Source organism: Oreochromis niloticus, linkage group LG19 (assembly GCF_001858045.2).
Source record: "Oreochromis niloticus isolate F11D_XX linkage group LG19, O_niloticus_UMD_NMBU, whole genome shotgun sequence".
Classification (NCBI taxonomy): Eukaryota; Metazoa; Chordata; class Actinopteri; order Cichliformes; family Cichlidae; genus Oreochromis; species Oreochromis niloticus.
Genome location: NC_031983.2, coordinates 250,829 through 386,644, shown reverse-complemented (window position 1 = coordinate 386,644; position 135,816 = coordinate 250,829). Strand labels below are relative to the sequence as shown.

The 135,816-nt window shown below is 41.4% G+C and overlaps 2 protein-coding genes and 2 long non-coding RNA genes across 7 annotated transcripts; 2 read left to right on the top strand and 2 right to left on the bottom strand.

Annotated features, from left to right (window-relative positions):
• Positions 1-10,056: 10,056 nt before the first annotated feature.
• On the top strand, positions 10,057-10,401 carry LOC112843175 (uncharacterized). Its single transcript, XR_003215348.1, has 2 exons — positions 10,057-10,205; positions 10,319-10,401. It is a non-coding gene; the product is annotated as an uncharacterized LOC112843175 (long non-coding RNA).
• Positions 10,402-46,401: 36,000 nt separating this feature from the next.
• On the top strand, positions 46,402-109,972 carry rragd (ras-related GTP binding D). 2 transcript variants are annotated; one of them, XM_003459288.4, is made up of 7 exons: positions 46,402-46,663; positions 48,420-48,715; positions 52,656-52,855; positions 60,455-60,569; positions 70,646-70,788; positions 96,829-96,977; positions 108,303-109,972. In XM_003459288.4, exons 1-7 carry the CDS (start codon positions 46,468-46,470, stop codon positions 108,452-108,454), a joined length of 1,251 nt encoding a protein of 416 aa, XP_003459336.1. In that variant the 5' UTR covers positions 46,402-46,467; the 3' UTR covers positions 108,455-109,972. The 2 variants fall into 2 exon arrangements, with proteins under 2 accessions (XP_003459336.1, XP_005464805.1); XM_005464748.4 differs by lacking the exon at positions 96,829-96,977.
• Positions 83,749-94,669, bottom strand: LOC109196016 (uncharacterized). Of its 2 annotated transcripts, XM_025901083.1 has the most exons (5): positions 92,762-94,669; positions 92,474-92,666; positions 87,689-87,818; positions 84,687-87,489; positions 83,749-84,528 (listed from the first exon to the last, which is right to left on the bottom strand). In XM_025901083.1, exons 3-4 carry the CDS (start codon positions 87,727-87,729, stop codon positions 85,848-85,850), a joined length of 1,683 nt encoding a protein of 560 aa, XP_025756868.1. In that variant the 5' UTR covers positions 87,730-87,818; positions 92,474-92,666; positions 92,762-94,669; the 3' UTR covers positions 83,749-84,528; positions 84,687-85,847. The 2 variants fall into 2 exon arrangements, with proteins under 2 accessions (XP_025756868.1, XP_025756869.1); XM_025901084.1 differs by lacking the exons at positions 92,474-92,666; positions 92,762-94,669 and having other exon boundaries at positions 87,689-89,470.
• On the bottom strand, positions 99,376-104,428 carry LOC109196017 (uncharacterized). Of its 2 annotated transcripts, XR_003215300.1 has the most exons (4): positions 102,316-104,428; positions 101,755-101,792; positions 100,315-101,506; positions 99,376-100,204 (listed from the first exon to the last, which is right to left on the bottom strand). It is a non-coding gene; the product is annotated as an uncharacterized LOC109196017 (long non-coding RNA). The 2 variants fall into 2 exon arrangements; XR_003215299.1 differs by having other exon boundaries at positions 99,376-101,506.
• Positions 109,973-135,816: the final 25,844 nt, after the last annotated feature.

The following is a 135,816-nucleotide window of genomic DNA, read 5'->3' as shown; positions in this document are numbered from 1 at the left end:
TCAGCAGTTTTTGACCGATTTTCTCCGTTCAAACTCTACACTGTTCTGCTCTTTCTGCTTATTGCAGCTATGACTTTTGGTGTTTATTACTGTTATACTTTTTAAAATATTACACTTTTTTCCTTTAATTTGTCCCATTGAAATGAATGGAAAACTTCCACAATTCTGCTAAAACTTGCCTGTTTTTGAAACTTAACTACTTTCTTATACTTTCACCTAGGAACTCCATTCAAACTTTAAAATGTTCTCAAATTATTGGACTATTCCTGAATGATTCAGCTTTTTCAGATCTTCTACCATTTTAATCTTATCCCTCTTTAAATTTTGAGTTGCAAAATTGTGATTTTTCAGAAAATACATGCGTTGTTATGGTTGCTATGCAATTAACTCAGAGTGTACACTCGTCCATTCTGAATTTTCTCTTCATGTCCGAACAACTTCTTGCTACTCGCTCAATTTCCACTCAACTCCCACAAATTATACATCAAAATGTAGGTATTTTTGCAGGCTTTCAGAAAATGTCACTATCATTGTTGTGGGATTTATAGAATTTTGGCAAATCTCCTCAGACCAACACAAGGTCGCTAAACTCTCCATAGAAAGTCAATGGAGAGCTTGTTCAAAATCACCGCTGGATTTCTCTAATGAGAGGCATTTTCAAATCGTCATATCTCCTTAACAAAACAGAGTTGAGACATGAGGCTTGTGCCAATATATCTTCAGACAGTCCTGATGCTCACAATTCAAGAATTTTTTTCTCACCTATTACCGTTTGGCCATGAATTGCATATGTTTGAGAGTAGGAAATTTGTCCCTCGCTCAGATCTCTTCAGATTTCAAACTCTGGAAATGAGACACTTTTTTCTCTCGTCATATCTTTTTGATGGATTGCAACAGAGCCCTGAAAATTTCCATGACTGTTCACCAAAGCCTGCTGTTTCTTACAGTGAAAGAATGATTTTGATGCTCCATATAGATTTAGAGTTACAAAACGTTGTTTGAGGCCAAGTCAAGGCAGTTTTGCTTCGCCTCTACTCAGTTACAGTGTGTTACAAGTCATATATCTTCAATAATCTATATTTTATCTTTGAATTATGAAGACCTGAAGATTCCCCCATCTCTTCTGAACAAAACGGTGTCAGAATGACTGTTCTAGCCCCTATGGTTAGAAAATTATGGCCATTTGTGCGAGGGGAATCCTGAATGTGAGAAATGCACTGAAGAAAACTCATACCTCTCTCTGTGTCTGCGTGTGTAAGGGCTGATTACAGCAGGTGCAGCTAATTTAACTGACCTAGATATACCAGGCCCAGACTCTTAACAGCCACTGTTCACTTTAGCCTCTGTGTATGTGTGTGTGTATCAATATTTCTCCTATGTTAAAGTATTGCTTCTCAATCATAGTACTTCAAAGTACTTCTACTACATCTTAGTACTTCTGCTCAATCATACTAATTGTGCCAAATCATGGTATTTGTGCCAACTCATGGCTTTTGTGCCAAATCAGAATATTTCTGTTATGTTATAGTATTACTACTAGGTGGAGGAATTTCTGTTATGTTATAATATATGTGCTGAATATAGTATATCTGCCAAATAATAGTATTCATCCCAAATCAAAGTATTTATGCCAAATTACAGTATTTCTGCTAAAAAGCAGAAATAGTGCCTTTTAGTAGAAATTTCTTCCAAACAATAGTATTGTAAAGTTGTGGTAAAACGCAGTATTTCTCACAAATCATAGTATGTGTACCCAATCATAGTATTTCTGCCATATCATCGTATTTGTACCAAATCATGGGTTTTGCCAAATCATGGTATTTGTGCCAAATTATAGTATTTGTGCTAAAACATAGTATTTCTGCCATATTGTGGTATTTGTGCAAAAACAAAGAAATCATAGTATATCTGTTGTTATAGTATTACTACTAAGGCATAGTATTTCTGCCAAATCATAGTATTCCTTCAAAATCATAGTATTACTGCAATTTCATAGTATTTGAGCAAAATCGTACTATATTTGCAACAACGTACTATGTCTGCAAAATCACAGTATTTCTGTAATGTTTTAGTATTACTACTAAGGCACAGTATTTCTGCCAATTCGTAGTATTTGTACTAAATCACATTACTTGTGCCAAATCATAGTATTTGTTGCAAATCATAGTATTGAAACCAAAACAGTATTTGTACCAAAGCATCATATTTGTACGAAGTCATAGTATTTCTTCTAAATCATAGTATTTCAATCAAATCTCAGTAGTTGTGCTAAAAAGCAGTTTTTCTGCCAAATCATAGTATTTGTACCCAATCATAGTATTTCTGCCATATCATTGTATTTGTGCCAAACCATGGTATTTGTGACAAAACATGGTATTTGTTTCAAATTATAGTATTTGTGCCCAATTAATATTTCTGTTATGTTATAGCATAACTACTAAGTCGTAGACGTTCCGTTCTGTTATATTATATCTGCTGAATGTAGTATATGTGCCAAATCATAGTATTTATAGCAAATCATAGTATTTGTGCCAAACCATTGTATTTGTGCCATATCATCGTATTTGCGCCAAATCATGGTATTTTTGCCAAATCATGGTATTTGTGACAAAACATGGTATTTGTTCCAAATTATAGTATTTGTGCCCAGTTAACATTTCTGTTATGTTATAGCATAACTACTAAGTCGTAGACGTTCCGTTCTGTTATATTATATCTGCTGAATGTAGTATATGTGCCAAATCATAGTATTTATAGCAAATCATAGTATTTGTGCCAAACCATTGTATTTGTGCCATATCATCGTATTTGCGCCAAATCATGGTATTTTTGCCAAATCATGGTATTTGTGACAAAACATGGTATTTGTTCCAAATTATAGTATTTGTGCCCAGTTAACATTTCTGTTATGTTATAGCATAACTACTAAGTCGTAGACGTTCTGTTCTTTTATAGTATATCTGCTGAATATAGTATTTGTGCCAAATCATAGTATTTATAGCAAATCATAGTATTTGTGCCAAACCATTGTATTTGTATGGAGTCATAGTATTTCTTTTAAATCATTTGTTAAAGTATATGTGCTGAATATAGTATATGTGTATCAATATTTCTCCTATGTTAAAGTATTACTCCTCAATCACAGTATTTCTGCTAAATCAAAGTACTTCTACTACATCTTAGTAATTCTGCTGAATCATAGTATTTTTGCGAAATCATGGCATTTGTGCCAAATCATGGTTTTGGGGCCAAATCATAATTTTTCTGTTATGTTAAAGTATTAAAACTAAGTGGAGGAATGTCTGTTATGTTATAGTATATATGCTGAATATAGTATATCTGACAAATCATAGTATTTACCCCAAATCATAGTATTTTTGCCAAATTACAGTATTTTTGCCAAAAGGCAGAAATAGTACCCAAAAAATAGTACTTATGTGAAAACACAGTATTTCTGCTAAATCATAGTATTCCTGTCATTTGTACTGAAACATAGTATTTCTGCCCAATCATAGTATTTGTACCCAATCATAGTATTTCTGTCCAATCATAGTATTTGTACCCAATCATAGTATTTCTGCTATATCATAGTATTTGTTCCAAATCATGGGATTTTCCCAAAACATGGTATTTGTGCCAAATTATAGTATTTGTGCCCAATTAATATTTCTGTTATGTTATAGTATTACTACTAAGCCATAGCATTTCTACCAAATCATAGCATTTCTTCAAAATCATAGTATTACTGCAATTTCATAGTATTTGAGCGAAATCGTAGTATTTGTGAAAAAACAAAATCACAGTATATCTGTTATGTTATAGTATTACTACTAAGGCATAGTATTTCTGCCAATAAGAGTATTTGTATTAAATCATAGTAGTTGTGCCAAATCACAGTATTTCAGCCACATTGTGCTAGTTGTGCAAAAACATAGACTGTCTGCAAAATCATAGTATATCTATTATGTTATAGTATTACTACTAAGTCATAGACTTTCTGTTTTGTTATAGTAGCTCTGCTGAATATAGTATATGTGCCAAATCATAGTATTTATAGCAAATCATAGTATTTGTGCTAACACATAGTATACTGCCACATTATAGTATTTGTGTAAAACCAGAATGTCTGCAAAATCATCATATATCTGTGATGTTATAGTATTACTACTAATGCATAGTATTTCTGCAAAATCATAGTATTTTTGCAGAAACCTTGTACTTCTGGTAAATCATAGTATTTCTACTAAATAATAGTATTTCTGCCAAATCATAGTATTTCTGCCAAAACATTGTATTTGTACAAAGTCATAATATTTCTTCTAAATCATAGTATTTCAATCAAATCTCAGGAGTTGTGCTAAAACGCAGTATTATTGCCAAATCATAGTATTTGTACTCAAACATATCAGTTCAACTTATTTAACTCTTCTCAACAGCCTAACACCTCTTCTTCACCCCGTTTCAGCAGAATTGTGAGTGTTTTCACCCCTTTTCAGCACAAATCCCATCTTTTTCAGGTGTTTTCAACAGAAATCTCTTTTTTAGCAGACATTCTGCTGATTCACCTGTTTTCAGTGCAACGTTCTACTTCTTTACCTCTTTTCAGTAGAAATTCTGCTGATTCACCTATTTTATGCAGAATTTTCAGCCTTTCACCTCTTATCAATACAAATCTCAGTATCTTCTGCTCATTTCAGAGGAAACCTTTTCACCTCTTTTCAGTACAAATTTGAACTTCTGTACCCCTTTGAAACAGAATCTTTGCCTTTTCACCTCTTTTCAGCAAAAGTTTCTGTTTTTTCACTTGTTTTCAGCATAATTTTTCAGTTTCTTTACTGCCATACAATTTTTGCAGCTTTTCATCTTTTTCAGTCATTTTCAGCAGGCAACTTCAGCGTAAAGGCATCCACACAGCATTTTCGCAGGAAATGCAAATTTTTTCTAGTTTATTATTATTTTTATATATTCCGTACGTTTTTTGTACTCTATCTCCTTCAAAACCGTTCAACTTAGAAAAACCATTCAAACACCGTTAGATTCCTCTTCTTTTGGACATGACTGCTTCTATTTTTCTCATTTATAACATTTATATTTTTAAAATTATTCAACTTTTTCCAACAAAAATTTCCCATGTATTTCAATGGGGAGACCCTTCAAATTCTCCTTCAACTTACTCATTTTCAAACTGTATCTGCTTCCATATACATTGACATAGAGCCACCATTCAAACTTTAAAACGAAGACAAGACATTCAACTATTCAACTTGTATTTATCTTTTCAATATCTATTATACTTTTTCTTCAGTTCCAGTTTAAGTTTCATGATGTTTTTTCAGCCGTTTCAGAGTTTATAATGGGTGTGTATGGGACGGAATGTTGGGGCTAGAGTGAGACAGCTCAACTGCTAGAGTGAGAGGAGCAAAAAAATTAATCTTAAAATATTTTTTAAAACTGCTGCTGTGTCCACGGTGTTTGGTCTACAGGTATGATTTTACCCTCAAAACGTAGCCATCGCTGTCCTCTTTCATCCAATGTGTTTACTATTGTACTAGGTGTTATGGTTCTTTCATAAATGTCACCAAAGCACAGCCTCCTCCCTCCAACTCTTCCATAGACTCTAATGTTAAAATGGCTCAGAAGGTTCGTTTGAAAATCAGAAGAGCATGGTGTCTTTACACTGTCACCACGTCCATATAATAAACTCCACAGGCATGAAAACTGAGAATTAGGTAGACTGGACATTGCTGCCGCTCACGGTGAAAGAATTTTGTCAATACGACCTGTACTTTTCATTTGGGAGCGATTTGTTTGGGGCTGACTTTTCTGTTCATTTTAAGCAGCAAAAGTGAGGTGCATGTCTGTGTGCGTGTGTATGGAGCCAGTGGGTGCAGTCACTATAGCAACCAGGCTCACACCTGCCTGCCTAATGAGCTCTGTCTCTCACTCTGCCAAGATTCATCTTAAACACTTCTCTTTCAACTGCTGCTGTGTCCACAGTGTTTGCTCTACAGCCATCATTTTACCCTCAAAACGAAGCCATCGTTCTTCTCTTTACAACAGCATGTCTTTCAAAGCTCAGAGATGTAAACCTTTAAAAGTGTGTGGATCCAAGTGGAGGGATTACACTTCAGTCATTCAGTGATTCAAAGAATATGAACTTTTAATATTCTTTCAGATGTTTTCTGACTCTAAATTTTCTGTTCTCATTTCTTAGGTTTTCCAAATTTTAATTTAAAAACTTTTCAGCTATTTCCCAACTTCTTCTGTGTGAACATCAGCTTTCAAAAGTTCTGCACTTTTGTTTTCAGGTTAAAAACTCTGTATTTTCCAGCTCATTCAACATTTTTATTTTTAACTTAAAATTCAGCAGTTAATTCATTTCAGTGCATACATTCAGATTCAAGCATTCACACTGCAGTTTCTTCAGAAAATGCACTTTCTAGTTATTATCTATACCACATTCTGTACATTTTTTGGCATCTAACTCCTTCAAAACCGTTCAACTTAGAAAAACCATTCAAACACCATTAGATTCCTCTTCTTTTGGACATTAATGCTTCTATTTTTCTCATTTATAACATTTATATTTTTAAAATTATTCAACTTTTTTCAACAAAAATTTCCCATGTATTTCAATGGGGAGACCCTTCAAATCCTCATTCAACTTACTCCTCTTTCAAATGTATCTACTTCCACATACATTGACATAGAGCCACCATTCAAACTTTAAAACGAAGCCAAGACCTTCCACTATTCAACTTGTATTTATGTTTTCAATATCTATTATACTTTTTCTTCAGTTCCAGTTTAAGTTTCATGCTTTTTTTCACTCGTTTCAGAGTTTATAATGGGTGTGTATGGGACGGAATGTTGGGGCTAGAGTGAGACAGCTCAACTGCTAGAGTGAGAGGAGCAAAAAAATTAATCTTAAAATCTTTTTTAAAACTGCTGCTGTGTCCGCAGCGTTTGCTCTACAGGTATGATTTTACCCACAAAACGTAGCCATCGCTGTCCTCTTTCATCCAATGTGTTTACTATTGTACTAGGTGTTATGGTTCTGTCATAAATGTCACCAATGCACAGCCTCCTCCCTCCAACTCCTCCATAGATTCTAATGTTAAAATGGCTCAGAAGGTTCGTTTGAAAATCAGAAGTACAGGCTGTCTTTACACTGTCACCACGTCCATATAATAAACTCCACAGGCATGAAAAATGAGAATTAGGTAGACTGGACATTGCTGCCGCTCACGGTGAAAGAATTTTGTCAATACAAGTTGTCGTTTTCTTTTGGGAACGATTTGTTTCGGGCTGACTTTTCTGTTCATTTTAAGCAGCAAAAGTGAGGCGCATGTCTGTGTGCATGTGTATGGAGCCATTGGGTGCAGTCACTATAGCAACCAGGCTCACACCTGCCTGCTTAACGAGCTCTCTCTCACTGTGCCAAGATTCATCTTAAACACTTCTCTTTCAACTGCTGCTGTGTCCACAGTGTTTGCTCTACAGCCACCATTTTACCCTCAAAAGGTCGCCATCGTTGTTCTCTTTCCAGCACCATGTCTTTCAAAGCTCATAGATACAAACTTTGTAAACTGTGTGGGTCCAAGTGGAGGGATCACATTTTAGTCATTCAGTGATTCAAAGAATATGAACTTTTAATATTCATTCAGATGTTTTCTGACTCTAAATTTTCTTTTCTCATTTCTTAGGTTCTTTGAATTTTAATTTAAAAACTTTTCAGCTATTTTCCAACTTCTTCTGTGTGATTGTCAGCTTTTAGCAGTTCAGCACTTTTGTTTTCAGTTTAAAAATTCATTTTTTTTTATCTCATTCAAACTTTTTAACTTAAATTCAGTAATTATTTCATTTCAGTGCATACATTCAGATTCAAGCATTCACACTGCAGTTTCTTCAGGAAATGCACTTTCTAGTTCTATTTTATATATTCCGTACGTTTTTTGGCATCTAACTCCTTCAAAACCGTTCAACTTAGAAAAACCATTCAAACACCGTTAGATTCCTCTTCTTTAGGACATGACTGCTTCTATTTTTCTCATTTTTAACATTTATATTTTTAATTTTATTCAACTTTTTTCAACAAAAATTTCCCATGTATTTCAATGGGGAGACCCTTCAAATTCTCATTCAACTCACTCCTCTTTAAACTGTATCTACTTCCACATACATTGACGTAGAGCCACCATTCAAACTTTAAAACGAAGACAAGACATTCAACTATTCAACTTGTATTTATCTTTTCAATATCTATTATACTTTTTCTTCAGTTCCAGTTTAAGTTTCATGATGTTTTTTCAGCCGTTTCAGAGTTTATAATGGGTGTGTATGGGACGGAATGTTGGGGCTAGAGTGAGCCAGCTCAACTGCTAGAGTGAGAGGAGCAAAAAAATTAATCTTAAAATCTTTTTTAAAACTGCTGCTGTGTCCGCAGCGTTTGATCTACAGGTATGATTTTACCCTCAAAACGTAGCCATCGCTGTCCTCTTTCATCCAATGTGTTTACTATTGTACTAGGTGTTATGGTTCTTTCATAAATATCACCAAAGCACAGCCTCCTCCCTCCAACTCTTCCATAGACTCTAATGTTAAAATGGCTCAGAAGGTTCGTTTGAAAATCAGAAGAGCATGATGTCTTTCCACTGTCACCACGTCCATATAATAAACTCCACAGGCATGAAAACTGAGAATTAGGTAGACTAGACATTGCTGTCGCTCACGGTGAAAGAATTTTGTCAATACGACTTGTACTTTTCATTTGGGAACGATTTGTTTCGGCCTGACTTTTCTGTTCATTTTAAGCAGCTAAAGTGAGGTGCATGTCTGTGCGTGTGTATGGAGCCATTGGGTGCAGTCACTATAGCAACCAGGCTCACACCTGCCTGCCTAACGAGCTCTCTCTCACTCTGCCAAGATTCATCTTAAACACTTCTCTTTCAACTGCTGCTATGTCCACAGTGTTTGCTCTACAGCCATCATTTTACCCTCAAAACGTCGCCATCGTTGTTCTCTTTCCAACACCGTGTCTCATAGATGTAAACTTTTTAAACTGTGTGGATTCAAGTGGAGGGATCACATTTTAGTCATTCAGTGATTCAAAGAATATGAACTTTTAATATTCATTCAATGTTTTCTGACTCTAAATAGTCTTTTCTCATTTCTTAGGTTTTTCTAATTTACATTTAACACTAGGTTTACTATCCTGCGCAAATTTGTGTAACTTCCCTAAACCCAATACCCCCTAGAATTACTGGCTTTTTTATTTTCTGGTGCAAGTCCCAAGGTGTTAATCACCCCTGCTGAGATTTTCACAGGTCATCAGCTTGTTTCTCCTCCAGCTTTTGTTGTGCAAACCACCCATTATCCTTGAGGCCTGGCACATTTGCATTTGCTCACTCAGAGTTGCTCAGATCCAAGGCAGGCCAAACCTCTGTGTTACAACTTTCAGAAATGCCTGCCGTACCTATACAAAATATCCCACACATTGACTGACCTGCAAATATAAAAGACACACATTCACACCTTCCTTGACTCTCAGCACAGATCTTCCATTGTTCCATTGTGACTGTGTATGTGAGGAAGTGGCATTGCTTGACTACAGCATAGTGCTGTGCATAAAAGCAGACTGTGCTAAGAGTTTCACTCCAGGGGAACACATGACCACAGATGAACAGCTGTTCCCTACCAAGGTTCGTTGTCCATTCACACAGTATATTGCAACCAAACCAGACAAATTTGGGATCAAGTTCTGGATGGCCACGGATTTGGACACCAAATATGTCTGCAGTGCATCTCCTTACTTGGGAAAAGACCCCAGTCGTCAGAAGGGAGAGAGGCTGGCAGAGAACGTGGTCATGAAACTGATGGAGCCGGTTTTGGATGATGGGAGAAATGTCACAACGGACAATTCCTTTACTTCACTGTCACTGTCGCACAGACTGCTGCAGCGCAAAACAACGTTACTGGGCACGGTGAATAAAGTCCGGCGTGAACTTCCTCAACTTGCAAAAGATACTGCAAAGCGAGAGGTATTCTCCACTTCAGTGCTTAGAAGTGGCAGTGTCTCCTTGACAATTTATGCACCTAAAAAAAACAAGACTGTGTGTGTTCTAAGTTCCATGCACCAAGACGTGACGATCGGTGACGGCAGAAAGAGGAAACCCAACACGATAACAGACTATAACCACATGAAGGTATGTGAATGTGTGTACAATTTTACACCAGTGCTACAATGTTTTCTGATGTGTGCTATACAGGCCTATAGAAAAAAACATATACTCATGACTCTCTCTCTCTGCTTTTACAGTGTGGTGTAGACGTGTTGGACCAAATGGCACGGATGTATTCCGTAAGATCAGCAACACGCAGGTGGCCAGTAGCGATTTTCTACTATATGCTGGACCTGGCGGCAGTGAATGCCTACATTTTGTACAAGGCATGTACAGGGTGGACAGGCAAAAGAAGGTTGTTTCTGAGTCTTCTTGCTCAGCAACTTCGTTGCCGATTCATGCAGCACAAGGAAATATTGGCACAGAGGCAGGTGCTGTGCCAGGGACTGTAAAGACAACGCAGTGCCAGGTGCAAGAGAGCTGCAACAGGAATCGCAGCAGGTTTACCTGTGCAACATGTCAGAAGTTCACCTGTGCCAAATGCAGGGATGATGGACACTGGGTCTGCAAACGCTGTGAAGTTTGAAACACTTTGAAATAAAACAGACTTGTGTACCCATATATTGTGAATGTGTGTCTTTTGTATGTAGGTTGTAACACAGAGGTTTGGCCTGCCTTGGATCTGAGTAAACAAATGCCAATGTTGCACACACACACACACACACACACACACACACAGCAAATCTGCATTTATTTGTCCCACAAGTGGAAAATTTCTTGCATTGTCATTGCACAAAAGTGGACAGAGCATGGTATAGAAAGTGCACTATACAAACAATCTGGAAACATAAATATGGACACGTGTATTCAAAAATATTGGTGTATGTATACACACACATCTATGGGCTCAAAATGTGGTCATAAATATTTTGTACTTGTAAATCAGGATTTGTATGTGTAAAAAGAATTTGTGCGTGCGTAAAAAAGATTTGTATGTGTAAAAAAGATTTGTGTGCGTGTAAAAAAGATTTGTATGTGTAAAAAGAATTTGTGCGTGCGTAAAAAAGATTTGTATGTGTAAAAAGAATTTGTGCGTGCGTAAAAAAGATTTGTATGTGTAAAAAGAATTTGTGCGTGCGTAAAAAAGATTTGTATGTGTAAAAAAGATTTGTGCGTGCGTAAAAAAGATTTGTATGTGTAAAAAAGATTTGTGTGTGGACTTAGCCAAAAAAACCCCTGCAAGTTACAAGTACGAATTTTGACCCTATTTTTCTTCCTGTCATCTGATTGGTCAATGTCATGTCAATCACAAATGTAACAATCCAATCAGAGAACAGATGGGTTTGGCTGTCGGAGGGGCACTTTTTTGAACTGCAGGTCCTTGAAGGGTAATACAGTTTGAAGCTGGAGGATCTCTATATAAATATCCGATAGCAGCTAGGTCCCCTTACTTTCAGCAGCTGTTGAAAGGATAAAGTTGTGGTATGTCAGTGGTTAGAAATACCATTATTACTTTAGGATTAGTTTAACACAAAGTCAGGGCTGACCCGGGACCATTGCTGTGAGTCACAGTGCGCAGCATAAAGGTCCTTTCACATCGGACGCAGGATGTGCTGCTAATGCTAACTGCTAACTAAAAGCCAAGGATCCAGAATTTGTTACATTAGCTGCTGAGCTCTGTGGGTTTTTGCAGCAGCTCTACCTGTACTAGATGCACCTGCTCCTTGTCGTTTCTATCTCTGACTTTATGTCCTCTACAACAGTTTCTGGTTTTTTTGCTAGTTCTTCAAATGTTCAATAAAAATATGTATGCTAATTCATAACAAAGAAAGCTTTGTAATGAAGACTGTCATTTCCAAAACACTGCCCCCCCCCCGCGGTCCGCAGCGCTGTTGAAAAGGCTGTGGAAGTCCCTGTATAAAGCACGTAGACCTGTGACACAAAAATCACCAAACTCGGACGACCACAGACTGTTTTCCTTCGTGGTGATGAAGGAAAACGCTGGGTTGGCATGTAAGAGGGCATTTATTCCCTTCAAGGACCTGCAGTTCAAAAAAGTGCCCCTCCGACAGCCAAACCCATCTGTTCTCTGATTGGATTGTTACATTTGTGATTGACATGACATTGACCAATCAGATGACAGGAAGAAAAATAGGGTCAAAATTCGTACTTGTAACTTGCAGGGGGTTTTTTGGCTAAGTCCACACACAAATCTTTTTTACACATACAAATCTTTTTTACGCACGCACAAATCTTTTTTACACATACAAATCTTTTTTACGCACGCACAAATTCTTTTTACAGATACAAATCTTTTTTACGCACGCACAAATTCTTTTTACACATACAAATCTTTTTTACACACACACAAATCTTTTTTACACATACAAATCTTTTTTACGCACGCACAAATTCTTTTTACACATACAAATCCTGATTTACAAGTACAAAATATTTATGACCACATTTTGAGCCCATACACATCTATCTATCTATCTATGTGTGTGTGCATGTATGTGTATATATATATATGTGTGTATATATATATATATATATATATATATATATATATATATATATATATATATGATATAGATGTGTCTGTGTGTATAACTAGACTTTATGCATATTATATAAGGTGTGGCTATATAAATAAATAGGGCAGCACGGTGGCACGGTGGTTAGCACTGTTGCCGCACAGCAAGAAGGTCCTGAGTTCAATTCCACCATCAGGCCGGGGTCTTTCTGTGTGGAGTTTGCATGTTCTCCCCGTGTTTGCGTGGGTTCCCTCCGGGTACTCCGGCTTCCTCCCACCGTCCAAAGACATGCAGCTTGTGGGGATAGGTTAATTGGATAATCGAAATTGTCACTAGGTGTGAATGTGCGAGTGAATGTGAGTGTGAATCGTTGTCTGTCCCTGTGTGTTGGCCCTGTGACAGACTGGCGACCTGTCCAGGGTGTACCCCGCCTCTCGCCCTGTGACAGCTGGGATAGGCTCCAGCGCCCCCCGCGACCCTGAAAAGGATAAGCGGAAGCGAATGGATGGATGGATGGATGGATGGGCTATATAAATATATAAATATATGTACAACTCTGTGTATATATGTTTATGGACAGGCATGCAATGTAGTGACAAGGATTGACAAGAACTAATATTGCATATGAGAAATATTGCACATAGAAACTACCATGGTGTATTGTACGCTGCAGGTAAAGAAGGAAAGTAGCCTTGCAGGGAAGGAAAGACCTGAATCTCTCATGGTTAGGGGTTGGGGGAGAGTGTGTTTGCACAACAAAAGCAGGAGAACAATGGAGCTGAAGACCTGTGAAAACATAAAACATATTCAGCTATTTTCCAACTTCTTCTCTGTGGTTGTCAGCTTTTAGCAGTTCAGCACTTTTGTTTTCAGGTGAAAATTTCTGTATTTTCCATCTCAGTCAACATTTTTAACTTAAATTCAGCAATTAATTCTTTTCAGTGCATACATTCAGGTTCAAGCATTCACACTGCAGTTTCTTCAGAAAATGCACTTTCTAGTTCTATGTTCTTGTTTATTCTGTTATGTCTTTTGTTAAGGTTTGCCATTTGTTAGGGTTTTGTTCTGTGCCTGCCTGCTCCCACTTCTCTGTGTTCCCTCTGTCTGTCCATGGTGTCACTGTGTCTGCTTTTGAGTCTGTCTGTTAAGTTCAGTTTCTTGTCTGGTTCTCTGTGTCTGTAAGTTTCCTGTTTTATTCTGAAGGTCTCTGTCTCATGTGAGTGTGTTCAGTTTACGTTTCCCCTGTCTCGTCAGCACTGATTTCTCCCAGGTGTGTTCCCCTCCTGTCGCTCATCCCTTGATTACTGCTGTGTGTATTTAAGCCCTGTGTGTTTGCCTGCCTGTTGCCGGTTCGTCTGTGTTATCTCCTTCCATCATCTGTGTTCATTCCCTGCTTCATTCTGTGTCATCTACCCGCATCTCCCTGCTTTGCCATTTCGGGTCTGTGTTTTGTTAGCTTTCTCCAGTTTAGGTTTTGCTTAGTTTCCGTCCACACCTTTGCCTTTTCTGTTTGTATTCCTCCTCAATAAAAGCCCACTCGCATCACTAATAGCTGCATCTTGGGTCCGTTAATAAATTCCACACGGCTCGCCCCGCCGGCCTTGACACTTTGTTTCCTGTTCAGTATGTTTTGTTCTCCCTAATCAGAAAAATAAAGCCACAATTTTACACAAACAGCATTTCTTATAAATCAGCAGTTTAATGCATCATAAAACAGTGTAATATCCCATTCCTGTTTTTCTCAGAATAAACAATCAATTAATTTTATTACATGTACTCAGGGATTTTCACAGCTCAGCATCCAACATCAAAATCCACTGGGGCAGTCCCAGCAGCACATTGATACACAGAAATCAACAACCTTCGTCTCCCAAAACTAGGTGCCTGTTGGTCCCTCTCTAGTCTAAACAACAGTGTTTCAGTAACTTTCCACTAGAAGATGGTCCCCTTTTATTTACTTTCTCCCAGGCAAGCGTGAGCGAGAGTCTACATCATTCTACCCTGCAAGGATACGTAGTCTAATGCCTTTATTTTCAGGGCCATCTTAGTTAAAGCATAGAATTCAGGCACTTCAAATAATTCCATATCAACATTGTTCCAACTAAAACACTGAAGAGCATCCCTGAGTACGTTGCTAAAATTAGAGAGCGCCTTCAGTCAGCTTGTTGTATTGCCAGGGACACCTTTACTGCTAGGCAGGTAAGGATGAAAAAACACTATGATTGGGGAAAGTTTTAGCATGGTGATCAGGTTCTAATTTTGTTCCCCATTTTGGGCTCTTCTCTAAAAAAACAAATTTTCTGGAAAAGAAACTCAGTGAGACCAATTCTGTTGTTCAAACTCCTGATCGCCGTCGCAAGACTAGAGTATGCCACATGAATATGATGAAACATTACCTTTCTAGGGAGAATGAAGATGATCCCCTCACTCCATACAAGCTTGAGTCTAGCTCCGCTGTAGCGTGTGTAGCTTTGGATATAGCCAATGAAAGCAGTGAGGAGGATGTGGTCCTGCGCAAAGATGCATCACAGGGGATGACACTAATAGTGAGTAGTGGTGGGCGGATCGATCCAAATATCGATAGTATCGATACCAAGTCGGCATCGGTATCGGATCGATACTAGCCTGGTGAGATCGATTCTTTACTTTGAGTTCTGCTCATTTACAATGCTTTGCTTTTGGCAAAGAGGACTGGCACAAATAATTTGTGTCAGCGAAGAGCAGGCACACTTTGCTCCCTCTCCCCCACTCTTATGTTTCAGTGTTGCGCTGTCACGTCACGTGACTTAGACACTTTGGGGGTTGTTAAGTTGTTTACATATTAATTATATTTTATTTTATTAAAAAAAAAAAAAGGTCGCCACCACGCCAGACCCGATGGCATTTTCATGCTTCGCAGCATCATTTATTCTTACAATAATTGCATGGTTGCTGTAACAGTACATTCAACGGCTGCAGCTCTCCCGCTGCCAGCCGTACACATAACCACCACCAAAACTGCAGCGGCATCGCAGAACGCGCCCCGCCGGGGCTCACAGGCAACTGGGCAGACGGCCGGCACGCAGGACCATGCAGCGTGCTGGCCTCTGTTGTAGTGATGTGTTGGTCACGAACAAAACGGCTCTTGGAGCCGCCTCTTTGAAGTGAACAACGCGAGCCGGCTCCTTACTGGGAGCCATGGTTTGTTTGTTTTTTTCTTCTTTCTCTCACCCTCTCTCTCTCTCTCGCACTTTTTTTCCGCTTCACTCCACACGCGAGCCTTGTGCTTTGCACTGGGAAGAGGGGGGAGCGGCGGTAGTTACACTCGCAGTAGCACAGGAACAGAGCGGGAGGGAGAGACAGAGAAAGAGAGCCAGGGACAACAACACATTAGAAAGGTATAGTAATCATCCACAACTATTTTCAGTTGTGGATGATAAAGGATTCAGAAAGTTTATTCATGCAGGCCCATATGACAGAGAATGTGCATCTTCTTTTTGTTTTCATATTTTTATTTATATTTAATTGTGTTGTGGTTTGCAGTGTTTTGTTGTTTCACTTTAAATTTGTTTAAAAGCAAAAAGCTGAAAATTTAAATAGTTAAAAGTTGAAATGTGAATAGTTGATTTTTGTATTATATGATTTATTTATTACATTTTATGTGGAGTGAATAAATAAAAGTATATTTACGGTGGCCCCTAGAGACAAAGCACGCACAAACTCCAAAACACATACAAACTCCGAAGCACGTACAAACCCCGAAGCACGTACAAAAGACAACATAAGTGCTCCAGAATGCTAGGCACGGTGTTGAGCTTTTGTTATCTAGTGGCTACACAAGCCAGGAAGAACCAACGACCAGATTTGGTGTGTGGCAGTAACAGGTAAATGAACATTTTTTTTTTAAAAAATTATTTCAAATATATATGAGTGCTTGTGTATAAATGATCTAGGTAGCGCTGTTTTGGAAGTTCAGTTAACCCTAGAAATGTGCTTTGGAATTTGTACGTGCTTTGTCTCTAGGGGCCACCGCATGTATTTATATACAAACATATAATAATAATAATAACAATAATAATAATAATAATAATAATAACACCACTTTTTTTTACATTAGTAATTCCTTTTGTGCATAATTTTATATTATTGTTAATAATAAATTACTTAACCCTAGAACACTATCGCTATAAATAGTAACACAATCACTAATGCCGGGTGATTTTTACCCGATATAATATAACCAATAAAAAGTAATCAAATATATCAAAATATGACAACACATGACAAATTAGAGTGGTCTTCTTTTACTTTCAACTGTGCCATGTCTAACAAAATGAAAAAAAAACCCTCCTAAAACAAAATAATGACTCTGGAAAGCTGGTCTTTGGTCCACCCATTCCTGGGAAATTTGAGACTTCCCTGGTGAAGGCACAGGCTCCTCGACACGCAAACAGCTGCAGGAGAGAGAAATCATGTAAATGTATTTGCTCGGGTATAAATCACCCGGCGATAGTGTTCTAGGGTTAAAGCAACAAAACAACCTGAAGAGCCGGTTGGGAGCTGAAAGAGCCGGCTCTTTTTAGTGAGCCGAGCCGAAAGACCCGGTTCTCTAAAAAGAGCCGGAAATCCCATCACTACTCTGTTGGAGGAGGCCGAAGCGGACAGCACGCCGCCCTCGGACGTGGCACGACCCCCGCGTACCTCGACCTCCGTCTCCAGCTTGGCAGGTCCCGCTGGCGCGCCAGCCCCTGGATCACCCCGAGCCGCGCGCTGTCCACCCTTACAGTAATCACACGGTTGCTGTGACAGTACATTCAATGGCTGCAGCTCTCCTGCTGCCAGCCGCACACATCACCACCAAAAACAACAAAAGCACAAGCAGCGCACAGGTTTTAAGCCGGCGAGGCATAATTGTAGATGCCGTGAAGGTGAGTCCATCTCACCTGCAGCGGGATCACAGACCACGACCCGCCACAATAATAAAGCATTTTTTTAAATTTAATTATAAATAAATAATTTCTCCTAATTATGTCCTGGGTTTTAACTATTTAATAATAAAAAAGGAAACATCACAAAAAACTCTGGGGTCGACGGACGCGCCGGTGCGTCAAAATCACATGACCAATTTAAGATGACACAGCTACAAGATGCAGCGACTCAGTCTCCATTTCAACACTGGGTCGAAAGTGTGGACTTCAAACTATATACCAGTTTTTGAATTGCGTCGATGGGCCACGTAGAACCAGAGTTATGATAAAAAATACACGCAATGTTTTTTTCTAAACAAAACAGTGGTGTTTACAGTGGGAAGAATGGTAAAACGGCGTTTTCTACGGACAGCACACTCTGCTTGCGAGTGAAAAAAGAAAAAGAAAAAACACCCCTTCCCTATTGGTGTTAAAGTTTACCATGTCAGCCAATCAAAAAATGATATGGCAACATGTGGCACTTGGTTGTTTAGGGAGAAGGGGCAGTTTTAGGAGCGACACCCGCGACGGAAAGCGGCGAGTGAAAGGAAGAGAGAGAGAGAGCGAGTTTTCACATGTGAGAGATTAGTGACGTTTAGTGTGTTTGGAGGCTATAGAGATTGAAAATGTGACGTCATTCTGGGGTAAAACCGTAAAGGATTCTGGGAACGCGTGGCAAGCGGTACTAGCGCATGCAGGCTTTCAATTGAAATCAGTTACACAGCGATAAAAAGAAACACAAAAAATGGCAAGAAGCTGTTGTATTATTAACTGCAATAGCCGGTCGCATGACAGCCACGGGAAGCCGACGGGTAAAGAGATCGGTTGTTATCGGATTACGTCGTTGAAGAGAAATTGTTCAAGCCATGTTTCCGAAGTAACAAAGAGCCGACGGATGGCCTGGATTGCAGCCATTCGAAGACCAAATATAACGTCCCAGAACACTCCACATGTTAGTCTGCTCCAAGCATTTCCACAAAGTTAAGTGTTTTGTAATAGTTAATACGTCATTTTTCATAACATAATTGGTGATATAGGTTACAAGCAAGTCTGGCGCTGAACAGAAATTGTCGCGCTATGCTCCTTTGTTTATTGTGCATAAATAGTGAATTGTCCTGACAGAATATTGTGTTTCGCTTTTGTTATTACCATGGTACATTGACAAAAACATATACTTTTATTCACAGGATAAAACAGTTTTTTTGTATCACTAATTGCCCAGTACAATTACAGCATACAATATTATTGTCACTGCTACATTTCTGTAATGCGTACCAGAAATTATTTCCACTACTAATTAATTACCGTTGAGCTCAAAGGTCCTATTAATAAACTGTTAACGAATGTGTATTTATGAAGACGATTTGTGAGACTGGTAAACTTACCTTTGTTCGTACAATGGTCTTTCGTTCTACACGGTGCATTTCAAGGTCCTGTACCCATCCGTCGATAAACTGTACCCGGGCTTGTTGCAGTGACCTGAAGTTACTAAAAACTTCATGAGTGTATGCACTCACTCCAAGAACCGTATAATTATAAATATGAGCGTGGTGAAAGTTGGGCAGCACGCTAACGTCTTTTGTCCACTCTGTGTGCTCGTAAGGGTCTAACCCTCTCACTCCTTTGATTTTTTCCTCGTATCTTCATCAAGTCTGTCTTTGTACGGACCGGCATTGTTCTCCTTCGTTTTGTACATACCTTTTTTGGGGGGCAAAGAAAAAGCAAGAAGGTATTGGAACCGGAGAATGAACGTTTTGCAGTGCTGCAAATGCTTGCGTTTGATGCATTGCTTTGATTGTTTTGCCACTAATACCCGGCATGCAATGCGCGAAAGTCACGTGGTCTGTCAATCTCTATAGTTAGAGTGTTGTGTAGTTATTGTTTTGTTTTGTGTGTCAGTTCTACTAGTGAATGTCACATTTGCTCCAAAAAAGCCATCAAAGGCAGATTGCAGTGTAAACGTTGTCTCCACATGGAAAACAGGACTGACACACCTCCTGTTGTCAGACCTGCAGGGTTTAGGCCAGGGGCGATTCTAGGATCAGAGCTTTGGGGGTGCTGAGCACCCAGAGAGCTGCCCAGCCAGGCAAGATAAACGTTACACGTCACGATGAGACTTCTTCCCTGTCTCTGTCAGTCCCTGCATCCTTAAATGTCTCCAGTTGTCCCGAGTTCCCTCTGACTGTCTCCTTGGTGCATTTAAACCCCTGTTCCTCCCTGTCCTCGTCGTCTGTTGTTTTCGTCTCCGTTATCAGTCATCATAATTTTACCATCTCTGTGCAAGTCTGCAAATTTCTTTATTAAATCATAAGATTCTTAAATTCATCAAGTCTCTCTCTGCCTGGGTCCTCGTCACAAAACATGACATCACCGTTTTGTACATTTTAACACAACCCTCACATTTGTGAAAGAAAAGCAAAACACTTTTTTGGGAAGTCTGTAACAAAACCATCAAATCTGATAAAGGTTATTTAAATGATGCTCATAGTGAGTAAGTAGTAAACTGAGTGCATGTTCTGGACAGAGATTCACTTTTAATGTGTATGTATAATATAATACAGATACATAAAAAACACTCCCAAAACAGAATAAATTATTACAAAATATTAAAAAAAAAACTATAAAATGGAGGCAACTTTGCCTGTGGTAGAATGTAAAAAATGTATGAAAAAATCTTTACTGCAGATACTAATTTAGCTAATTTAATAATACTAATTTTGTGTTGTAAGTTTTATGAGTTTCATGCTTTCATAGTGGTACTTGGGAGAGCTTGACATTTTTCTCAGGTGGTACACACTGTAAAAAGTTTGAGAAACACTGATAAGTGTTTCTCTGCCGCATAAGTCTGTATGCGGCAGTCATACAGACAACTGGACGGTCCAAATGTTGGCCTACCTATTACTGGCTGAGGTTTTAGTAGAGTTGTGGCTGAACCACATAAAAATATATCATTAATTTTAATCTCCCCAATCAATGATAATGTTCTATTGGAATGTTGTTAAAGAGGGTAAAAAATGTTTCAACCCAGTTTGTTTTGCAGATTCTGTATAGCAGCTTTAATATAGGGAGGACACAACTTCCAGACTGTGTGAGTAAAATCAGGTTTTTTCCTCTTCGTCAGTTTAACAGTTTCTGTTTTGCCTGTCACTATTCCCTGTCTGTTTTCTTACCTGGTTCTTCCTGACCTTGTACTTTCTCCTCACGTTCCCCTCTTTCCTCTCTCCCTCTTTGGACTGACAATCATACACAAATAGATTGTATTCAATTAGATGAGAAAATTACATTAATATGAAAAAAAAAAATTCTTAAGATCACTAACGAAAAGTCCTCTCTCAGTGTACTTTCAACCAAAAGGCAAATAACCAAACCACATGAACATCTAATAAAAGATATAAATATTGAAACACTGATCCAACATTATCCTTTATTGATGGATCATTTGTTCTTACACTTTTACCTGAATGTGGCTCCTGTTTTTGAAAAAACTTCCTTATATCCATTATGAACCTGGCTGTCTCTCTCCACACACACACACACACACACACACACACACACACACACACACACACCAAGAGTTATAAGGTTAATGGGCATTCAGTCAGTTAGCTAGTTAGTATCCATTTCAAACAGGACAGTGGTAACAACAGCAGGCTACGGACAATTTTAAGTTTTAGATTTTAAATAGGCTGTATACATTTCAGTGGGAGCAACAGGACGGTCAAATGTCACTGAATTTACTACAGAGCAGGACGGATTGTAGGGTAGCAAACATCATTGGAAAACACGTTTTCAACACTGCAGGTTACCTGGGTGAAAGGTTTTTCAGCTAAAAAGAAACATGACTCCTAACTACATAAAGAGTAACTGAAGGTTAAATGCTGCTAATATGTCCTGTTTTAATCCAGGCACTCCACCTCCGCTCCGCTGCGTCTCAGCTACCATCGCTCTGGCAGCAACGACCCTAGAGCCAGAGCGGGGGCGAGCTGGAACAAACCATTTTGGGAGGGGTTATCTATACTTTTGTTGTTAAAATGTTCCGTCTCAACCAAGTACTGTATGCTTTTTATATTTTTAGTAGTGTGTCACACAAACAGCAAATATTGTCAAAAAAAAGTAAGAAATCTTTGGGGGTGCTTTGATTCATTTTGGGGGTGCTTCAGCACCCCCAAAAATGGGCTAAAATCGCCCCTGGTTTAGGCCTGTGGTGGTCTCCTCTGTCTTATACTGAACACAAACTATTTTTTGGGACTGGCACAAATAATTTGTGTGCCTTCTTATTTGATGCAGAACACCTGATTGTTCTGTAAATAGATTTAAATGGTTATATAAAAAAAAAACGCCTGAGGCCTTGGCTGCATTTTTAGGTAAATAGTACCATATAACTGTTGTTTGCAAAACTTATGCATAATTTTTAGAAATGTACAATTTCTATTTGCATTTCAAGTTATGAAAATGATTCGTTAAACATGTTTGTGGGTTTTACAGTAAAAAATATAACTTTTTTCTACTCGGATTTTGAATTTTTTGTCTGAATTTAGATCAATTGTGCTAATATAGTATGTCAAAATGAGAAAATAACTCAAATTTCAGATATTTGAGGTTGTGTTGAAAATAATGACACCAAACAAGGCAAGATTGTCATGAAACGCTGTGTGGCAGGCAGGAGATGAGGACTCAAAGTGCAGGACTCACCGACTCAGGGGATGAACTCAAAATCACAGCTTTATTTGCTGGTCACAGAAAAACTAGCATACAAAGTAAACCAAGCTAAACTGGGAAACAACAAACTAAAACACACAGGGAGATCCACACAGCAAGAGGGACGACGCGACACTGACTCAGAGAAACACAGGGTTTAAGTACACAGAGGGAGCAATCAGGGAATGAGTAACAGGAGGGAAACACAGCTGGGGCAAATCAGAACTGACGAGACAAGGAAGCGTAAACCGAACACACTGAGATAAGACAGAGACCTTCAAAGTAAAACAGGAAACACATAACACAGACTGAACAAAAGACAGACTCACATGCAGGCACTACACCAGAGGGAACAGAGACGTGGGACCAGGGCAGACACAGACACTGACTGGACGTGGGGATACAGCAACATGGAACACGGACAGAAAACCAGAAACCCAGAAAGCAAAGCTAGAATATGATGAAATAACAAAATCAAAGAACCAAAAACACAAAACACTGGGTCGATGACCCAGGGACCCTAACAAAGATAAACAGTTTTTAAAGGTGAAATGTAGAGGTCAAATCAAAAGTAGTCAAAAACGGCCAATTATACCCCGGACCCCAGAGGGTTAAGGTCAAGAAAACTAATTGCGATTTAGCAATTCAATGACGCATCCACCTTATTTATTGAAAAGTATCGGTGTTGGTATTGGTATCGGCAATACTGGCCCGTATTTACTTGGTATCGGATTGATACCAAAATATGCAGTATCGCACACCACTAATAGTGAGATTCTGTCTGACTTGCCCCACTATTTGTCTCACCTGTCACTTAACCAGACTGAAGACATTCAGAACCTGATCGTGTCTTTCCGATGTATATTTGGGGACGTTCCCACCCAGATGAGCTTGATATCCCATGACATTGTTTTTGCCAATCCTGCACCTATTAAACAGCGTGCATATAGAGTCAATCCAATAAAAAGAGAAGCTATGAAAAAGGAAGTAGAGTATCTTGTTAGAAATGGACTTGCCATTCCCAGTTGTAGCCCCTGGAGTTTTCCATGTTTGTTGGACATTAAAGCTGATGGGAGTCCACAGTTCTGTACGGTCTTCCGCAAAGTGAATGCTGTGACAGTTCCTGACGTGTATCCCTTGCCTCTCATCAATGATTGCATTGATGACATCAGACCTGCCGCATTTATTAGTAACTTCCTTATTAACCTTCCTTTAACCAAAAGGGCATCAGAGATATCCACTTTTGTAACTCCGGACAGTTTTCTTCAGTACACAGTCATGCCATTTGGGTTATGTAATGTGCCAGCTACATTTCAGAGGCTGGTGAACAAAATATTGAGTGGCGTGACAAACTGCCGGGTGTATCTGGATGACATTGTTGTATATACAGTGAATGGGCAGAGCATCTTGTTACTTTCTTGACAGTTTTCGAATACCTCTCAGCTGCTTCGCTTACTTTGACTCTTGCAAAATGTGAGTTTGGTAAAAGCCCCATTCTTTATCTAGGCCAACCAGTTGGCGGGGGAAAGGTATGTCCAGTGGATGCAAAGATCTGTGCCATTTCAACCTTCCCAGTTCCTTCTACAAGAAGGGAGCTACGTCGGAATGGCTGGATATTTTCGTCGGTTTGGTAAGAACTTTTCAGCAGTAGCTGCCCCGTTGACTGCCTTGGCCAGTCCATCAGTACCATTTTCCTGGTCTGATGAATACCAACATGCCTTCGAGAATCTCAAGGGATTGCTTTCATGTTCACCTGTTCTCTCCACCCCAAATTTTAGCCGACCATTCAATCTGGAGGTTGATACTAGCGAGGTTGGGGTAGGTGCTGTCCTTCTACAGAAAGAACAGGATGGACTTGATCACCCTGCGTGCTACTTCTCAAAGAAGTTCACTCATCCTCAGAGAAGGTATTCTACAATCGAACAGGAAACTCATGCCATTCTGTCGGCTCTGCAACATTTCGAGGTTTATCTTGGATTAAGTGTGGAACCCATAAAAGTCTTTACCGACCACAATCCAGTTGTTTTTCTTTCAAGGATGTACAATAACAACCGTTGACTTATGAGGTGGTCTTTAATCATCCAGGAGTATAATCTTCAAATCTGCCATAAAAAGGGGACAGAGAATGTCTTGGCTGATGCACTGTCCCGTGCCCTGTAGTCTGTTGGGGTTTTTTTTGTGTGTGTGTATGAAAGTTCCTAACTTTTTGTTTGGACTCGTAAGGGTGGGGGTGTTACGTGTCTGCAGGCTGCATCTTTTCTTTCCCTCTCCCTTTGCTCGTGTTTTTCCTGAGTACACAGACTGCAGGCTGGTGTCAATTTGGGGATCTCCAGCTAATTAGAGGAAGGAGGCTTTGATTGGACAAACCGGGAGTGCACACCCTGATAAGGAAAATCACCTGTGGCTGGATCATCTCTCTTCCTTGGTTGGAATTCTTTTGCACATGTGTAGAGCTCCTCTGGTGCATTTATTTTGTTTGAAGTTTCTCTGTTGCCCGTTGGGGGGGCTGGGAGGAGGAGATGGCCGTCCAATTGGGGTCTGGAATGTGGGGCCTCTCTGCTGCTGCGGAGTCGGGGCAGTCTGCTTCTCTCCACCCCAGGGAAAAGGGTAACGCTACCTGGGTCTGGGTGCAGTTTCCCCCTCTAGGGGCAAGGGTACCTAGACCTGGTGTATAGAGTACGCTTGGGGAGTGTGATTGTGTGCACAGTGTCTACTTATGTCTGTCTCCACGTTTGGTGAATGCTGAGTATTTGCATATGAGAGCATGAGGGTGAGAATGGATGTTCGTATCTGTATGTGCCTGTTTGTCTGTGTCTATATGTCAGGTTGGGTATCAGACGCCACCTCTCTAGGGACATCTCAGGCCCTCCAAGGTATGGAGGTCTATCTCCCCCCACCACTCCCCCTGCCAGTGGCAGACGCCCTCAGACATCGGTGCATTGGTGGTTCTTGGTGTTTGGGGATGGGCGTTCAGGTACGCACTGGCTCACTCCTGGTGGCTGCTTGTCGGGGCCTGGAGCCTGGGGCTCGCTCGGACCCCTTCCGGGGGTGGGGTGCCCTCGGCCTATAGGCCTGGGGCTCTGGCTGTGTCACAATTCAGGGTATGCACGCTTGAAGTACGCACACTACGCGTACTACGTACGGTGCGTACTACAAGTACGGGAAGTGCGGAAGTGAGAGGCTTGTGAAATGGGACGGTCTAGCCTTCGTCGCGCTGTTCAGGTTGCCTAGCAACCATGATACTAACCGCGAGAAATGTTTCATACAGCTTTGTGTGACAGAAATGAAGGCGAAAAATGTTTTGTTGGTCATTCATTTTTGTCATGACATCACTTAGATTAGTTGAGACCACAGGACTGTAAAACATGATAGTTGGGCTTCATTCCTGTACTGAACAGTCATTTCAAGATTAGTTAGTAAATAATAATTAGCTAATGTTGTTCATGAGACTAAAGTTATCTCACTGTGGTAATGTTAATATAATATGGACAACATTATATGTATTGTCAGATTATATATATATATATATATATATATATATATATATATATACCATAGCGACCATAGAGACCTCCCTGAACAGGGTCCGGTAACCATCACAGTGGCAGACATCCAGGAAAGGGTCTCCAGTATGAAGAGTTGGACAGCACCAGGGCCCGACATGGTTCACGCCTACTGGCTGAAGAAGCTGACTGCACTCCACGAGCGTCTGGCAGCACAAATGAACCAGCTGCTAGTTAACGAGAGACACCCGGAATGGCTAACCGAAGGTCGGACGGTCCTGATCCCCAAGGACCCCAAGAAGGGACCGGTCCCATCCAACTACCGACCAATAACCTGCCTCAGTACTACATGGAAGCTCCTGTCAGGCATCATATCGGCTAAGATGAACAGGCACATGGGTCAATACATGAGCGAGGCACAGAAAGGGATTGGCAAGAATACCAGAGGCGCAAAACACCAGCTACTGGTAGACAGAACAGTCAGCCGAGACTGCAAGACCAGACTGACCAACCTGTGCACAGCCTGGATTGATTACAAGAAGGCTCAAAGGCTATGACTCAATGCCCCACAGCTGGATACTGGAATGCCTAGAATTGTACAAGATCAACAGTACCCTAAGAGCCTTCATCAGGAACTCAATGGGAATGTGGCGTACAACACTAGAGGCCAACTCCAAGCCCATAGCACAAGTCACCATCAAGTGCGGGATCTACCAAGGAGATGCTCTGTCCCCACTGCTGTTCTGCATAGGCCTGAATCCCCTCAGTGAGATCATTAACAAGACTGGCTACGGATACCGACTACGGAACGGAGCGGTTGTCAGCCACCTCCTGTACATGGATGACATCAAGCTGTATGCCAAGAGTGAACGAGACATCGATTCACTGATACACACTACCAGGCTATACAGCAATGACATTGGAATGTCATTCGGGCTGGAGAAGTGTAGTCGGATGGTAACAAAGAGAGGGAAGGTAGTCAGAACTGAGGGGATTGAACTACCAGAAGGCAACATTGCAGACATAGAGGACAGTTACAAGTACCTGGGGATCCCACAGGCGAATGGGAACGATGAAGAGGCCGCTAGGAAAGCTGCAACCACCAAGTACCTGCAGAGGGTCAGGCAAGTCCTGAGGAGTCAGCTGAACGGTAAGAACAAGATCCGGGCCATCAACACCTACGCCCTGCCCGTGATCAGGTACCCTGCTGGGGTAATAGGCTGGCCAAAGGAGGAGATAGAAGCCACTGACATCAAGACAAGAAAGCTCCTTACCATGCATGGAGGGTTTCACCCCAAGTCTAGCACCCTGAGGTTGTACGCTAAGCGGAAGGAAGGGGGCCGGGGACTGGTGAGTGTCAGCACCACAGTCCAGGATGAGACAAGAAACATCCACGAATACATCACGAAGATGGCCCCAACTGACAGTGTGCTCAGTGAATACCTCAGGCAGCAGAAACCCAAGAAAGAGGAGGAAGGCGAGGAACCATCATGGAAGGACAGGCCCCTGCACGGTATGTACCACCGGCAGATAGAGGAGGTGGCTGATATACAGAAATCCTACCAGTGGCTGGACAAAGCTGGACTGAAAGACAGCACAGAGGCACTAATCATGGCAGCACAAGAACAAGCTCTGAGCACAAGATCCATAGAGGCTGGGGTCTATCACACCAGGCAAGACCCCAGGTGCAGGCTGTGTAAAGATGCCCCAGAGACAATCCAGCACATAACAGCAGGGTGCAAAATGCTAGCAGGCAAGGCATACATGGAGCGCCATAACCAAGTGGCCGGCATAGTGTACAGGAACATCTGTGCCGAGTATAACCTGGAAGTCCCGAGGTCAAAATGGGAGATGCCCCCAAGGGTGGTGGAGAATGACCGAGCTAAGATCCTGTGGGACTTCCAGATGCAGACGGACAAAATGGTGGTGGCTAACCAACCGGACATAGTGGTGGTAGACAAACAGAAGAAGACGGCCGTAGTGATAGATGTAGCGGTTCCGAATGACAGCAATATCAGGAAGAAGGAACACGAGAAGCTGGAGAAATACCAAGGGCTCAGAGAAGAGCTCGAGAGGATGTGGAGGATGAAGGTAACGGTGGTCCCCGTGGTAATCGGAGCACTAGGTGCGGTGACTCCCAAGCTAGGCGAGTGGCTCCAGCAGATCCCGGGAACAACATCGGAGATCTCTGTCCAGAAGAGCGCAGTCCTGGGAACAGCTAAGATACTGCGCAGGACCCTCAAGCTCCCAGGCCTCTGGTAGAGGACCCGAGCTTGAAGGATAAACCGCCCGCAGGGGCGCGCTGGGTGTTTTTTTTATACATACATACATACAGGGAGTGCAGAATTATTAGGCAAATGAGTATTTTGTCCACATCATCCTCTTCATGCATGTTGTCTTACTCCAAGCTGTATAGGCTCGAAAGCCTACTACCAATTAAGCATATTAGGTGATGTGCATCTCTGTAATGAGAAGGGGTGTGGTCTAATGACATCAACACCCTATATCAGGTGTGCATAATTATTAGGCAACTTCCTTTCCTTTGGCAAAATGGGTCAAAAGAAGGACTTGACAGGCTCAGAAAAGTCAAAAATAGTGAGATATCTTGCAGAGGGATGCAGCAGTCTTAAAATTGCAAAGCTTCTGAAGCGTGATCATCGAACAATCAAGCGTTTCATTCAAAATAGTCAACAGGGTCGCAAGAAGCGTGTGGAAAAACCAAGGCGCAAAATAACTGCCCATGAACTGAGAAAAGTCAAGCGTGGAGCTGCCAAGATGCCACTTGCCACCAGTTTGGCCATATTTCAGAGCTGCAACATCACTGGAGTGCCCAAAAGCACAAGGTGTGCAATACTCAGAGACATGGCCAAGGTAAGAAAGGCTGAAAGACGACCACCACTGAACAAGACACACAAGCTGAAACGTCAAGACTGGGCCAAGAAATATCTCAAGACTGATTTTTCTAAGGTTTTATGGACTGATGAAATGAGAGTGAGTCTTGATGGGCCAGATGGATGGGCCCGTGGCTGGATTGGTAAAGGGCAGAGAGCTCCAGTCCGACTCAGACGCCAGCAAGGTGGAGGTGGAGTACTGGTTTGGGCTGGTATCATCAAAGATGAGCTTGTGGGGCCTTTTCGGGTTGAGGATGGAGTCAAGCTCAACTCCTAGTCCTACTGCCAGTTTCTGGAAGACACCTTCTTCAAGCAGTGGTACAGGAAGAAGTCTGCATCCTTCAAGAAAAACATGATTTTCATGCAGGACAATGCTCCATCACACGCGTCCAAGTACTCCACAGCGTGGCTGGCAAGAAAGGGTATAAAAGAAGAAAAACTAATGACATGGCCTCCTTGTTCACCTGATCTGAACCCCATTGAGAACCTGTGGTCCATCATCAAATGTGAGATTTACATGGAGGGAAAACAGTACACCTCTCTGAACAGTGTCTGGGAGGCTGTGGTTGCTGCTGCACGCAATGTTGATGGTGAACAGATCAAAACACTGACAGAATCCATGGATGGCAGGCTTTTGAGTGTCCTTGCAAAGAAAGGTGGCTATATTGGTCGCTGATTTGTTTTTGTTTTGTTTTTGAATGTCAGAAATGTATATTTGTGAATGTGGAGATGTTATATTGGTTTCACTGGTAAAAATAAATAATTGCAATGGGTATATATTTGTTTTTTGTTAAGTTGCCTAATAATTATGCACAGTAATAGTCACCTGCACACACAGATATCCCCCTAAAATAGCTAAAACTAAAAACAAACTAAAAACTACTTCCAAAAACATTCAGCTTTGATATTAATGAGTTTTTTGGGTTCATTGAGAACATGGTTGTTGTTCAATAATAAGATTATTCCTCAAAAATACAACTTGCCTAATAATTCTGCACTCCCTGTACATATATATATATGAGCTTGAACTCTGGGTCAAAGATGCAAGTAGCAGTTAATTATATTTCCTATCACCTTAAATCTTCACTCGAAGACAAGCATCTTTGACAGTATATATACAGATGTATTATATATAAGAGACAAACATTGTTCTTTCAATATGTTGGCATTACTAAATTTGGCTCAATGCTTACATATATGTGTAAAAAGAAAATGTACGAGCTGTGATAACTGTTTCTGATAGAATGAAGAGTAGACTGATATATTAAATATTCCTTTATTGGGTGAGAAAATCAGACCATGTCATAACTGCTTTAAGTCATACAGAATAGATATCAGAGCCTTAAACAGGCCGACTTCTGCTAAATGGGTCAAACTGGGCAGAAAGTATACAAACACATAACATCCTTATAGAATATGATGTAACACTGTAGATCAACTTACCTCAGAATATATAAAGCATATAAACAATTACAGCAATATGATGCAACAAACACAGCAGTGCTACTAATCCAAAATACTCAACGCTTCATAGAACTGAAACAAACATTTATTTTTAGCTCCATTCTGCTGCTGATACATACTTTAGGTTTCTGAATATTAAACTTGTTGCTGCCTTTCATAGTGTGTAACTTGAAGGCCCTGAGTACTTTCTCCCACACTGAAAACACTGGAATGATAACATTATTTGAACATTACCTAATGAGACTGATTCAGGACAGACAATTAGTTATGTTAAACTTTTCTAGCAGTCCTTCACAAACAGGGAACAGTCTGTCTATTCTCTCCATCTGTCAGCTGCTGCTGGCTCTTCCTCCTCCTCTTCCTCACACACTGCTCAGTTTGTCCTGGTGGATCATCAGGGGTGCAAAGCCTCACAGATGATGTGCAGCAGTGGGTCCCTCAGTCTGTCCTCACTCTGGACACTTGCAGTTGTCACACATGGAAATCAAATGTGTGATAAGCTGCAGGATTCAAACACAAGTGTAACTTATAAATACATGTTCATACTTTTATTCCACAATCAGAGAGAAAGAAACAGAGAGAGAGTGCAGGACAGACAGACAGGTGACAGTCTCAGGTGTATACACTGCAACAAAACAGCACAAGAGAAGGAGGATTTAGTGTTTGTGTTATTACGAGTGCTAAACAAGAAGAGTTCCCAGATGGTCCAGTGGACACAATGGTGGGGCGATCGTGGCTCAAGAGTTGGGAGTGCGCCTTGTAATCGGAAGGTTGCCGGTTCGAGCCCCGTCTCGGACAGTCTCGGTCGTTGTGTCCTTGGGCAAGACACTTCACCCGTTGCCTACTGGTGGTGGTCAGAGGGCCCGGTGGCGCCAGTGTCCGGCAGCTTCGCCTCTGTCAGTGCGCCCCAGGGCGGCTGTGGCTACAACGTAGCTTGCCATCACCAGTGTGTGAATGTGTGTGTGAATGACTGGATATGTAAAGCGCTTTGGGGTCCTTAGGGACTAGAAAGCGCTATATAAATACAGGCCATTTACCATTTACACATGTGTGACTCCTGTGATTAAAGCATCTTTCTTTCAGCTTAACGAGTGAACCGTCAGCTCGTTCAAACACACGTTAAAGTCCGTTTGGCTCGACACCACCGAACAGAAGCAGCAATATAACATAGCTAACATTAACAGTGCAGTGAATCCTGCTTGTGCCGTGATATTCAGGACTGCAAACCGAGCAGCATCACTGACTTTCAGCTTGTTGTGTTTGTGGATATATGACTGACTTTAATTATCCATAAAATCATCACATTCTCTGCAAGATTAAGGTCAACTATATATATATTTAGAAGTAGAGGCTTTAAAACCAAGTTACTGCTGAAAGTACAAACATCACTAATGTCACATAACTTTGCCGACATGTGGCCGACAGTAATGTTTTAATGTTCTTAAACATTCGCACATAAATAAGTGACATCATATTCAGTACTTACTTTTGACAGTTCACTCTTCAGCCGCTCCCTTCTGCTGTATTTTGCAGCAAAATTATCCACACCCACCGCCGCGCTATGGATTGTGGGATATATGGGGCCACGAAGCGTGCACCGGACCACGCTTGATATTTGGGGAAATCGACGGCGCATTTGGAGTATGCATTTGAAGTACATTTTGAATTGGGACAGCCGTCGTCGCGTGGCGGTGACGTCATCGCACTTGAAATGCGTACTTCAAGCGTGCAGACCCTGAATTGGGACACAGCCTCTGTCTACTCTGGCACAAATGGCTGCCGGCGGAGCTCACGGGCACGTCACTGCAACCCCATCTGGCTTCTGCTCCGCGGCTGCTGAGTGACCCCTCATCTGGGGCTCTCCTCAGCTCTTTCCAGGAGAGTGGCACGGTTGCCCCTCCATTGGTCTTCCTTGGTCTCTTGTGCTCTGAGGGTCTCTGGATGTCTGGAGCCTGGATCTCCTCCATACCTGCTTCATGCCCTGGAGGATGGGTTTATGGCTCCCCACACCCTCTAGCAGATCGTTACATGAAGGAACCTTTTGAATACAAGTGCGCTCATGCTCACAGGTGTACACACGGGTGCTCACAGACACAAACTACACCTTTTTTGGTTGCTACCTCAAAGCACACTGTGCGCTGTCAATCTTACGTGCTGCACAATAATATTCAATATTTAGTATTTAATGTTATATTCACATAGATTATCGCGATGATGTTGTTTATTATATTACTCTCTTTTTTTGCTGGTTTTCTCTTTTTTCTTTCTCAACAGGTGATCCAGGTGATTGATATATGTATTTTTTGTCTGTTTGTTTCGGGGTTTTTTTGTTTTTTGCCCTTTATCACCGTTCCTCTTCCCCGCTGCTTTTCTTTCCCTACCTCTCTTTCTTTCTCCCTTTTCTTTCCCCCAGTCATGTCTGTCCCGTGTGTAGCAAGTGAAAATAAAATAAAATAAACAATAAAAACAAAGGTCAATCAAATGGACCAATACGGCAAGGCCGGGATGGTCCATTTGGTAAAGTAAATCCATTGGGCATCTTTCTTGGCCTTTAGACAATAATTCTGATGGCAAAAGAAACAAACGGGAGAGGCGGAAAAAAAAAAAAGTTTGTGGTGGGAGTAAAGAGGACAAGGTAAGTCTGGGGGACCCCATACACTTACTCACGTAGAATCTTTTCTGTTAGAAACATTGGGTAACAAATTTCCCACGTGTGGGACTAATAAAGGTTATCTTAAGTAAGTTGGTGCCCCCCCATGTAATTTTTGAGCTTGTTTTGAGTTGAGGATTAGGACTTTTTTTCCCCCTACTTGTTTTTCTAGGGTAAGAGCTCGGCTAAGTTTTGGTTTTGTCTTTTTTGGTGTGGTTTTTTTTGGCACAACCTAACTGTCCATTTCCCCCCCACATTTTGGTTTTTTTTGTATGAATTTAGGTCATTGTTTTTGCGAGAAAACTGCCATTAAACTTGTCTCAGCTTATAACACTTGTACTGAGTTTCTGGTGTTGTTGTGTTACCCCCTCCTGCAGTCGAGGGGGCGTAACATGGCCAAATCAGATAGTGCTCTGCCAATTCTCAGACACTATGTCCTGTCTGTCAGTTAGTCAGCATTAGTGATGGTAAATTTGATTCTTTTTACTGAATCGAGTTTTAATGAGTCACTCACCAAAGTGAATCGGGTTTTTTGAGTCATTTGAGTCACTGACTCAGTTGACCAGAGAGTGCAAAAAATGTACATTTTCACTCAAACTTAATTTGTTTCTCTTTTAATGTAAATCCTACTGCTAAGATGAGTGATTCTTAAAGAAAACAACTATTTTATATAGCAAAAAAGAGCAAAAGAATTTCTAAAGGGAACATTTCTTTTGTTTATTTTTATTTTATTAGTATTTTCCTTACATGTGTCAAATATATATTTTCTCATCTAAATGTCCACTGGCGCTGTGAGCCAGGGGGCGGTAGTGCGCCTTAACATTGGTTGCCAACCAAGAAGAAGAAATAGCTGCGAGCCAGGAGGGAGGGGTGAGTGAGTGAGTGATTCGTTCGCTCTATGATTCAGGACAGGAGGGAGGGGGTGAGCGAGTCATGAGTGATTCGCTCGCTCTATGATTCAGCACAGGAGGGAGGGGGTTAGCGAGTCATGAGTGATTCGCTCGCTCTATGATTCAGCACAGGAGGGAGGGGGTTAGTGAGTCATGAGTGATTTGCTTCCCCTACGATTCAGCGCAGAAAGGGAGGGGGTGAGTAGCTCAAATGTGCTGTTAGCATGTTAGCAGAGCGATGCTACTGTGAACCGAGGAGCTATTTTCTTGATGTGAGCTTCTACTCAGGGTTTTTTCTTCCAGTTCAGAGCAGAAATGTTTTTGTTAAGATACTGGATGTTGTGTTTTTCTTCACAATTTGAATTATAAGCTAGATATATTTCTACTAGGGATGGGTATTGATAAGATTTTAACGATTCCGATTCCATTTTCGATTCTGTTTAACGATTCGATTCTTTATCGATTCTCTTATCGATTCTTATTTTTAAAAAGGAGAACACTAAGGTCGATTAGCTTAGAATTTTGTTTTATATCTTCTCTTTGAACAAGATAGAAATTTAGGAGTAACATGGCCTTACAAACCCAACAGTGAGATCTTAAGAGATCCAGCCTATGGCTCTTCAATGGGGTGTCACAGGGTCCCCAGGAAAAAAAATGTAAATGTAAAATAATAAAATAAATATTCTTCTGTAGCAATAACAAAGTATAACATAAATTATTCTGTAGCAATTACACAAGAATATTCAGTAATGTCCCTGCCTACAATTAAACACATTCACTTACCATCTGCTGTGGCAAATGGCTGCAAGGTTTTTACCACAAACTTAGTCACTGCTCGGTGACATTCAGGCCTGAAAAGAGACGCTACCGGTGGACTGCAGGGACAACTGCCAGCGAGCGCCAGCCAGACTCTGTCTGTCTCTCTCATCACGGTCACCTAAATGCACAGTAATGGCAGGTTTTGTAATAAGGCAGATCGCGCTAACATAACATGCACTGTTAGTTGATTATTTACCTGCCGCATTAACGGGAGAGGACGTGCGAACGTTACCGCTGCTGCTGGGTTGAGATTCACAAGTCCGGAGAAGAATTAAAAACACAACATTCATTTAAGTTCATCGCGTGTTTTGTGAGCAAATGCTTTTGCATCTTCATAGTGTTTCCTCCCTTAATGAAATATCTACTTTGCAAGTATTGCAAATTGCCCTGTTGTCATCCGTTCTCGTAAAGTATAACCGAACTTTTAAGCGTTTGAGCCGCTTAGGCGCCGTGTTTCCTGCCAGGTACGCTCCGACGCTCCGCAACGTGGTGACGTCATTCGGGGCGACTGGAATCGATAAGGGAATCGTTTGCAAAAATGGCAAACGATTCCAAGGAATTGAAACAGTGGGAACCGGTTCTCAACAAGAACCGGTTTTCGATACCCATCCCTAGTTTTCATAGATGTGTGTGTGTCATACAATAGTCAAGGGTGAAAATGAAGTTTAGTTTCCAGATTTTTTTCTTGCTGTTTCTCATTATGCCAGCAGGTGGCAAGTACGTCAGTCGAGTCGTCTGTGTTGCTGCTCCGTCCACGCACAGAATCATGTCAGGAAAAGTCGGGAGAAAGCGCCAGAGTCCAATTTTGGATTACTTTGAATATGACTGTGTTTTGGATAAAGCAAGTGTCTTGTAGTGGAAAGAGACAAATTATGAGGGACATTTCTAAAGGGAAACAAATCCCACAAACCTTAAAGTGCACTTGGAAAGCTCACACAAGAAGGCTAAGCTAGCTTACCTTGAGAAGGTAAGGGAGCACACTCAACCCTCATCCCCAGAAAACAGAAGCTAACCCCAGGCAAGGCAGCGTGATGCATCCCGAGACAACAGGACTGGGATATCTACATAACTGTGTGAGTCAATTGCCTTCAAAAACTTTATCAATTCACTTGAACCAAAATTACGAACACCCGGTGCTGCAAGAGTTAATAGTCTCATTGGGGCCAAGATATACATTTTATAGTTGCCTGGTATCAATGGTTGTTCATCTGCCCTAATTTATTTATTTATTTAAAGAACCCATAGGTGGGAATGTGAGTTGTCTGTCTCTGCGTGTTAGCCCTGCAACAGACAGGCGACCTGTCCAGGGTGCAGGGTATGGTAGCTGGAATAGCAACATACCCAAGGATAAGCAGAAGAGAATGACTGATATGATGAAACTGGGATTTTGTTACACCTAATTATTGCAAACACAACTAAAACTATAACTGAAACTAATCAAAACTAAACTGAAACTAAGGATTTTCAAAAAAATAAAAACTAAACTAAACTAGCAAACAATTGGTAAAAACTAATTAAAACTGATATAAAATTGAAAATCTGAAGTCAAAACTAAATAAAAATAAAAACTAATGAAAATTGCAAAACTATTAAAACCCTGATAATCTCTGATAACCAATGGGACCTCGTCCACCTTGGGGCAATCAATATTATTGTTAGCCCTCTCTCTCTCACTCTGGTTAGAGTGGAAGAAATTAAAGCCAGTGGAGGGAACGCATAAAGCAGAGCATGTGGCCATCTGTGGGCTAATGCGTCTACCCCTAGCAGAGCCTCCTGGTCCCTCAGGGAGAAATACAGTGGACACTGAGCGTTCTCGCTCGAGGCAAACAGGTCAATCTGTGGCTGGCCAAAGTCAGTCTCATTGATGCAACCCATCACTGAAACTCCCTCATATACAGTCCGCCTAGTGGGATGACCACCAACAAAGATGCCCAGATCCCAGCATCTGCAGGCATCATCTGTATGGGAGATATTTCCCCACCCGAAAAATGCCCGCATGTGACAGCGTTTTTCCCACTCTGTCTACAAATAGGCACATTGTGTATGAAGTGGAAATTTAAAAAATGTGCCTATGAAAAGAGATGGCCTGAGTTGCCAAGGACACTTTTTTATGGTGAAACCCAGAGTCATCAGGTAATCCATTGTTAACCTGGTGTGCTCTCTTCCCATTATTTCTGACTCTGATAGCAGCAGCCAATTGTCTATGTTGTCCATCTCTTCAGTGGTGCTATGATCGCCGGGTATTTCACAATTAACCGACGGCTCAGTGAGAGACCAAATGGCAACACCAGGTACTCGTACATTCGTGCAATTGCCCTGAAATTCCAGCAAATCGCAGGAATTTCCTGTGAGGTGGGTAAATAGGGATGTGAAAATATGCTCTAATGTCCTGACAACCCACACGCGAGATGGCAAGAGCTTGCCATCTCGCTATTCTGCCAACAGAGGGCCCAAAGTCTGGCACTGCACAGTGGAAGGTGCTTTGGCTCCCTCTTGTGATGAAAACTGGCCCTGCAACCTAGATCTGACTGCATGTGTGGGCGGCCCACGTTTGACCAGCAATCATGTTGCTGGGCACCACTGAGGAAATCGATCCCAGTGGTGGCTTGTCCTGCTAGACCTTAGTGCTGCGTTTGATACTGTTGATCATAATATCCTATTAGAGCGATTAGAACATGCTGTAGGTATTACAGGTACTGCGCTGCAGTGGTTTGTATCATATCTATCTAATAGACTCCAATTTGTTCAAGTAAATGGAGAGTCCTCTTCACACACTAAGGTCAATTATGGTGTTCCACAGGGTTCAGTGCTAGGACCAATTCTATTTACATTATACATGCTTCCCCTAGGCAGCATCATTAGAAGACATAGCATAAATTTTCACTGCTATGCAGATGACACGCAGCTCTATCTATCCATGAAGCCAGGTAACACACACCAATTAGTTAAACTGCAGGAATGTCTTAAAGACATAAAGACCTGGATGGCCGCTAACTTTCTGCTTCTTAATTCAGATAAAACTGAGGTTATTGTACTCGGCCCTGAAAATCTTAGAAATATGGTATCTAAACAGATTCTTACTCTGGATGGCATTACCTTGGCCTCCAGTAACACTGTGAGGAACCTTGGAGTCATTTTTGACCAGGACATGTCCTTTAATGCACATATTACACAAATATGTAAGACTGCTTTCTTCCATTTGCGCAACATCTCTAAAATTAGAAATATCCTGTCTCAGAGTGATGCTGAAAAACTAGTTCATGCATTTATTACTTCCAGGCTGGACTACTGTAATTCATTATTATCAGGATGTCCTAAAAACTCGCTGAAAAGTCTTCAGCTAATCCAAAATGCTGCAGCAAGAGTCCTGACAGGGACTAGGAAGAGAGAACATATTTCTCCTGTTTTGGCTTCCCTTCATTGGCTTCCTGTTAAATCCAGAATTGAATTCAAAATCCTGCTCCTCACATACAAGGTCTTAAATAATCAGGCCCCATCTTATCTTAATGACCTTGTAGTACCATATCACCCTATTAGAGCACTTCGCTCTCACTCTGCAGGCCTACTTGTTGTTCCTAGAGTATTTAAAAGTAGAATGGGAGGGAGAGCCTTCAGTTTTCAGGCCCCTCTTCTGTGGAACCAGCTTCCAGTTTGGATTCGGGAGACAGACACTATCTCTACTTTCAAGATTAGGCTTAAAACTTTCCTTTTTGCTAAAGCATATAGTTAGGGCTGGACCAGGTGACCCTGAATCCTCCCTTAGTTATGCTGCAATAGACGTAGGCTGCCGGGGATTCCCATGATGCATTGAGTTTTTCCTTTCCAGCCACTCACTATGTGTTAACAGACCTCTCTGCATCAAATCATATCTGTTATTAATTTCTGTCTCTCTTCCACAGCATGTCTTTCATCCTGTTTTCCTTCTTCACCCCAACCGGTCGCAGCAGATGGCCGCCCCTCCCTGAGCCTGGTTCTGCCGGAGGTTTCTTCCTGTTAAAAGGGAGTTTTTCCTTCCCACTGTCGCCAAAGTGCTTGCTCATAGGGGGTCATATGATATGATTGTTGGGGTTTTCTCTGTATTTATTATTGTGCGATCTATTGTACAATATAAAGCACCTTGAGGCGACTTTTGTTGTGATTTGGCGCTATATAAATAAAATTGAATTGAATTGAATTGAATTGGTGACTCGGTGTGTGAGGGCATTATGTTTTTCAACAGATTTTCTGTGTTTTCCACAAATTTTTCTCGTGCCCTTGGCAACATACCTGGATGCACTGGGTGAACTTTTAACAAACTGTGTGTGTTTGTGAGACTGGGACACGCTTGACTCAGCTGGACAGTGTCTCATCATCTCAAGTACAAGCTGTATGCCAAGAGTGAAGGGGAGAGATTGATTCACTGAGCCACACCACCAGGATATACAGCAATGACATCGGAATGTCATTCGAACTGGAGAAGTAGTTGGATGATAACGAAGTTTTTAGTTTAGTTTTAGTTTTTTTAGTTTTAGTTTTTATTTGTCATATGTAAGTTAGCACAGGGTCAACATTGCAATGAAATGTGTTTGACGAGCAGCAGTCACTCAGCAGCATGGTACAGTAGAAGAAAATATAATAAAATAAAATAAAATAATAAAAAAATAAATAGAAAAATAGTAAAGCGCAAAATATTAGAGAGACGTGGTAAAAGAGAAAAGATGACTAAATATATATGTATCTATAAATATAAATATATGTACACTAGTGATTAAATAAGAAAATCTTGAAAAGAAATATGACGGGGGGGCAGATGGGATATTGCACAGGAATGAGCAGCAGAAAATTACAGTATTGCACTTTTAAATATAAATATCAATAACAATAAAGTGGAGTGACCAGTGCAGATTAAACAGAGTACTTGTGAAGCTGCAGGGTAGCTTCTGAGTGCGTCCTGTGGACTGTGTTTGTCATGGTCCTGAGTCCATGACTCAGGGATTTTGTGTTCGGTGTATTTATTGTTATTATTTTGTGGGCTGTTTTGGGATGGTTTGTGTTTTGGGATTTTAGATACTGGGTTTCTGGGTTTGTGCTCCCTCTGTTGGCCCCTGGTGTTAGTGTTCCCCTGTCTCGTCAGGTCAATCAGGTCCAGCTGTGTCTCCCACCTGTGTGTGATTTCCCAGTGTCCCTCTGTGTATTTATAGTGTGTGTTTCCCTCAGTTCCTCGTCGCGTCGTCTGTGTTCATCACTCAGTGTCACCCTGCCTACTCTGCATTGCTCCGTTTTCCTCTCCGTGACTCCACTACGTGCTCTCCCTGCTGTCCTCCTCTCGTGTTTCAGGTTTGCCGTTCTATAGCTTAGTTTTCCCAGTTCAGTTTATCCTTAGTTCTGTTGTGCCATCCCCACCTTGTGTTCTGCCTTTTGTAAATAAACCTCCCTGCATCTCTAGTAAGTGTTGCATCTGAGTCCTCCTTTCCTCTCATCACACGGCCGCTGCCCCGAGCCGTGACAGTGTTGTGTGTGTTTAAGTGTTGTGGTTGAGGTGTCATATGGCTTGGTGGTAAAAACTGTTTTTAAGTCTTGTAGTCCGAGCAGACAGACTCCTGTAACGTCTGCCAGATGGTAACAAGGACAAGAGCTGATGTGCTGGGTGGCTGTGGTCCTTGATGATGCTGTGTGCTTTACGGAGGCATCGCTGGAGATAAATGTCCTGAATGGCAGGAAGCCTCATGCCAGTGATGTGCTCTGCTGCCTTCACCACCCTCTGTAGTGATTTACGGCTGCTGGCAGAGCAGCTTCCATACCAAACTGTAATGCAGCTCGTCAGCAAGCTCTCGATTGCACACCTGTAGAAATTTGAGGTGATGTTGGCGTTCATGCCAAACTTCCTCGGCGAGCTTTCCTGATAGCAGTATCTGTGTGAAGGGTCCAGGAGAAGTCCTCGGTGATGTTGACTCCAAGGAATTTGAAGCTGCTGACCCTTTCGACCTTGACACCGTTGATGTGGATGGGCTGGTGTTCCCTGACTGGTCGTTTCCGGTAATCCACTATCATTTCTCTGGTTTTGCTGATGTTGAGAGTCAGGTTATTTTCCAGACACCACTCGTACAGTGCCATCACCTCCTCTCTATAGGCTGTCTCGTCGTTGTCTGTGATGAGGCCTATGATGGTTGTGTCATCCGCAAACTTGATGATGATGTTGGACTCATGTTTAGCAACACAGTCGTGTGTGAACAGGGAATATAGGAGGGGGCTAAGCACACAACCCTGTGGCGTACCTGTGTTTAGGATGAGTGATGAGGAGGTGTGCTTACCAACTCTCACCACCTGGGGCCTGTTTGTGAGGAAGTTTAGAATCCATCTGCAGATTGGTGTTCCCAGAGAGGGAAGGTAGTCAGAACTGCGGGGATCAAACTACCAGAAGGCAACATTGCAGACATAGAGGACAGCTACAAGTGCCTGCTTTTATATTTCCATGTGGAGCACTTTGTAATAGCTTCCTGTCTTAAAAAGTGCTATAGAAATAAATTGTACTTACTTTACTTACTTACCTGGGGATCCCACAGGCAAATGGGAACCATGAAGAGGCCACTTGGAAAGCTGCAACCACCAAGTACCTGCAGAGGGTCCTGAGGAGTCAGCTGAACAGTAAGAACAAGATCCAGGCTATCAACACCTACGCCCTGCCTGTAATCGGGTACCTGCTGAAATAAGAAGCTGGCCACAGGAAGAGACAGAAGCCAATGATCAAGACCAGGAAGCTCCTGACCATGTATGAAGGGTTTCACCCCAAGTCCAGCACCCTGAGGCTGTATGTTAAGCGGAAGGAAGGAGGCTGGGGATTAGTGAGTGTCAGCACCACAGTCCATGAATACATGAGGAAGATGGCTCCAACCAACTGTGTGCTCAGTGAATACCTCAGGCAGCAGAAACTCAAGAAAGAGGAGGAACCATCATGGAAGGAGAGGCCCCTGGTCAAAATGTCCCAAGGTCAAAATGGGAGACGCCCTCAAGGGGGGTGGAGAATGACCGAGCTAAGATCCTGTGGGTCTTCCAGATACAGACCGACAAAATATTTGTGGCAAACAAACCAGACATAGTAGTGGTAGACAAACAGAAAAAGACGGCTGTAGTGATAGATGTAGTAGTTCCAAGGAACACAAGAAGCTCGAGAAATACCAAGGGTTCAGAGAAGAGCTCGAGAAGATGTGGAGGGTGAAGGTAACAGTGGTCCCAGTGGTAATCGGAGCACTCGGTGCAGTGACTCCCAAGCTAGGCGAGTGGCTCCAGCAGATCCCGGGAACAACATTGGAGATCTCGGTCCAGAAGAGCGCAGTCCTGGGAACAGCTAAGATGCTGCGCAGGACCGTCAAACTACCAGGCCTCTGGTAGAGGACCCGAGCTTGAAGGATAGACCGCCTGCAGGGGCAAGAGGGGAATTTTTAATGTTTTTTTAAATATATGTGTGGGGGATCGTGTCATAGGCAGTCAGTCCAGGCAGTGCACAGGTTGGTCAGCCTAGTCTTGCAGTCATGGGCAACTGCTCTGTCTACCAGTAGCTGGTGTTTTGCTCCTCTGGTATTCTTGCCTCTTCCTTTCTGTGCCCTACTCATGTACTAAGCCATGTGCCTGTTTATCTTAGGCACTATTATGCCTGACAGGAGCTTCCATGTGGTACACAGGCAGGTTATTGGCCAGTAGTTGGAGGAGACTGGTCTCTTCTGGGGGTCCTTGGGGAGCAGGACTGTCCGGGCTTTGGTTAGCCATTCCGGGTGTCTCTCATGGACTAACAGCTGGTTCATTTGTACTACCAGATGCTCGTGGAGTGCAGTCAGCTTCTTCAGCCAGTAGGCATATAACTGTAAAAACATAATCACCCCTTTAACAATTTCACATATAAGCAATATTAATTTAATAGATAAAACTATTAAGTTTTAGTTTAATACTGTAAATGCAGATCTAAACTTTCATGCAATGTTTGTTACTAAGACAAACTAACTTGTTGACATTGTCCGAGAGGAGAGCGGACCGCTTCTTATTTACAATGTTACCTGCAGCTGAGAACAGTCTCTCACATGGAACAGAGGTTGCAGGAGTGGCCAGATATTTGCAAGCCAGCAGTGCCAGCGTGTCATGAGATCCCGAATGAGCTGACCAACACTTCAAGGGACAGTCGCGCATACTAATGATCGGCTCTGCTCTGTACAAGTGCATGATTCTCTCAGGCAGAAACTCATCTGATTCTGAATCGGAGTCCATCTGTAAAAGACTCATTTTTTCGGGTGGCCCATCTTCTGTTGAGGTGGGGATTGATCATTTATCAGTCTTCCAAGCGTGGTCCACAACCTCTCTCTGTCACTCTTGGGGAGGCAAGTCCTTGAACGAGAATCCAAAGCTGTTGCAATCTTGAGCTATTCATTGTTGATATAGTTTTCTTTAAGTGAGGTTAGGTTTAAAACAGCATTGCCAGAAGACCTAACTCCATATGCAGGGCCATCATCAGAGGTTTCCATCACACGATGGAGGTGGAAGAGGGCAGGCAGTACCAATGAGCAGGAAAGGTAGGATTCTCCACCCAGAATCTCAGATACATACTTTAGTGAAAACACACAAACAGAGGGAGAGATGGAAGAAGAATAAAATGGTTATTAAAACAAGAAATTGATTTTCTTTAATCAATTCATTTTATTTCAGTCTAAATTGTATATAGACAGCTTACTTGCAGGACTCCAGGAGAGACTCCAGTTTCTGCAGTTTGTCCCATTCTTGCTCTGCTGGTCCAGGGTTGCTTTAATTGCTGCTTGTTTACTGTTTAAATTCTTGATCATTTCTCATGTTGAATTCCAGCGCATTGGCACATCCTGGATCAATGGCTGCTTCTGCTGCCTGTGAAGAGTAGAAAGATATTTTACTGCTATTATTTGTTGCTATTTTTATAATCAGTATTACCATTCCATTAATTATTCATAGTGATATTGCATTCAAATGTTCAAATATACTGGTATCATATTAGTCTTTATTACAGGTCCAGTAAGAACCACGTTAAACTGTTGAGTTGAATCTATAATTTTAAATGCTTTTCAAGGCTCCTATAATCTTAAAAGTTTATGGGCAGACTGCATGGTGAAAGAAAAGGCCCCACGCAGAGTAACTCTGTGCCAAAATAAGACAGGAAGTTACATGTTTTTGAAGTTACATGCTTTGCAGGAAGTGAAACCAAAACTAGAGTCTGAGTGAAAGTTAGTCTGAGGGGCAGTTTCGATGATGCTATTATTTGTTATACTTTTATATCTTTTGATTAAGCTTTCAGTAGAGGTTCTTGATTAAAACATTTATTCAGTAGAGTACACATACATAGTTTCGGTTCGGTTATTACATACACAAGAGCGGCTTCTGTCTCTCTGTCTGGGGAGGTCAGGAGATAGTCGGCAGGTGAAATGGGGTGCGATTGTGGTTAGCACATAGACATACATGTAACCACACACACACACACTTAGTTAGAGGTTCACTTGTAGGGGAAAGTTTAAATTGTTTGGCTAGGGTGCAGTTTCTGTGTGTACGTGACTGTTTGATGGAGAAGCAGGTGCACGATGCGAGAGCTGAGCTGGCTTGCGGGAAACCACCGGGGAGAAGATGGAAGCCAGTGTCCTTTTAATTGTGTCTCAAGTTGTCAAATAGAACATTTGTGGTTTTGAAGCTGATGTATGTGATGACGCAATGAGGAGGTGTCACTAAATATACTCTGATGCATATAAAACTGTAGTTTGATGTTAGGAGGATGAGATTGTGGGGCTGTCTGCTTACGGAGTCCGCTCATTCTCCCACGCGTGTCTTTTCATTAAAATCATCGTCTTTACCCTTTGGACCAGTGTGGTTACTTGCATTCCTCCTGTATTTACTTCCCTATATTTTTGAACCTTAACATGCCCCAGGGTTTTTGCTGTGTTTACAGCTTCGAGGTATTGGCTGGACTATGTTTGAAGTGGCCAACAATTTTCCGACACTTGGACAATGCACTCTCAAGTCCACTGTCACCAAGACTCACAGTGATGCATCCCTGTAAGATATGAGCCACACAAGGCATATGCTCAAATGGCAGAAGTTTAGCTGCAGGTGTCATGTTTTGTGCACATGACTGATTGTTGTGATTTTTCCTTCAATTTTCCACTCATTTGCCACTGTTAAATGTTCAGTACATGCCTCTGTGAAGTGACGTTCCTCTGTCTTCGTTATTCTCAATTTAAACAACTTTAATTCCCATGCAGCAGTAATTAGATTAATTATTAACACTCATACAGTGTTTATAATTGAAAATATACAATTAAAAATACAAAAAGAGTTTCATAATTTCTAGTTTAGTGTGTTTGTATGTGTTTACACATCCATGTGTGAGAGTAGTCAGCTTCGCTTCATTGTAGATCAGAAGTTGTCATTTAAAACTCACATTCAAAGACTTGTGTCTAAGTTGAAACTAAAACTAAGTTACTTTATTAGCAATCGGTCCTATTTCTCCCTCCAAGTGAGAATACACTTGTTTCATGGAAAAATTTTTTATTTACCTTTATTGGATTACGGTGACCTGCTTTGTATGAATGCACCTGCCCACTACCTAAAGAGGTCGGATACTGTCTACCATTGTGCTTTATGTTTTATTACTGGCTATGGACATCGTGTACATCATTGTTCTTTGTATGCTGCTGCTAAACTTCCATCTTTGTATTTGCAGACTTTCCCATTGTTTTGTCTTTATCTACAAATCTCTCCTTGGGCTGGTTCCCTCTTATTTATGTGTTTATATGTGTAAAAAACACAACCAATACAGCCTTCGTTCTCACAATATCATACAACCGATTGTCCAGAAAATCAGAAGAGAATTAGTAATAAAGGCTTTTAAATATGCTGCCCCTGTTTTCTGGAATAGTCTGCAGAAGGAACTGAAATGATCAGAACTGGTTACCTTGGGGGAGTTTAAGTCCATCTTAAAGGAACGAGAGAATGACTCTTTTACTCAGTGTGATTGTTTTAATGTCGCTCGTAATTGATCTGTTATTGTATATAGTTCACATGTTTGTATGGGATATTGTATTTGTTATGTACATGTATTTTTGACTTTTCCTGCCATGATGTCAGGTCTCTCTTGGAAATTAGATTTTTAATCTCTGTAAGATTTTTTACCTGGATAAATAAAGGACTAATAATTAAAAAAAAAAAAAAATATATGTGTGTGTGTGTATATATATATATATATATATATATATATTGAGTTGCTGTTATGTAATTGGCTGATTAGACATCTGTGTTAATAAGAAGTTGAATAAGTGTCCCCAATAAAGTGGGCAGTAAGTGTATTTCCTCCTCTTAATTCTTTGCTTAGCTCTGCAGCCCCGTGCTGTCCTCTATGGCTCCTTACAGGTCTGGTTCCATTCAGTATCACTAATGTGTTCAGTTGGTCCCATTTGAAAACAGTTAGGTTCTCCACAGAGACAAATGAAAACAATAACAAAAAACAAACAAACAAGAAGACTCAGAAAAAGGTGTACAAATGAAACACAGTTTTAGTAATGAAGGATAAATAAGTCGATGGGAAAACAACAACAAAACACACACTCAGCATGGTGCTATCATTATTATTATTATCATTATTATTATTATTGTTATTATTATTATGTTTTGGGACGGATGCAGCTATTGTTTCACAGCCACATACATCTAAGAACATCATTCAGATGCCTTTTCCCTGTGGCCTAATGCTTAGCTTTCTTTTAATGTGTAGACCTTTTTTGAAAAAAAATCAATCAATAATAAAGCATATCTTAAATAAATCTTCATCAGAAATGTAATTTTAATTTGCTTCTATATACTTTACTACAGTATGAGACTGAGTGTTATAAAGCTACCAAAACTAAACACCTCCCTGCTTGGCTGCGTATGCAGCGACTGGAGGCGGGGACCACGGGTGAAAGTTCACCGGCATGGCGCTCACGTATCAGGTGAACGCTGTGGGAAAGCTGGATACCACGAGCAGCTTGAATCCAAAACAAAATGTCAGCATGACCAGTGAGAAAGTTTCAGTCCTGTGCGGAGAGGAGGACGAGGCTCTGGAATATGACGACGACGAGTACGACCTGGAGGCGTTTTCCGATGCCGACCTGAGCTGTGAGGACAGAGGTATGGGATTTTTCGCTGCTTTGGAAGGTCACACACTCGGAAAACGGTCTGCTTTCTCTGCAATCCAACACCTTCTGCGTTAGCGTGGAGCTTCGTGGGCGTAACTAGCAGAGTTGTGTACAGTATAATGTCAACTGTGCACACCTACAGAAGCGCCAGGGGTACTGGCATTTATCGACAGCGCTTCACTTGTTCCACATCTTGTCATGTTAGACAATTAAATAGATGAAATGAATTTGTCATGACACCCCATAAAGACAAAGTAAAACTGTTAAAATTCTTGCAAATTAACAAATTATATGGAAAAATCCAAAAAATTATTGCAAATGAATAAAAATAAATAAATAAATAATAATATTCACAACTTTTGCTTTGTTGAAGCACCATCTATTTTTGCATATAATGCCACAGGCTCAGTACACGTGATTTTGCGCAGTTTTTCCAAGTGTTGTTTGCAGAAGCTCTCAAGCTCCATCAGCTAGATGCGAGGGTTGCCCAAGTGGTGGAAGCAGAAATAAATGATTCACAACAGTCAAGTGTTTTTATTCTTTCATTCACATTTGTGATTTAATGTGTCATACACACAATGCAGCCAACTAAAGAAACACTCAAAGTAGAAAGATTTTACAATGAAACAAAGGAAAAACAAGATACCTCCAATTTAAAGATAATTCTAAATTAAATAGAAACGGCTCTGCACTAGCCTAAACCGCTTTAATGAGGGCTGCTAACAATAGGCTACTATGATCCACTCTCCATCATGCCCTGGCACACTAGTTAGTCCCTGACTAAATAACCAGTGGCTCCTCCCACTCCTTGAAATGGCTATTAAATACCAATTAAGGATAAAAAAAAAAAAAGTAATAACAGTGATCAATGTGTCATTCAAATATACAATACAGTACAATGCAATACAGTTTTATTTGTATAGCACATTTAAAAACCAAAGTGCTTCACAATAATACAGAAGATCAAAATACAGATCAGGTACTAGCACTAGCACAGACAGAAGCGAGGCACTAATAGACCAGAAGAGTGAGGTAAAAATAGGTATAGGACCTCAGTTCAGAAGGAAAGTTAGTTCATAGATACAAAATATCACCTAAGAAGTTAAAAGAACCTGTAGTGAAATTATTTAGTATTTCATACTAGACTTGGCAAATTCCAAGGAGTCCAAAAAGACCCAGACTGGATTAGCAGTTCCTGTTCCATGTACATTGTACATCGTTCCCTCAACTGTAAATAATCTCCCAGTTCCTGCTGCTGCAAAACATCTCCACAGCATAATGCTGCCACCACCATGCTTCACTGGAGGGATGGTACTGGCTGGTGATGAGCGGTGGCTCATCACCAGCCAGACATCATGCGTCTTTGCCTTTTAGGAAACTCCAGGGTGTAAGATGGTAAAATGTCAAACCAGTTAAGTGCTGTGAATACTTTATTGATATACTGGAAATATATTAAAGTGTCTAACGTCACATATCTCTGGTGGAAAATGTACTGAGATGTGTTGTAATGTTAATTGAAGCAGTTCATTTAAAGTTGTGGATTCAAGCTGCTCTTCATATTTTTGGACACCAGATGGCACCGCAGAGGACTGTGTTGAGAAGCTTTGAGTAATGACACTTTTTTCACTACAAGTGTTTCAGAAAGCTTCATTTGGCCATCACTAATTAAGAGTAACTTGTGAACTAATCTTTTTAACTTGTCTAATTTAAAATTGCTCACCTAAAGCTTTCCCTCTGCTGTTTTATAGCTCCGGGCTTCAGTGATTCCATGAATGGTGTGGTCAAACCTCGTATTTTGTTGATGGGCCTGAGAAGGAGTGGGAAGTCCTCCATCCAGAAAGTGGTTTTCCATAAAATGTCTCCCAGTGAGACTCTGTTCCTGGAGAGTACTAATAAGATCTGCAGAGAGGATGTCTCCAGCAGCTCCTTTGTCAGTTTCCAGATCTGGGACTTTCCTGGCCAGATTGACTTCTTTGACCCCACTTTTGACTACGAAATGATCTTCAGAGGCACTGGAGCGTTAATCTTTGTCATTGATTCACAGGTCAGTTCACAAGGAAATACAGTGAAACAGTATATACTGTTGTCATGTTACCATAATAGCAAAATGTGATTAAAAGTTTTGGAAATGGAGCAGTAAAAATCCAAAGCTTAACAGATTCACATTTGGCCGATCCCCCATCCAGGACCTCTGTGCACTGTTACTTTTTCAGAACAGCTGCTATTAGAGCTGTGAGATATGACAACGTTAAACAGAAGTCTATCATTTCATATTAAACTCTGTCATTTATTTTGTGCTATCATAGGAAACCGTTTACTGCAGTATTTTTTTCATTGCGTTAGATCACTGTTTGCAGTAGTTACCTCGTCACCACAGAAGGACCAGCCAAAACTAATAAATGAGCTCGTTTGTAAATGAGCAGCAACCAGAACAGAAAACTGTACTGTGCAAATTATGCAGCGTACTGGTCCCCACCACAGAGTCCAACACAACAAGCCTCTTCTACCACATAAGCAAGAATCACCGTTACCAATTTATATATAAAGCACTTTCTAAAAAGCACAAGTTTAAACAGAAGAAGAAGCAATGAGGGGCCCATCCTAACATGTGCAGGGAAATCATTCCACAATTTGGGGGCGATAGCTGAAAAGGCTCCGTCACCCATGGTTTTCAGTGGGGTTTTAGGGACTGCCAGGAGTAGCTGGACCTTAGTGATCTTGAGGGAATATATGGCAGTTGGAGCTCAGATATTTATAGTGGTGCTGATCCATTAAAGGTTTTAAAAAGATATAATAAAATCTTTATATAGGCATGTAAATTTGGGTGTCATCTGCATAGAAATAGTATGCAAGTCCATGTTTGTTTGTTTTTTTAAAATCAGGCCCATGGAAGAAGGTAGGGGGAGAAAACAACTGGACCGAAAATTGATCCTTATGGGAAACCAGATGCTACTGGGGATAAGGAAGATGCAGACTCATCATGGTGTTCTGAGAAGGTTCTTTACAATAGGACCTGAACCACTCTAAAGCTATACCATCGCCATTCTTATGCTTTGAAAGCACAAGAATGGCGAAGTCACCTGAATCTGTGGTTAGTATAAGCTCACTAAGAATGCTTAAAAGTAGTGATTTGGTACTGTGAACCAGACTGGAAAGTGCCCAGAATCCTCAGAGAGTCTAGAAAAGATTGCAACTTTAAAAATACTCTAAAATGTTAGATATAAGAGGCCATAATTTTACAATGGGTCTAAAATTAGAGAAGATAGAAGCATTCATGTTTGCTTCTTTTAATCAGTGGATGTACTACAACCTGGTGGTTTGGACATTTGGACCATTAGTATCCCAGAGCTCTTTAAAAAGGAAAGGTGGACACACATCACTGGGTCAAGATGATGGCTTAAGCAGAATGAAAATTTTCTTTAACTTGGAAAGAGACACAAACAAACAGTTTTAAATGGAGCAGCAGTGTCAAGAATGCTCCGACAGATTGATAGGAATTAAGAGGTCCTCAGTGTTTATCCTCAGTATTATCCTCTGAAAATTAACCAAAATCTGATTTTACCACATCATTAAAGGCAAGAGAGAACTGAATGGCAGTGGAAGGATTAATAAGAGGTTAATGACGTGCTATAGTACACTGCGTAACTTTTTGACAGGGTAAAGATATATTAACTAAAATAGGCATGTGATTGGAGAAGACACGCCTATTTTATTTAAGCTTCCTCAGAAAGTAGTTTGATCAGTGCCTTCTTGTACACAGGATTACTGTTTGTCCTCCAGTCATCATTCAGGTGAACACTCAAGCAGCTGTAGCTGAAGTGTCATCAGAACTGTAGGTTGCATTTTGCACTCTCACACTAGAAATCTGAGGTGTTCAAAGTAAAGAGGAATGGAGGCAGGACGGTTTCTTATGACTTGTGCCTCTGCAGATCTCCACCAGTGTACTGAAACAGTAACCCTTCTACATGATTTTTATTTTTGGGAAGAGCATGAATTTGCATATCTGGCAAGTAGGGCTGTGTCATATTATTTTTTGTGGTGATACCATTATATATGTGATAAAGTGTCATTTCGATATGTCAGTGATATATTATGATATGCTATTCTTCATTGTTGCCCAGCACACACAGCCATGACCTAAACATCTCAGGGCGAGAGCAGTGTGTCAACCTCCAATTATTATTTAGTGCCTGGAAAGTAAGGTTCAGTGGAGTTTTTTTTATATAGTGCCAAATCACAACAACATTTGGCTCAATGTGTTTTATAATCTAAGGCAGGGTCAGCAACCTTTAAGACCCAAAGAGCCATTTGGACCCGGTTTCCACGGAAAAGAAAACACTGGGAGCCGCAAATACTTTTCGACATCTAAAATGAAGTTAACACTGCATACATTGTTTGTTTGTTTTTTTACCGCTATGCTTTGTATAAACAACTATAGTGTGTTGCTTATGAAATTCATGAAATGCTACAAAGAAAATGAAATTTTATTTATGTAATGAACACATTTTGAACTCTTAAAAAATTATAACAAAAAAGAAAAACATCCAGTTGAAGGTCTCTTTTAAATGAATTAAAAAGCTGAACTTAAATTTTCCATGTAGCAAACAAAAACTGGGCCATCATCCTTATATCGCCTTTGGGCTTTCGTAGTGCGTAGCAGAGCCTTGACCTGTATAAAGACTAAAGAGCTGCATGCGGCTCCGGAGCCGCAGGTTGTCGACCCCTGATGTAAGGTAACACCTACAATAATACAAAGAAAACAGAAAACCTTCAGGGAACTTTTAGAACAGAAAATGCATGAACCAGTTTTTAAGCATAAATCTGAGACAGGATATTTCTAATTTTGGCAATATTACATAGATAAAAGAAAGCAGTCCTACATGTTTGTTTAATGTGTGCATGACTTGTACTGATCAGAAATCCCTCCATGATTCCTCACAGACCAGAGTGAGGCCATCCAGAGGAATTATATGGTGTGTGAGATTTTTACAGTCAAGTAGTCTCAGTTTTGTCCAAATTTATAATTAGAAAATTATATGTCATTCAAACCTTTGGGTCTCTAAGACATGTCCATAATTTAGATAAATAATTCTAAGTGGGAGTCATCTACATTGCAATGAAAGCATGGAGTATTTTCACAGAACATTAACCAGTAGAAGCATATATAATGTAAAAAGTATTGGTCCCAACACAGAAACCTGTGTAACTGCATGGCTACCTTTTATATATGATGAAGACTTCTTATTTACTTGTTAAACTTAAAATCTCAGTTAGATGGGACTCAAACCTTTGTAGTGGAGTTCCTATAATACCATCACTGTGTGCTAATCTCTGTAGAAAATATTGTGATCAAATACTACACTGAAGTCTTGTAGGACAAGCCCAGAGACAGCAGTGTCCGAGGCCATACGATCATTTGTAACCTTCACTAGTTCTGTTTCTGTGCTATGATGAACGCTAAATCATTTTTAATACTAATGATGATTTTTTTTTAAACAGACTTTTATGGATGGGCTTTAATCGACATGTTTGCATGATGGCTTGAAGAAGGGGGTGTGGCAAGGCAGGAGGACTTGAGGCGCATGCACATGCACAGACGCACAGCCCACCGTGGCAACTAATATATCTTGCTTTTTGTCCTTGATTCCTAGATACTTAACCTTTGCAAAATTGAGGTATCCCTGTACTAAGAAACAAGAAAATCCAATTCGGCTGTAATGCTGGTGCAGTGTTTAGCTCAAGTAAAAAATGTTTTGTGTTCTAAATTCTTGTATATTTTGGGCTGTTTGTTTTATTGTTTTTTTTTTGTTTTGTTTTGTTTTGTTTTTTATTTTGGTACAGGACTTGCAATTTTCACTATTGGGATGTCATTCTTAGTTCAGCGGGTTTAAAGTCAAGGTAAAGTTTAGTCTACTTCTTGCTTTTTGATGAACAGTCTGTAAGACTTTAGATAGACTAAAAGGAATTTCTCTTTTTTATGACAGGATAACTATGTGGAAGCTCTGAGTAGACTGCATCTCACAGTAACCAGGGCTTACAAAGTAAACCCCGACATCAGCTTTGAAGTGTTCATTCACAAAGTGGATGGCTTGTCTGATGACCACAAGATCGAGAAGCAGAGGGATATCCACAAACGAACCAACACTGACCTCACAGATGCAGGACTGGAGCAGATACATCTAAGGTTGTGTGTCATCTAAAGCTTATAAAGGGATTTTGAGTTTGCAGTTTGGATTAATTATGTGCATTTTTTTTAAAGTGGTATTAAGCAACAGTACTTTTTTGAAGGTCTTTCATAAAATATTTATTTGGATATCTGCTGCATTATTGGCTACTTTTTCCCTCATTCTTCAATTCAGTTAATTGAAAAATGATTGTTTTTTTCCCCCCTTTTAAACACCTCTTTCAACCAGTGTCTTTTTTTGTATGCTAAACTTTCCTCAGTTGTTGTGTACATCTTCAAAAGCCACAGAATTTATTAACGGTCATTTTGTGCTGATGATGTTTATGCAAATCTGTGACAGTGCTAGAAATTACATGTTGGTAAAGCAAAACAACTGGCTGTTTCCATTATTGCTCCCTAATCCATGGAGAGGTGCATTTAAGTGCTAAAAGGGGTAAATCGGAAGTAAATTGCAATTTTGGCGTCATGTTTTTCTAACAACTTATTAATCACTAGTCATTAGCTAGTGATATCCTAGATAATCCTAGAAACGTAATATGGCCAAGATTTGTAAAATGGACCTAAATTTTTGTTCAACATGATCTGAAAAGACTGACTGAAAACATAATCTCAATAGAAGAGTGTTGACAGAGGTCCATTAGATTTGTATAGGAATGAGTATTTTTGGAACAAAAGGTAAGAGACTTTGTTTTACAGATCCAGAAGCTATGTTTTACACTGTCTATGATGGTAAAAATCTATACACCAGGTGTGTTAAGTACTGTGCAAAAGTCTTGAACCACCCTTCTTTTGTTTGCATTTTACTTCCAAGGATCCACATTTTCTTTAAATTTTTAAAAGTGATTTTGAGCAATAGTTTTCAGGTAAGCCCTGTGACAGACTGGCGAACTGTCCAGGATGTTCCCTGCCTCTTGCCCTACGGTAGCTTGAATAGGCTCCAGAAGGCACAGCACCAGCTGCTTATTGAACGGGTGAGGCAAACAAATTTTACCATCGACATGCTAAAATCTCAAGAGGAGCAGATCCGACAGAGAGTTATGATGCTTTTAGATGAGAATTTTCTTTAAAAGGTGTTTGACTTCACTGAGAAGGCTCTTCTAGCACACACAAGAAGTCTAAGACGAGGCAACAAAGGAAGTTTGAATTACTTGCTGTATGTCGGAAACCACTGCAAAATACAGAGAGTGTCCTAAGCAGCCAGAAGAGAGAAGGATGCGACACCGAGGATGTGGACAAGTGGGTGAAGAATTTGTCTGACAGACAGCTCACCCAAACCCTTGCTAAAGGGTTGAATTTTACTGTCATGCCGAGACAAATCCCGCTAGTGGAACTGATCACAGCCACGGAAACAGCAATTCGAAACAACAATATTGCAGAAGTGGAAGCAGAGCAACTACGGACAAAGGTTGTGGCCTGTCTCAGCAATGCAAAGCCCCCAGCATCCAACATTACCATGGAGGAGAGGAAGGCACTCACATCACTTAGTAATGACAACAACATTATCATCCTTCTGGCAGACATGGGTAGGTGCACAGTATTGCTAAACCAGAAAGACTATCATGAGAAAATTTTGCCACTACTCAGTGACAAAAATACTTACAAGCCCCTGAAACGAGACCCAGGAAGTGGTTACAGGAACAGGTTGATAGACTGTCTGAAGCAGTTAGAACAAAACAAGACTATTGACCGGACCTCAGCTCAGTTTCTGGCTTCAATCCTCAACCCATTGGTGGGAAGCTCTGAACACCACATCCAGAACACCTTGGATTTTGTTGAGAAGGTGAGAGATGCCATTATGGAGCCAGATGAAACCATGGTCTCGTGCGATGTTACATCTCTCTTCACTTGCATTCCAGTCAAGTGAAGAGGTAGTTCGTAAGAGATTACAGGATGACCCCAACCTCAGCAACAGGACCACTCTCAGCATCGACCAAGTGTGTTTGCTTCTGGAACTGTGTCTTCATTCCACCTACTTAACATACAAGGGTCAGTTCCACAGGCAGAAACATGGGTGTGCCATGGGTTCCCCAGTTTCACCCATCGCGGCCAATTTGTACATGGAAGAAGTGGAAAAGAGGGCTTTGTTATGCCACCCTGGAACACCACCAAGTCATTGGTTCAGGTATGTGGATGACACTTGGGTGAAAATCAAAACTCAGGATGTACCACATTTCACAGATCACATTAACTCGGTGGACCGACACATCAAATTCACCAGGGAAGATATGACAAGTGGCAGGTTAGCCTTCTTAGACTGTGAGATTTCCATCAGTAACTGGGGACATCTAAAAACTGATGTGTACTGGAAACCTACGCATATGGATCAGTATTTAAGGTTTGACTCTTATCATCCACTGGAGCATAAACTGGGTGTCATCAGGACGCTACAACACAGAGCGAACACCATCCCCACAGACACAGCGGCCAGGGAAGCAGAAAAACATCACATCAAAAAGGCCCTGAGTAGATGTGGTTATCCCAGCTTTATTTTTGTCAAAGCTGGGAAGGCGCCAAAACAAAAACTCCAGCCGATCCAGGAGAGAAGGACAACTGCTGACTAAGCGAAAACCTGTAGTGATCCCGTATGTGTCAGGAGTATCGGAACAGTTGAGACTCATTTTTTCTAAATACTGCGTCTCTGTGGTTTTTAAACCCCAAAACACACTTTGCCAAAAATTGGTCCGTCCCAAGGATCGGTTCCCCCGACAAAAACAGAGTAACATAGTGTAAGCTGTTAAGTGCCAGGAGGACTGCCAGGATTTATACAACGAGGAAACCAAACAACCTCTGGTGAAGCAGATGGCACAAGACAGAAGAGCCACCTCGTCAGGGCAGGACTCTGCAGTCTATTCACACCTACAGGCCAGTGGACACACTTTTAATGATGAGGATGTACACATCCTGGACAGGAACGAAAGCTGGTTTGAGCACGGAGTCAAGGAGGCCATTTATGTGAAAAGGGAAAGACCATCTCTGAATTGAGGAGGGGCGTTAGGGTACATCTTTCACCATCTTACAAAGCTGTGATTGCAGCCATTCCCCAACTCTCTGTGAATGGTACTCATGGCCATTGGTCAGTGGTCCCAACCCATTGTCATCACTGGTTTGCTTAGCACTGTCCACCAGAGCTCAAGTTTCACAGAAGATGGTTTGGATTCTTGATGGACACAAATTGCAGTCCAAGCCACATACAAGCAAGCACAAACAAAGTGATGGGAGAAAGCACCCTTTGCCATTAGGTTTAGGTCTTAAGCCCCAAAGGGGTTTCTGAGCTTCGAAAATGAAATGCCCCAAATTAATTGACTATTTCTCTGCAATTACAAACTCTGTGCTTACAATCTTGGTATCAAAATAAAGCTGACACTTGTGAAATTTCATCAGAGGTGTAAATATTGAAGCAGATATTACTGTGTCAAAGTTACTGAGACTGGAACACAGAAAAAGTAAGAAGATTTTATCCTCGCCTAATTTTTAAAAAAAATTTTTTTTTAGCATATAACCCTTTTAAAAATATGCCCCAGTTCACATTTCATTCCACAAATTCAGTAACCAACATATAAACATCATCTGTGCAAAGATTTGTTTCTAAAGTGAAACAGTGAAAAATTACAGCACTGTCAATACATGAATATCCAGACGTTGTACAAAAATGTCCAATTTTGGCACACAATTGGACACCATGCCAGTTGAATTTTTTAGATATTAAAGAGCAGAAATTAATTAATTTTATTAACAGGCCTAAAAATGCTTTTTTTTTTAAAATATATTTTTGAAAAATTAACCACACATTTACATGGCAATAGCCCTTTTCTGCCGTGCCCATTGGCCTCTGGCCCTTTAAACTCTGAGGGCCTGTAACTTTGGTTTCTTTTGGTCAATTTGCATGATTGACACCTCTTTTTAATCGTTTGAGCCAATAGAATCACAGAGGGTGGCGAGATCTGAAAACTGCTGTTCACAAACGCTGTCCATCTAATCTGACTGAGCTGGAGCTGTTTTGCAAAGAAGAATGGGCAAGGATTTCAGTCTCTACATGTGCAAAGCTGGTAGAGACATACCCTAAAAGACTGGCAGCTGTAACTGCAGCAAAAGGTGGTTCTACAAAGTATTGACTCAGGGGGCTGAATAATTACGCACACCCCACTTTGCAGTTATTTATTTGTAATAAATGTTTGGAATCATGTATGATTTTCGTTCCACTTCTCACGTGTACACCACTTTGTATTGGGCTTTCACCTGGAATTCCAATAAAATTGATTCATGTTTGTGGCTGTAATGTGACAAAATGTGGAAAAGTTCAAGGGGGCCGAATACAAGAGAACACACCAGTGTTTTTCTTGTGACATTACCAATAAGTTTGATGTGTCACATGGCCCTCTTCCTATTGAAAAAACAAAAGTTGTATCCAAGATGGCCGACTTCTAAATGGCCACCATGGTCACCACCCATCTTGAGGAGTTTGCCCCCTCACATATACTAATGTGCCACAAACAGGACTTTAATATCACCAACCATTCCCATTTTATTACGGTGTATCCATATAAATGGCCCACCCTGTATTATATATAAGAGACAAATATTGTTCTTTTAATATGTTGGCATTACTAAATTTGGCTCAATGCTTAGATATATGTGGAAAAAGCAAATGTACGAGCTGTGATAACTGTTTCTGATAGAATGAAGAGTAGACTGATATATGAAATATTCCTTTACTGGGTGAGAAAATCAGACCATGTCATAACTGCTTTAAGTCATACAGAATAGATATCAGAGCCTTAAACAGGCTGACTTCTGCTAAATGGGTCAAACTGGGCAGAACGTATACAAACACATAACATCCTTATAGAATATGATGTAACACTATAGATCAACTTACCTCAGAATATATAAAGCATATAAACAATTACAGCAATATGATGCAACAAACACAGCAGTACTACTAATCCAAAATACTCAAAGCGTCATAGAACTGAAACAAACATTTATTTTTAGCTCCATCCTGCTGCTGATACATACTGTAGGTTTCTGAATATTAAACTTGTTGCTGCCTTTCATAGTGTGTAACTTGAAGGCCCTGAGTACTTTCTCCCACACTGAAAACACTGGAATGATCAAATTATTTGAACATTACCTAATAAGACTGATTCAGGACAGACAATTAGTTATGTTAAACTTTCCTAGCAGTCCTTCACAAACAGGGAACAGTCTGTCTATTCTCTCCATCTGTCAGCTGCTGCTGGCTCTTCCTCCTCTTCCTCACACACTGCTCAGTTTGTCCTGGTGGATCATCAGGGGTGCAAAGCCTCACAGATGATGTGCAGCAGTGGGTCCCTCAGTCTGTTCTCACTCTGGACACCTGCAGTTGTCACACCTGGAAATCAAATGTGTGATAAGCTGCAGGATTCAAACACAAGTGTAACTTATAAATACATGTTCATACTTTTATTCCACAATCAGAGAGAAAGAAACAGAGAGAGAGTGCAGGACAGACAGACAGGTGACAGTCTCAGGTGTACACACTGCTACTAAACAGCACCAGAGAAGGAGGATTTAGTGTTTGTGTTATTACGAGTGCTAAACAAGAAGAGTTCCCAGATGGTACAGTGGACACGTGTGACTCCTGTGATTAAAGCATCTTTCTTTCAGCTTAACGAGTGAACCGTCAGCTCGTTCAAACACACGTTAAAGTCCGTTTGGCTCGACACCACCGAACAGAGGCAGCAATATAACATAGCTAACATTAACAGTGCAGTGAATCCTGCTTGTACCGTCATATTCAGGACTGGAAACCGAGCAGCATCACTGACTTTCAGCTTGTTGTGTTTGTGGATATATGACTGACTTTAATTATCCATGAAATCATCACATTCTCTGTAAGATTAGGGCCAACTATATATATTTATAAAGCAAAGGCTTTAAAACAAAGTAAACGCTGAAAGTACAAACATCACTAATGTCACATAACTTTGCCGACATGTGGCCAACAGTAATGTTTTAATGTTCTTCGTTATTAAACATTTGCACATAAATAAGTGACATAATATTCAGTACTTACTTTTCCAAGTTTACTCTTTGGCCGCCCCGCTTCCACCGTTTTTTTTTTTTCGGCATAATTATCCACACCCAACCCCGCGCTATGCATTCTGGGATATGTTGGGCCATGAAGTCTACACCGCCACGTCCTTAAAATTCAGGGAAATGAAGGACCCATTTGAGGGCCGCATTTCGAGCAGCCTTTGAATTGGGACAGCCTTCGTCGCGTCGCGGTGACGTAATCGGCCATAAAATGCGGCCTTTAAGGTTGCAGACCCTGAATTGGGATACAGCCTGAGAGTGTTCTAACCTATTGCATTTGCATCTGGTACACTAGCTGCACAGTGGCCCAGAGGAAGGCATTCCAAGGGATCATTAACACCGCCCAAAAGATCACTGGCTGCCCTCTCCCCACACTGGAAGATCTACACAACACCCGCTGTCTTAAAAAAGCCTAAAACATCATAAAAGAAACCTCACATCCTGGCCACTCCCTCTTTGAACTGTTGCCCTCAGGCAGACGGTACAGAGCAATCAGTGTAAGGACTAATAGACTCAAACACAGCTTTTATCCAACTGCAATAGCACATCTGAATACTGCTACGAAAAAATGTCCATCACGCCACTCTTGTATTAATCTATGCGCTGACTGAAGCATGTATGTGGGAATGTATGTGAATGTTTGCTGATACTTCTTATTAGCACTTTAAGTATTCTATTTATTGAATTTTATTGTTTTATTTATATTTTGATATTGTTAGGCATGATGCACTGATCGGGAACCATTTTTAATTTCGTTGTACCTGTGACAATGACAATAAAGATTCTGATTCTGATTCTTAAATACATTTCAGTAAGATTTGTGTCTCATTATTACACATAATTTATGGACATATATGGTTTGATTTCTTTGCATGTGTTGATTGGTTGGGTTGTTACAAGCTTCTTTTTAAATTGCAGCAACTGCAATTATTGGATCTTGAAACTATTTTAATTCAGTTCAGTTTGATTCAATTATATGTTAAAACAGTAACCTCAAGGTGCTTTATTTTGTAAGGTAAAGAATACAATATTAGAAAGAAATCCCAACATTGCTATGACCCCCTATGGGTCTTGGCAACAGTGGGAAAGAAAGAAATTTCTTTTCAATAGGAAACCCCTCACAGAAATAAGCTCAAGTGATGTATAAACACACAGACGAAATAGAGGTGAGTGAAGAACACTAAGTGCATTATGGGAAGTCCCCAACAGCTTAAGCCTATTGTAGCATAACTAAGGGAGAGTTAAGGGTCGTCTGACTAACTGTACCCTTTATCAAAAAGGAAAGTTTAAAGCTTAATCCTAAAAGTAAAGAGGGTGTCTGTCCCCCTACTGTGTTTCCAAACTAAGAGCTCCTAACATAGTAGAGGGCCATACAGCTGAAGGCTCTGCTTCCTTTTCTAGATTTGAAAACTCTAGACTGCCGTCTTTTTATTAATGGGTAAAAAAAACGTAAAATAATCAAAATGTGAAGCAGTCTGTTTATAAAACCAGTTCTGATTCTTATTTTTCTTCCTAACCCTGCAGCTTTTATTTAACCAGCATATATGACCACTCCATATTTGAGGCCTTCAGCAAAGTGGTCCAAAAGCTCATACCACAGCTGCCAACGCTGGAAAATCTGCTGAACATCTTTATATCTGTGAGTAAACTGCTTTTCTTGCACACAAACACACTTACAGTATCACTGAGGGAACAGCATGTAAACTAAGAAAACTTTAGGTCAACCCTATATACAAACCTAATGTGTGTTTCTGATTGAAGTTGGAATGGGCAGGTAACTAAATTTTCATGTGCATGCTTTTCTGTGCTTTACAACAGCCACTAGATGGTAGAAATGTATAAGGTCAACTTCAGTGCATGCTGCCATATCCTGCTGAGAACCAACCTATTCATTTATCTCCTCTGTAATGGACTGGTTTATTTAGTTGTTGTTGTTTTTATCTGTGGACTTATTTGAGCTACGGACTAAGTCCTGACGTACTTAAGAGGACATCCTGGGCCTTCCATTGATATTTAATGTGTTAAGTGGCCTCTTTTTGCTTCAAAGAGGAAGGAAACTACAAAAAAAATTCAATGGGAAAATTATTTTTTCCTTGGTTTTTAGGAGGATATTAAAGAGCCAAAAATCATTACTTGCTGTATCAGTGGTTATTGTTGAGGTATTCACAGCTCAGTTCTTTCATTCAGGAGTTTTCATCCAATCTAAGTTGAAACTGAAAGGCATTGTACTTTTTCTGTCTCAGTATGAGGCTGCAAAATGAGGTTGGGACTCTGAGGTCCTGGGAGATGCATCAGAATATAAATATCTATGTGTACAATGAAGAGTTCATCCTAGACAAATCTTTCTGCCTTTGCTATTAGCACAGGTAATACTACTGGGTTAAACCAAAGTCCTCTTGCAAATTGTCAACAAATGGTGATTGTTAGTCAAAAATCAAAGTGATAAACTGGTATGAATACATAAGTAAACTAAATGTGCGCGCTTACAAATAGAACAAATGTATCCAAACCAATCAATAAAATTATTGGAAACTAAAGTGTGTTATTGTGTTCAAACAAAGGAATGAAAATACAAGGGTTACCGACTTTAGAGTGTGGCTATGGGTTTGGCCATTACAGGCTGATTATATGTCTAGCAGCTGATACACTGTGAAAAGGCCTGTACACAGAGATATGCACATGTCAGATGTGACAAACTGAATGAAAGCCAGTCTTCAATTCAATTCAATTCAATTTTATTTATACAGCGCCAAATCACAACAAAAGTCACCTCAAGGCGCTTTATAGGTACAGAGAAAAACCCAACAATCATATGACCCCCTATGAGCAAGCACTTTGGTGACAGTGGGAAGGAAAAACTCCCTTTTAACAGGAAGAAACCTCCGGCAGAACCAGGCTCAGGGAGGGGCGGCCATCTGCTGCGACCGGATGGGGAGAGAGAAGGAAGACAGGATGAAAGACATGCTGTGGAAGAGAGACGGAGGTTAATAACAGATATGATTCAATGCAGAGAGGTCTATTAACACATAGTGAGTGAGAAAGGTGACTGAAAAGGAAAAACTCAATGCATCATGGGAATCCCCCAGCAGCCTACGTCTATTGCAGCATAACTAAGGGAGGATTCAGGGTCACCTGGTCCAGCCCTAACTATATGCTTTAGCAAAAAGGAAAGTTTGAAGCCTAATCTTGAAAGTAGAGATAGTGTCTGTCTCCCGAATCCAAACTGGAAGCTGGTTCCACAGAAGAGGGGCCTGAAAACTGAAGGCTCTCCCTCCCATTCTACTTTTAAATACCTTAGGAACAACAAGTAAGCCTGCAGTGCGAGAGCAAGTAAGTAATGGAAGTAATAAATGCATGAACTAGTTTTTCAGCGTCACTCTGAGACAGGATATTTCTAACTTTAGAGATGTTGCGCAAATGGAAGAAAGCAGTCTTACATATTTGTTTAATATGTGCGTTGAAGGACATGTCCTGGTCAAAAATGACTCCAAGGTTCCTCACAGCGTTACTGGAGGCCAAGGTAATGCCATCCAGAGTAAGAATCTGGTTAGATACCATATTTCTAAGATTTTCAGGGCCGAGTACAATAACCTCAGTTTGATCTGAATTAAGAAGCAGAAAGTTAGCAGCCATCCAGGACTTTATGTCTTTAAGACATTCCTGCAGTTTAACTAATTGGTGTGTGTTACCTGGCTTCATGGATAGATAGAGCTGCGTGTCATCTGCATAGCAGTGAAAATGTATGCTATGTCTTCTAATGATGTTGCCTAGGGGAAGCATGTATAATGTAAACAGAATTGGTCCTAGCACTGAACCCTGTGGAACACCATAATTGACCTTAGTGTGTGAAGAGGACTCTCCATTTACATGTACAAATTGGAGTCTATTAGATAGATATGATACAAACCACTGCAGTGCAGTACCTGTAATACCTACAGCATGTTCTAATCGCTCTAATAGGATATTATGGTCAACAGTATCGAACGCTGCACTGAGGTCTAGCAGGACAAGCACAGAGACGAGTCCACTGTCAGAGGCCATAAGAAGATCATTTGTAACCTTCACTAAAGCTGTTTCTGTGCTGTGATGAGCTCTGAAACCTGACTGAAACTCTTCAAATAAGCCATTCCTCTGCAGATGATCAGTTAGCTGCTTGACAACTACTCTTTCAAGGATGTTTGATATGAAAGGAAGGTTGGAGATTGGCCTATAATTAGCTAAGACTGCTGGGTCTAGAGATGGCTTTTTAAGTAAAGGTTTAACTACAGCCAGCTTGAAGGCCTGTGGTACATAGCCGATTATTAGAGATAAGCTGATCATATTTAAGACTGAAGAATTAATTAATGGCAGGACTTCTTTGAGCAGTTTTGTAGGAATGGGGTCTAAAAGACACGTTGATGGTTTGGAGGAAGTAATTATTGAAGTTAACTCAGAAAGATCAATTGGAGAAAAAGAGTCTAACTTAACATCAATGGTACTAAGAGTAGCTGTAGACGATATTACATCTGTGGGATGATTATCGGTAATTTTTTCTCTAATGATAAGAATTTTATTTGTGAAGAAGTTCATGAAGTCATTACTAGTTAACGTTAAAGGGATTGTTGGCTCAGTAGAGCTCTGACTGTTTGTCAGCCTGGCTACAGTGCTGAAGAGAAACCTGGGGTTCTTATTTTCTTCAATCAGTGACGAATAGTAAGATGTTCTGGCTTTGCGGAGGGCTTTCTTATAACTCAGCAAACTATTTCTCCAGGCTAAATGATGATCCTCTAAATTTGTGACACGCCATTTCCTCTCCAGCTTACGAGTCATCTGCTTTAGGCCACGTGTTTGAGAATTATACCACGGAGTCAGGTACTTCTGATTTGAGACCTTAGTTTTCACAGGAGCTACAGTATCCAGAGTCATACGTAGTGAGGAGGTACTTCCAATATTACATGGGGTCTTCACAGGTCACTGTGGGGTATTTCTTTGTGTATAAGGATCTCATATTCTTGTCATCCCATTAAGATTTTTAGCTAAAAAGAGAAACCCACGTTTGTCTGTTTACCCTTCCATCAAATAAATGTATAAAAAAGTATGTTATTGAGTAAAATAAGTATTTGATCCCCTATAAACCAGCCAGAATTCTTGCTCCAAACAGGCTGTGTGCCCATGTGACAGTTACAGATACTCTTGATCTGAGCTCATGTGTAGAAAGCACAGAATCATTTCCTTCTGTTTCCAGGCATTTACCAATAGTGGTTATTACCTGGTTGACTGCTGTCTGTTTGCGATCTAAATTTTTTAGCAGGTCAAATAAGTATTGAGCATGTCACCAACTTTCTAAGTAAATATATTTCTAAGGGTGCTATTGACAAGAAATTGTCACCAAATGTCTTTAACAACCCATCGAATCCACACATGCAAAGAAATCAAACCATAGATCTCCATAAAATGTGTAAATAATGAGAAATGACACATGGATAAAGCATTGAACTTTGTACAAAAGGCATGGTTGGTTATTTTGGCCTGTCCTTTTACACAAACAGTCTTTAAATCCTCAAGGTTCTGTGGAACCCGTCTATGAATTTTGAGCTTCTTTTCTTTCCATAGACTTTCACTTAGATTCAGGTCAGGCCTGGCCATTTGCTGCGCTATTCTAGCAGCTTTACTTTCTTTGTCTGAAACCTACAGAGGGTTTCTTTGGCTGCTGATTTCAGGTCTTTCTGTAACTGTCCAATTCAATTCAATTCAGTTTTATTTATATAGCGCCAAATTACAACAAAAGTCGCCTCAACACGCTTTATATTGTACAGTATACTCTATAATAACAGATACAGAGAAAAACCCAACAATCATATGACCCCCTATGAGCAAGCACTTTGGCGACAGTGGGAAGGGAAAACTCCCTTTTAACAGGAAGAAACCTCCGGCAGAACCAGGCTCAGGGAGGGGCGGAGCCATCTGCTGCGACCGGTTGGGGTGAGAGAAGGAAAACAGTGGTCCTTGGATCAGAGACAACTTTTTTGATAATTCTTTTCACTCTTCTGTCTATAGTGTCTCTCCTGGTCCCCTCCCAGTCAGATCAGGAGTGACACGTTTAGCCGCATGTTCTCCTTAAATTGCTGGCTGTCTGAGTGGTGTCCAAAAAATTATGTGGGCTTTATAGATAATTGGGAAACTTACTGGAGGAAACCTGGTAATGTTAGGAGAGACAGCATCCATCCCACTGGAGCAGCTCTCATTTCTAGAAATCTGGCCAAATTTATTCAGGGTTCGTACAGGTGCTTGAAATCCTTGAGAATGCTTGAATTTTAATGTTGTCTTTTCAAGGTTTGAAAAGTGCTTGAATTTCAGATGTGGTGCTTAAAAGTGCTTGAAAGTGTAACTGTATTTCATTCACCACAAATAACTATCTGATTGAATAGTTTTCTTGTCAGATAGAGAAATAAAATTAGTCGCAAAATGTAGAGGCAAAATTTCCCCGCCTGGGCTGCCTTGCGCCTCTGTCTGTTTCAACGTGTAACCACGCCCTTCCCTCGGCCAGTCGGGGATGAGTGCGCTAACATACCTGTAGGTTGCTGTTTTAATGAGTGTTTGATGGAAAATGACAAGAGCGGAGTTTGCGCTCTCTAGTCGCATGATAGGTGAGTCCTAGTAAATAATTTTCCAGTACGTGTACGTTACACATGCTATTTTTTAAAATTAAAATAAAAATTTAAAATGATTGAAATGCACTGAGTGTGATGCAATATGGCAGCGCTATTATGGAATATGCTGTGAACTTAGCCAACATTACTTAGCAGTAATATGAGTTAATTTACTCAAGTGAAAGCTTTAAACATTAGCCCGATACATAACTAGCCAACTTAAGGCTTTCTGATTAACCCTCTGGGGTCGATGGACCCAGAGTCTCCATTTCAACTTGGGTCAAACGTGCGGACTTCAAACTATATACCAGTTTTTAAATTGTGTTGATAGGTCACGTAAAACCGATGTTTTTTTCTGAATAAAACAGTGGCGTTTTCTAAGGAGAGCGCTAGCAAACACGTTTTGCTTGTGAGTGAAAAAAGAAAAAACACTCCTTCCCTATTGGTGGAAAAATGTACCATGTCAACTAATCAAAAAATGATATTGGAAATATGTACCATTTGGTTGTTTAGGAAGAGGGGGAAGTTTTAGGAGTGAGCGAAAGAGAGTTTTGATACATGAGAAATTTGTGACGTTTACTGTGTTTGGAGTCTCAAGTTAGTGTGTTGTCATGTGTAGTGTAGTCGTTGTTATGTTTTGTGTGTCAGTTCTACTAGTGAATGTCACAGTTGCTGCAAAAAAGCCACCAAAGACAGATTGCAGTGTAAACGCTGTCCCCACATGGAAAACAGGAGTGACACACCTGCTGTCAGACCTGCAGGTTTATCCCTGTGCTGTTCTCATCTGTCTTATAGTGAACACAAACTATTTTTGGAGTTGCATAAATAATTTGTGTGCCTTCTTATTTGATGCAGAACACCTGATTGTTCTGTAAATAGTTTTAAATGGTTATATAAAAAACTTCTAAGCCTTGGCTGCATTTTTAGGTAAATAGGACCATATAACTTTGTTGTTTGCAAAACTTGTGCATATTTTCCTAAAAATGTACAATTTCTATTTGCATTTCAAGTTATGAAAATGATTCGTTAAACATGCTTTTGGTTTTTACAGTCAAAAATATCACTTTCTACTTGTATATTAAATTTTGTCTGAATTTAGATAAATTGTGCTGACACATGACAAAATGAGAAAATAACAAATTGGCAAGATAAACAGTTTTTAAAGGTGAAATATAGAGGCCAAATCAAAAGTAGTCAAAAATGGCCAGTTATACCCTGGACCCCAGAGGGTTAAAGGCTAAAAGCAAAGTTGTCACCAAGCACTGTTTATATTTGTGTGTATTGCTGCAGCTTTTTTGAGTATTAACTTGGTGCCTTTGGGTGAAATAATGGTAATATGAGGGACCGATCCATATGGTCACAAAGAATAGCCACTTGTTTCTGTGCTACCAAAGTTCCCCTGCTTTCATTCAAAATGTGTTTGTCGTCAGCACCTACACATTAAACTACTTAAACATTATAGATATCTTCAAGCTCACACTGAGGCCTGTGGGGCACTATCAGCCACTGAGACAGTACACACATTTATATGTATATTTGTATATGAATATTTCATACTTTAAGGCTGCCTGTTTATTTAAGGGAGATGAATAAAATACATTGGAATTGTACATAATAATATCACAGATGATAAATTCAATAGACTTTAAGTAGATGCTTGTGCATTCTTCAAGTCTTATATGTTGAATTGAACTATGTGATCTGTTCAAAGCCTCCCAGTCAGTGCTGTTCTCCATGCCTGTCTGACTGTACATGATGTTGTTAGCACAAACACTTTAAAGGTGATCATTTAGGACTTCAGCAATAATACAGACAGCAATGTAGTTAAAGATCTTACAGTTAGTCTTATTGGGAATTAGCTTTAAAAAAAAAAAAACCTCAACAAACATCTGTCTCCTATTTTATGTCACACAGGAAAGAAGCATCAATATCTGATGAGAAGACTTATTTATTTCTTTTTTGTTTGTTTTTCCCAACAGGAGAAGACTATCTCTAACAAGTTGATTTGTTCACATTTTCACATCTTAATTTTTAAGTGAAATGTGCATTTTGAGTTTATACACTGTATATAAGGCAAGCGTTTCCTTTTGCAGATTTTTGTGTGGTGCATTTTTCTATTTTTTAACAAAAGGGGAGCAACGGTGTCTAAGTTCACCAAGGATGATTTGTTTTAATTTTCACATGGTCTTACTAAGGTGATGCGAATTGAAACATGCATTCTTTTTTTTTCTTTTTTTTTGCGGGGGAGATGTGCTGGAAAAGCTTGAAAAGGGACCTTGAAAGTGCTTAAAAAGTGCTTGAATTTGACCCTGAAAAAGGCGTATGAACCCTGTTTATTAAACCCCCCAAAATGTGACTATCCAGAGTTGGGACCAGGAAGCAGAGTTGCAGTCTTACACGCCTCTCTGCAGCTTCTCTCCTCCTGCTACCCCCCAAAACCCCATCTCCATAGAGACTGTGTCAGCTCCCAAACAGACAAAAAACAAACTAAAACCCAGCAATAAACAACTTAAACATAAAAAATCACAAAGAAAGAACAATACAATATCCACATCTGAACCAAAGAGTAAAACAGTGAAATGTGGATTATTAAATATTAGGTCTGTCTCCTCCAAGTCTCTGTTAGTACATGACTTAATAATTGATCAACAAATCGATTTACTCTGCCTTACAGAAACCTGGTTGCAGCCGGATGATTATGTTAGTTTAAATGAATCAACACCCCCGAGTCATTCTAACTACCAGAAACCTCGAAGCACAGGCCGAGGGGGCGGTGTGGCAGCAATTTTTCACACCAGCCTATTAATCAACCAAAGACCAAGACAGACTTTTAATTCATTTGAAAGCCTGATGCTTAGCCTTGTCCACCCCAGCTGTAAAACTCAGAAACCAGTCTTACTTGTTATCGTCTATCGTCCACCTGGGCCTTACACAGAGTTTCTGTCTGATTTCTCAGACTTTTTATCTGATTTAGTGCTCAGCTCAGATAAAATAATTAATGTGGGTGATTTTAACATTCATGTAGATGCTAAAAATGACAGCCTCAACATGGCATTTAATCTGTTATTACACTCAAATGGCTTCTCTCAAAATGTAAAAGAACCCACCCACCACTTTAATCACACTCTAGATCTTGTTTTAACGTATGGCATAGAAACTGAACATTTAACAGTGTTTCCTGAAAACCCTCTGCTGTCTGATCATTTCCTGATAACATTTACATTTACAATAATTGATTACACAGCAGTGGAGAGTAGACTTTATCACAGTAGATGTCTTTCTGAAAGTGCTGTAACTAAGTTTAAGAATATAATCCACCCACTATTATCATCTTCAACGCCCTGTACCAACACAGAGCAGAGCAGCTACCTGAACGCTACTCCAACAGAGGTCGATCATCTTGTTAATAATTTTACCTCCTCACTACGTACGACTCTGGATACTGTCGCTCCGGTGAAAAAGAGAGCCTGAAATCAGAAGTATTTGACTCGCTGGTATAATTCTCAAACACACACCTTAAATGGCATTTCATAAATTTAGCCTGGAGAAATAGTTTGGAGAAAAGTGGGCCAAAAATTAGCCAGTAAGGCTGTTTTCTTGCAATATATTTTTAATGAAAAGTTATTATTTCATATTCCAGCTGTTTTTAAAAAAATATATGGTTTTGATATTATGCCATTTTAATTTTTAGGTTATCAGATCCCTAACCCTTTTATACATTTCAGAAAACTGTAGTTTTTGTATTGCTACCCCAATTTTCCAGAAGTGGGTCAAAAATGACTCGCATTCATGTCCTATGGAATTTCATGAGAACTTTTTCTTCTTATCAACTGTGACTGTCAAGAAAATATATTTTGTGGGCAACAGTGTCACCTCTTCAGAAGACTATTTTATACAGTAGGAACTAACAGACAGCATACATTTGGCAATGAGACAGCGATTCATAATATGTGCCTGAAGCCTCAAGTATGGCCTGAAGACCTTCTGCATTTCTGATGCCCTCATGAGCTATGCAGTATTCATAACAGTTCACACAGGGAGACAAACAAGGGAAGACGTTCAGAATAATCTGGGGAAAGAATCTGTCCAGTTGTGCAGTAGACTGAGAAAGACAAGATGCAACATCACCACAGATAACTTTTCTCCAGTATACCCGTTGAGCATTGTCTCCTGGAGACACAAATGTGGAGACTAGGACAAGGCAGACATCATTCATCATTCCTCTGATGAAGGCTTCTGAGTCCTTAGATGTTTCCCAGGAAAGAGTTTGGATTCACGGCAAGAAACAGTTGGTCTATCATAATTCCATAGAGTGAGAGGACAAGGTAAAAATATGATACATAAAACCTAATACAAATGATTATTATTAACAAAGTCGAACATAGCAGTCTAACAAGTCTAACTGCACAGTCTCTTAGCTGGTCCTAGGACTGCACTCTTCTGGACAGAGATCTCCGATGTTGTTCCTGGGATCTGCTGGGGGTCACTGCACCTACTACTTCGATTACCACTGGGACCCCCCTCCACATCTTCTCAAGCTCCTCTCTTCCCTTGGAACTTCTCCAGCTTCTTGTGTTCCTGATGTTGCTATCATTCAATATAAGGAGCCTTGAGGCGGCAGTGATTTGGCACTGTATAAATAAAATTGAATTGAATTTGGTATCGTTACGTCTACCACTATGGCCGTCTTCCTCTGCTTGTCCACCACCACTATGTCCGGTTGGTTAGCCACCACCATTTTGTCCGTCTGTATCTGGAAGTCCCACAGGATCTTAGCTCGGTCCTCCTCTACCACCCTTGGGGGCGTCTCCCATTTTAACCTCGGGACTTCCAGGCCATACTCGGCACAGATGTTTCTGTACACTATGCCGGCCACTTGGTTATGGCGTTCCATGTATGCCCCGCCTGTAGCATCTTCCACCTGCTGTTATGTGCTGGATTGTCTCAGGTGCATCTTTACACAGCCTGCACCTATCACGCCAGGCAAGACCCCAGGTGCACCTGGGGTCTTATTTATGGGGGTCTTATTTATGTAAAGAAAATCCATAACTACTTTTCTCCTTTGTTTCTCTGCCTCTGATTTCAGAACTCAGGTATTGAAAAGGCCTTCTTGTTTGATGTAGGCAGCAAGATTTACATCGCTACAGACAGCAGTCCAGTAGATATGCAGACGTATGAACTGTGTTGTGATATGATTGACGTGGTCATTGACATCTCCTGTATTTATGGGTAAGTCAGTAGACTTTTTCTTAATGCCACAAGCTCAATGTTCACATTCTTTGCTTTGTGACAGCTTTTCAATCAAAATTGTGATCTGAAATCACTGCAGTGCCACACATTTTGTTTTTCCAATAACAGCTATATAAAATCTTTCTCTTCTTGTTCATGTCAATCATTTGGCTGTTTATTTATTGATTTCTGTTTGTGTTATTTCAGTTATTACTTGTGATATAGTATGACAATGTCTAAGGCAGTACAGGCAGAGAAAAAAAAAGGAACCCCCTCCAGAAACTCACTGTCACCCATCATACATGCACACACATTGTGTAGTGATATGTTGTGAACTGCAATGACCTAAATAAAAACGAGGGTTGGGGGGAGGGTCGCCACACAGTATAGCCAGCAAAGCCATATGGATGCCCTTACATACTTTGACCAACAAATTGTCTTTAAAAATAATCAAGTGTTTGTTCTTCACAGTAGGATGTTTAGTTTCCAAGTGACAAAGTAATTTTAAATTTTAAATGCTTCATGAGACCATGAACCATTTAAAATGCTTCATGGTCTCATTTGCAAATATTGTATAACAAGACAAATTTGCAGATGTGAACAAAAATTTTTTTCTCACTTTTAACTAACTGAAGCCTTTCATTGAACTACCAAATAAACACATTGGCCCTCTCTTTCTGTTTGTATTTAACAAAATAAAAAAGCAGACATAAGTCTACACATTAGTTATTGACTCTCTCACTGAACTTACACAGCCTCAACATGCTTGTGGTTCCTGCTCATATTGCCTTCATATTAAATAATGAGCGTGGGAAGCTGGAATAACGCCCCTTCAGAAGCCACGGACAGTCGACAGACCATTCTCTTAGTCACTCATTCTCACCTACCATACAATGACACATAAAGACACATGCACACACATTATTTGGTGATATGTTGCGAACTGCAGTGACCTAAATAAAAAAGGAGGGCTGGGGGGAAGGGGGGGGTCGCCGCGCAGTATAACCAGCAAAGCCTTACACACTGTGACTGATACATTTTCTTTAAGAATAATCCACTGGTTCTTCAGAGTAAGAGACTTCATAGTCTCATGAAACCAAGCACACCATTGTTTTTCTTGTGACATTACCAATAAGTTTGATGTGTCACATGGCCCTCTTCCTATTGAAAAAACAAAAGTTGTATCCAAGATGGCCGACTTCTAAATGGCCACCATGGTCACCACCCATCTTGAGGAGTTTGCCCCCTCACATATACTAATGTGCCACAAACAGGACTTCAATATCACCAACCATTCCCATTTTATTACGGTGTATCCATATAAATGGCCCACCCTGTACTTAATAATAGCTAATCATACTATTAGGTATTATTGATATGTTTCTTTCTAGTAATGATAACGGGGAAGTTTCGGATTCTATTCTATGGGAGACACTTAAGGTCGTAATGAGAGGTCACATTATTTCCTTTGAATCTTCCAAGAAAAAAAACATTGGAGAAAAGGCTCAAAGAAATAGAAACAAAGCTTTCTGAACTGGAGGAAGTATATAGATCATCCTTGTTGCAAACTGACTTAAATGAAAATGAAATTAAGGTATGAATACAACACAATTTTAAATAAACGTATTAGCAATCTTCATTTGAAGCTCAAACAGAGACATTTTGAATTTGGAGATAAACCAGAAAAACTGTTGGCAAACCAACTTAGAGGAGAACAAGCAAAACGAGCAATCCAAAAAGTGAAAATAAAATCCGGTAAAGTAAGCACCAGTCCAAAGGAAATTAAAACTTGTTTCACCTAATTCTACAAAAACTTGTATTCTAGTAAAATTAAACCTTCTTAAAGCGATTTCTGCAATTTCTTCGACCAATTATCTATTCCCCAACTAGATGGAGCCCTGAGAGAGGAAATTGATTCCCCTATCTCTGAAAACCATCTTTTAAGAGCAATTCAGTCTCTACCGCTTGGAAAGACAGCTGGTCCAGACGGATTTGGTAATGAATTCTATAAAGCCTTTCAAAACAAAATTATTCCTCTCATGCTTAGGATGGTAAATAACTTAAAAATAAAAGGTTACCAACTTCACTTTATGATGCAAATATCTGCTTGCTTCATAAAACTGGAAAGGAGGAAGGTGACCCAGCAAATTACAGACCCATTGCTCTATTAAATTGTGATCATAAAATCATAACCAAAGTCTAGAGTAAACTAGATACAAACTAATCCAGTTTAAAGTCATTCACAGACTACATTTTTCTAAACTCAAACTTAACTGGATTTGTAACTCTGTAGATGTAGTGATAGATGTAACGCTGATGAAGGTTCCCTTGCACATCTATTTTGGCTCTGCCCAGTCTTGAATGCTTTTTGGTGCCAGATTTTTACGTGGTTTTCAAACCAATTTAGGAAAAATGTACCACTTGATGGTACACTGGCTATACTTGAATCTTCTACCTCAATTGAATCCTTCTCCTGTTCACAAAAACAGATAATCACAATGGGTATGCTTGCTGCAAAGAAACTCATTCTTTTGCAGTGGCGGTCCCCTTCGGCCCCGTGTTTTAAGAGGTGGCTTAATGAGATGGTGTCTGTGGCGAGGGTGGAACAGATAAGATTTGACAAGGAAAAATGGCACATTTTTGCACGATTTGGCAGCCATTTCTAAAATTCTTTCAACTTAATTGATCTTAATCTTATACCTCCCCTCTGCGTGCACCTCCCCATTTTATTTATTTAATTATTTATTTATTCATTATTGTTATATTTTTTTTCTTAATTTTTTTACCTCCTCATTTATTTTACTTTTCTTTTTTTTTTTTGTCTTCATGCTTACAAGTCCACATATGCTAACTGTAGTAATTGTTTACAGTTGAATCTGTATAAGGATGTTGTGTTCAGTTGTAAAAGCAAAAGTAAAATATTATAAAAATAATACCTAATAATACCTAAATATATGGGTCACATACAGTTTTGATATATGGGTTAAATGCTTAACATGGTGAGTCCAATATATAAAACACTCCATTGTAAGTATATAGTGTATACAAGTATATATGTCACCAAAAAATCCAGTCCTGACATCATACCAACAGAATACCTTTTTCAGTGAGAGTGGAGACTGTGAGCTAAGTCTTCTGTCAGCTGGTTTTCAGAACTCATCATAGTACAGAAACGGCATTAGTGAATATTAAAAATGATCTTCTTATGGCCTCTGAAAGCGGACTGATCTATCTACTTATGTGCTCTGTCCCCCCTAGTCTGTAGTTGTGTACAGGGAACGATATACAAAGTCTGAGCCTGTGAATGACAGACAGTGAGTAGCGGTGTACTTTGTAAGAAACTGAGATAAATAATCTGGGGCCTGGCCACATCAGAGTGATGTGATTTGATGTGAGCTCGCTTGCTAGAAGATGTTAATATTCTGGCCGCAGCATTTTGTACAGTTTGGAGGAATGAAAGAGATGATTTGTCCAAGCTGGTGAACAGGAAGTTACAATAATCTAAACGTGATGACACAAATGCATGAGTTGTCTGCAGTTAAAAGCATTCTGGACTTTTATCAAGTCACAGAAATCTGTCATTATTTCACTTATTTCTGTGATCAAAGGCAGCAATAAGAAAGTGGTGACCCTGTTAAATTTTCAGGTTTCCAACTTTGGTACGTGAGAGGTCTACTGCTCCTCATGAAAACACATGGCCTTTAGGACACGGCATTGCAGCACTGTGCTCTGAAATAAATTCATGTCTATTGCACGCGCCAGACAATAACGGTTTACCGCTGCATCGAGCAAAGCACAGCGCAAGTGCGCCAGCAAGGAGTACTCACTCATGCAAGCGGTAAACTTTTTAATGCAGTTTATGTGCATAAACTGAGAGCCTTTATGTCATTCCTTTCAATGAAAAAAACCCTAAATCATAATGAACAGAATTTTTTTTAAAAAGTGAAGTAAAATTTATTTATATACCACTTTTTAAGACAAGAATCTATTGCAAAGTGCTTTCCAGGGAATTTAAAAATGCATCAGACAAAAGCAACATAATACAGAAGAACATTACCCAAATGCATATCTAAATAGATTAGTTTTCAGCTGTTTTTTAAAAGAAGCCACAGAGTCAATGGTGTGTAGAGGGGGAGGTAAACTGTTCCACAGTTTAAGGCATTAAGGTTTGGAAAGCGTGATCGCCCTTTGTTTTCAAACGGGTCCGTGGAATAGCCAGAAGACCACTATCAGTGGATCCGGTTTGGAGAATAAGGTTGAAGGAGCTTGATGATATGAGTGGGGGCCTCTCCTCAAATATTTTAGCAGGATTGTATGAAGTTTTTTAAAATGATTTATTTAGCAGTTTTAGTACAGCATATAAATACAAAAAATCAACTTAAATTAAAAAAAACTGTTCACATATTAAACAGACAAACATGTTAGATGCCAGACCATGAGCAACTTAAAAAAGAAGAAAAGGAACTGAAACAAAGGTGGTCAGGAGGGGAATAATACCCCTTATGTCAAACCAGTGGTTTATGGCCCTCCTGTCAAATCATTTATGACTTAGGAAGGAAAAAAAGGAAGTTATAAAAGTTAATAGCAGTCATAATTTTTATAAATATCATAAAATTATGATATTTCATAACTCAGTAATAATCAATAATCCAAAAATATGATCATGAAAATATGGCTATGGGATAGGATGAAAAATAGGTTGTTTGTGATAGATTGAGTTTGTTGTCATTTTTAAGCAGAAAAGTTTACTTTTTTTAACGACTGTAACCCCCAGACGCAAGTTTAAACTCCTACCGGACCTGTCAATATAGTCATTTCAGAGAGGCAGGCTCTCACTTCGGCCACTAAGAACCCAGGGAATGTTTTTGATCTGACCAATGAGCTCAATTTACGGCCTGACAAGTGAACCGTGCAAGTTTTTTAAATCAACCAAGACAGCTTTGCAGACTTTACAGACTCTTCAGAAATACACAAGTCCTTACAAGCTGCTCCGCAACTCAGTGTTGGTCCCTTTACCACATTCAGGCATTTTTCCACTTAAAACATCACTATTTCAGATACTTTTTAAGGTACTGCCAAAGAGCCATTTTTACCCCCCGGTACAAAAGACTCTGCATTTGGATCTGATACATCACACCTAAGGAGAGCAGCGGACATGAATGATTGTGAAGAAGCGATAGACATTTGACGGCAGGTCTTAGATAATCTTGAGTTATTGTGTCTGATGGTGAAAAGCACAAAGTTTGGAAGAGGCATACGGGCACTGTGGAAAAAGTAAAGATGTGTAAGTTCTCTAAAACTGTTTTTAAACACTTTTCTAAATATATTATGCTTTTAAAATGTGACACGTGTAATATGATCATTAAAGACCATGATATTTATAACACTTTTATTTGTATGCTTTGGAAGTATGTCAGATTTTTATAAAACATTTATTTGTATGTTAACATCATGTGTAATTTTTATAGAAACCTTGTTCATTGTATGAATGTGCAATCATGTATCTTTGTTAAATAAAAGATTTAATCTTGTATTTGTGTACTTTGTTGTTTTTAAATAAAAGTATTAGTTTCACTTTTTGCAGTTTATGACACTAATTACAATGTACAATGAGAATTTAGCCATGGGAACAAGATACAGATGTGAGGACAAAAGAAACCATGAATGCGTTTTAAAATGACCTGTTAATTCAGAACTGGAAAATATATCATATACAGTACACAAAATAAGTTATATTGACAATGCATATGACAGATCTTTAAGAATATTCATGACATTGTATTATAAAATGAAAACAAAAACAATACAATACTGCATAAAGCAAAATTCTGATTGACCATGATCGGCCAGGTTTACAAAATGCATGCAAAAAGAAAAACACTCTGTATAGATAATTTATAAAAAGAACAAAAAAAGGAGGAGAAAATAAATACGAAAAATAATTTAACTAATATTATACGTGTATCTAGGAAGGAATGTTGTAGTAAAATATTGAATAGTAACAAACACAATATTGAGGGATATATTAAATAATATTATTAAAAATAGTTCTGGACATTTAAGTTATCCTCAGTGTTATACTGATAATGGTCAATAGCTTTAAGAGTTATTTTGTAAATGTCAGACCAAATCTGGCAGAAAGAATTCCTAAGCCATTACTATCTGTAGACTGTAGCAAAAGCCTGATTGATATATATCGTAAGTGAATGGAAATAAAAAACACGCACTGATTGGAATGGTATTAATGTAAAAATTGTCAAGAAGATCATAGAAGGGAGTTCAGAAACAAAATGAAAATAGCTAAAGTTGTGCTGCTGTTAAAACATACACCGCAAATTACAGTCCTGTTTCTCTACTACCACAATTCTCAAAAATCCTAACATAGCTTACTTTCTGGGTGGCTGTAGCTCAGAAGGTCAAGCAGGTCATCTACCGATCGGAAGGTTGGTGGTTCGATCTCCATTGCATCCATTGGAGTATGAGTGTGAATGGTAGTTTGAAAGCACTTCAAAGCATAGAAACGGTGCTCGTGTGAATGGGTGAATGTGGCATGTTGTATAGAGCGCCTCAAGTACTCTGGGAGAGTAGAAAACTGCTATATAAGAATCAGTCCATGTAACACTCACTATGTGTTCAGATCAAGCCGCATTAATTGAATAAACTGCGAGATTACAAACACTAGGGATCATAAACAGTATGCAGGCAGAGTATTACTACATTTGATCCTGAAATAAAACTGAAATAGTATGGGATTAAGGGGATTGTACTGCATTGAGTAAAAAAATTGTTTGCAGCTACAGATTGACCTACGGAGAAACACCCCCAAGGGTTCCGAGAGAGTGAGAGGGAGAATGAGAATCCCAGTCAGACAGACCAAATGGTAAAACATCATGGCAATGGAAACATAATAATGATTATGAGATCTGTTACAGCAAAATCTGTAAGAAGCCATATAGCCCAAAAATCCACCAGGTCAAGATGAAATATGTGCAAGTGTCACAGCACTCAGACCCTTGTTCTGATGAGATGCAGGAGAAGCCAGGCCAGGAGACACCTCACAGTGCCCACAACCTCCAGGTGACACATGACCAGTCATCAGAACATAGGTCAAGTGGCCCCAAGCTTGCAAGAAGGAGGAGTGGCTATTGTTCGACAATGATGTCGATGCCATCTTGGAAGCAACAGCCAAGGGAAAAGCTGACTACCACCTCCAGACAATGAGGCCACTGTTGCAAAAAGCAGTTTCACCCCGGTTCGTATATTCGTCAGGCTTCCAGAAAGAACACCGGGACTCAGTAGTCAATTAACAATACCTTTATTCATACACACTTATTGATTATACCTTCTAGAAGGGAGATGTACAGAACCCCGGACTTTCTCTGCAGATCTCAACCCCTTTGTCTGTTACATGCAGTTTTGTATAAGTGACCCCCCTTCTAATCCCTCTATGAGGTGCCATAAAACTAAGTGCTATGTTTACCTACTTTTACTTGTGTGTGTGCGAGCACGTGAATGCCTACATGTGCGCGTTCCCGCGTGTCTATGTGAGTGCTCGTGAGTGACTGTGTGTGCATAGCTGATATATGCGTGCACGTAAGTGAGTGTGCATATAGGTGTGGGAGTATATCAGTTAAAACACTGTGGGTATATGTCTCTTCCTAGGGGCCATAAATACATAAATCTCCCCTCCAGACCACAGTTATCCAGTTCCAAATCTACTTCTAAGCTCACGACACAATCAGGCCTTTATTATATTGAGGGCAGTGTCAGTGTCTCTATAATAATTCTACATTCTATCTTAACACATTTCTAAACTCTAAAGCAAACTAAACATTCCTACATGTCTAAACTCTAAAATAAGCTAAACATCCCTACAAACCCCCTTTTTTATCTGCCCTACGGCAGATAAAACTAAACTAAATCTTTCACCATAATGTTTTCATACTGTGACTCCCCATTTCCCAAAAGTGGCAACATGGTGTCTGCCTTTGTATCAGATTCTCCCACAGCACGATTGATGAGTCTTACAAGCAAAGCTCTGATACAAGGCACACAACAACACCCACACGTCACTAATATTGCAATAAAAACAGACAAAGAAACCATAATTGACATAATAAAACCTTTCCATTGCCCAAAGACAGAGGTCATCCACTCTTCCAGTGGGTTATCCACTCCTGAATGCTCATGCATTGTGATGGACAACGTCCTCAGGCCTTCCAGCGCTCGGGTCACAGAGCCATCCGGAGCTGTGTTATTTGGAATAAAGGTGCAACACATATCCCCAAACATCGCGCAAATGCCCCCTTTTTCTCCCAACAACATGTCTAACGCCATCCGATTTTGTACTGCCATTAAAGATGTTGGACCCAACTGTTCAGCAAGCCCTTCAACCGCGTCCCTGGTAAGGTTCGCCAGTCTCAGGACATTATAATGCACATAATTAATACGATCCACATTCTTATTTGGAGTTACTAGAAAAAATGCAGAAATTATTGGGAGATTTTCAAATCCTCCAGCAATTTGGTCCGCTAACTTAAATTCATTAGGCACACCCCTAGGCACTCCAATAGCATCTATATACGTTGGTGATCCTATTGTAAGGTCAAACGATCCTGGTGACCGTTTGGCCAACACATGACGTCTCCGCCTGGCTGTCAATTGAGCGGTGCCGGGCTTAGCCAGCCGCACCCCCTTTTCACCTACTAAAACAAGAGGTGCACCTAAACGTACCATGGCACAGAGACCAGAAGTCCCATTAGGAATTCTAACATACAATCTATACCCACCACAATAATAATACAAACCAGCACGTGCCCACAGGCCTATTTCGGTGCCGGTGTCTCTTGATAACTTTCCTCTGGCCAGGTACGTCACAGTGCACCAATCAGCGTTAATCTCCCTGGCCTCATGCTCATGTCTGTCAGGGAAAGATACAGTAAAGTTAAAACACGTGTAGTTGGCTCTTCTTGGCGTGAAGGGACCAAGTACAGTATCATTACCTGTCAAGAGAAAATTGTATATATGTGATCAGCTACATGAAATGTATCCTTTCATTATTTGTGATTAAGCACATGTTTAAATAACCTTTTGCCTAGTAACTTGTGTGATGAACTTATGCAGATACTAACCGCATCCTGTCGTTCTGAACATTTAGATGTAGAGAAGACCAAGCTCAGCTCTTTTACGAGAACATGCAAATGAAGAGAAGGGGAAAAACCCGCTGCTCTTAATGACGTTGTTACCTTTGTACACATACACACACACACACACACACACACACACACACAGGAACATCTTGTATAAATAAAGGACGCGGACAGTCAATAGGCGCAGATCCTGTGTTCATGGCTGCCCTCGCGAGTGAAAGAACTGCAGTGTTTGTGTTTTCTAAACTCAGGAGTCTTGGCTAAAGAAAGAGCGGCAGGGTGATTTAAAGAAATCCCCTGTCATTTAAATTGGTCCTTCGAACCTAGAGATGGAAACATCAGACACGTTTCTGTGACTCCAATAAGGTCTGACTTCTGCATCCTGACGCCGTGGGTAAACCAGCACCGAAGTCTGTCGACAGCCCTCTCCAGGTAGAGGTGAGAGTCCTGGAACGTTGAATTCGGGTCCAGGCCGGTGATTTAGTACTGGTCCACGACGTTGGGATCCAGATGACCTGAACAACCAGCAAAAGACGACTGAGGGTGAGAAAACACTTTTTGGTTTTAAACCGCCGGAAGGGTTTAGAAGAATACGCGTAAAATAGGTTAGAAGTAGCCGGAATTACTTCGGAAAAACACGTGAAATAGGTTGAGTTCGCCGGAAGGAACTAAGTTTAGATTGGTTCTAGAGGTAGCCGTCAAATACCTCGTGACAAATAAGGTTTAAGTTCGCCACAAGGAACTGTGTTTAGACAGGTTTCAGAAGTAGCCGGAATTACTTCGTGACAAATTAGCGCGCAAATGTCTATCTGTGTGTATGTATATGTGTTTTATGTGTATGTGTTTTGGAAGTAAGTTGATTTTACAGCACAATACGCTGCTGAACTACTTCCATTGTTTGTTTTTTATTGTTTTCTTTGTGTATCCTGCAAAAAGCTCAAGTACTGGTGACGAAGGGAAAAGGTTGGGCTTTGTCTCATAAAACTGACACCGCTCCAGGCCCGGAGTAGGAGGCCGTGTCAGCAACCACCCCCGAGTCTAGTACCAGAGAAAGCTTTGCAGTTCTGTGATAATGGGGAATCAGCCCACAAAACTCACTGCTGACGAGCAGTGGCTAGAAAAGAAATGTCCAGGCGCCGGACAAATCAGTGCTTGTAGATGAAGAATTCCTAAGACAACAAAATGTCCCACTATACATTCACCCATATCAGGAGGAACATAATAATCCCTCATCAAGTATAAAATTAGAGATCAAAGTAGAAGTTTAAAAAGAGTTGGATACAGACCCAACTGAATATATATAAATACAAGAGGAATGAAGTGGAATAAACAAAAGGTTAAATTAAGGTTAACTTAAATTAAATTAGAGCTTATCGCTACTATATTCAAACTAATAATAGGAAGCATAGCAACCTGTAAATTGGTATTACCAAATGATACAAAATTGGGTAGACAACCATACCCAGAATGAATAGAATGAATGAAAGCAGATAATTCACACGAAACCATTTTAAATAAAAAAGAGAAATGCATAAGGTATATTAAGGCTGTGTCATTGTTCAGCCAAAGAAAGAGTGTGAAAAAGCAGATGTCTCCAGCTTGGGAAGGTGTGAAGCTGCAGGTTCACACAGACCCGTGATGGATACATAATAAAATATAAACTAATATACTATTGTATATTAGTAGTAAAGTAGTGAAGTAGTGTATATACTATTGCTGTTATAAAAAAGGAAGAACAAAACAATAATAACATTAATAATGACATAATATTAATAATAAGAGGCACCTCAGTCAGTTATGATGTGAGGTGGATAATTGTTAGAAGTAGTCTGATTCAAGCTTAAGGTTTGCTCAAACTCAGTACAATGATATATGAGATGAAGAGCAATCCTATACTAACAACTAATAAGTCAAGCCCTGAATACAACAGCTAAAGCTACAGGTTTGAGACAACACAACAGTGCACTGACTGCTGATTCTATTTTTAGACGGTGTGTGTGTGAGAATGCAAATGAGGAGCGGTGACGCGCATGCAGAGTGTTGCTTTCGGCGTAGAGTCTTATTGAGCTTTTAAACTATTGTTTGCAAATATTGCTAAATGCCTGTGACTGAGATGCTGGTTTTGCTCACTACAATAGTATAAATAGAGTGTGAATTCATTACTGTGGATGTACAGTAATTGACTGAATTTTGATAGATGTATATATCTTGAGCCATAAAGGCTGGTGTGTTTTATTTTTTAGTTATGTGTGTGTGGTGAGAAGCTGTGAGGATGATGAGAGGTTTCAGTTTTTTCTTTTCTTTTTACTTGCTCTTTCTGATTATGAAAGGCATGTTTTAAATTCTCGTATGAAAGTGTATTTTAAGTGATTTTAACCGTGTGAATGCTGTCAGTATTTGATTTGAGTGACTGTGTGATTTGTCTGAGTAAGTGAAAAGGGGGGAGTTTGAAAGAAAAGGCAGTGTGTGAGACGATTACTGAATGACAAAAGAGGTTAGAATGTTTAAAAGTGTGAATGAAATAAAGGTGTATTGTTTTTAGATTAAGATTTAGTAGAATTAAAGAGGGTCTGTAGATTATAAATACAAAGAAAAAACAAAAGAGTTAGATTAGTTTGAAGAAACAGGAAATATGGCTCTGTGTGCCTGCTGTGTGAGAGGAAGTGGTGGCTGTGAGAGGAACTTTGCATGCCCATAAAAGGGAAACTCACTGTGACAAGTGTGCACCCAGAGAAGAGAGACAGACGAGTTAAACTCTTGGTAGATGAAGCAAATGGAGGTTTTAAGAAAAAGTGATAAAAGGATATTAATTAAATGTTCTAGTGTGCCAATACAGGTGGGCTTCTCTCAACATTGAACCTTGAGTAACCGGCAGAAAGTATAGAGGAACAATTGGGAAAAACAGGCCACATTTGGCTGAAATTCTACAGCTTCACCTGTCACTTTGTCCCTAAACTGAGAAGAAGTTCAAAGGACAGTTAATCGCCTGATGAAGACCGACAGAACATCGTGGACTTGAATACAGCAGGCAAACGACAGTGCCACTGATCCATTAACACTGATGACGACTGACGACACCAGCAGCAGCATGTAAGAGTAATGCAACATGTACTGTGAAAATACAGGCTGGGCAGTTGAACAGTGGGATAAAGAATTGTGGAAAAACACTGGACATTGAGTGTCATATTTGCCATGCTTGGAGTAATTTTGGAAGAGAAGACTGGAGAAGAAAAAGAGAAGGAACAAACTGTGTTTGCTGGAGCTTTGAAGCCCGAACAGGACAATGTGAATGAAAAAGGGACCAGTGTCAGGTGAATGTGGACGAGTAAGACTGCGAGAATATAGGATATAATTGGATTGGAAAAATTGAAGCGGGAACTCATGGTTGTTTAGTGATGTCCACCATATCACGTTTAAAAGAGGTAAACACAAATAGACCACACACATACACAAATTGTTACATGTGAAAGTATTTTTGAAATGAATTAGAAGTGAGATAGTTTGAATTTAGAACTCAGTGATAAGATGCATGAATTAAACCTTATTGTAACAAATACTTGCAATGAAGAAAGCAGCTTACACTCCATTAATATGAACACAAAGCCTTGGTGCCATAGGCAATTTGTTTTTGTTTTTGTTTGTTTGTTTTGTAAGTTTGGAAAACAAATTTGTGATCATACTTGTGGATCACAGTGACATATAATGATTAGGCACATGATTTAACAATGACGAGTTTTAGAGCTGTAAGCAATGCAAAGTTTTTCCTTAACTTAAAAGTTTGAAATATGTAAGATGTATGAATTCTGTGAAAAGATGTGGGCGGGCAGCTGCGCACGCCACACAATCTGAAACCTTCTGTTCCCTAGCATTTTGGATAAGCCAGTCTAGCCATAAATTGCTTTCACGATAGCCAGTAGCCATTGAAATGAGCTGTTTAGGTTTTAGTCTTGTATAATCTACCTCGATTATTTGTGGGCCCGATTCAGAAAGTGGCAATGGCGGGGGAGGTGTTGATACAGTTATTTCAGCCACACCGTGTGCAAAATCTCTAAAATTAATTTTAACCAAACCGTATGGATCCTTCCCTGAGACATCTGCCCCTATAAATAAATACACCACAGATCGGGCGGGCCACACGGTGTCATACCAACGATTCAGTGAGAGGGTCAACGGGTTCTGCCCAGCTGAGAAGTCCCGCTGAAACCCAAGCTTCTGCCACGTGGTGTCCTTGTAGGGGCGCCACGTGCCAGAATACTCCACTATGGTAGACCAGTAGTCACACGGGCCCTTCCAATAAGTGTGATAGGGGTAGCCAAGCTTCTGATTATTACACTCTATACCTACCATTGGATTATAACCTATCCAGACATCATATCCCCGCCATGAACTGTTTAAGCCTTTACATTTAATGACAGCACAAAGGTCGAATGTATACGAGGTAGTGGACCCTTTAACGTAGTCCAACTCTATACCGCCATAATAATCCAAACACTCATCTGATTTACCTGTTTCACTGCGTTTGGTTCGCTTCGCCGTGGCCTGTGATGGTGGAGTCGCCAGAGTGGATTCGGGTCTGTCTCTGGGCAATTCACTTAAAAGAAAAATCACAGTTACAATAACAACAGCCATCACTCCTAACACTACCATTTCTTTCCAATTTCCCCATAACCCCATCTTGTTTTTTGTTTTTTTATCTTATCCCTTTTTATCCAATATAGTTTTCACTTTTCACTTATTTTATAAAACCACCTTTATCTTCTGGATTGTGCGATCCTCTGTCGCTCTTCTTTCTTCGACTTCCGGGGTAGACTACCCTTCAGTCGTTGCATGGATCAGGGATTTATTCTGTCCCTGGGCTGGGATCCATGTGAGGGGTCTCAGCCGAGTTCCCCCTCTTTTCTTTTGCCAAGAGCCTCTCCGACCGCTTAGGCTCTTCAGCTACAGCACACTGGCTCCAGTGGTACCAGGTTTCACCTTTCCCCTTCAGCTGAACTGCGTGTGAGGTCCTGGTCCCCACCTCAAACGGACCTGTCCACCTGGGCTCGTTCCACTTCCGTTTATAAACCTTCAGCCACACCCACTTCACCTCTGGCACCGTCTGCTCCTGTCCTTAGCCCGCAGTCACCTGTGATGTAAAACTTAAGACAAGAGCTTTTAGTGCTTTAAACTGCTTTAAATGTTCAAATGTGGGCATTTCTTGTCTAAAGGCTGGTATCCCTGCAGTGGGTCCAGGAAATTGTCTCCCGGTGAACAGCTCATAAGGAGTGAACCCGGTAGACTGATTTACTGAGCATCTAATGCTCATGAGGGCTATTGGTAACGCCTCAACCCAATCCATTTTGGTCTGTGCACAGATCTTAGCCAATTTATTTTTTAAGTTTTGATTCATTCGCTCAACCTTACCTTGAGACTGTGGGTGATAAACGGTCCCAAACCTGTGTTGCAACCCTAGCATGGATTCCACTTCCTGCAAATGTTTATTCTTAAAATGTGTCCCATTATCTGATCTAATTCTCTCTGGGAATCCATGCCAGGGAATGTAATGATTTATCAAACACTAAATGACTGTTGTGCTGTCTTCTCTCCGGGCTGGCCACGCCTCTGGCCACCCTGTCAAACTATCCACACATACCAGCAGGTATCTGAAGCCCCTCGCTGGTGTCACCATGTCTGTGTAATCAATCACCATTTCCTGCCCCGGCCTCTGGACCAGGGGAAACTTACCCATCTCTGGTTTCACTGTGGGTTTAGGATTGTGTTGGCCACAGATAAGGCAGGTTCGCACATGCTCCCTCAACATGTCCTTCAGGAATGGGTGCCACCAATGACAGAGATTCCTCTCCATCTGGGCCACACCCACATGCCCAAGGCCATGAGCTTCTCTGATCTTTTTCTCTGCCATATCTGCCGTCAACACTGGTCTTCCATCTGGCCCCTCCAAATGTTGCTTACCTTTATGGCTCCTCTCTCCTTCCAGAGTGACTTTTCTTCTGGAGAGGCCTTCTCCTGTTCTTTTATGATCTCTTCGCGCCCTGCCAGCCCTGGATTTTCTTCCCAATCTATTCCCATACTTACCATTTGTCTGATCCCTGTGTAACCAACCACCTTTTTGGCTGCTTCATCTGCTGCTCGATTACCTCGAGCAACCCAGGTGGCCGAATCGTCGTGTCCCTTGCACTTTATTATTGCCACCTCCAGGGGTCCTTCCAGCGCCTCTTCCAGTGCCCTCATTTCCTTCTCATGTTTGATTGGTTGTTGATTGGTAGTGAGGAATCCAGCTCTCTTCCACTGACCCAGCTCCACATGTGCGGCTCCAAAGGCATAGGCTGAATCGGTGTAAATGTTTATCTTCTTTCCTTGAGCATATTTAAGGGCTTCAATCAGTGCAATCACCTCTGCTCTCTGCGCTGACTGCTGCCCTTCCAACTTTGCTGCTTTGATCACCTCCAGCTGCTCCCCTCTCTTACTTACCACTGCATAGCCTGCCTTGAGCCCCTCCTTCTCGTCCCTAAAGCAGCAGCCATCTGTGAAGAGATCCTCTGCTCCTTCCATGGCTTCCGCTTTGAGATCTGGTCTTGTCTTGTCTTCTTTCCAGACCGCCTGAGCGCAGTCGTGCGGTTCCCCTGACCCCATTTGGTCTGCCATGTTAATCCCTTCAAGTGTAAGAGTCAAATTTGGGGCCTCCAGCACTTTGCTGAGCCTCTGTTGTCTAAGTGGGGTCATGGTGAAGGCCTGTGAGTTAACATAAGCCACCACACTGTGTGTTGTTAAAACTCTCAGTGGGTGTCCTCTAACTATATGTGCTACTTTCTGGATGGCCTTTGCCACTCCAGCTACATGCTGAGTGCATGTAGGGTGCCTTTTCTCCATGTTGTCTAAGCATACACTGATGTACATCAAAAGCTGTCTACCTCCCCCTTTTTTCTGAAACAAAATGCCATTCACCACCCCTTTTGTTTCAGAAACATCTAAGAAGAAGTCCCTGTTGTAATCTGGCACAGCTAAATCTACTGCTCGAGAAAGATCCTGTTTCAGAGAAATAAAGCATTGTTCAGCTTCAGTAGTCCAGTTCAACTTAGCAGTCAGGTCTCTCATTCCATGCTGCTTCACCAAGTCACGCAAAGGATTAGTGCGGCCCACATAGTCTGGAATGTACTGCCGGCTGTAGCCTGTGAGACCTAAAAAGGAAAGCATCTCTTTCACAGTCTCCGGCCGCGGGTGGGAGAGAATGGCACTTCTATGAGCAGCCATCATCCCCACCATATGCTGTTTCACCTCTCTCCCTAAAAAAGTCACCTGTGGTCTTACCAACTGTAATTTGTCTTTACTCACTTTAAAGCCCGCCTCTGCCAGTCTCCTGAGCACGGTCATGGTGGCCTGAAAGCAAGCGTCTGCCGTGGGAGCGGCAATCAGGAGGTCATCAACATATTGAACCAGAGTGCAGCCAGCCAGCATCACACACGGTTCCAACGTCTGCTTCAACACCTGGTTAAAAATCCCCGGTGACAGAGCAAATCCCTGTGGCAACCGAGTATACCTTAACTGTTGACCCCTGTAAGAGAAAGAAAACACATCACGCAGAGAGTGGTGCAAAGGTAAACAAAAGAAGGCATTTGCCAGGTCAATGCATGTAAACCAACGCTGATCTGGGGAGAGATTTGTCAATGCAGTAAATGGATTAGGAACTGGCACAGTTTTAGTTTTCAAAATAGCATTAATGGCCCGCAGATCATGAGCCATATGATATTTACCTGTGCCATGCTTTTCCACTGGCAAAATAGGCGTGTTCCATTGAGACGTGGAAGGCTCCAACACCCCCACCTTTAACAGCCCTTCAGTAGTCTCTGCAATGCCTTCCTCTGCCTGTGGTGAATGTCGGTACTGCGGACGCCATATTGGAATGTCAGATTTAAGTTCAAAGGTCACAGGCAAACAGGTGGTTAAGCCAACATCCGCAGGCCCCTGTGACCACAGTGTGTGAGGCAACTGTGAGAGGCCTTTAACGGCCTCTGGATGATCTGTCAGTTCCCTGCCATGTGTCCTACGAATGTGACGATGTTCCAACATAGTGTCATCTGTGTGTGATGTTGAAATTCTATATGTTTTAGTACTTGGGGAGAAGGAAACATCAGGAATCTGTGTGAGTTGCCAATCAATTGCTCGTGAAGCCACACGCATCATGGGACCCAAGTCCTTCGCTTGATGTCCAGAATGAACCGCTAGAGACACATGAGGCACAGATTCATCACCCATTCGGAACCAGCTCTTTTGTTCCTCCGACAAATGGACCAGGGCTGCTACCCCCTGCGGTCCAACATAAATATCTCTGGTAGAGACCTGCCATGCCTTCCCCTCCAGGAATTCATGGAACAGATCTTCATACCACTCAGTGTTTTCGCGATCATAAAAGAGTGTCACGTGGTATGGGTCAATGGGTGGAGCATACACGTCGAGGGCCATGATCCAGGGCCGCCAGAGTTGGAAGTGTGCCAGGATGCCGTTAGAGGTCGTCAGCCGGGCCCAGTAGATTTCTGCTGTACGATCAATGTCCTCAGACAGCAGCCACTGTCCTCTCGTACCTGTGGCCACACATGGAAGCTGTGTGCCATCCTTCAGAGTCACTGTTAAACCATCAGGCCCACACATGATCACAGCTCCCAATTTGATGAGCAGGTCTCGCCCCATCAAGTTCACAGGCACCTGCGCTGAAATGACATATGGATGAGCCACTGCTTGCTTTCCAATTTCAGTCTTTAAAGGAACAGTCACTGGCAATGTCATTGAAACCCCAGAGAAGCCGACCACGCTGACCTCGTCCCCAGATAATTTAGTGTTATCAGGAACTTCTTGGATGGTTGAATAAGTAGCTCCCGTATCAACAAGGAACGGCAGAGTCAGTCCATTCACCGTCAGTGAGAGTAAGGGGTCTGCCTTTCCCCCCTCTCCTCGGCCTCCCTGTGGGGTGTGTCACTGCTGCCAGTCCTGGCTGTTCCAGCCGGCCTCCCAGGTCGGCACTTGAGGTCTTGGTCCAGGGATCATGTGTGGGTTTGGAGCCTGGTAGTATGGACCACCCCTTCCTGCTTGAGGCGGGCCCATTTGCTGTTGAATTTGTGGCTGCTGTGGACAATTTCTGGCCCAGTGCCCAGGCTGAGAACAATTCCAACAAACATCTCTAAACCCACGACCCGCTCCAGGCACACCCCTTCCATAGCCCAAGGCGCCCCTCACACCCACCGGGCCACCACGGCCTCTAGCCCTACCCCTACCGGGCCACACATTACCTCCCCAGCTGGCCATGGGTGGACTCTGCAAACCATCATAATGTGTCCAGGGATTCATTGGATAAACATTTGGATTAAATTCAGGCCTTTTAGGCTCAGGAGGGCAGTCTTGAGCTACCATCACCTTTGATAAATCAGTTAATTTGTTCTCTTTTTTCTTTTCACTTACCTTCTGTTTCGCTTCTCCCAAGTTCAGCTTAAGCAATTGTCCCTGAATCTCCTCCAACTCCCCTTTTTTCTTATCTTCACCTTGCTTGTACAGTGGCTTGCAAAAGTATTCGGCCCCCTTGAACTTTCCCACATTTTGTCACATTACAGCCACAAACATGAATCAGTTTTATTGGAATTCCAGGTGAAAGACCAATACAAAGTGGTGTACACGTGAGAAGTGGAACAAAAATCATACATGATTCCAAACATTTTTTACAAATAAATAACTGCAAAGTGGGGTGTGCGTAATTATTCAGCCCCCTGAGTCAATACTTTGTAGAACCACCTTTTGCTGCAATTACAGCTGCCAGTCTTTTAGGGTATGTCTCTACCAGCTTTGCACATCTAGAGACTGAAATCCTTGCCCATTCTTCTTTGCAAAACAGCTCCAGCTCAGTCAGATTAGATGGACAGCGTTTGTGAACAGCAGTTTTCAGATCTTGCCGCAGATTCTCGATTGGATTTAGACACCAGACTGGTCAGGGAAAAAGTTATTGAGAAATTTAAAGCAGGCTTAGGCTACAAAAAGATTTCCCAAGCCTTGAACATCCCACGGAGCACTGTTCAAGCCATCATTCAGAAATGGAAGGAGTATGGCACAACTGTAAACCTACCAAGACAAGGCCGTCCACCTAAACTCACAGGCCGAACAAGGAGAGCGCTGATCAGAAATGCAGCCAAGAGGCCCATGGTGACTCTGGACAAGCTGCAGAGATCTACAGCTCAGGTGGGGGAATCTGTCCATAGGACAACTATTAGTCGTGCACTGCACAAAGTTGGCCTTTATGGAAGAGTGGCAAGAAGAAAGCCGTTGTTAACAGAAAACCATAAGAAGTCCCGTTTGCAGTTTGCCACAAGCCATGTGGGGGACACAGCAAACATGTGGAAGAAGGTGCTCTGGTCAGATGAGACCAAAATGGAACTTTTTGGCCAAAATGCAAAACACTATGTGTGGCGGAAAACTAACACTGCACATCACTCTGAACACACCATCCCCACTGTCAAATATGGTGGTGGCAGCATCATGCTCTGGGGGTGCTTCTCTTCAGCAGGGACAGGGAAGCTGGTCAGAGTTGATGGGAAGATGGATGGAGCCAAATACAGGGCAATCTTGGAAGAAAAACTCTTGGAGTCTGCAAAAGACTTGAAACTGGGGCGGAGGTTCACCTTCCAGCAGGACAACGACCCTAAACATAAAGCCAGGGCAACAATGGAACGGTTTAAAACAAAACATATCCATGTGTTAGAATGGCCCAGTCAAAGTCCAGATCTAAATCCAATCGAGAATCTGTGGCAAGATCTGAAAACTGCTGTTCACAAACGCTGTCCATCTAATCTGACTGAGCTGGAGCTGTTTTGCAAAGAAGAATGGGCAAGGATTTCAGTCTCTACATGTGCAAAGCTGGTAGAGACATACCCTAAAAGACTGGCAGCTGTAACTGCAGCAAAAGGTGGTTCTACAAAGTGTTGACTCAGGGGGCTGAATAATTACGCACACCCCACTTTGCAGTTATTTATTTGTAAAAAATGTTTGGAATCATGTATGATTTTCGTTCCACTTCTCACGTGTACACCACTTTGTGTTGGTCTTTCACCTGGAATTCCAATAAAATTGATTCATATTTGTGGCTGTAATGTGACAAAATGTGGAAAAGTTCAAGGGGGCCGAATACTTTTGCAAGCCACTGTATTTATCCAAATAATGCACCAAATGTCTCTCCCAGCGATGTGCGTCTGCTCCTTCTAAATCAGGGATATCTAAAATTTTTTCTCTTACCTGTTCTGGTATCCCTTCTAATACTGCCTTTCTAAACCACACCTGGTGAAGACCACGTGCAGAAGGATTGTAACCTGTGTTCTGCATCCACTTCTCTTTCACCTGCTCTTCATAATCTCTAGGGTTTTGATCAGGCTTCCATTGCAACTTTGTAATGGCAGCCGCATTTGGGGTTGGATATTGTTGATGCACAGCATTCCCAATCTGCTCCTGCACTCTAAAAAAAGGTGTAGAGTCTGGTCTAGTGATGACAGCTGCCAGTACCTGGATTTCCTCCAGCGCAGTGACTGTCATACACCGGCCAGCTATGGCTCGAAAATCCCCCAGGGCGAGCTGTGTGCCTGATGTCACTTTATCAAGTTGTCTCAGCCAACCCGCCCCTCCATCAATGATGGGTGGGAGCATCTGCACTAGGGCTGTAACATCCCCTACTCCATATGGTTTATATCTTCTCTCACCCCCTGCTGTGGCCACCAGGGGCATTTCTAATGCATAATTGGAATGTCCCATGACCCCCTTCTGGGGGTTTTCCTTTACTTTCATTTGACTTCTTCTCACCATCGAATGTTCTCCACGCTCTCCTCCACTTTGAAGCCATTGCTCCTCCATCTCCTCTTGCTCTTTTCTAGATCCAAACGCGTGGCGTCTTCTTGAGTCATCTTCATCCCCTCCTGGACTCTGAATCACACTACATTCATCTATATCCTCTTCCAGAGTGCCCTGTATCCATCCGTCCCAGGAGTCAACACCTCTTACCTTAGGTAAGTGCACCTTAAGATGCACCTTTTTTTTCACATCCAAAGGCGGGTCTGCTTTCCCTTCAGCTACTCCTTTTTGCTTCTTAAATTTTTCAGTCAATTCTTCTTCTTCGAGTCGCTTGCAAAGCATCTCCACCAATCTCTCTGCCTCTCCGGCTGATAGTTCCGGAGGAGACCTAGCTGTCGCTCCTGCTGCACTGGACCGTTCTTCTTCTCCTTCCTCGTCCTCCTCCTCTTTATGATCCACATGGGTCTGGACCTGAGTAGCAGGTGGCACTATCTTTTCAGGTCCCATTGTTATCATTTGTTGCTGCGGCCTTGGGCGGTGCTGCTCCTCATACTCACACTCAGCCTGCCCTCCAGTTAGTCGCAGCACCACACCATCTTCATTCTCCATGCTGCCATCCTTAATGCTCAACATAGGATAATTACCAAAATATGGAGGAGGACATACTGAAAAAAGAGGAGCTGTGGGCTGGGGGTGTGGAAGACAATCAGGTCTCAACTTACCTTCCTCTTCCACAGGTTCCCTCATCCAGTGCTCCAATCCTTGGCAGCTGATTCCCCATGCAGCCAGCCTGGCTCGTTTCTCCTCCTTTATTCGGTCCTTAACTCCCCTCTTCTCCAAGATATTTGCTCCATCCAACTCTTTCCTGAGTTTCTCCTCCTTCTCCTCAGATGCCTTGGCCGCTTCCAACAAAACCTTTGCAAGAGAGCATCGCATGTCACCTTTTATTCCAGCTATATCACATACACTCATTATTTCCTTCCCCATTTCCAGTATTTTACCATTCTTACCTGTTAGATGTCCTGTCATGGTGATCTTCAATGCTTCCCCTAATTTCTCTTTTTGCTTCTCAACAGTTTTCCATTGCATTTCTCCCTCCGTTGGACTCCTCACTCCTTCTCTAATAATCTCCTGTTGTTCAGTCATTATTTTAACTCACCTGAAATTCCCTTTACTTACCACCAGATGTCGCTGTAGTTTTCCTCGGAACCCTCCGAGCTACTCCTTGGTACTCCTCCTCCGTCCCACAAATGAGTCCGCCCCCTGAGGCTGGCTATCGCACACCTCCTACTTCTCGCAGTCCCCTTCACAACTCACTGCGGGACACTTCCTCCTCTGCTGATCCAGGACAACGCCCCAGTCAGCACCAAGAGCGGGTGCCGTCTGCTCACACCTCACAAAACTAGGACAATTAGGCTCACAATCGTCAGATCACGCCACATTTGCCTCGCGAATTATTCAAACTGCGCCACGGACTGGATACCGCAGTTTCTCTTCCCCAGAAAAAATAAAACCAAATTCAACCCCCCAATTGACTTCACTGTTTGCAATAATTCGCGACACGGCCTCCTGCTGCGATTTCTGCACACCACAAACACACACTTTTAGACACAAATTCTTTTTGTTACTATAATTGATTCCCGTACTTCAACGAGACGCCGACTCTAACGGCGCTTTCCACACACACAACGCAATTTACTAACGCTGCAGTCAGTGGGGTGAGCCAAGCCGTCGTGCTTTCACTAACGAAGCAACTTGCCCCCCACTCTCATGCAGGTTATCAACCGCGACTAGGATCCAACACCTAGCTTTAGTTATTTAAGGCGTCCCCGGTCCCCTAGGTAACCACCCTGGAATCTCCTGTCCCACAGGTCCTATCCCCGCGTCCGAGAATAGGTGGGGCAACCAAGCCCGGAACACACACAGCCCTAAGCTGGCGACGAGGCCTTCCAGCCCCGCTTTCTAACTAATAGTAACACACGTTTCCTGCTTTAACGCACGGAGGACGGATCACACACTGCCACTTTTTCCTAATAACTAAGACGGATCACACACCGCCACGGATGAAACACCGATTCTATTAATCCGTAACAAACATCTCCTGCTTTTTCTTACGGGGCGCTAAACATCAACCTGAAGTTCTTAACAAAAGTCTCTTGCTTTAGTCGCTCAACAGTACGCTAAACATCAACCTGGGTTCTTAGCAAAAGTCTCTTGCTTTAACGCACTGAGGCGGACCCTAGCCGCCTTTTTCTACTGAGTGAATTTACACTGGGATACGCTCAACTTAGCGAACAGATAATTTAGACTTTATTCAATATGCACATTTCGAAAATAAACAGGTGGTGCTTACCTTATAAATGATTGAGCCGGCTCTCTGTTCGCCTCGTTTTCACGATCTCAGCTCTGCCAATTCGTCCTCTCTGGGCCTCGAGCGAATCCCAGGGTTTCGGCACCAAAACTGTTGCAAAAAGCAGTTTCACCCCGGTTCGTATATTCGTCAGGCTTCCAGAAAGAACACCGGGACTCAGTAGTCAATTAACAATACCTTTATTCATACACACTTATTGATTATACCTTCTAGAAGGGAGATGTACAGAACCCCGGACTTTCTCTGCAGATCTCAACCCCTTTGTCTGTTACATGCAGTTTTGTATAAGTGACCCCCCTTCTAATCCCTCTACGAGGTGCCATAAAACTAAGTGCTATGTTTACCTACTTTTACTTGTGTGTGTGCGAGCACGTGAATGCCTACATGTGCGCGTTCCCGCGTGTCTATGTGAGTGCTCGTGAGTGACTGTGTGTGCATAGCTGATATATGCGTGCACGTAAGTGAGTGTGCATATAGGTGTGGGAGTATATCAGTTAAAACACTGTGGGTATATGTCTCTTCCTAGGGGCCATAAATACCATCTCCCCTCCAGACCACAGTTATCCAGTTCCAAATCTACTTCTAAGCTCACGACACAATCAGGCCTTTATTATATTGAGGGCAGTGTCAGTGTCTCTACAATAATTCTACATTCTATCTTAACACATTTCTAAACTCTAAAGCAAACTAAACATTCCTACATGTCTAAACTCTAAAATAAGCTAAACATCCCTACACCACCATCATCAACAGCCTAGCAGCTGAGCAGTTTAACTGCTGGAGATGAGTGTAGCAAAATCTTACACGAAGAACAACCAAGCAAAAAGCACCCCTGCTCAGAAAGGACCCCTCGTAGAGTAGCGTGGCGTCCTCTGGAAGAAGCTGCTAACCTTGAGAAGGGCTGAGGAGTATAGGAGGCAGAGGAAGGAGAGGGCCAGAAAGCTAGCTGCCTTTCTAGAAAATCTATTTGGATTTATGAAACAGCTGCTGGGACAGAAGCAAAATGGGCAGCTCACTTGCTCCAAAACAGAGTAGACCATCATCTCATAAACAACTATGGAGATAAATTCAGGGAGCCTTAATAAATTCTCCTGGACCAACACAGGACTTTGATGAAAAGGAGCCCTGTGGGAAGGAGGTCCAGGAGGTGGTCAAGACAGCGAGAGGAAGGTCCACCCCAGGGCTGACTGGAGTACTGTATAAGGTGTATAAGAACTGCCCTAGGCGACCCCACAGACTCTGGAGGAGGGGGAAGGTAGCTCACCAGTGGAGGTTTGCAGAAGGGGTGTGGATTCTAGAGGAGGAAGAGTCCAAAAGTATTGATCAATTCAGAATTATGTCCGTACTTAGTGTTGAAGCTAAGATTTTCTTTACCGTTGTTGGCAGGCGTCTAACAGACTTCCTCCTGAGGCACACCTACCTTGACACCTCAGTCCAGAAGGAAGGAATCCCAAAGGTACCAGGATATCTGGACCACACGGGCATAGTTAGGCAGCTAATCGGAAGCCTGCGATCAGTCATGATGCTGATCTCATAAGCCTGAAAGCAGGTCGTCCTAATAGAAGTGACTGTTGGAGGCTAATGAGGAAAAAAAACAGGATATCCAGCACTAATGGAAAAGTGTAGAAGGAACGGGTGGCAAGTGAGATGTGAACACAGAGGTGGGTGCAGAGGATTCATTGGCCAGTCCTGCTTCAGGGCCTTCAGCAAGTTGGCCATCACAGGCGCAAGCAAGCGCAAGGTTATCAAGCTGATCACTGAGGCAGCAGAGGTGGTGTCAAGATGGTTATGGATCCAGTGGGGAGAGCGATGGGTGGCTCTTGATCACCCTCACCTGGGTGAGTTTATATAACGTTGAAAGACTTAAAACACCTGATGACTCCAATAAAAAAATCACTGAAGACGAGTCCAGATGCATGGAGAAGATGCACGTTAAAAGTGTAAAGTTGAGAGAATAATCCTCATCATGCTTGGATATTGCTTCCTCAGGTTTATGTACTGGGTCCAGAGCTATTCATTTTTATATAAATGACATTTTTAAAGATATCTGATATATTTAAATTAGTATTATTTGCTGATTACAGTATATTTTAAATCATGTTATTTTGGAATTCTCAAACTCACAACTGCAGATTGATATAGATGGTGTGGAACTTTCTTGGTGTGATAATTTGTTATACGGGGGTGTTGTACATGTATGTGGGTGTATATGTGTTAATAGTTATAGATATCATAATATATCTGTTGGCTATTGGGGTTAAAAAAAAACTAAATACATGTAACATATAGTAAGAAAGGATTTATGATACAGCATAAGGAGGAGAAAAAGTGATGGTCATTTGTACTTTGGATGAGTTTGGATGAAAAGTGAAAAGTTCAGGCTTCTTCCTCAATGCCAAACTTAGATGACCTCCAGAGAATCTATACATCCATCCATCTATCCATTTCAGGGTGCTACGTTGTTCTTTTTCTTTTCCCCTCCAACTTTCTTGCTACATTTTGAAAGTCCTCTGGGTGAGTTCTAAATAAAAGCGGGACTCTGTTGTTTACCTAGGCAGTTGGCAGTTTCTTTAAACTGTTGAAAACAAGAAGCTATAATATAGTGCTCACTCAGTAAAAGTCTACACTGTGTCTCAGTATTATGTAAAATTAAATATTATCTTTGAAGTTCATCTAAGCTATTTTTTTCTATCTTCTTTCCTTCAGTATGCCAAACGTTGAAGCTGGTTTACCCCATGACAAAGACTCTATGGCCATCATTCACCTGAACAACACCACAGTCATATACCTGAAAGAGGTCACCAAGTTTCTTGCCATGGTCTGCTTCCTCCGCAAGGAAAGCTTTGCTAGGAAAGGTCAGTTCATTAATATTCAGTACATTTATAAGCATGTCAGGAAGTAGCCCTATTGCGAAATTCATTACCATGCTTCCTTTTCTTAAGTTAAGATGGATTGATCCCCTGCAAGTAGGAAATTAACAAGAGGACATTCTTATCCTCAGCTCAACACACAGTGATATGAATTGGTCAGGAACCCTTCTAGTCACACTTTAAAGTACTACCCACATAATCCAGGTGTTACCTATTTAGGGCTATTTTTATAGTGCAGGTTAGTGCTAAATACAATGAGCCTAGAACCATGAAGTATAAAAACAGGCAAAATTCTTTTCTGTAGGTAGGTGGGGTTGAGTTGCAATCCAATTTCACCCAGAAAACAAGTACAGTGGAACCCCGACTTACGAATACCCCGTTTCACGAAAAATTCAAGTTACGAAGGCACCGAACGGCAATATTTTTGCCCGTGTTACGGCAAAATGCCAGAGTAACGAAATCCACTGGCTCTGATTGGCTGAGCCTACAATACCCACAATGCCTTCCGAATCATGTGACAACCCCTTGGCTTCCGTACTTGCGCTTCGCCGTTCCACTTGAATGACGTATTGTTGTTCTAGTTAGCAATTAGCCTATAGCCTATCATTCAGCATCGCCTCAGTCAAAATGTGCGATGGGTGCTTCGACTTACGAAAGACCCCCAGGAACGAATTAATTTCGTAAGTCGGGGTTCCACTGTATTAGCATCCCATGTAGGAGTTCCATTTTAGATTTTTGTTTTACTTTTCTTTCTTTTTTTCATGGACTATTTCAGTCAGGAAATGGTTTGGATTACAACACACTCTTTCACTTTAGAAGGCAAACTTTTCCCTTGTGCAAAAAAGTCTTAACACAGTGAAGATACCAGGAGTAAACACTTGGCAGCAGGTTCATGGAAGCTTTGTGCTAATTCAGTGTTGAAGGACATCTATTAAATCAGACAACCCTAAACATACACACAAAACAGTGTGAAAGGGGGACACAGATGACAGGACGGCTGACAGCCCTCACTGATAGCTGAAAACTGAAAACAGATGACAGATCATGTCAAAATGAACAGTGATATTTGTAGTTTTTGCACAAAAACATGTTTAGCTGTTCAACCACTTCAAAGTGTGATGCATTTCTTTCTGTTCATATTGAAATACCTGTAAAGTTGCTTTGTTATTATGTGATTAAGTATCCAAAGTTTTCATCAAATGCAACACTGGTGAAGATTAATACAGAATTCAGGCATACACTGCAAAGAGACTGCAGTGCAGTGAAAAAATTAATTTGCCCCCTTCCTAATTTCTTGTTTTTTACATATTTGTCCAAATTGAATATTTCAGATGATCAAACAAATTTTAATATTAGACAAAGAGAGCCTGAATAAAAACAAAATGTAGTTTTTAAATTATGATTGTTTTAAATTAAAGTAAAAAGTGATCCAAACCTAACTGGCCCTAGGTGAAAAGTAATTGCCCCCTGTTTTATAAAGGACTCAAGGTGCACAGCACTTTTTATTTACAGTGCTGTCTGCATTTTGTTTACCTTGTTCTCATGTAGCACACTGCTCATGTCCTGGCATCCTACTGAGATAGGGAAGGCACGACCAGTCAAAGGAGAACAGCTGTGTTGGTCAGCCTCCCCTGACACCACATCCTGGACCCACTGCTCCACCCCTCTCCTGCCATTCTCATTGGCTCTGCTTTGAAAGGCACCACCATCCCTAAGCAGCATATCAAAGACATTTCATTAATGCAAATTAATTGCATTGTGTGTGGTCGAATGTTTGTTGGAGGCAATGATACATCTGACACTGAAGCCCCAAGGCCTGTGTTCAGTAAAGGGGGCGTGTCCAAATGATAAGATAAGATAAGATGGCCTTTATTAGTCCCACAGGTGGGAAATTTGTTTTGTTACAGCAAAAGTGCAAAGTTATGTAGCAGAAATTAGAAAACACTGGAATGCAATAAAATACAATAAAATAAAATAAAATAAAATACTATATACAATAGAATAAAATAGAATAGAATAATATATACAATAGAATAAAATAGAAATACAAATACTATATACAACTGAGTAGGAAAATACAAAAACACAACTTCGTCAGAAGAAGAATTGCACGTATAGCAGTCTTATTGCACATGTGTGGGTTTGTGTGTTTGATCAGCTGCAAAAGTCTTTATTGTAGAGTCTGACAGCAGTGGGGAGGAAAGACCTGCGAAATCTCTCCGTCCCACACCGTGGGTGCCGCAGTCTCCCACTGAAGGAGCTGCTCAGTGCTGTCACAGTCTCATGCATGGGGTGGGAGATGTTGTCCAACAGGGATGACAGCTTAGCCACCATTCTCCTGTCACTCACCACCTCCACTGGGTCCAGAGGGCATCCTAGCCCAATATGTAATATTGATATTACATAGTCACTCCCAGGAGAAAGTAATTTGTAATTTACCTCGTGTCACAGCCTGGCTCATGGGTTATGACAAAAATGGGAAAGGACACAAAGTAACCATTTACAAATATTTATTTTTAAGAAAAATAACAAAAAACTAATAACTGGTAATCTGATATACAAAGTCAGTTAAATGACTCACGTCATTGTGATGGGTGACAAACCATACCAAATGGAAACAAATCTGACTCTGAAGGGCAAAGATTGAGAAGAGAGAAATCCATTCCCCCCTGCTCAACAACACCTAGGCCTTCATATAAGGGAGAAGATCCAACTCAGCTGTCCTCAGTCAGTTTGCCCACTGCACTCCAGCTAATGGATCCATTCCTGCAACAGCTCAAACAAGTACCCAGCTGTGATCTATCCTATATTATGGAAATAACAACAAACATAAAGGGTACAGTAACAACATTTATTATGTGTGTCATTTCAGTGTCATTTGATTAATGTAACAAACCTTTACAATTCACAGTAGCATACAGTACTATGATGAGAAAGCAATATGACGTTTCCCCAATATCAATGTTGTAAATAGTTGTTTGCAGAAAAGTGAAAAAGTTGGTCAGGGATGAACGGTATGATGTACCAAAGACATAATGGGCCTTAAAGAGTTCATCAGGGGCTCCTAGTGAACCTGCCACTTTACATGGAAGTGCATGCTTGTCAATTACAATGAAGGCGTGAATGCTGCTTCTTATGGGTCCCTGAGCACGAATGTAGGGCTGACTGCTTCCGGTGATGTTGTCTAGATGCTGCTGTACACTGGTTCCAGCCTACAACAACACATTAAACAGCAGTATTTAGTGACTATGCTCTGACAGTAGATTAGATCACCTCACTGTTCATGAAAATGGAGGTGATGGAACATATATTTTAAACATACTTTTAGGAATTTGATGAGTTTATCGACAGCTTGAGATGCAGACATCTTTCCTGGTCTCTTTCGCCCTTGTGCTGATGGTGGTAGCAGATTTAGCAGCAGCGAGAAAGCAGACATGTCACTGTCTCAGCCTACAGACGAATAAACAAGAATTATTCCAAAAAAACATTCAATTGACAGAATTACCTATATAACCAACAATGGCAATTAAAAACAGTCACAGTCATGCCATTCTGAGTGATCTGGATCGACCATGGCCTGGCCCACCAACTTAAGAAAAAACAATTTGATTGACTCCTGCCTACGATACATCAGTATCATTTAAATGATAAGTGAACTTACTTTTGCGAGATTTGCAAACTGAGACGCTTCTTTCCTTTGCAGCTTTTCTTTGAATGGTCTTTAACCACCATGCAAGGTATCCTGAACCGCTTTCTGGATTGTAGTAATGTTCCTATGTATTAAATACATGCAGAATGACAATGTTAACAAAATTTCTGATAGCAACAACGTGTTTAATGTTGCAAAGTCCCCTTTACTTAGATATGCATGTTGTGAATATGGGTCTCGTAGATATGGAAACAGAGCAACAATCCCCTGCGCATACGTCACTCTTACACTTTAAGCGGGAGATGTCCTAATGTATAAATTCAATGAGGCATTGAATATCACAATTAATAATACAATACTAACAATGTTTCTTTACAGCCTACATTTGTGATTCTTACCCATGTGCTTCTGTCATCTCAGCCGCAAGTATGTTTATCATCTGTCTTCTGGTTGCATCTGTCAGAGATTTGGTTTTTGCATACTCTTGTATGATGTGTTCACCACCGGGCTTTGTTGTTAAGATTTTTTTCAATATGAAGTCAGAAATTTTTAAACCTTAAAAAAGACTAGAAAACAATTACATAAAAACACTTCACATCAAACATCCAGATGAGACTTAACAGTATCCACTACCCAGAGTTTTTGCCTCATAGTTTATATGGCATGGCCTTTTAGGTTGTCTTGTCAACTTAGGTAGTTGAGTAAGAATATGGTTTTATAATGAAGTTGGTGTATTGAACAAGTAAAAATTGATATATTGTTTTATCCTGATATTCTAACCTTCTTTCATGACAGCATCAAATGTTAGGTCAGACAGCATAACATACTTATGCTCCCTACCAAACAAAACCCGCAGCAGCATATTCTGTTCACAAAACAAAGAGGAAAAAATAAAAAAGGAAACAATTGAAAAAAGAGTTAACTGTGGATGTACTTTAGTTTTTTAAAAATATAAAATAGAAACATTACTTACAAGTTAACATTACTTAGCAGCTACATGAAGAAATAAATAACAGGTTAACTGCTAACAAAGATCCTTTATCAACCAGTGTTACTGCAAATGGGCCAAGTGTGTCTAACATCAATATTGTTTAATGACTTTAGCCTACTTACCAAGTATTGGTCTGCTCTTACTGCAATTCGCTTTATTTCTGTGAACAAGTGATATACATTAACATATCATTAACATTGCTATCAGTTAATTTATACAAAATACATATTATTTGCTAAATAATGAGCGAAACTCTAAAGTAGTGTATGCCTTTGGCATTTCCTTAAAAGAATATAAATTAGTAGAGTTAACTTTATGGTAATGTTACCCACTTTTTCTGAAAGTTCGTTCGCTTACAGAAGCTAATTAGCGATTATTAGCTGACAAATAAACGTTAATTTAGTTGTTAAAACTATGGCATTAGACGTGACAATTATATTATCTCAGCAGCATTTAGAAGAAATACATAGTTAACATGTTTTAGGTTCATATTAGCTCAGTGAGAAGATAACGACATCTGAACTTTTAGCAACTGTTAGCATGTAGCTACTCAACAATATCATTAAACCTTATGGGTAAATGCTGCCTCACTCGACATCAGTGAAATTATAAAGAGCGACTTAGATTTGAAAAGAATACCTTTTAAACAATGTTACCAGTATGGGAATGTTAACTTCAGTTACCTGACTGTGGCACCTCTCTGGAGAAAATTCCATGCTCATCAGAACTCTGAGACTGCGCACGCCTGCGGACTGCCAATAATCAACACTGTGTGGAGTTAAGTCTTCACTGCATGTCAGAAGAACTTTACACTGACTTTTAACTCTGATGTTAGAGCTGGTTTTTACTCCTCATAGAGTTGTAAATACTCTATCTAGGTTAAAATAGGTTTACTCTGAAATATTGACACTCCAGTTTTTACAGTCTAGAATAAGGTGTTCTAAAGTCTAGAAACAGTCTAGAATAAGGTGTTCTAAAGGTTCAGTTATTGCAGGAATTACTGGCCTAACGGCCTAATTGGTTTTTCTGCCAACTGGCACACATGACAACTTCTAATGTAAGCCACATCATCCATTTTGACATGAGGCTAAAAGAAATATTTTAAAAGCTTCAGGTAGCTTTTTCTTACCCCCCTCACCCCAGGCAGACCCCAGGCATCTCCAACAACATCGTCAGCCAGAGTGACTCACTTTCCAAACAACTGACCATTATGCAATACATAAACCACACGCTCGGCTGTTTATTTCAGTTTCAGGCTCACTCAGTTGAATAGATCTTTCAGACTCTGATCATTCTGTTGCTCATGCAACAGCACAATCTGTGAAACTTTTAGAGGAAACTCATTTAAAGACGGAACCTTCTCAGAGTCACACTTCTGGAGGGTATGTCACCATCAATCATTGCCATGGCACGTCTAACCACATAAGCAGAAAAACCTGGAAACTCACCGACACCTTCATCAGAGACAGTTTTAAGTGGAGCAGATGCCACAATAGTTGAAAGAGGAACATCTGCCCAAACCATGCTACCAGCCAAACCATTGCCCAAAATAAAATGAACACCATCAACGGGCAATGCTGGACGTACTCCCATGGAAATGTCACCTTGGAGGAGCTCGCTAGTCAAGATGAGCTTGTGCAAAGGAACAGGAAGAGTGGTGAAACCCATCCCATAACTGAGGATCTTGTCACCTGTGTCAGACTCGTTTGAGAAGGGCAGCACAGAGTTCACTACATAGAAGTCATAGGTTCCTGTGTCCCTCAGAATTTTAACTGGGACTTTATCCTCACCTCCTACCAAGGAAACAAAACCATCCCTACTCAAAGGGACATTAGGAATAGACAAATCATCATTAGGCTTTTTACACTCACCAGATGTAAGAGCAAGCAAACCATACCAAATGCAAACAAATCTGACCCCTGAAGGACAAGCATAGCAAAGATGAAGGCAAGATAGACCATTTCTCCCTGCTGCAAAACACCCAGGCCCAAAATACCTTAGTTGGGGTGAAGCTCCGACTCAGGTGTTCTCAATCAGTTTGCTCACTGCACTCCAGCCAATGTGTAGTGGAGTTCCTACTCAAAAGAGAAGGAATTGAACTAACAGTTCCAAGGAACTGGACTACTGGGATCACTAGTGATAGACAGAGCTTAATAATTCTGGAGGCATAAAGGTGATTAGCTATATAGCTGTTTAAAGAGTTGTTGAAGCTAAGCTGAAAATGGAGCTGACGAGCAGCAGTATGACTTATGAGTGTGTTGATGGAGAAGTATAGAAAAAGTCAGAAGGAGCTTCTATGTGCCTTGGTGAATTTAGAGGAAACATGAAAGGGTGCCAAGAGAGAAAATATGGTACTGGATTAAGTAGTCAGGAGTGGCAGACAAGGTGAGGGTGGTGGAGGACATGTATGAGGTCAGCAAGATAACGATGAGGTGTGTGGTAAGAGTGACATATCAGTTCAAGGTGGGGAAGGGAATACATGATTTTTTTCTCGTTGGCGCTGTGATGGACAGATTGACAGATGAGTTTCCATGGACTATGATGTTCTTAGACAACACTGATCTGTAGTGAGAGTGAGGAGCAGGTGGAGGTATGTTCTGGAGAGTAGAGCAATGGAAGTCAGCAAAACCAAGACCGAATACATGTCTGTGAATGACAGGGAGTTGAATGTAACAGTGAAGCTTTCAATATGTTGGTGAGACCTACTATTAATGGTTTGGAGATGGTAGCACTAACAAAAACACAGGTGGCGGAGCTGCAGATGAAGAGTTGAAGATGTTAAGATTTTCTTTGAGAGTGGCCAGAAGGAAAAGATTAGACATAAGCTGTACCACAGTGGTACAGCTCATGTCTAATCTTTTCCTTCTGGAACAGATGGTCAGATGCTTTGGAGACAAAATTAGAGAAGCGAGGTTTAGATGGTGTGAACATGTGGATAAATGGGACAAAAGATGCCAGGAAGGAAGAAGAGAGGATGGCTACAAGAAGAAGAAAAAGATTAAGATACCTCATATGGCTCTTCAGTGTCCCAAACAAAACTTTTCATTGTGTATTTTTTTTTCATCAAACCAATTCAAACGCATGAGTCACATATGCATCATGTTTTACTGAAAAGGTAATCAGGGTGCAGTATAAACCTCACTCCCTCTCATTTTATGCTGGTTGTCTAGCTAAGTAAAAAAAAAAAGAAAAAACATTATTATTGTAATCGTCTGTAACAACTGTCCAAATTTCAGTTGAAATCACTGTTCTTTTCCTTCCTGTCTCCTTTCTCTGAATTTTGATGTTGATTTTAACTTTATCAAAACAATGTTTAGTAGGCTGGGCACTCTAAAGTGGCAGATATTAGTTGAAATATGTAGTTAGCAACACTAGTGAACAATTTTGATTTGTTCGGAATCAAACTGATGTTCTACTTAACTTCTTCACAATATGGATCACAAGTGAATCAGTACAAAACTGTTTTCGTGATTGAGGATGTGAGGATTATCTCTGATATCACAACTGGTTATATGACTTATAACTTATATGACGTAGCCAAATGTCAATCATTTTCAATGGCAGATTTCTTTTTCGCTTTCTCTGTCTCCTTTCTGTCCTGTTCTCTTTACTTCTCTCTCTCTCTCTCTCTCTCTCTCTCGCTGTCTCTTCCCTTATTCTGTTATGCGCATGTGTGTGTGCAAGGTTGCCTCTTTGTTCTATATCTCTGAAGACATGCCCTTCAGCTGGTTCTGCTGACAGACTTCAAAAAACTGAATGCTTAAGGACTGACTCCACTGCTCCAGCTTTGCCAGATCATACAGTGGTCATACAGTATCTTAGTAGTTTACATTTTGTCTTGTATTGCTTTCATATCTTCTTCCACAAAGCTCACAGCCCAATCGGATTCTCCCATTGCATGTTTGGAATTTACTGGATTTTGATTCAAACTCAGATTAAACTGCATGTCTGTCCAGTCACCTGCTAAAAATATACCCTTCTCTTCATCCCCACAGAAAACAGCCCTGCAGTTCATGTTGTTGTTAAATTACGACTTTGTTAATAAACCTTTTTGAATAGTTCGTGTGGTCTGCCTGTGCTTGGGTCCATGTGTTGTCATAAAAACATAAGAGAATGAGCACAGCATCTGATTGGCCAGACAGTAGCAAACACTTGCCGTCAGCACTGTGATCCTCATTCAACTAATCCCTTTAGTCTCTACTAATACACCCCTGGTTCTCCAGCCTTTCTCTTTATGAAGCATCTTCACTATCTTGTGAGACTTATGTGAATGAGCTGGCCTGGTGTTGTGGACTTCTAGTTTTGTCAGCATTAGGCTGACAACCCCACTTCACACTACTCTGAGGTGTCAGGCTCATGGAAAACCTGGTGTTTGTCCTAGTGGGCTTATTCAAAGAATTGGCCACAAGCTGAGTGACTTATTGTGTTCTCAGTTGTGTATTTACGTAATCATAGTCTTTCACTGAACCTCCTCTTGTGACTGGCCAGCATGTCATGGAGTGGGTGGGAGGTAATGTCCAGCATCGTCCTTATGTAGGACAACATCCGCCTCTCCAGAGTCCAGCTTCATCCACACAACGTTACTGGCCTTGCAGACCAGTTTATTGAATCTGGTGGTATCGACCTGCTGCCCCAGCATGCCACATCATAGAGGATGGCACTGGCTACAACAAACTCATGGAAAATCCTGAGCATTGCCTGACAGATATGAAAAGACTCAATCACCTTCAGAAAAGGTGATTGAGTCATGTACTTATCTATAGATATTTATAGTCATGTACTTATCTATAGATATTTATAGTCCTCCACATTGACCTCCTGGATTGAGGAGATGCCCGCTGAGGGTTTGTAAGTGTTAAAATCTCCCAATTCTTTTAATCTTTGGGCTGAAGGAAGGACCATACTCGGTGTATAAATGCTCAATCAACAATTATTTATTTCCATACAATTCAACACTTAAGAGCATACGAACCATCATGATGGGGAGACCTGCCTGCAGAGGGTCACAGCATGTCTCAAAATGGTGACGGGTTACTCAGCCTTTTATAGCCCCTAGTGGCCCCCACCTAGTCATAAAAAGCCTAAACATTCACATGTTTTCTCTCTTACGGCGCCTAAGTTATGACCTCGGCTCCCTGTCTTTCTGCTCTCTGTAAAGGTGGGGGTATGGAATGTGGTCGTCTCTTCTATTATCGGCACAAGGTCTTCTGCACACAACATTCTCTTCATGATTCAGCAGTATGCAATGTCAAGAAACAGTGTAACACATTCAACAGTGTCGAGTAATACAGGTCAATCAAATAGATCTAATGATTTTCACACTCTTTTAAGTCAGAAGTATAATGCAAACTAAAACTACATACTGATCACACACTCTGTATTAAGGGGTATAATATGATCTACAGCAATATCATAATTCAACTACTTTGATTACAGATATAAGGTAACATATGATAACAGAATAATCTCACATAAGGCAGCTGCTTTCCTCAACCCCATCAGGGTGGAGCTGGGGCCTCTTCTTCCTCCTCTTCAGATCACCTCTTAATCATCAGTGCAATCAAATGCTGCACAATAGGACCAGCACAGCCATCCAAAGTCCTATCTCCATTCAGTGATCTTAGTTTATAAGTGTAGGCCCTTATAAACTCTTCTGAATTTACATCAAAGCACAATCAGTCATTGTTCTTAAGTGTTTGTAACTATTCATTAACTCCACTTCTGGTTGTTATTGTGTGTAAGCTGGAGAGAATGGTCAATAATCATGAGACTTGGCTCTAAAACAGAACCATAACACAATTTTGAGATTCATTTCAGCAACTAGGTCATGGCATATTTCATTATTTTCCTGGAGGCTCATGAAGATTTTGTCATTTCTGTTTTTAGACAGAAAGTTGTGCTTGAAGGCTGTGTAGGAATTTTATCATGCCCTGAGGTGCTAAATTTCACCTTCGTGATTTATTTTATAAGGGCCTTTTATGATGTTGCTGTCAGCATTTACACTTTACTTTCAGTTTTTGTGCTGGATGTCTGTATACCTGTAGTTTAACTCTGCATCATTCCTGTTATTCTTTCGTCTGACTTTATCTACCTCATGTTGCTTGGTAACAGGCGGATATTAATCTTCGGTGAGTGACAATGGAAGATTTTTTTTTCCCCTTGAGATTAAAAGTCTCCATGGAGATGATCTACTGTTGAGCCTCACCTTTAAGGAAAATTGTTTGTGAGGGAGGGACAGAGCATGTGCAGTTTACAATCTTATGGTGTGACTGTGCTAGAACTCTTTTAGATTCTGCAAAACGCTGGAGTCAGGGGAGAGGGTTGATACCCTCTGAACACAGTTTTGTTATCTCACTCCCAAATACAAAAAGTGCTCTATTCTCTGACAAATTGAGCAAGAGTGTGCAAAACCAGTGCATTTGATACACAAATAGATGACCGTAAAGAAACCATGAGAACCAAATCTATATCTACACATTTTTTGTTTGTTTTATGGCCTCAGATATGGTAACTTTGAACTTTGCCTTTTAAGGGTTGTTCTTTAGACATCATATCAGTGTTTGCAGAACGTGTTATGTATCGATTTGAAATAGATCTGTTTACTGCATTTTTTGGCTATTTGTAAATCTTTTGATTTCTAACAAATGTGATTCTGTCCTCTCTCTGACAGGACTGATCGACTACAACTTTCACTGCTTCAAAAAAGCCATCCAGGAGGTTTTTGATGTTCGCGTAAAGGTTCAACAGACCCGCAAACTCCTTAACCAAAGGAGGTGGAGTAAACTGACTCTGACCAGCGGAGTGTGCAGTAGCACCCATTAACGACTGTACCAGAGCTGCACCCTGATGGTTTTATTTTAATCTTTTTCTTAGTGTGAATCATTTGGTCCATTCAGCCCCACAGTGTCTTTCACTTGCCTAACTGTTTTTACTGGGCAAAGAGAACAAAGAAAACTAAACTACACAAAAAAATAATATTTAACAAGATTTGAAGATGCTTAACATGGGAAACTGAACCAATTAGTATTTTAATGCCCCATTTTTTGTGGTGACCTGTGGCATATGTTGAATCTTCACTTTTGGTCTGTTTTGCTTTGTTGTTATTTGTTTTGGTAATGTGACATTAAAGGTTTGTAGAAAAAAATACTTTTAAAATAAAGAAATATACAAGAGGCAGTAGAAGAGCCCTTTATTGTCATTGTACAACAAAATTGTGGAAATTCAAGTTCCCCGACTGCATAGTAGAAGTATGTGTTGTGATGGAAAAGCTTTTTAAACCATACTTTCACCCAAACAGACCAAATCTTAAAGGTTTTTTCTTTATCAGATTTGACTGGTGATTCTATACATGCAGTTTTTTACATCCAGGAAAGTGGGGAGAGAAACTGGCGAAGCCACGCACCAAAGGACATATTGGACCCAGACTGCTCTATGATCTACTCCTCAACTAGTGAGTTTAACTGGCGCAACATACATGCAGTTTTTATGTCCCTATGACCACTGAAATGGACGTTAAATGTCCGATTATGTGTCAGAGGGGTTTTCAAGTGGTGAGACCTGTTCTGATTTGTCAGTTATCATCCTTGTGTCAGTAGAAGAATCGAGTCAGCATCTCTTTTCTATACAGTATTTTCATTAACAACAAGTCTTCTAGCTAAAAGTTAATGTGATGACTGAAGTGTTTCCCTGGTCCCTGTATTAAAAATGTTGATCTCAAACTGTCTTTTGCACTACATTTGACACTGTCTATATTTTTATTTTTTGCTTGGATTTTGAGTCGTGACTGCACTCAAAGTTTCACAATTTTTTTAAATTCAGATTCTTTTCCATCCATCCCTTACCCAGCTGACCCAAAGTCAAAAAAGTTGATCATTTTTATGGTTGCATGCATCTTTAAGAATCATCATTAATAACTAAATTATACAGAATCCTGAACGCACTTTGATCCATTAACATAGATCTGGATTTGGTCAGTGTAAATCTGTGTTCTATGAACTTTCTTAGACTTTTGAAAATTCAAAACATTGTAGCAGGTAATGGCACAAAATGGAAAATACAATTTTAATCAACATTTACATGCTCTGCAGGACATTGTAAGTTTTGTTTGATCGTTTGCATGAATCGTCAGGTGGTTCGTCACCTTGAATTATTTCACTCTCTCCTCTGCTTTCATAAAGGCTGGATCAAGTGTAACCTGTGCTACAGGAAGTAATAAAGGGAACATTGAAACTCCTTTCCCTTCTATTAGGAGAATCTGAATGACTCTTATAATGACTGTCAGTTAGGAAGCTTCCAAACCAAAATAAACTATTGGACTGGAACACACCCTGAATTTCTCTCTGGCTCCTTCCCTGCTGAAACAACTCACTAACACTCAGTTTCATCTCCTCACTTATGCGGCTGATGTCAACCACACACAAGAGCATATTCATTTGCAGTGTTAGGGAGTAACGAAATACATGTACTGGCGTTACGTATTTAAAATACAAAATATGAGTAACTGTATTCCGTTACAGTGGTATTCAGAATACAGTTACTGTGCTGAAATAAATGGATTACACGGTGGTCTTTTCCTGTTTCATATGTTAGGCTATGCCCTCTCTATTTTTGGTAATTCCACACCGGTGGAAACCCAAACAAAACACGCATTAAGAGGCTCTAATGTCTGGGTCTCAATCTTGTGGCCCATGTCACCCCTACTTGCGGCCCGCATAATGACATGAAGAAATATTTTTATTTCTTCATGTCATTTGCACAAATACATCTTTACAAGCCTAAAATCCTGGTCCTAGACATTCATAGATTTCATGGCTACTAAACCAGATCTCAGGCTATCTTCTGAAAACCAACTGTTCTAAAGCCTTATGTTCTATTCTGCGTTTAATTTTATGTTAAACCACGGTCAGATACTATTTATGGCAATTACAGCCATTCTGTCATTTCCTCCCTCTCCCTTTCCTATACACACACACACACAAAGTGTAGCTTAGATATCCATGTGTACGTGTGTGTACAGTGTAGTGCGCCTCTTAGCCAGGTCACCAGTGGATTCAGTGGATTGCATAACAGCTGCTAGTGTCTTTGTCTGAACTACAATGTGTTACATAAGCAAATTTGATGTTCACAGATATAATCCGGCCTGTGCTCCCTGAGTACTTCCCATCTAGGATTTCCAGTGTGTCCTCGTCCTGAGCTCAACACTCACCTTTCCCCACAGCTGTTTCAGTTTGACATAACTTTACATAAAGACAGATCAAAACGTCTCTTTCGATCAGTGACGAGCTTTAGTGGTTTGAAAAAGTGTTTGCCCCCTTTCTGATTTCCTTTTTTTTTTGTTGTCACACTTAAATGTTTCAGATCATCAAACAAAATTAAATATTAGGCAAGATAACACAAGTAAACACAAAATGCAGTCACCAAATGAGGAAAAATATCCAAACCTGCATGGCCTTGTCTGAAGGCCTCACCTGTTCTCAATTAGGAACCAGGACCTGCCTGGCAAAGTGGAGTAGACCCAAAGATCAGTGAGAGGATCGAGAGAGGCATTCACCACAAATGGTGTACTTTCCTAGGAGTGGCCAGCCAACCAAAATTACCCCAAGTACGCAGCAATAACTCATCCAAGAGGTCACAAAAGGCCCCAGAACATCCAAAGAACTGCAGACCCTACTTCCCTAGTTAATGTCAGTATTCATGATTCCACCATAAAAAACAGACTGGGCAAAAATGGCCTGCATGGCAGATTTCCAAAACCAAAGCTGACCAAAACAAATATAAAGGCTCGTCTCAGTTTTGTCAGAAAACATCTTGATGATCCCCAAGGCTTTTTGGAAAATACTCTGTGGACTGATGAGTCAAAAGTGGAACTTCTTGGAAAGCGTGTCTCCCACTACATCTGGCATAAAAGTAACATAGCATTTCAGAAAAGGAACATCATACCATACCACCACATAGTGGTGGTAGGGGTCTGGGGCTGTTTTGCTGGTTTTTGCTTTGTTTTTTTCAGGTTGGGAGCTGACACAGTCTCTATGGAGATGGGGTTCTGGGGGGATAATAGGAGGAGAGAAGCTGCAGAGAGGCGTGTAGGACTGCAACTCTGCTTCCTGGTCCCAGCTCTGGATAGTCATGTTTTGGGGGGGTTTAATAAATTTGGCCACATTCCTAGAAATGAGAGCTGCTCCATCCAAAGTGGGATTGATGCAGTCTCTCCTAACAAGACAAGAAGTTTCCCAATTATCTAAAAAGCCCACATCGATTGACATAACAGGAGGCCAAGTAGTAACTAAACATCTGACACAATGAGCAGGAAGGTGCAGGAGGGACATGTGCTAGCGAGTCGGCCGCAAGCTAAGCTAAGCAAGCTAAGCTAAGCAAGCTAAGCTAAGCAAGCAAGCGAAACCCTCAAGATACAGTGAGTGAATACTGTGACTATAAATTAGTGAGTGAATACACAGAATACATTAAAATGTTTACTATCATATGTTTGTGCACAATCTTATCATTTTACTGGCACATTCAGAAAAAAATGTTTTGGTCTTTCTGATCAAGCTCTACTGAAAATAATACAGTTTTGTTGTATTGAAGTTCTTTATTACTTTTACCGGTAGGTGTTACATACATCATGGCAAAAGAATGTGCTCATATACCACTTGTGCAAGCTAAATTTAGTGAATTTTGAATATCTACAAAAATACTTCAAATGTGCTGCCATCATAGATTATGCTTAGTGTAAGGTATGTCTGAGGCTTTACCTTTATACTAAGACTACTGGGTGCCTAATGAACACAGATGCACTACTGCATCTGAACACAGTGTATAGATGCATTACTGCAGTTTTTCTGTTATGGTTCCTGGGTTGTTGACCCAGTGTTTTGATTTTTGTGTCATTTTACTGTATTTGTGTTAGTTTTTTTCTCTATATTTCCCAGGTCTAGTTTCTAAATTTCTCTGTCCCTGGTTTCAGTATAATACAGGGAGTGCAGAATTATTAGGCAAGTTGTATTTTTGAGGAATAATTTTATTATTGAACAACAACCATGTTCTCAATGAACCCAAAAAACACATTAATATCAAAGCTGAATGTTTTTGGAAGTAGTTTTTAGTTTGTTTTTAGTTTTAGCTATTTTAGGGGGATATCTGTGTGTGCAGGTGACTATTACTGTGCATAATTATTAGGCAACTTAACAAAAAACAAATATATACCCATTGCAATTATTTATTTTTACCAGTGAAACCAATATAACATCTCCACATTCACAAATATACATTTCTGACATTCAAAAACAAAACAAAAACAAATCAGCGACCAATATAGCCACCTTTCTTTGCAAGGACACTCAAAAGCCTGCCATCCATGGATTCTGTCAGTGTTTTGATCACCATCAACATTGCGTGCAGCAGCAACCACAGCCTCCCAGACACTGTTCAGAGAGGTGTACTGTTTTCCCTCCTTGTAAATCTCACATTTGATGATGGACCACAGGTTCTCAATGGGGTTCAGATCAGGTGAACAAGGAGGCCATGTCATTAGTTTTTCTTCTTTTATACCCTTTCTTGCCAGCCACGCTGTGGAGTACTTGGACGTGTGTGATGGAGCATTGTCCTGCATGAAAATCATGTTTTCATTGAAGGATGCAGACTTCTTCCTGTACCACTGCTTGAAGAAGGTGTCTTCCAGAAACTGGCAGTAGGACTGGGAGTTGAGCTTGACTCCATCCTCAACCCGAAAAGGCCCCACAAGCTCATCTTTGATGATACCAACCCAAACCAGTACTCCACCTCCACCTTGCTGGCGTCTGAGTCGGACTGGAGCTCTCTGCCCTTTACCAATCCAGCCACGGGACCATCCATCTGGCCCATCAAGACTCACTCTCATTTCATCAGTCCATAAAACCTTAGAAAAATCAGTCTTGAGATATTTCTTGGCCCAGTCTTGACGTTTCAGCTTGTGTGTCTTGTTCAGTGGTGGTCGTCTTTCAGCCTTTCTTACCTTGGCCATGTCTCTGAGTATTGCACACCTTGTGCTTTTGGGCACTCCAGTGATGTTGCAGCTCTGAAATATGGCCAAACTGGTGGCAAGTGGCATCTTGGCAGCTCCACGCTTGACTTTTCTCAGTTCATGGGCAGTTATTTTGCGCCTTGGTTTTTCCACACGCTTCTTGCGACCCTGTTGACTATTTTGAATGAAACGCTTGATTGTTCGATGATCACGCTTCAGAAGCTTTGCAATTTTAAGACTGCTGCATCCCTCTGCAAGATATCTCACTATTTTTGACTTTTCTGAGCCTGTCAAGTCCTTCTTTTGACCCATTTTGCCAAAGGAAAGGAAGTTGTCTAATAATTATGCACACCTGATATAGGGTGTTGATGTCATTAGACCACACCCCTTCTCATTACAGAGATGCACATCACCTAATATGCTTAATTGGTAGTAGGCTTTCGAGCCTATACAGCTTGGAGTAAGACAACATGCATGAAGAGGATGATGTGGACAAAATACTCATTTGCCTAATAATTCTGCACTCCCTGTACTTGAGTGCCTTTGTAGTCTTGCCTTCCTTATGGTGTTTCATATACACACTAAATAAAGGACAAAAGACAGATGAGACAAACACGAACACGTAAACGTATGTATAAAGGCTAATTTACACCACAGAGCCCTGCTGTCATAAATGACTAGAGCTATAATCCTGTCTGTGAAGCTGGATTTAAGAAATAAGTGCTTAAAAACTTGTTAGCACAATCTCCTGTCAGTATGGAACGTGACATCACCAGGTTGGTTGGCTGCAGTCAGTAGACTTACATTAGTTTATGTTAGCTAACTAATAACAGAACCAGGAAAGTGTAAGTGAAGGGGAGCGTAACTTGGTCATTTTTAAGTAAGAATTTTTTTCCATTGAACACACTGATGAGTGTCAGGATTTTCTATCATGTTCCAGTATGACACATCGGTTTGTTTGTTTTCTTTGGTTTTTGCTGTCCTGTTCAGCACTGGAGCGATGAGAATTATTGTCTAAAGGCAAAGAAAAATGCCAGACAGATTTAGGCATGGGAAAGAGAAAGAAGAAGGAAAGAAAAGCTGGGAAGACAGTAAAAAAAAGGAAACCCAGAGAAAAATAGAGAAAAGGGATAGAGAGAAAAGACACTGAAAATCTGCTTTATCACTGGCTGAAAAAAAAACTAGCAAAAAAACAAAAACAACACAGTTGGGAAATCACAGTGTGAGGAGTTTTCCTGTAATGCAACTCAGATTGGAATAAATGACACTCAGACAGGTTTTACAAATTAACGTGCACACGGGTGAGAGTTCGAAGGAGACTCACACACCCTGGAGCAGTGGTCAGCCTTTATTTATACTCAAGCATGTTTGCGTCTCAGAAACATGCAGGAAGAGATAACATACAACTGTGCAGGCTTCCTGCAGAGCTTGCACAGCGTGCAGGCTTCCTGCTGAGCTTGCACAACGTAGCTTCCTGTTGAGCTTGCACAACGTAACTTCTCTAGTAAAAAAGAGCAAACACATCTAGAAAACCTTAAATGAAATGTACTTCTAAACATAAACATAATAAAATCTTTCAACATTCCCTCCTGTTGTTTGATCTTTTCTCCTATATATATGCATAGCAACTCACTAACACTGTATCAGTCTATAGCCACTTGTAAAACATTTTTAGCCAGGACATCATTAATTAGTGGGTTTTGTGAATATGTTATATCCAAATGTCTATCTCATTATCATCTTCTTCATTCTGTGGTAGGGTGATGTAAGCATTAATTGAAGCAGTTACCATTTTTGACACCATGTTCTTCAAACAAGGTATGACGCATGAAGTGGAAATACACAATAACAATAGTAGAACACCAACTAAAACAAGTCCTTTAATCAGCAGGGACTTCCAAGAGCCGCTTAACAACCACGCGAGCCAGTCTTCTGTGTTTGTGACATAGTCTTGTTGTTGTGCATCCCTGAGTTGTCTAAGTGTGTTCAGAGCATCAGTCATGTTGGATGAGTGCACATTATCTGGAATGTATGTGCAGCATGTGTTGTTAAAGAGGACACATAGTCCTCCTTTCTCGGCGAGAATCATGTCTAATGCTACTCTGTGTTGCATTACTGCAATACGCAGAGCGTCAATTTCTTGATTCTGTTTGTCGTTGATTTTACATGAAGCGTTCAGAAAAAGTCCAAAACGGTAGTCCAACGTCTCGATACGCAGGGCATGTTTCCCAACTCCGACCCATGGGAACAGGGCATGTACCACTTTCTGTCCAGTGGTCCAGAGCTTGAAATCCTGGGGGACATCTGATCCCCAGATCGGGTCGTGTGGTTGTACTGCAGAGACGTCTCGTCGTTGTCGTCGAGGCATCGTGGTGTTTCCCACAGTTATTTTGAAGGTGTGATCTGATATGAAGATGGGAGCGCAAACTCCGATCCAGCCTGGGGGTAGTATGAAATAAGCACGTTGTCCACATAGCCAGGCCACTCCTTGCACCCAGTAAGTGCCGTTAGAGCGGTTGGCTGTGTTCACAGGGGCACCTTCTCCGTTTCCAGCGGTCTGATTACAATTAGTGGTGTTTCCAAGCGGTCTGTTACCGTTGTCTTGCCGGTAGCACATGGAGTGGTTCTTCCCTGGGGTTTGGTCCAAGAACACTGGGAAGTGAATGGATGTGTTCCGGTTCGTCACGTTGAAGTTGATCCAGAAAAGTTGATCACACGTTCCATTGTCTAATCCAGCGTTTTCAGTGGTGATCAACTCATATTGTTGTGGTCCCGTAAACATACTAAACAGGTTAAGCGAGTGGATGGTAGAGCTTGTCTCATTAATGATGATTTTCTTATGTTGATAGCCAATGCCTGCGAAACTGGCAGCGCACTTGGCTTGTGTTTTATTCATGTAGTCTCCATAAAAGGTGGGATGTGTCGAGGTGCATGGCATGTGGGAGCAGACATAACATGCAGTGTTGTTAGGCTCTCCCTTAGTTCTGTCATGTACGTAGCGATACCATGCGTTATTCATCCATGGGTGAATGTGGTCTTGTGTCATGTCACGGAAGTGTGAGTTGTCATGTGTCCATCTTGTCTGCAGGTGGTGTTGTTCATCTTCTTTCTTTCGGGTGAGTGTCAATAAACTCACCAGGAGTGCAACACTAGCCACTAGGAGGACGAGCGTCTTCATGATGACCAGACACACCTGTGACCTCTGATGAGTAGACTACCGGCGAGAAGTAGAGGGCGGGGTGTACCCGATCAGCCCTCCCTTCACCAATAGATCACCAGGAGTTAGGGGTGTCGGCGTCTAAACGTCTAGGTTGTCACTCACTTTTTTGCAGTGGCTTTGATGAATCCAGGATGGTCTTTCTGCTATTTTGAGGCAGTTGGCGTGGTGAGTAGCACTTGATAAGGACCTTCCCACCTTGGTGAGCTCCAATTTTTCCTTTGGAGTACTTTGATCAGGATCCAATCACCTGGTTTCAACCTGCAAGACACTGGAGAGATATCACTCGGCAGTTGGTTGTTTAGTACAATCTCTTTATTTTCAAGCAATTTAGTCATCCATTCAGCTAGTGTAGTTTCTCTTATTGACTTATCCATGGGCTCACTTGTGATTGGTAGTGGAAATGGTCTACCGTGAATGATTTCAAAAGGTGTGAGTTTCTGAGAACTTTGTGTCAGTCTCATCCACATTTTTACCAGGCCTATACACTCAGGCCATGGTCTCCCTGTTTCTTCCATGCATTTTCTCAGTCTCTGTTTTATCGTGCCGTTAGTTCTTTCCACTAGTCCGGCACTTTGAGGGTGGTAAGCACAGTGATGTTTAATACTGAATCCTAGTGCTTCAGAGACCTTGCTGATTACTTCATTAACAAAATGTGTCCCATTGTCTGATCTTATCAGAGTGGGGATGCCATATGTTGGAATGAAATGGTTGCACAAACATTTTGCTACTGAGATGGCGTCTGCTTTTTTACTGGATAAATTTCTGGCCATTTTGAAAATACGTCTATAATCACTAGAGCGTATTTTGAGCCTTGGCATTCATTTAGTTCAATAAAATCCATGTGGACTGTATGAAAAGGATGAGGTGGTGTGGGAAAGTTACCTCTTTTTGGTCTGAGGTTTCCCTGTGCATTATGTTTCTGGCAAATCATGCATGTTCTGACAAATTCCTTTGCTGAATTTTCGAAATTTTGAGTAAAGAAATGTTTGGAAAATATATACCTACCATCCCTCCGGTTGACACATGAGTGAAACCGTGTGTCACTAATGCTGCTGTTTTGTGTAGGGATTTTGGTAGTATTGGTTTACCATTACAAGTCATCAAATCATTTTCCAGCTGTGCACCACATTTTAACCATTTCTTTTGTTCTGCAGTTGGTGCGGCTTTTTGTTCGTTTTTAAGCACATCAAGTGGTATTTGCATTGAGGATTCAGACATTAATGTGTCTATTGTATGTTGTGCTGCTGCTTTTGCGGCTTGATCTGCGAAGTTATTGCCTTTAGTGACCTCTGAGTTGTCCTTCTGGTGTGCAGCACATTTACATAATGCTAACTGTTTTGGCAATGTTATCACTTCCAACAGTGCCTTTAAAAGATTTCCATGTTGCACTGGATTGCCAGTAGAAGTAATCATACCTCTATTCTGCCAAATTTTTGCAAAATGATGTACTGCTGCAAAAACATACTGGCTGTCAGTGTGTATGTTTATGTCTTGTCCTTCATGCAGTTGACACGCACGTATAACAGCTGTAAGTTCTGCACTTTGTGCAGAGTGTGAGGAAGTTAATGCTTTTGCTTCTAAAACTGTGTCTGCTGTGGTTACCGCATAACCTACACAGTTTCGCCCGAAGTTATTTTTGAACGCTGAACCATCTACAAAGATGTTAACGAAACCAGCTTGTGGTGTGCTGTAAATGTCAGCGCGTGGTTTTGTTTCCTCATTTAGCTTCTTTATACAGCAGTGTGTGTCACCATCTTGCAGAGTGGGGAGAAGTGTGCTGGGGTTTAACTGGCCACACTTCTCAATTTTGATATGTGACTGTGAAAGCAAAATGCCTACATAGGAAAGTTGTCTTGCATGTGTGAGATAAGACAAATTTGCTTGCAATAAGATGGAGGTTACAGCATGTGGGACTTTGATAATCAATGTGTGTCCCAGAACGATATCAGCAGACTTTTTAACTGCCTCTGCTGCAGCTGCACAGGCCTGCACGCACGTAGGCAAACCTGATGCAACCGAGTCTAATTTGCACGAGTAAAACGCAAGTGGACGTTGCTTTTCCCCGAAGGCCTGCGTTAAAACAGCCTTCATGTAGCCTGCACCTCCGTCTACATGCAAGTAGAAAGGTTTGTCATAATCTCGCAATGCTAAAACTGTACGTGTTTGGAGTGCGAGTTTTAGATTGCTGAACGCTTTTTCTGCTTCTGGTGTCCATTCTAATTTATCTTTCAGTGCTAGATTTTTACCATAAATTAGATTCTGCAAAGGCTGAGCTAAGGAAGCATATTGAGGTATCCAACTTCTACAATAATTGCAAAGACCTAAAAAGCTCATCATTTCTTGCTTCGTGAGTGGTTTTGGAGCATTTTGTACTGCTAGTTTTCTGCTGTCTAACAGTGTTTTCCCTTCCCCTGTGAGTGTGTGTCCGAGGTATGTGACCTTTGGGCTCCACAGTTGTAATTTGTGCTGTGAGACTTTATGACCCTGCTCAGCTAAATGGTGTAACACTGTCATTGTGTTCGCTTTGCAGTCTGCTTGTGTGTTCCCTGTGATGAGTATATCATCTACATACAAGAGAAACTGCCCCGGCGCGGGGAAGTGTGCACAGTGACATGGACTTTTTTAGAGCCTCTGCGTACAGAGTGGGGCTGTTCTGAAAACCCTGAGGTAACCTTGTGTATGTGTACTTTTGACCCTCAAAGGTGAACCCGAACAGATGCTGCGAGTCAGGGTGCAGTGGTACAGAAAACAATGCATTTGACAAATCTATAACTGAAAACCACTGTTCCTTGGGGGTCACTTGATTCAGGAGTGTGTGGGGATTTGCTACCACAGGCGGGATTTGTTCTGTTACTTCATTTATTGCTCTGAGGTCATGTACTAGACGGTACTTTCCCGTATTTGCTTTTTTCACTGGGAAAATAGGTGTGTTACAGGTTACTTTAGTTGTTTTTATTAAGATGCCTGCCTTTTCCATGTCTGCAATTACTGGTTTTATTCCTGCTTTGGCTTCTGTTGTGAGGGGATACTGCGGTTTTACTGGCCTGTAAGTTGTGGTGGTTTTTACTACAACAGGATCTGCTCCTTTAATTAGTCCTACGTCTGTTGGTCCTATAGACCACAGCTTTGCAGGTAGTTCTTCTAGTTCTGGATGTTGCTCTAAAGAGAGTGTGTATCAATCCTCACTAACTTCATGCATGTGTGCATCTGCGCAGTCAGTCATGTGGGTTGCTGGCTGTGTTGTGAGTACCCACCCTAATGTGTACCTCATACATCCTGTTCTACAGCCCTGAAACCACCCTTCATGTGTTTCTTCAGTTTTCTCATATCTGTCCCTTTCAACCTGAGTGAGGATGCGGCCTAAGTCTTTCCAGTCTATATTGTCATTGCATGCTACTGACACATGTGGTTTTGGCATCCTGTTTAGCTCTTGTACCTTTTCTGGCTGTATTACAGAACACACTGCGTTGCCGCTTTGGGTAACATAAAGGTGTTGCAGTGTGAGTTTCTGCGGTCCTAGTCTGTGCACTTGTTGGTCATACATGGAGTCATGACCTGGGCTTTGTTTGAACCTTAAGGTGTTGTGGTAATCAGTAAAGTCTAGCTTTCTTGAATGAGTTGGCAAATAGCGGTTTGCTATATGCTGCAAGGGTTCTAATGGAGGCAGGTCTAGTGTCCAATAATAATGGGGCTCACCCTGTCCTTCACACACAGTAAGCTGACGGGCCTCAGGACTTTGCTCTTCATGCAACATTAGTTTAGCATACATGCCCTCTGGCCCTGGCACTACACCGATCTTTAGTTTTTCTAAAGCATCTCTCCCTAAAAGGTTGACTGGGCAGGATGGGTCATATATACATTGGTTCTTACAACTTCTGCCGCTTTCTTTGTGTACTAGCAACAATCCTTCTGTTAATGATTTAACACTGGTGTGGCCTGATGCAGACTTAACTATCAGGGTGTCACTTGAGTATTTTAAATTTTTGGGCTTTTGATTTAACACAGTTTTACATGCTCCAGTGTCACATAACATGGTTATAGGTTGGCCACTGACATGGATTGTTACTGTGGGTTTGTGTTCAGAACCTAGGAGCAACTGTTCTATGTTGAAAATTTCTGTTTCCTCTTCTGTTTCCTGTTCTAGTCACTTACTCTGATCCTCACTTCTATTCCTACAGTCTCTTGCAAAGTGTCCTTCCTTTCCGCAGTTATAACAGCGATTGTCTCTATCATTTCTGTCCCTTCTATCTCCTCTGAAACCTGCTCTTCTCCTTCCTTTGTTCCTCTGCTGTCCCTGTCTCTGTCCTCTGTATCCACCAGCAAATGCCACGAATCCTGTTTCAGGATCCACAGTGAAAACACCTCCTTTCTCTTTCTTTTTTAGCACTCGGGTTGCATGTTCTGCATACTGCAGAGCATCTGTTAGGTTACCGGTGTTCATTGTCACCCAGTGTTTTTCAACATGGGCTCTAACTGGGGGAAGGAGACCATTTAAGAATGCATTCTTTAATTGCTGTTGGTATGGTCTCTCTGGGCCTTCTTCATAATCTAGGCCTGAATGCTGTCTAAAAACCGGGCGTAGCCGGTCGAGGAAGTCTGATGCTGTCTCGGCTTCCTTTTGTTTTACTTCTCCTATTTTTGCATAATCTGCTCTGGGGGCCAGGCGGACTCTAATCCGCTCATACAAATGTGTTATAGCAGTTTGTAAGTCAGCAGATACAGGAGCTAGGGCCCTACCATGTTCGTCTGATCCTGTAAAATCTTCCCTCACTGTTCCCATTCTTAATCCTAACAAGTCTTGTATCACTTGGAGCATTTCATGACCATTTAAATACCACTGTCTTCTAATTAACTCGACAGCTTCTCTCCACTGTATGAAGCCTTCATTTAAAGGTGGGACATCTTTGAGTACATTCTGTCTATCTTTTTGTGACCATGGTCTAAAAACAAATATGTCTGGGTTCTCATCTCGCTCATTATTTACACCACCGGTCAGCTGTCCAAATCTAGGATTAGGTGTGGCTATCATTGGGAATAATTCAGAGGGTCCTGGGGGGTCCACACTTCTTCCCATGTCCCTGCCTGACAGATCTTTCCCTATGTCTTCCTGTGGATTTTTATTTACAGTCCATACAGTTTAATGCGTTTCGGGCTTGAGCATAGGGGTTAGGTTGGTTGATAAACGGATTTTTTGATTGCGGTTCTGGCGCTGATGGCATTGATACATAAGGGGGTGGCTGTGGGCTTTGTAACGGTGTTTCTTTTTTCTTTTGTTTTTTTTGTCTATTTTCACTACGTCTTTTGTTAAAATCTCCCAGTTCTTTTAATCTTTGGGCTGAAGGAAGGACAATACTCGGTGTATAAATGCTCAATCAACAATTATTTATTTCCATATAATTCAACACTTAAGAGCATAAGAACCATCATGATGGGGAGACCTGCCTGCAGAGGGTCACAGCAAGTCTCAAAATGGTGACGGGTTACTCAGCCTTTTATAGCCTCTAGTGGCCCCCACCTAGTCGTAAAAGCCTAAACATTCACATGTTTTCTCTCTTACGGCGCCTAAGTTATGACCTCGGCTCCTTGTCTTTCTGCTCTCTGTAAAGGTGGGGGTATGGAATGTGGTCTTCTCTTCTTCTATTCTAGACACAAGGTCTCCTGCACACAACATTCTCTTCATGATTCAGCAGTATGAAATGTCAAGAAACAGTGTAACACATTCAACAGTGTCGAGTAATACAGGTCAATCAAAATAGATCTAATGATTTTCACACTCTTTTAAGTCAGAAGTATAATGCAAACTAAAACTACATACTGATCACACACTCTATATTAAGGGGTATAATATGATCTACAGCAGTATCATAATTCAACTACTTTTATTACATATTTAAGGTAACATATAATAACAGAATATTCTCACAATTCCCCCTTTTGATCTCTTTTTTAAGAGATCACTTATAACATACACTCCAGCGTTATAAGGTCCAGTTCTTCTTGGTCCTGAGGCCCTCTGTCCCCCTTTAACGGGTGGACCATATGTGGGATGACCTCTGTGTTTAGCAGTTCAGATGCAAGAAAAATTAGATTTACAACCATAACAGCAGTTACAGATGACACTCCCATCACTCCCCAATTCTCCCACAGCTTTATTTTGGTGCTCCAGTTTCCCACTCCCATTTTTGGTGCCACCTTATACCTTTCAAATGTACTCAGACTAGAACCTCTGTCTAAGGAGCTTTTAACCTTTATTTTATTGCTGCAGCTACCAGTATCTTCCAGTTGGGTGATTCTCAGCTTCTTTCTTCGACCTCCGGGGTTAGACCACCCTTTAGTCGTTGCACAGATCAGGGGATTATTCTGCCCCGATTTCAAACAAAGATCTGTGTATTTTGGGGTCACCGCCGTGTCCCCCTTTTTTGCCAAGAGCCTCTCGAACCTCGTTGGTCTGGTGTTCCTAGATTTTCGCCAACCCCTTCATGGTTATTGCTGTGTTTATGGGATCCATCTTCTCAAGGAGCCCAAACGCCATGACACTTGACCCCAGTTGCTGTCTCGGCAGTTCCTACATCTGTCTCTGCTGTGAAGGGTCCTCATATCTCCGTGTCCTCGTCTGGTGTCTGTTCCTTTCTCTGCAAGAGACAGAAAACCAAAACACCTCTCTCCCTAGCCTTGATAATCTATTATTGTTATCCATTGTTCTTCTAGTGATTCAAATTTGGTTTAAAATATCGTGTTCAGGACTCTCATTCTAATCATAATCTATGTGTGTGTAAAAGAAATCAAAAATTAATGAACCATTTCTAAGTCTAACATACCCTAAGCTTAAGTTTTACCATACCTAAATTATTAAACACACAAATAAGGTCATAAACTGTTCATAAAACCATTGTTTGATGTTCAGACTCAACTTCCCCCTTTTTGACACACTCCCATGTGTCAATCCATCGGAGCTAGAAAATTAAAAGAGAAGGTTAGTGACATCATATCTCAGAACTCAAAATTAGCAACCAACGGGTTAAATCTGCAGTTCCACACTCTCATGTGAAGCTACAGTCTCCCCCTCTGCTCTCTCTTATCCTCCTGCTCCTGTAAAAACAAAACAAAGCAAAGCGAAGCATCCACCCTTCTCTTGCCGGCTGGGTGAATTGTTTGTTGGCATTTACTAATCCTAAAGTTGGTGCAGTCATTGTCTCAGTATCAAGTCAGTCAAAACTTTTAGTCCGTCCATCACAGTCCAGTCACATGCATTCATTCACACCAGATGTTGCTGATAATGGAGTCTCACGCGCGACCTATTCGAGCATCCATCACCAGCAAGATGACGTCATCATTTTAAAAAGAAAACAATTCCTTGTTTTTTGGACTGGATTGACTCGCTGCAATCCTTTTAGACTCAGGACTTCTCACGTGATCAGTGTCCCCTATAAGTGAATTTCTCTCAAGCCAATTACAATCATGGAGAAGCACACTTTGCAACTGTTTTCAGTAATAATATTTTATAGCGCTTTAAATCTCAATCTTTCAGGCCTGGTTTAAAGAGCTGATTGTTAAATCATGGACTCACAAAATATCACCACCGGTGGATCACACCTCTCAGATGTTTTTCCTCAGTGCACTGTAACAAAAACGAAAACAGACGTAACCAACAAAATACTAATAAAAATAACACAAACTAGGGCCCGTTGCAGACATGTCCAAGCATAAAACCATCTCTCTCTCGCTTAGAGAAAGAACACAAGCCAAAGCTCACAGATAAAATCAAGCTAGCGCTAAGCAAAACCAAAAAATCAACCAGAAATTCACAGGAACGTTTTGCTTCCTGCCGGGACAATATTGTGTGGGAATGAGAACCTCAGGTGCCGTAGCACCTTTGTTCCTCCTTGACTTAAATCTCAATCACAGAGAATGCCGTACTCCGACCTAAAACTTACACTATTAATTCATCATTTTCACTCTGTGCCACTGTTCCTCATCAGGCTGTGTGAAGCACAGCAAAGAATTCAGTCAAGGCCTTGAACCATAAACAGACATCACGCACAGACATTGTGCAAGACAAGATGGCGGCGCGTGCACACGCAGCGGCTTCTCTCTCTCCCAAACAAACTACTTTTTTGTGTTTTTTGTGTTTTTCGTCCTGTAAGTTGCAGTGTCTTCGTAAGTCTTCGTCGCATCTATCTGTGTGCAAGCGAAGATATGCCCGAACATTTCTTCTCGACATCGGCAGAAACAAACTTTTTAAGTTAAACTCTGTGGACACTGAGGAGCTGAAAGATCTGGGTCTGCTCCGAAGGCCTACTCAATCACCGACCCCCACTCCTGCACTTCGCCCACAATGGAAGCGCCTCAAGCGGTGTGAGAGGAAGCAGAAGAGGGGTAAGCGCGGTGGCATCCGAGCTAGGCTAGCGGCTAGCCCACACAAACCCGCCATCCCCTCTATCGTTCTGGCCAACGTACGCTCGCTAGAAAATAAACTGGACGACATCCGACTGCTACGTTCATCTCATAGGAATGTAAAGGACTGCTGTGTTTTTGTGTTCACGGAAACATGGCTCAGCGACAGTGTCCCGGACCATGCCATTCAGCTCGACCAGCTAACATGCTACCGTGCTGACAGAGTCATCGTCGCGGGAGGTAAGACCCGCGGGGGAGGACTTTGTGTTTACATCAATGATGCCTGGTGTCGCGATGCTGTTGTGGTCTGCAAACACTGCTCACCAGTGCTGGAGTTTATGGTTATTAAGTGCCGGCCATTCTATCTACCGAGGGAATATACAGCCATTCTACTGTGCGCTGTGTACATCCCTCCCTCCTCCAATGTTAACAACAGGAGCGAGGCACTGAATGAACTGTACCAGCACATCAGTGAGCAGCAGACAGCCCATCCTGATGCTTTTCTCATCCTGGCTGGGGATTTCAATCATGCAGACTTAAAGTGCGTGTTTCCAAAAATACAACAACACATAGACTTTCCAACAAGGGGAAATAACACACTGGACTTTGTTTACACCACCCGGAGAGGAGCTTACAAAGCTTTTCCCCTCCCCCACCTTGGCGCCTCAGACCATATCACTGTCATGCTAATGCCTGCCTACAGACCGCTCGTTAAAGTCTCCAAACCGGTTCGTAAGCAGATACAAGTGTGGCCAGAAGGGTCTTCAGAGGCTTTACAGGACTGTTTTACCATCACAGACTGGAACATGTTTAAGCAGGCTGCCACCTATAACAACACCACTGACCTCCAGGAGTACGCAGAGACTGTTACTGCCTACATCAACAAGTGTATTGAGGATGTAACAGTCACAAAAACCATAACTGTCCGGGCAAATCAAAAACCATGGATGACAGGAGAGGTCTACAGGCTGCTGAAAGCTCGGAATGTTGCCTTCAGAGAAGGAGACGAGGCGAGCCTGAGGACAGCTAGGGCCAACCTTTCCCGTGGCATCAGAGAGGCTAAGAGACAGTACTCCAGGAAAATATCTCATCACTTCAAAGACAGCAGAGACTCACGGAGCCTGTGGCGGGGCATTCAGACCATCACAGATTACAAGCCCCCACCACAGACCTGTGATAGCACTACCCCCCTGCTGAACGAGCTGAACACTTTCTTTGCTCGCTTTGAAGTCCAAAACAGCACCACTGCACAGAAGACCCCACCCCCTCCTGGCGACCAGGTGTTGACTCTGTCCCCGGACAGCGTGAGGAGATCCCTCAGCAGGATCAATGCACGTAAAGCTCCGGGTCCTGACAACATTCCTGGGCGTGTACTGAGAGACTGTGCGGTGGAACTCACTGATGTCTTCACAGACATCTTCAATATATCACTTATCCAGGCTGTCGTCCCCACATGTTTTAAAGCCACCACAATCATTCCGGTTCCAAAAAAGTCATCTCCCTCCTGCTTTAATGACTACCGTCCGGTTGCACTCACTCCCATCCTGATGAAGTGCTTCGAAAGACTAGTCATGCAACACATCAAGACTGTCCTGCCCCCCTCCCTGGATCCCTTCCAGTTTGCGTATCGGCCCAACCGCTCAACCGATGATGCTATCTCCACTGCTCTCCACTCAGCACTCACACACCTGGACAAAAAAGACTCATATGTTCGAATGCTGTTCATAGATTTCAGTTCAGCATTCAACACTATAATCCCCCAACAGCTCACTCAAAAACTGGTCCAGTTGGGGCTTAACACCTCTCTGTGCAACTGGCTGTTGGATTTCCTCACCGGAAGACCTCAAGCAGTACGGGTCGGCAGTAATACATCCAGCACCATCATTTTAAACACGGGGGCCCCGCAGGGATGTGTGCTGAGCCCCCTCCTCTTCACTCTGCTGACCCATGACTGCACTCCATCATACAGCTCCAACCTCTTCATCAAGTTTGCGGACGACACAACGGTGGTGGGTCTCATTAGCAACAGGGATGAGACCGACTACAGAAGTGAGGTGAGACGCCTGGCCACGTGGTGTGTTGACAACAATCTCTCTCTGAATGTGGAGAAGACGAAGGAGATTGTTGTGGACTTCAGGAGAATGCACACCCAACATGCTCCTCTGACCATTGACGGAGCGTCTGTGGAGAGAGTGAGCAGCACTAAGTTCTTGGGTGTGCACATCACAGAGGATCTCTCCTGGACGTACAACACCACAGCACTGGCCAAGAAATCACAGCAGCGTCTCTTCTTTCTCCGCAAACTAAGAAGAGCAGGAGCACCAGCCCCCATCATGTACACTTTCTACAGAGGCACCATAGAGAGCATCCTGTCGAGCTGCATCACTGTGTGGTTTGGAGCCTGCAATGCGTCCTGTCACAGAACCCTCCAACGCATAGTGAGAGCTGCAGAGAGGATCATTGGTGTCTCTCTCCCCTCCCTCCAGGACATTTACAGCACCCGTCTCACTAAAAAAGCCCTTTGCATAGCGGCTGATCCCACGCACCCAATGCAAAGCTTCTTCAAGCTGCTGCCGTCAGGGAGGCGACTGAGGAGTCTCCAAGCCAGGACCAGCAGACTGAAGGACAGCTTCATCCATCAGGCTGTCAGGAAGCTTAACTCCCTCCCGATTCTGCCCCCTCTCCCCTCTCTCCTCCACGGTCTCACTGAACTCTGTCACACACACACACACACACACACTCTCTGACTCACTCACTGGCCTGCACCAGTTATTAGCCACCTGTGGAGCATTGGACTGCCATTACCTCATAAGACTTTGTTCTGTTACACTACCTCCTACCGTACATTACCAAATCTCCATTTGCACTATTTGCCTATTTGCACTACCCTGCCTGGTCTACACTGAATGTCATCTACCGTTACCGTTACCTGAATATTGTATATTGTATATTGTATATTGTATAGCTTGTACTGTATTTATTCAAATTTTACTTTTTAATTATTTTACTTGCATTTTTAATCTCTCTCTTATATTTAAATGTTCATTGCTACTTCTTCTAGGGTTTGAGAGTAACGGAATTTCTATTCTCTGTATGTCCTGTACATATGGCAGAATTGACAAATAAAGTTGACTTTGACTTTGACTTTGACTTCATAACCAAACTGTTTCAGACCTTACCCCTAAAATCTACATAAATGCCCTTTGGGTGACATAAAACACATTTTAAGTAATCAATGGTAATCAATGGCTCCTCATACAAATTATTTTTGGATGTTTGTGTGCAGCATTTTGCATATCAGCATAAGCATTTGTTAGCAAAGCATTCTTCATTGCATCAGCGTGTATGTGTGTGCGCATCACTCTTCGTTGCACAAGCGTGTGCATGTGTATGTGCATGTGTGTGGATCACTTCTCAGTGAATCAGCATTTCAATTTGTGTGCGTGTGTGTGTGTGTGTGTTCATCACCTTCCTGTTCTGGTGTTCTGGGTAAACCACGGCCTGAAGCGTGCCCTGGGGTCCTGCCCTCCTCCTTCTCAGTCTGTTTGCGACCATTGCTGCTGCTGCTGCTCGAAGTTCTGTCCATCCTGGTTCTGACCCCAATTGGGGCAGTCCTTTCTCCAATGTCCATGCTCACCGTAGGTGAAACCTGCATCTTCTTCTCCTGTATTTTTGTCCATTCTGAGGTGCCTTCTGACCTCACTTGCTCCTCCTGTCTCGGTCACGTCCTTTTGCTGCCGTGTTGGTCCATCACTGTCCTGCACAATGTAAATGCAGAGTTATCAAGGTCAGCATTCTTTTGCTCGGCCTTACTTTTCATTCGGGCTTTGCGGGCGTCTCGTCACAGCACTGTCAGCTGAAGCTGTCTGAGAATTTTCCCCCGTGTAGTGAACCGGGCCTTAGGTTTTAGTGCTCTCCGTCTCTGCTGCATGAGATCGCATTCCTGCAGCACTGTTGACCTTTTCAGGTTGTTGTTGTGGGTCCAGCTGTTGCAGCATTTGGTCAGGGTCACGTAGAGGGGAGAGCAGGAGTCCAGGTCAGCCTCGGCTTTCAGGGCCAGCAAAGCAGCCTGTAATTAAACATAAAGAGAAAAAACAAAAACAAAACAAAACAAAACAAAAACAAACAGAAGTGTACAAACAGGAAAATGATGTTGTGTTGGCTGTGTTACAAAGAGGGGAGAAACACCGGGCCAGGCCCTGTGTCAGCCTTCTCTCCCCCTTTTTTTTCTTTTTTTTTTTTCTTCTTTTCCCCATACTATAATCAACTAATAACCCACCAAGTTGACAGGACAACATGCACATGTTCAAATTTTTAAATTCACAAAAAAGAACTTTCTTTCCGTCAGTAATCACTTGTGTTGTTCAATCAGCAGAAAACATCTCACAATTTGATGTTTCATCACTGGTTGGTCATACCAGTCTCTTTATTTTCTTTTTTCTTTGAAGTTAAATTGTTGTCCTGCAACCCAGAGGGTATATTTGTTAGTAATGGATAAACTTCATCATTTAACAACAGAAGTATGTTAATTTTTGCTGCTTTAACCTTGCTGGAAAATCTTCACATGTTCATGAGTGTAAGCTGTTTTTTCATTGCATGTGTGTGCATTTTTAGGCAGGTTAATTTTAACTTTTTCTCAAACTAGGCATTACCTTAAAAGGAGCCTTTCTCTCACATTTCTCTGCTTGTGTGTGTTTTTGTTTCACCTTTTGTTGTGATGCTCCGGACGCCTTCCCAACCTCCACAAGTCTGTTGGCCCCAATTTTGTGTTAAAACTTCTCTTAATTTCTCCTCTAATTCTCTCCTCGCTGCTGTCTGTTTCACAGCTGCTGATTCTTGCTGGGTGTGGTTCCCATTACTATAATTTTGCTTCGGCCGCTGTGCTTGTGGGGGCAGTTGGTCCAGGTCCGTAGCTTCCTGTATTAACACACTAAGAGATTTATTTAATATCATTGTCATCATTGTTAAACAGATAAGCAGGCAACACGCCCACCTTGACAGCGCAAACTGCACGCCAGTCTCCCAACACATTCCTCTCTCTGCTTCTCAATAATTCTCCACTACGCACCTCTTACTCTCCCTCTCTCCTTTTTTTTATTATTTTTTATTACACCACAGAGTAATGCACCCAATTATGCCCGTCTATCTCTATGTGGCTCCAAATTCCCTCTTTATTCGTAATTTCACGCTATCAGGGGACAGGCACACAACAATTTCAACCACTGAAACGTCACTGAAATGAGGACTCTAACCTCTATTTTAAGAAATAAGGACTTTAACCTCGGTTTTCTTTTTGACTACTATAGAACTCAACCTTAGATGACAAAGCATTCTCTTGTTCTATTCCAGAATAAATGTGAACCCGTGATTACACGGCCGTTCCAGTGTTATTCTGTTATCGTTTGAGGGCCCTCAGCTCTCAGGTGATAAGCCTGGACCTCCAGACGCCGCTGGTCCGTACGCCGCGTCCAACGTACGGTGGGGGAGCCAACCCCAGGGCAAAATTAATTTCCACAGGTACACTAGGTGTCAACCTTTGATCTTAAAGCATTCTCTTCGCACTAGTGTCCTCCTATTCACACATCAACCGCCACTGTCACTGTGTTCACGCTTCACACACGGAAACACACCCAGAGCGCGCCTCACACAGAGCAGCACCCAGAGCGCGCTTCACACACACAACGCCCAGAGCGCGCCTCACCAGCAGTGAGACCCACAGAGAGCGCTTTTCATCAGCGGAAATTTACACAGAAACCTCTTAAGCTCAACTGTTAGAACTCTTCCGAAGCACAACCGCACCATACACCAGGTACCCCTTTCACTGCGCTTATGACCGCCACCACGGGGCAAAATCGCATCGTAAAAGTGATGCTCGTCCCCGAGGCTCAAAACCGACACCATAAACCAGGGTCTGCTTTACCTTTAATCGGGGTGAAGTAAATATTTTACTTATAATTTTATGGCCGCAACCCTCGAGGCTTAACCGACACCATAAACCACCGTCTAACCTCTATTCAATGTGCTGAAACCAGCAACCCCTCACTACTGCACTTACGGCCGCATCACCAGAACACGGCCATATCATAAACCAAAACCTACGGACGTGTTTCGCATTACGCGTTGCTAGCGCTTAACCGACACCGTAAGCCAGTATCTGCTTAACCTTAATCTTATACCAATTTTATGACCGCATCAACGAGGGCTTATATCCGACACCATAAACCAACTTCAAAACCTCTATTCAATGTACTGGACATATAGCCGCGTCTCCAAAGATTCTAATGTATTATTGCTACAGAAGCCAGTCTTAGACAAAGTTAAATGTGGAAGGTAAAGTGGGCTGCAACTAGACTCAACGTAGTATGTAATTAGTATCTTGCTAGAAGCAGTTCAGCTGCAACTAGACTCAACGTAGTATGTAATTAGTATCTTGCTAGAAGCAGTTCATTTAACACGCTGGAATTTAGCCTCAACTTATGTTGTTAGTATCTTGCGCCAAAAACCAGACACCGACAAATTTAATGTGAAAATACGTGTAACTCAGCGAACAGATTAATTTGGAAAGCCCAATATGCACATTTGGTATTTATAATACAACAGGCTGTGCTTACCTTTCTGTTTAGGCCGGCCCTCTGTTCGCCTCGCCCCACGATCTCACCACAGGCCAAATCTGCACCTCCTCAGCACACCAAAGATCCGGGTCACCAGGCACCAAGTTGTTAAAAACTCCCAGTTCTTTTAATCTTTGGGCTGAAGGAAGGACAATACTCGGTGTATAAATGCTCAATCAACAATTATTTATTTCCATATAATTCAACACTTAAGAGCATAAGAACCATCATGATGGGGAGACCTGCCTGCAGAGGGTCACAGCAAGTCTCAAAATGGTGACGGGTTACTCAGCCTTTTATAGCCTCTAGTGGCCCCCACCTAGTCGTAAAAGCCTAAACATTCACATGTTTTCTCTCTTACGGCGCCTAAGTTATGACCTCGGCTCCTTGTCTTTCTGCTCTCTGTAAAGGTGGGGGTATGGAATGTGGTCTTCTCTTCTTCTATTCTAGACACAAGGTCTCCTGCACACAACATTCTCTTCATGATTCAGCAGTATGAAATGTCAAGAAACAGTGTAACACATTCAACAGTGTCGAGTAATACAGGTCAATCAAAATAGATCTAATGATTTTCACACTCTTTTAAGTCAGAAGTATAATGCAAACTAAAACTACATACTGATCACACACTCTATATTAAGGGGTATAATATGATCTACAGCAGTATCATAATTCAACTACTTTTATTACATATTTAAGGTAACATATAATAACAGAATAATCTCACACTTTCTTCCTCCTCTTTCCATGCTTTAAAATATTGCAACTCTTGAATACGTTTTGTTTTCTTTTTAGGATTCTTTTCAGTATTTATTTCTACTTGGAGGGTTTCTTTTAATTTAGTCAATGCGGAGGGGCTACATTTTCCCTCCCATGTGGGACATTTAGGTTTTTTTTGGATTTCTCCATCTACATGCACTAATTTGTCCGGCGCCTGGACATTTTTTCTCTAACCACTGCTCGTCAGCAGTGAGTTTTGAAGCTTCATTACCCATTTTAATCCTTTACAACTACACAACTGCGGCACCTTCTCTGGCACAAGAATCGAGAGAGGTAGTTGACACGGCCTTCTACTTTCAAGCTATTCTTGAAAGCGGTGTCACCTTTACGTGATAAAACACGACCTTTTTCTCTTTTCACCAGTACTTGGGTGGCCAACAGTAAACAAATTAATGGAATAGTTCAGCCTCCTTATTGTGCTGTAAAATCAACTTATTCCATCAACACAAAAATAAAACAATAAATACCTTTATGCGTGCGCTAACTTTACCCACTACAGGGGAGCTACCAGTCCCAGACGAGCTCTATTTTATTTTAAAATGCTACCAGCCTTCTTCAGGCGAGCTTTTACATGCTACCAGCCCCTCTGGGCGAGCTTACACGGTTTTACGCAACGTGTCTCAGAGTGTCAATATTCACCTGCTTCTTGAGTTATTGCCGGGTTGTCAGGTCCTCCTCATCGACCCCCACCGTCGTGGACCACTTCTAAAAACGCTGGCCAGAACCCGAATTTCAACGTCTCTGGTCTTTTATCCTGTACCTAGACAGGAGCTGTCGACAGACTTCAGCGCGGGCTTCTCACGACGTCAGGACTCGATGAGGTTTTCCCGTAGGATCACACAAAAGTGTTATGTTACTCCGGCTCGGAGGACCAAGAAATGTGAGGAGTTTTCCTGTAATGCAACTCAGATTGGAATAAATGACACTCAGACAGGTTTTACAAATTAACGTGCACACGGGTGAGAGTTCGAAGGAGACTCACACACCCTGGAGCAGTGGTCAGCCTTTATTTATACTCAAGCATGTTTGCATCTCAGAAACATGCAGGAAGAGATAACATACAACTGTGCAGGCTTCCTGCAGAGCTTGCACAGCGTGCAGGCTTCCTGCTGAGCTTGCACAACGTAACTTCCTGTTGAGCTTGCACAACGTAACTTCTCTAGTAAAAAAGAGCAAACACATCTAGAAAACCTTAAATGAAATGTACTTCTAAACATAAACATAATAAAATCTTTCAACACACAGGAACAACTAGTATAACCATGAGTAACAGTAAACACTAAGTATTGAATGTTACTGAGTGGCATAGAGTACTAGTAATGCATGATATTTTTAGAGGCAGCAGTCAACCAAGACAGTATGTGTTTGTAAGTATCTGTTTGTACACCTGTGTGAAAATTTGCGTGTAGTTCTAGCTTGTTGATCTGGTATGGAGATCTCCTCCTGTTCTCATTTATAACGTGCTTTACAAGCCTGACATTATGGCTAACAGGTTAACAGACAGTATTTCCTTAGTTTTAACATAAAACTCATTATTGCAGCCAGGAGTAATATAAATGTGACCCACTTAAATGGATTTTGTTGTTTTAGTCTCCTTCCACTGAGTTATTGGTTCTGGTGTTAGTTGGCTAATATAAACTGATGCAAGTCTATAAGCGGCAACCCACCAACCAACCCAGTGATGTAATTTTTGTAACAGAAGATGTTTTACAAACTTTAACTTTAAGCACTTCACAATCTTATGTTTGAAGTCAGCTTTGTTTTTATTTACTCTTCTGTGTCTAGTCTGTGTTTCTATTTCTGTGGTCTTTCCGTGCTTCTGCATCACCGTCTTCCCTGATTAGTTCTCTCCTGTGTTCTCTTGTGTCCCAATCTCATGTGTACCTGTTGTTTGTCTCCCTATGTTCCCCTGTCTAGTAATCCTGTTCTCCTCTCATATGTTATCCATGGTTTCTCATTCAGTCATGTTTTCCTGTTATTGTCAAGTTTGTATTTCACCCTCTTTGTCTCAGTGTTAGTTTCCTGTGTTATTTTGATAATGCACACGGAACGTCTCTTGATGGGTTACTCCCACAGAGCTTAAATCCGGGACTCTCCACCATTTGACCCTAGAACTGAAGAAGCTTCTCGGATGAGAGGTGAAACATCTTCCAGCAACGCTTTTCTTTCCAAGCTCCTTAGACAACGTGGGACTATATTCAGTTTAGCCTCCCATCTTTCCTCAGTTGTGCTCTCACCTGTTTATAGATATAGATTGATCTTGATGATCAATCTATATCTATTAGTGGGCTACATACCACAGGTCTTTAAGCTGGTAGTAATTAAACCACTAGTTAAAAAGCGATCGCTTGACCCTGTTGTCTTAGCCTATTGTAGGTGAATCTCCAACCTCTTGAAAGAGTAGTTGTGGTTCGTCAGCATTTGATATCGCTAACTATAATAATTCAATACAGCAATTGGAGCATGCTGTATGGATTAAAGATAGTTTGTATCATATCTAATAGTGTCCAATTTGTTCATGTAAATGGAGAGTTCTCTTCACACACTAAGGTTAATTATGGAGTCCACAGGGTTCAGTGCTAGGACAAATTCTGTTTACATTATACATGCTTCCGCTGGCAGTATCATTAAAATGCATAGCATTTCAACTGTTATGCAGATGATACCCAGCTTTATCCATGAAGTCAGATAACACAATGTCTGCAGGAATGTCTTAAAGACATATAGACTTGGGCGACTTCTAAATTTCTGCTTCTAAATTAAGATAAAACTGAGGTTATTGTATTCAGCCTGAAAAATCGTAGGAATATGGTCTCTAACCAGTTGCTTACTCTGCATGGCATTACCTTGGCCTCCAGTAACACTGGAGGACATATCCTGGTCAAAAAAGATTCCAAGGGGACTTCCGGTTGATGGCATGTCGGAATAGCTGCTCTTCGCAGGGCTCCTACTTTTATCACAACTACTTAATAATTTTCTCACTACCCGCCAGGGTAGTGGGCAGAGCAAAAGAGAGATGAGCTCGACACGGCTAATGGTCCGGAGGCCGGCCACCTGGAAAAGCCAGCACGACCCTGCAGGCACAGCCGTGAGCCCCTGCTCACGGGCGGCTGGGCCGGATCCGTCGCTCCTGAGCAGTGCGTGCCTCGACCTCGGATCCAGATCGAGCAGGCTCCCCTGG

Bases quoted from the DNA above. Each gene is read 5' to 3' on its own strand.
- rragd (XM_003459288.4), top strand. From the start codon at position 46,468: ATGGCGCTCACGTATCAGGTGAACGCTGTGGGAAAGCTGGATACCACG. The intron at 48,716-52,655 runs GTCAGTTCACAA...TTTTTATGACAG, and splicing joins TCTTTGTCATTGATTCACAG to GATAACTATGTGGAAGCTCT. The intron at 70,789-96,828 runs GTAAGTCAGTAG...TCTTTCCTTCAG, and splicing joins GACATCTCCTGTATTTATGG to TATGCCAAACGTTGAAGCTG.
- LOC109196016 (XM_025901083.1), bottom strand. From the start codon at position 87,729: ATGGAACACGCCTATTTTGCCAGTGGAAAAGCATGGCACAG. The intron at 87,490-87,688 runs GTAAATATCATA...TTTCTCTTACAG, and splicing joins AGTGGAAAAGCATGGCACAG to GGGTCAACAGTTAAGGTATA.